General features: G+C 55.0%; 2 protein-coding genes across 4 annotated transcripts; both read left to right on the forward strand.

Annotated features, from left to right (window-relative positions):
* Nucleotides 1-9,525: 9,525 nt before the first annotated feature.
* On the forward strand, nt 9,526-88,876 carry KIAA1671 (KIAA1671 ortholog). Of its 2 annotated transcripts, none has more exons than XM_048514883.1 (12): nt 9,526-9,599; nt 32,999-33,147; nt 35,976-37,707; nt 39,226-39,319; nt 42,132-45,155; nt 45,455-45,580; nt 80,722-80,840; nt 81,915-82,155; nt 82,251-82,428; nt 83,066-83,190; nt 84,411-84,550; nt 85,687-88,876. In XM_048514883.1, exons 3-12 carry the CDS (start codon nt 36,035-36,037, stop codon nt 85,769-85,771), a joined length of 5,805 nt encoding a protein of 1,934 aa, XP_048370840.1. In that variant the 5' UTR covers nt 9,526-9,599; nt 32,999-33,147; nt 35,976-36,034; the 3' UTR covers nt 85,772-88,876. The 2 variants fall into 2 exon arrangements, with proteins under 2 accessions (XP_048370840.1, XP_048370839.1); XM_048514882.1 differs by lacking the exon at nt 9,526-9,599 and adding an exon at nt 22,158-22,618.
* Nucleotides 88,877-91,061: 2,185 nt separating this feature from the next.
* Nucleotides 91,062-103,721, forward strand: CRYBB2 (crystallin beta B2). 2 transcript variants are annotated; one of them, XM_048514502.1, is made up of 6 exons: nt 98,504-98,586; nt 99,151-99,221; nt 100,396-100,514; nt 100,649-100,781; nt 101,561-101,703; nt 103,370-103,721. In XM_048514502.1, exons 2-6 carry the CDS (start codon nt 99,174-99,176, stop codon nt 103,536-103,538), a joined length of 612 nt encoding a protein of 203 aa, XP_048370459.1. In that variant the 5' UTR covers nt 98,504-98,586; nt 99,151-99,173; the 3' UTR covers nt 103,539-103,721. The 2 variants fall into 2 exon arrangements, with proteins under 2 accessions (XP_048370460.1, XP_048370459.1); XM_048514503.1 differs by lacking the exons at nt 98,504-98,586; nt 99,151-99,221 and adding an exon at nt 91,062-91,141.
* The last annotated feature ends 335 nt before the right edge of the window (nt 103,722-104,056 follow it).

Consider the following 104,056-nt stretch of genomic DNA (forward strand, 5'->3'; position numbering starts at 1 on the left):
GTCCTGGGAGCACCCCCTTGCCCCGAATTTGCCAAAACTGTCTTTGGGGCTGGAGAATAAGTCATCGTCCTTTTATCTTTCTGAGGCTCAACCTGGATGTCTTTTTGAGAGATTTGAAAATGCTTTTTTTAAGATGCGTTACTTCCCCTGGCTTTAAAAATATGTCTCTGCTGCCACCCCCACTGGTGACACACAGGGCTGAATGGCATGCAATTGGGGGGGCGGGGGTTGGAGCTCCCAGCCTTTTCTCATCTAAACGCCAGGCACAGGGGGAGGCGCTTATTTCTAGCATCCTTCAACTCTCTGAAAAAAGTAGTCAGCAGGAGGGCTCCACTCAGGTTAACAACAAAAAACCTTCTTAAATTTTTTAATTTCCAACCTATTTTTCATCCTTGGGAGGAAAGTGTGCACGCTACAAAATTCTGAGGCAGAGGGCACTCCAGAGAAGAAATGAGTTGGCGCTCCCTGCGCAGCATCCAGTGATGCTGAAGGGCAAAGGTTTCTTCACACAGCACAGAACTGATGAGCAGAACTAACTGCCATGAGATGTGGTACTTGTCACGGGTTTAGATGGATTGAACAGGGGACTGGAGACCTGATCTGTGGGACAGAGCCAGTGATACAAGCCACGAGAGCTGAATCGGGCCTCTCATCCCAGAGGCAGGGAAGGGTCCCTCCTGTAGCATCTGGCTGGCTGTTGTGAGGAACCGGTCACTGGCCCAGCTGGGCCGTTGGGCCAATACCGCCAGGCTCATCCCATCTCTCCACCTTCTGATTGGCCACTGACCACTGTGGGTAACAGGATGTTGGACTGAATAGGCCTTTCATCCGATCCAGCTGGGCAGTCGCTCTGTTTGTGTCTTTGGTGTTAGAATTTTGCAACACCTGTGCCTCAGTTTTCACACCAGCGCTGGAATATAAGTTATAGGCCTAGACAGTGGTGGTGAACCTTTGGCACTCCAGATGTTATGGACTGCAATTCCCATCAGCCCCTGCCAATTGGCCATGCTGTCAGAGGCTGATGGGAATTGTAGTCCATAACATCTGGAGTGCCAAAGGTTCGCCACCACGGGCCTAGAAGCCTCTGAGAAGGTTCCTTACAAAAGCCTCCAGGAAGGATCCTTGGAGGGACAGCTGTTCATGTCAAGAGAGGCAGCAGAGGTGCTCCCAATTCATGCCGGAGATCCTGTCCTGGGGTCTGTGGCAGGAAAGCCCCATGCTGTGACTATGCATGCAAGAGGCCCCCTACCATGTGCAGAGGAGCACAGGCGGGGCTCCCAATCAGGTCTGATCATTTACTTTTGGAAAAGTTAAACTAAGGCAATGGGACTGTGGCTGACCATCATGTAAACATCTCCTGTATTAAAACAAAGCACTTTAAAAATCCTCATTAGAATTCTTTGGGCAACACATAGACAAACAGTTTAGCACATAAAACACAAGGGTGTTTTTTTCCTTAATGGCCAAACATATGAAAGATCTAAGTCGAATCATAACTTTATCCACCACATGATGGACCGTCTTTGTTTCAGAATGCTCTGCTTGGGTCCTTGTGCCCACCTCTAAAACAAAGGCAGTCGGGGATATGGCGGATTCCGTGATTCTGCTGAGATCTTTTGGTGGAAAAGAGCACAGTCGCAGTTATTTCACTGGCGATGTTTCTATCTGTTTCTGAGCTGGGTCTGGGTTGCGGGGCAAATAATGCCCTGAGGGCCATTTTGGCTCAGGAAAATGGCATCGAGGTGAAGACTGAAGCCCTCTTTTTCTCCTGGGCTGCAGCCCCCATCTGAATTGGTTTCCTGCAGCACTTGGAAACGGAGTCCTTTGCAGCTGAAGTCTGATTGAGGGGAATGAGAGAATTAAGTCATGGCAACCCAGTCCCAGCTTTGGGAAAAAGCCACGTTTAGTTAGCCGGGGGTTCTGAGGGATGGATAAGGGCCAGGGGTCCTTCCTGACTGGAAGCCATAACTCCATTCTGGGAGTGGGGACACACACTCTGGTTTATTCTAATGGAAGAGCCTACTGGTACCCCCTGACTCCCCGACTAAAGAAAATTATTTGGGTGCCTTTTTGGAGTCTGAATGCAGCACAACAGAGGAGCCATGCCTGGCCCCTTCCTTGCAAACCCCTGTTGCTTTTTTCTATTGGGGGGGGGGCCTGCCCTGGCTGTCCCTGTGGAATGACCAGCCCATGTTGCTTTAATGGTTGCCATTTGTCAGTGAAAGTGCTGCTTGAGTCTTTAACTGGTTTGATTTCTGCCCAGTGGCAGAATCTGGTGGGTTTTTAAAAAAACAACTTTACTTGTTCTTTAGATTTTTTAAAAAATGTGCAATGTAACTTATTGTGGGTCTGGAAAGAATAAAAGAAAGCTATATATTCTTTATGGTTGTATGTATTTTAAAATAAATTTTTAAAATGATTGTTGGTTATAGGAGTTGCTTGGAGATGGATTTGGGAAGATCCTGGCCCTGGCTTTCTCCTAACGCTCTTGCTGGTCAGTCAGGGAGGATGGGGGCCGGCCTTGCCTTACATTCCACTTTTATTCAGGCATCTTTGCATGGCAGAGGTTTAGCGTATCATGGGTGAAGGGAATGAGAGTGTTCACTTTGAACTCAGAACAAATAAACAGACCTTGGTGTCTCCCTTCAAATTTGTGGACCATTGCTTCAATCCAGCCAAAGGGGCTTTGCTCTCATTGTGGCTGTTCAAAGTAATGCCCCATCCCAGGAGGGTCTGAGCGCCCTCAACAGGATAGCATTCTTCTCATGCCAGCATCTCTGGCTCTGCTGTTTTAACAGTGAAATGTTTCAAAGCTTGCCACCTTGGGGACCCTCTCTGGGTGGAAAGGCAGCCTAGGAGTGCTTTGGGTGAAATTAAAAAAAAAAGAAATATTGTCAGTCTTTTTCCCTGGGAGAACGCCCACTGGGCCACGGCATTCAGTGTAGACAGAAGAGTTCTCTTCAGAAAGGACTCTGGCCTGCTCATTCCTTATAAGGCCAGAAGCAAAACGCGGTGTTTGTCTTTGCGGTGATTCAGAGTCTGGGTAGCAGCTTCCATCTGTCTCTGGTGCCGACAGTCTCCCGTGGGGGCTCTGATCCCACTTGGCTGCATGGGCCACAACCACCACACATTTCTGCAGAGGGCTGCCAGGTCTGGATCTGGGCAGAACAGCCACGTGACTGCAAGCTGTGTCCTTCACGAGGCCTTACGCTCTTCCCATCCGTGCCAGGAGGGACGTGGAATTTGAACGAGGAGTCCTCAATGCCCCCTTGCTCACGTGGCTACATCTGTCGCTACCACCGTGTTTGCCAGCTTGCAAAGTATTCCTTCCAGTGCCAAGGAGTGACCCTTCCGCACAGCCCCTCAGTTGTGTGTTTCACTTTGGGGCACTGCTGGGAGAAGGGCTCTCTGTGTCAGCAGCTGCAAAGGAGCACAGCTCCACCTGGTCACTGACCCGCTTCAACAGAGACCTCATGTTCTTGCCTGGTCTCAGGTCCAGCCGGACAGGTCTGGTCAGGGCTGTGCTAGTGCAGCCCACACACACGCGTGGCCACCTGGGAGGCTGACAACAGCGGAGGCGCCCGGCAAACCTCCCTCGAGCGCTGACAGCAGCGTTGTTGAAAAGGCAGTGAATGACTTTCCTTCCGTGACCCTGGGTAGGAAAAGCAGTTAATGGCAGACAAGGCTGTAGCCCGAGGGCACCGCACAAAACACATTGAACGGAGTATTATAAAATGCAAATAAAACATTCCCAATAAAAGTGTGCTTAATGGGAAGAACTGCTTGCCTTCTAATTTAAATTTTGTCAAATCAGATGAACTGCGGGACAACCTAAACGGATGACAGGGCAAATGGCTGTTGAATGTCAGAAGCTGCCGCAGCAGCAAGTAAAAGTATTTTATCGGTGGCACGTTTTTCTTGAGGAGGCAGAAGACAACCGGCCGTCACAAATATAGGGGGCTGCAGCAGTTTGGGTTGGGAGCTGGTCTTGGAGTTCTCATCCACAGTCCAGCGAAGAGCACCCGACGGCTGTCAGAAAGTGTCTGTGGATGACAAGGCCCCGGGTCTTGCTCATGAGGAAGTGTGAAGGCAATGCCCGCTGTCATCGGTCACCTTGTGCTGCTCTCCTCTTGCTTCACCATGCAAAGATGCCACACTCCCCCCCCCTTTACAGGTGCAAACAGCTTTTAAATAACCACTTCCAGGAAACTGCATGTCCCAGCTGGAGAAGAAAACTCAAGTCCAGCAGCAGCAGCAGCAGCACTTGAAGGCATATGCAGGTGTAAAGGGCAGGGCCTATGCAGTGGGCAGGCCCCAGAGCCACCAGTCAGAGGAAGAAACAGTTTTGGAGAACGTCTTTCTTTCTATGCATGAATCTCGTGCAATGGACTCTGCAAATTCCTTAGGACACATAAAGCTTCCTTATGCTGAACCAGACCTTTGGTCCGTCAGGGTCAACATTTCTGGCAGAGGTCTCCCTGCCACTTGGTCCTTCCCACTGGAGAGGCCAGGGATTAGAACCTGGGACCCTCTGCATGCCAAGCAGATGCTGTACCACTGAGCCACAGTACAATGACTCAGTCTAGGAGCACAGTGGGGGCGGGGGGGTACACCGTACATCACCAGGCAACTTGTACAAATGGTCCGTTCTCAGAGAATGGGGAATCCAAAGGGCTTCTCGGTGGCTCTTGAGGAATCCCCTGATGATAAGGTGGGCCATTCCGTTGAAGTTCTTGATTGTCACTCTAGAACACAGGGTGTCAAACTCGCGGCCCTCCAGATGTTATGGACTACAGTTCCCATCATCCCCTGCCAGCATGATGCAGGCAGGGGATTATGGGAACTGTAGTCCATTACATCTGGACGGCCGCGAGTTTGACACCTATGCTCTAGAATTTGGGAATTCCAACCCCTCCCTCCCTCCTTCCCCCCCCTTCAGTTCCTTGGGCCCAGGTAGCAGCACGAGTGATGGGGAGAGGGCAGCCACCAACAAGCAGCCACGCTCAGGCCAGCCCTGGGTTATAATCCACTCTGTGGTCGCTGCAGATTCCAAGTCCCCCGCCCTTCCTGTCACCCCTGCACAGGCTGTGGGCCGGCTGTCCACAGGAAGGGTGGACCTTTCCTGAACCAATAAACAGCTGTATTTGACCTGGAAAGCAGCAAGTTTGTAACTGTGAGGCCCTGAAATTCATCTGCTGCTTGGTCTGCATTTTATTTGTTTGTTTGTTTATATTTGTATTTCTACCCCGTCCTCCCCAAGGGGCTCAGGGCGGCAGCAACATAATAAAATCAGTATAAAACAGTTAAAACAATAACAACTAATGTAAAATACAGCATAGCAAAAATAGGTGGCGATTTTGCATCTAACTGCTGAAGTTCTGATGAAATGCTGTGCGCGTTCCGAGGCATCCAGGCTGAGGAGCTTGTGCGGTCTGTTGCCAGAAATGGAATGGCGGCCTCCTCATCCCAGGGGCACTGCCTTTACCATAATGCTGAACCCGGATGAATTCTTGGCGAGGGGAAAGGGCAGAGGTCGAGTTGATGCTACAATCCGCTCCTTTCCCCCCCACCTCTGTTGACCCATGGGGACAGCTTTGCTTCCATTTAAAATACAGCATTTTCCTAGCCCTCAAGGCAGGGAGCAGATGCCTGCAGGAGCACTGGAGGCTGAGGAACCCATCGTTCACACGGCCACTTCCCAGTGATTAGCTGAGTCAAAATAAACGAGCAAACTAAAAGAAAATATGCAAATTACAAAAAAATGCAAATTGCTGCTACATAATTTATATGGGTTGCATAATTGTGCTGCTGTTGGGTCAGAATTTGGATTGTCACCATGCAGGGTTCTACTTACCACCTCCATCGGCTTATCAGTCAACCCACCCCCACCATTTTAAGAGTACAATTTCCAGGGAAACTGCAGAAGAATTCCCCTCCCCCCTCTTGATTTTGTTATTTTTGGAAAGTGATGCCCCGGGTACACATGGCTACCTCACATGGATAAAGGCCACCTGTGCCTTTTACATGCCACCCGTGCCCACAGGCCAGCCTCTCTGTACACATTCCTGGGCTGACTCATTGGCATCTGGGTGCCCGCCTGCCTTAGTTGTGACTGTGCTTCCTGCTGATGTGATGTCTTACCCTTTGCTTGTGGCCATATTTGCACAGCTGCTGAAGGATTTCAAACACAAACACAAAGATCTGGTTGGAGCATCTGGAAGACTTCTTGTAGCTGAATGTCCCAGGATACCTTCACAGGGACTGTGAAATTAAACACAGAAACCAAAGGAAAACACACAGAGAGAAGTGGCCGACTGAAAGGGGCCATCGTAGCAAGGGATCCTTCAGCCTGTTGTGGCCTGGAAATGCTTCAGGCTTTCAGAAGATCTCTGTCAGGCTGGAGCTCGGCAACCAGCAAAGAGGCACGGTGGAGGGGGGAGGGGGATGCGGAGTTCCAGATGTTGGCAAAATGCTTTCGCTTTCCCTAGGTAGCCGAGTAGAGGCTGCCAGACGCTTATTGCAACCTTCTGACCTTGAGCCAGTGGTGGGATTCAAATAATTTAACAACTGGTTGTTTACAAGCACCATTTTAATAACCGGTTCTGCTGAAGTGGTGTGAACCTGCTGAGCCCCACCACTGCCTTTGAGCCCATCCTGCGTTCCTGTCTTCAAGCCTTCTGTAGTGTGGGATAGTATTATGGGCTAGGGAAAGGGGGGAGGAGGAACGGGGTTTGATATATTGGGGTTGTTTGAATGTTCTGGCAGAACCAGCGTGTTCCCTCACCCATCTGTCTTCCAATAAAGCAGGGGTCCCCAAACTTTTTAAACAGGGGGCCAGTTCACTGCCCCTCAGACTGTTGGAGGGCCGGACTAAAAAAAACTATGAACAAATTCCTATGCACAAATGATTGTAAAATGTTTGATTTCACCTTTCAGCCTTTCTGTCATGGTCTAATTTTTAGAACAGTGACCAAAGTATGTCAAGTACAGGGTGGGCTCCAAATATTGTTGGGGAGGCTGTGGAATACCTTCCCCTGTAAAAAAAAAAAAAGCAGAACTTTCCCAATGAAGCATTTCATCTAACCCAGGATCAGGTATCTTCCTGGGTTCTTTCCTCCCTAGCAGCCAGTGACGCTACTCCGCTTTCAGCACAATGGCTGATGCCACCCATCAGAATTGAGGAGGCGGAACAGAAAGCCTGAGAGCAACACATGGAGTAGCCGAGAGGGAAGGGCGGAGCAGGAGTTGCTACATGTAAGGTTTCCAACTCTGGGTCAGAAAATTCATGGAGATTTGGGGGTGCCATCATGTAACTGCAATCAACGGCCGTTGGGGCCAGTTCCTCCTCTCCCTCGAGCCCCCACTGCACATGAATGGAGCCATCGCCGCCATGCCTGGCGGGCCGGATAAATGCCTTCAGGGGGCCACATTTGGCCCCCGGGCCATAGTTTGGGGACCCCTGCAATAAAGGCTTCTTAGCCAAGCAGTTACAGAGTCTGACTTGGGTCATAGATCTGGGGTTTGACAATCCACACAAAAAGTGCCCCCTGCATTGACTGCCTACTGGATGCTGGAAAGAAAAACTTGAGGAGGGAGCCTGTGGTCTGACTGAGGCAGGCTGGTATCACTGTGGTCCAATCCCTACACATTACAAATCCACAGACTGTGCTGGGTGAATTCCTCCACCATTACAAATGTTGTCAGGAACGCTCCACCATGATGCTTATGGAGGCACAGAACGAGGCTGTAACCTCTTTTCTTTACACCAGGTACTGAAGGCTTCACAAAACACACACAAGCCAGGAGGTAAATGGATGGTAATCGATGCATTCCTTTCCTTACTTTAGATGTCCTGTTTATCTCTGCTGTGTAGCTGGAGGTGGTGTTTATCTTTTATTTATAACATGGCTGTCACAGCCCTTCCATTTCATGTGGGGCTCCCGGGTGGCAAATAGCAAATGTACGACATTATAAGGTGCCTAAAGGTTCTGAATAACAAAGGAAACTCCAAGGACTCTTGAAGTATGTGGTTATATCACCTTCAAGTAGCATCCTTCTGCATACGTTTGGCAGCCCAAAACAGGTTGTGTGTCATACTTATGCTGCGACATCTTGGCCTTGGGTTTGTTTGTGGAGAAACCAACTTCAGAATGCTTGTTTGCACATGTGCAAAGTTCTTCGAAGAAATGGAATTCTGGATGCATGATAAGACTACTCTGGTCTTCCTTCCTTTTCCTTGTAGGAAGGGAGGGATTGCTTCGGGAGGCTGTACAGTTGGGGGGGTGGGGAGGTACAGTTTCCTACTCAGGGCCCCAGTCTGGGCAGCTGAATGGTTCTGTGCTGGGGGGGGGGGGGCATTTCAGGCATTTGGCAGAAATCCAAACCTACTTTTAAGTTGCCTTGATGGCTGCTGATGGAATCTCTGTGCCCACGGCTGCGTGGATTTGGTGGGGTTGTGTCTATCTGGGTGTGGTCGTGCTGGAGATCCATCCCCCAACAGTGCCCTGCTTGAGCTTTGAGATGGGAGACACAGGCCAGCCCTCTTGGGTAGACTTGGGGAGGCTGCTTGTGTGGCCAGAATTACTGGGCGGGGGGGGGGGGCGAGGACGAGGGGGGCTTATCCAAGGATTCAGTTGCAGATACATGAGGACAGAAAAAGAAATCCCACTGATGCCAAAAGCTACGTTAAGAGGCAGAGTGGTGCAGTGGTCAGTGCACTGGGTGAGGGAGAGGCGCTCTGAGCCCTATTCAGGTACTCCTGCCATATGTGTGCGCGTGTGAACGTCCCGTTGAGCTACAGCTGATTGACAGCGACCCACTCTGGCCCTCCAGATGTTCATGGACCACAATTTGCCGCCCGTGAACATCTGGAGGGGCAGACGTTGGCACCCCTGTCAGGGCTTTCAAGGGAAGAGATGCTCGGCGCAGGCGCATCTTGGGAGAGGCATTGGGGGGTGGGGGGGGGGTGGCTTGTTCAAAATCCAGCTTGTGCCAAATCCAGATGGGTGGTGTTCCGAGGGGGGGGGTCTCAGAGCGCCGCGCGCATCTCCCCCCGCCCCCCCCCCCGCCGGAAACCTCAGTTCCGGGTTCCGGTTCTTTTTCAGCTGGGCCGGCAGGCGACGGCCCCCGAGACCCCCCCCCCCCTCCCCAGGGCTCGACGCCGCCTCTCTCTCCTCCGCGCCGCTGGGGGTCGTGCTCCTGGGGACGGTCTGTGCCCGCGCACTCGTTGGCCGCCTGGTCCGAAGCCCCTCCCGGCTGCAGTGCCCGCGGTTGTCCTGCGGGCGGCGCCACCGCGCGAAACATCCCGCCTCGTTCTCGCAATGGGGCCACACGTCAAAACATGTGACGTCGTGAACGGAGACCCGCCCCTCGCTCCGTCCCCTCCCTCCTCTGGCGCGGTCGCCGTGGCAACGGAGGCGCTTCCCTCCGCCCCGCCCCTCAGCCCGTCAGCAGGTTCGGCTGCGCCGGCCCCGCCCCGCCGCCTTCCCTCCTGCCGCCGCGCCAGCCCAGGCCACGCCCCCAGCCCGCCCAAGCTCAGCCAGAGGCGAACTCAGCCAGTGGCGGCAGCGCGCGGAGAGGTCTCCCGCCGGCGGACGCAGGTGAGGACTGGCCCCACCCCCGGGCGACTCCCCCCCGCAGTCTTCCTCGGAAGGGTCTCATCCATCCCCACCTTCAAAACCCCGCCCCCAGACCCCCCTCCTCATCTGCCCCCCGCCTCACCCCCTTTTACGATTAGCTCCCCCTTACCTGAAGACCCCCCCCCAGGAAACACGCCCCTTGCCCCCTCCTTCTTGCAGCTGTTGCGGGTGCGAACTTCCCTCACTGGCCCCCCCTGCACTTCAGCCCCCTCCCCACCCGTTTGTATCCGGCCCTTGCATGAGTAGACCTCCCCCAAAGCTGTGGAGGGGGGGGGGGAGACGGGACGGCCGAGTTCCTCCAGGGGTCAGGACCACCACCCCCCCACACACAATGCGTCCCTCCCTACCTGCTTGGTAACGACCCCTGGCATTCCCCCCCCCCCCACGGCTAATCCCATCAAAAAGGTCCGGCTGATCCTACTCAAAAGGGTCGCACCAGGCAACGAGGGGAGGGGGGTTTGAGTCGGATCAGTCAGACCCTTTTGATGGGATTATCCAGTGCCCCCCCCCCCGGCCCCCTTCCTCAGCCCTCCCCCCACTGGTTCCTTTCAGGGGGTGGCTGTGAGACCCCAGCCCAGCCAGGTGTTGTGGGCCCTTGACCTGTTGGGACCCCCCCCCCCCGTTGGCCGCCAAGCCAAGGGTCCAGCAGGTGGTCTGGCTTGGGGTGGGTGGTGTCCGCTTTCCTGCTCTCTGCTTGGGGATCTCCCTTGGAGGCGCTCTTGGGGTCATGGAAGGAGTCCAGTCAGTGCAACGTCTGCCTGATTTGTCCAACTGCACCTTTGGTGGTTCTGGACAATCTCAACCACTTATTTCCTCCATGCCACAAACTAGGGGAGGGGGAGAAACCCCCAGATGTGCATTTATAAATTGGGAATGGGGGCTGAGGGCACAGCAGCAACTGCCCTCCAGGGGTTCTCCTGAGCCCCTCCTCCCTCGCCCAGCCTTGCTTTAGATCAAACTACAATTTTGCAAGACCACCGCTTGTCATAGGCATGGTGCGGGATTCGCACAGGGGTCCATGAGGTCGCTCGAAATATCTTCAAAACAAGAACTGGGAGTGGGGAGCATTTGTGGGTATTTCCCCCATGGGCAGGGGGGTAGCTAGGGAAAACGGAGCCCGGGGCAGACTTCGAGTGTTCTGCCCCCGATGGGTCCTTGTGTCACCCCCTCCACGCCCCACCCCCACGCCCCACTTACCTTAGCCAATAGTGAGCCCAGGTGGGGTGGGGTGAGAAACAGGAGGCGGGTGGGGGCAATTTTCCACCCCACGTGACCCCAACAGTGTCCAGCTGGGGTGCCTGTCCCCATCCCATGGTAGCTACGCCACTGCCCATGGGGCACAATCTATTGCTGTGTTCTAGTTGGGGAACAGCAATTCTGTGTGGGCGTGTGCTGCCCAGAGAAGATTGATGTCAGGAGACAGCGTTGTTATTGTTGTTGTTGTGGGGGGGGGGATCTGTCCCCGTGCAGGCAAAGCCTTTGTGAGCATTTGTTTGCTTTCTGCATCTTCTAGGGTGGCCGTGGCAGCCTGCATTTGTTCTTTCTTGATGCGGGATCAGTGCAGACCTTGATGGAATTGGGGTGTTGTGGGGTTTTTGGGCTGTATGGCCGTGTTCCAGTAGCATTGTGTCCTGATGTTTCACCTGCATCTGTGGCTGGCAACTTCAGTGCAGGAGCCAGATACGTTCAGTGCCTGATGCTGGCATGCTGGACCATCCGTGGTCGGGTTTCAGGACTCTTCTGAGCCGTGGACTCACTGGCATTTGGTTAGACTTGTAGATGCTGAGTGCCTTATTCCGAGGTGGCCCGGGGGGGTGGGGCTGGGGCTCTGCAGAAGACCCCCTGCTTTGCACGCGGAAGCTCCCAGAGGCAGCCTCTCGCGTTAAGAGAACCTGGCAGGCGATGAAGTGAAAGGCCTCCTCAGCCCGTGACCTGGGAAAGCAGCTGCCAGTCTGAGTGGGCAGCGCTGAGCTTGATGGACAGATCGTGGCCTGGTTCAGTCAGCGTGAGGCAACTTTGTGTTTGTGTTCTACTTTTCTTGGACTAGCGTCCTGCAGGCTACAGTTGAATTGTGTGAGTGAATCCCACCCCCCACCCCCCCGCAGCCCCTTGCACATAGAAAAGAGGCCTACTGGGAAGCCATCTTCTTATGTAGCCTGTTTCTTGAAGGGCTAGCTCTCCGTGATTCAGAGTACTTTTTTAAGTGGGGCGTGTTTGGTCGTGACCGTTCCTCCAATTCCATTCCAAAATGGCTCAGTCCAGGGAGTGCCTCTCCGTCCACAAACGTGTGTCAGACTAGAATCTGGCAGACCCCAGTTAAAGCCCCCACTTGGCTGTGGGAGCTTGCTGGGCCACCTGGGACAGAGGAGGGCAATTTGCTGCCTTGGGCCCCCTTGAGGAGGGGTACCAATGGAGTAAATGGGCTCAGCTGTACAAACTGTGGTTCTCTTTGTCACTGTGAAAACCTCACTCTTGGTTCAGGCTGCTCCAGTTCTGCTTTGCGGGGTGGGGGGGTGGGGGCTAAATCTTCCTTGAACCAGCAGATGCATGGGTCTGTGCGTGCGCGTGTGTGTGTTAGCAGCGCAGAACCCAGGGTTGGGTCTCTGCAGCAGCACAGTTTAGGGTGGTCCCTCTGTCCTGGCCTGGGACCCCGTTGCCCCATCTGGCAAGGACCTGCTTTAATTCACTAGTTTGTATCTTTGGAGGGCGGAGGAGTGACAGCTGGAGATACCACCAGGGTCAGTTGCCCGGGGAATTTGGTCGGAGGCATCAGACAACTCATGCATTTAACTGTGCGGTGGATGTTCTGGTTTGGGGTATTGTTAGCCAAAGCATTGCATGTCCCAGTAGGACTCCCCTTGTGTGTTTGGGTGGTGTGCTCATGCAAGCGATCGGATCTGGCCAGTGAAACACTTCCCTCAAGTTTTCAGAGCTGCTTCTTGCTCTCCTTCCTGGTGCGCTGCGTTCAGTTGCTCCCACTGGATGATGATTCCTTGTCTGTTGTGTAATGAAGAGATCCATTTAATCTGGAAGGCAGGCGGTTATTGTCTTCACTTCTGGCTTGCAGAGAGTGGGTTTTTTTTTACATTGCCTGGGTTTGCAGGAGCATCAGGAAAGGCCTTTGGCAGACAGCAAAGTACAAATGTCATCACTGTATTGTGCAGCAATCCGTTCGTCTTCTCTGGGATCTGGGCCCCCTTCCCACACCTCTCCAGTCAGAGGACTGTTCACGCGGATGCTGCTGAGCACCCTTCTCTGAATGATATAAATGTGTTACAGATAATCTGTGAATTGCAACCATCACCCAGGGGCTGCAACGGATGGGAATTGATCAGTCATGGAAGACTTCTTCTCAGTGGCCATGGAGAGAAGAGCTCACGGCAAGAGAAAGGGTGGCCGATGTTTCCAGGGCAACTGTGATAATTTAGCTCTCTGCGTGCTCCTTCTCTCTTTTTCGTCTCTCTTTCTCCCCCTCCCCCGGTATATAAGTGGGCTTGTCCAAGGCTTCTTGTGTATCCAGAAAGTGAGTTCTGCACCATGTGCAGAATATCTAAGATGCTCCTCTGCTGAGTTGTGCATTGGCCTTAACAGACACCAAGTGAACCAGTGGTGGCCACGAGGAGGGTTCTCCCCAGCCCGACTGGAACGGCCGTCTGGAGCTGTTGCTGAAGTTCGCTGGCCATGAAACATAAGTCACTCTTCCCCGATAAGGACCTCGCTGAATAATTTCACAAAATATACTCCCATTAGTATAGAGCTGCAGTCTTGCCTGTGTTGATTAAACAATACTTCGTTGAGAATATCAGAGGTGTCAAACTCATTTTTTTACAAGGACCAGCTTGAGTGGGGGGTGCAGCTGCTTCGCCTGCCCCCAAAACAGCGGTGCAGGAGAGTTGTCTGGACTGGCAGCCTGCAGTGGGGTGGGGTGGGGTGGGGAGGCTGCCTTGGGAGGGCTTGTCAGGCCCATGAACCAACTGAGGCGACCCCTCCCTTTGCTGCCGATGTGCGGAGCAAGATGGGGAGGGTTTGCCTCAGCTGAGCCCAGGGCTTGATAAGTGCCCCTGGGCAGCAGGCTTGACTGAAAAGTTTCTCAGATCTGTGGTTGCATTGAATGAATGCAGGGATGCTCCCGCACCTGCCCCCCCCCCCCCAACCACCCAGTAAGCTTCATGGTGAAGCGGGGATCCTCGACCTTCAGAACCACCTCTTCTGTGCTGTTGATCCTAAATGCCTCGAAGAGAGGACTTTCCACCTTCCTTCCTGCTTCTGTTTTCCAGCCGTGCACCTGGAGTGCTTGATAAACAGTAATTGACTCATAAGAGCCGGTGCTGAATCACCCCTTAACCTGAATGGCCCAAGAGCAATAGAGGCTCAGGGATAGAGACGCCCGTTTTTCTGGTCAAACCAGTCGGGAAGTTCACAATAATGCAGGTGTTCGTAATTTTAGAAAGCATCTGACGGCGGGCACACAATGGCAGCCACCACAACTCTGCTGCTCAGGAGGAGCAGGCTACCTGCGACAAGGGGCTGGCATTGGGCAAGAGAGTGTGCTTCCGCTACCTGCGACCCTCACACGGAGCGCTATGACCGTGGGCACCTTTTTTGCTTTGGAATATCTTCTAGAGCTTTTGACTCTGGTTTGCAGAGGATTTTTGCCAGAGACAAAGGGGGTGAATGTCCCCCAGTTTCTGCTTCCTGCCGTCCCTGGGCAAACCACAGTGGACGCAGTCAGGAACACGTGGGCCGTTCTGAGATTGTCTCCCACTGTCCAGTTCTGTTGATGGACACGCACTGCTCTGTGGCCGTGGTATGTCTGCAGAGGAGCCACGAGAGCCCTGAAGCCCTGCGATTGGGTGGGAGTGCGCCTTAACCGCTGTCAGGTCACTTCGCACTTATGGAGACCCTGTGAATTCATGACCTCCAAGGCCCCCGTTGGAGCTGACTGGCTGCCCTCGGAACTGGAGGATCAGTCTTGCTGCAGCACTATAGATCTTCTTTCATTTTGAATTCTCTCATCAAAGACTTTTGGAGGTAAAGGGTAATCAGATAACGTGGTTTATTGTTGCATTCTTCTGCCCATACTGTGTTTTTTTTTGGGGGGGGGTACATTCAATAAGATATACATTTAATATTAAATTCATAATTATATTGTTTAAATTACCAGAGTACTTGTGAAGCCTGCAGACTTTTCTCTCCATCCTCCCATGGGACCTTTGGATATTTATTTGCTTGTTTGTTTGTTTTGTATAGTCTGTCTTTCTCATGGGCTCACAAGTCATGATGATGCTGAGCAATGCGGGACCTTCAGGTTCTCCAGAACTCTGTATTAGACTGAATAGCGTTAAACAATAAGTGTATTGTCACGGCCAGAATCACTAGGATGTTGTGGGTTTTCCGGGTTGTATGGCTGTGTTAGTATTTTCTCCTAACGTTTTGCCCGCAGATGCAAAGATCAGGAGAAAATAGTGCTGGAACACGGCCACACAACCTGGAAAACTCACAACAACCTAAACAATAAATGCTTCGCTGTGTGATGAGTTCCCTTCCCGTTGAACTCTCGTATCACCAGAGCCAGGGGGGCGGGGGGGGGATTGGAGTTGGACCCCCGTCTCTATGGGAACCACCTGCCAATCACAGGCTTTGGCCACATTTCTAAAAATTGGGTGAATGCTCTGCTGCTGGGAAGTTGTGCTCAGAGGGACCACAAGTGACAGGTTCCAAGAGCCACACTTTGCGGCTTCACAACATAAGTTGGCAAATGGGGCAGGTCAATTAGAGGTTTGGAGGTAGATGTTGAACAATACAAGGATATGGTTGTGGTCGGTTTTTTAGGCTGTGTGGCCGTGGTCTGGTGGATCTTGTTCCTAACATTTCGCCTGCATCTGTGGCTGGCATCTTCAGAGGTGTATCACAGAGAGAAGTCTGTTACACACCTGTCCAGCCTTCGACAACTCAGGGGTATGTTTCAGTCTTGATTAAGGGCCCTAGCTCATGACAGGCGCCCTTTTGCTTCCCAAAGGCTGCAGAAGAGAAAGCAACGCGCAGCTCTCTTCCTTGGGTCTTGGGAAGCTTTGCAACGTGTGGGTGGGAAGCAAGGCAGCAGCTGTCCTGCAGGCTTCCCAGGAAAATTTGCATTGGAAATCTTTCCAGTCTCCTAAATGGAGCATGATCTGATTTCAGCATGTTTAGTTTGACTTGTATTTGGTAAACAAAACTGGAAAAAGTACTCCCTGTTAATTTTATGCCCCAATGGCAACAAATACCTGAACTGAAATATTTGATTTGAGGGGAGTGGATCAAATGTCCTTTAAATGTTACATTCAAGCCAACTCAAAGCTTTATGTGAAAACCATTTTTATTGGAATGCTTTTTGCAAAAATCCAAAAGCGTAACACCTGTTCCCTTGCACAGTTTAAATAATTGAGCACACCCAAAGAGCGGTGCCTGGTGTGGCGGAGGAGCTGGGCTGGGCACGCGGCTGTTTGTTCGAATCCCCGTGGAGGTTGGCTTTGCTGTTGCTCTTTGGAGCATCACGGGCATTAGTTCCTGGTTCCACAGCAAACTGGTGATGATGGCATCCCTTCCACCCTGTGAGAGGAGGTATATATAAATAACTAGCTTTGGTTTTGATTGGACCTGCGCAGCCAATTAGATGGATCCCCCCCCCCCCCACCCACACACACACAAGTAATATAGCATTTGTGTTTTAATCCTCCTTCCTCCCTGTCAATTTACAGATCACTAAGACCAGGCACACAATTCGACTTGAAAGCAGGAAATACAATTCTAACATCATTTTTAATATGCTTTTTCCCCTCAGCTGTTTCTCATTATCTGGCTTAGATTTATCATTTGTTTAAAAACACACCCTTGTGTTTTGATGTAAAATGTGCTTTGACTAACTGGAATCCAGGGCAGCCTTTCCGTGGGTGGAAGGGTTTCGACTTGCAGCGTGTGACGGTCCCTCCCCACCCCCATAATATAGCCCAAACTGCCCCTCCTTTTGGGCTACGCTGTGAGGGGGCAGGTGAGTCGGTTGACCTCCAGAGGCAGAAACCCTTCCGCTCACCCCAGTGCTGTGCTAGACCTCATCCACTGGCCTGCAAGCGTGCTGTTGGTTGTGACATAAGGTCCGTCCGTCCATCCATCTGGTGGTTGACTCTCTCCTCGGACAGGGGGTCTCAGGAGAGGGGCCGTGGCACAGTATCTAGCACCTGCCATTGGAAGATTCCCACCCAGCGCCTCTGCCAGTCCCTGGAGATGATAGGGACTTGGATAGCCCTGCACGGCCTTGGCCTGGAAGAGACAGGGAGGGGCTGCTTTGAAGGAAGCTGTGTGGCAAATTGGTGTCACTTTATGACTTCTTCTAAAGTCTACATGGAAAGTTTATACAGGATATTGTTAAAAAAAAGCTTTTGGCTTTGCTAGAGTAGACAGGGGATGCTGGTGTTTGTGTGAGAGAAAAAAAATTGTATTTCCCTTGTTGAGTAGTATTCTGGGCGAGGAATAACGTCATCCTAACGGAGACGCAGCAGCCAGTAGATCTGGCAGGTAGAGCCGTGCCGGCAGCGTCAGCATTCCTCCAGCTGTGGGCCCCTGTAATAACCATATTTACTTGCCTAAATTTTTTTTTATCCTCCTCTCTGCCCTTTGCCTCCTGGCGGCTGCCAAATCCAAGGACGCAAACTTTGTCAGCATCAAGTTGTTAAAATTAAAAAAATAAGCAAATATAACGTCCTCCCCTCCCCCAAAAGCCCCCTTGTTGCAAATGAATGGGGACAAGTCTCTGTCCTGCCGGGTTCTGCAGTTCCTGCTGCCCCTCAGTTGGTTCCCTCGGGTGGCAGCGTGTGCTTCTGGCTTACGGAACAGTGGCGAAATAATAAGGCTACTGTCTGGAGAACAAAGCCCTGCTTTGCAGCCAGTGAACTGCCGCTGGGTGGATCTAGCCAAAGGTCAGGCTTTAGTGTGGGGCATCAGGCTGCATGTCGCAGCTGCAAGACTGTCACGGACCGTGGACTTCAGGGTTCCATTCCTGAAGATGCTGGGGAACGTTTTGCTGGCTGACCCAGTTGTCTGTGTGTTGTGTCTCTTCTGTGGTGGCTGTTGAGAGTTTGTGCCCTGAGGGTTCTCTGCGTGTGTGTGTTTTGCCAGAAGATGCTGTCCCGTCCACCCAAACTGTCTCCTCACCTCCTCAGGGTCTCAGTGCAGGGAGGTCCTCGGGGCATGGCTGGTTTTGCTTCACATGCATCCATAGTTGTAGAAAATTAGCAAGCATGTTCATTCATTTGTGGTGTGCTTGGCCCGATGAAAGCTGTTGGTGTCTGTGCTGTGTGCTTAGACCGTTTACGTGCAAATGGCATTTCGAGCCTCTCCTTGCCAGAGATGAGCCTTCTGCTTGTCTGTCTCTCCCAGTATGGTCTTCCTTTCACATATCTGAAGAAATGAATTGTGATTAACAGAAGCTCATATTGAAATAACGTTAGTCTCGAAGGCGTCCCTGGATTTTAGTTTTATTTGCTGCCCCTTTGAAACTGTCTTCTCCTGTTCATATCCTTAGCTTTAATTGCATCAGCAAAGAGGTTGGGCACTGCTAGTTGCTGAAATGCAGGGGTGGGTGGGGGGCAGGGAAGGGCACCCATTCCTTTGCAGCTCTTTCACCTTGCAGGTGCCAGCATGGTGCAGTGGTGGTGAAGTGCAACGGACTCTAATCTGGAGGCCTGGACTCAGTTCCCTACCCCTCCGTATAATGCCTGCTGGGTGACCCTGGGCCAGTCTCTCAGCCCCACCAACCTTACAAGAGGTCTGTTGTAGGGAGGGGAAGGGAAGGTCACTGAACTCCTCAAGGGTAGAGAAAAGCGGGGTGTGAAGACCAACTCCTCCTTCTTCTTCTTCTTCTTCTTCTTCTTCTTCTTCTTCTTCTTCTTCTTCTTCTTCTTCTTCTTCTTCTTCTTCTTCTTCTTCTTCTTCTTCTTCTTCTTCTTCTTCTTCTTCTTCTTCTTCTTCTTCTTCTTCTTTTATTTCTTCTTCTTCTTCTTCTTCTTCTTCTTCTTCTTCTTCTTCTTCTTCTTCTTCTTCTTCTTCTTCTTCTTCTTCTTCTTCTTCTTCTTCTTCTTCTTCTTCTTCTTCTTCTTCTTCTTCTTCTTCTTCTTCTTCTTCTTCTTCTTCTTCTTGTTTTTGTGGTGTCTTTTTTAGCTTCTAAGGATGCTTGAGCCGCTTTTGTGAACTGTCTCTTTTTGAAATGAAGAAGTCCCTGCTGGCCAGCTCCTTCAGGGAGTCCCTCCCGGGCAGTTCCTGGGGAAAACGTCCTCCAGGCACATCTTTTGCCGTTCACGGTTTTAAGGGCTGTGAGAAAGGATTTCTGTTACCTCTGTGGTTTTCATTCTTCTGTTGTTGCTTTTTAAAAATCACGCAGACCTTTTGCCTGCAGCAAGAGAGACTGGCCTCCAGCTGTTTTAAAAGTTAAATTTCTTCCTTTAAGCCATACATTATTAGTACAGTCAGTGGGGCTGGGCTGGTATTTTATGGACTTCTTGGTAGGGCAGGCTTCCAGCAGGAACGAATTGTCTCTGGGCTTCATGCCCCCCTACTGGCCAGCCCCCTATTTCAGATTCTTCTCTCCAGCTCTGCTCTCTGCCTCCTTCGGCGGAGGAGTGTGAAGAGGGTGGCTAGGTGAGACGGGGCTTGCCCCGGGGAATGCCCTTCCCTTTGGGGTTTGCCCAGCACCTCCCAGGCAAATCACTTCATTCTGTGCAGGCTTTACATTTCAGTGATTTGGTCTCTTACTGTTGTTCTGACAGTCTGCTTCTAGCTTGATAACTATTTTATGGGCATAATTTATGTATGTTCTCTGCTCTTTCTCTGCTTTTGTTGGGTATTTAACAGCTAAATTTTTAATGGTTTGTTAATTCTGTGCACTGTTATGCTTTTAGCTGCTTGGTCCAAGGTTTCTGGGGAGCTGGCATGTTGTGCATACGTCAATATTCTTATGCTTTAAGCATGTGGATCCCATTTCAGTATCAGGCAAGAGCCTGAAGGTGGTGGGAAGAGAAGGCTGGACGCGTCGTTACGAAGGAGATGCGCTCGCTGAGCAGGGGGAACGGGCTGTGTTGTGTAACGAGTGTTCTCACATTGTCTACGAGCGTGTTTTGAAGCGGCTGCGGCTCCTGGGGTGCTGTGGAATAGGAGAAATACCCGTGACACATGCAGTTGTGGGATTTTGCCAAGCACCCGCGTTCATGGCCTTGCAGAACTAGACACATAGACAGGAGTGGGAGTGAACAGGCGCTGCGTGGCATTCTCCCTTGGCAGGAGCTAAAATCTGCTTCCCTGCGTCGCACCACTGAAAACTGGTCTCCACGGGAGCAGTCAGCCTGCCCTGTTCTGCCTGAGCCATGAATGGCAGGCCCAACCAGAGACGAGAGGGACCGGGAGAGCTGCAGTTCAGTCCGAGGACTTGCCCTGTTCCTTTACAGATGATTCCTCTGTGGCCTTTGTCCAGACAAGCGGAGGTTGCCTGGCAGGCCATTTTGCTTGCTGCGTTTTAGATGCTTTCCTTGACTGCCCAATGGAGGCTTCTAGCTCCAAAGAGCATCTTTTGCACATGGCCCCTTTTAGTAGAGACCAGGGATCGTGGGCTGCGTGCAAGAAGAAGCAAGGGGTGACCAGCAAGCTCCGGGTCCCCTGGCATTTCCGATGCTGTTGAGTCGTAGGAGAACCTGGGAAACCTTCCTGATCCTTGCTCAGTGGGTCCAGCTCATGCTTGTCATGCACAGGGCCTGCAATTTGGTCAGTGTGGTGCAGGTCAGCGTGACAACAATGGATGAGTTGCCTTCTGGCCCCAGTCGCATGCTTTCATGTGTTGCTGATTAAATAATAGCATTGCTGTTAAGTTTAAGTAATAAATAATAGGTTGAGTTTAAATAATAGCGTCCTGAGCAGCAGTTTCAATTGCCAGCTCTAAAACTCAGCGGATAGATCGAAGAGCATTTGTACCAATACCTTTCTTGCAGGTTTGCAAGTGATACCGCAGGCCTTGCAGGCCCTATTCCACCCGGCCCTCTCCTGGGGGCTCCAGCTTCTCCTGGAAGGGGCTTTCTTTCTTTCTTTCTTTCTTTCTTTCTTTCTTTCTTTCTTTCTTTCTTTCTTTCTTTCTTTCTTTCTTTCTTTCTTTCTTTCTTTCTTTCTTTCTTTCTTTCTTTCTTTCTTTCTTTCTTTCTTTCTTTCTTTCTTTCAACTGCTGCCATCACCTGACCCTTGTAGGACTTTCCCACTGGGTCAGGGTTTCCCAACTTTTTTTCCAACTCCCCTCCCCTGGGTACCACAAGGATGGTTTGTGGCCTGGTGTGCCCCTGGAGGAATAGCTGCTTGCCAACTGCCAGTCTTCCCCCGGTCACCCTCCATTTAAAATAGCGTGTCCAAGACAGTGGAGGTCTGTGTGGTACAGAGAACTGCTACCAGCATCCCAGCACTAAAAAATATATATTAAAAAGGAAATGTTTGCAAACATAAATTCAGCACAGCACCAGATTGAGCAAGGGATTCAAAAGAAATGAGGGATAAATGCAATTCCTCTGTCCCTTTCTTTATATACATGCCCTGTCAGTTGTTAAAAGAGGGCAGGCTCTTCAGCTTAGGATATTTCAGCTGCCTACAGATTCTCCATGATCTGGAAGAAGTCCTCAGCTCCTTGGGTGAGCACACGGCCCCAATGGCTGCCACCTCCAGAACTCAGGCACCAGCTCTGCCTCCTTCCGTGGCCCCATCCCCTTTGCTCCCAAGAGTCTGCATCAGTTCCCTGTCTCCACCCCCTTGACCTGGTCAGTCTGGGTCAAGGAAGCTTTTCTTGCTGGCTCCTCCTCTTTCCTTTTTAAGGCCTCCAGGTCTGTGATACCTGACTGGAGAAGCCCGGGGTTGGTCCCTTTGTCTTTCACTACTTGTATTAGCATTTCTAAAGGTGGCTGAGTGGGGCTGGAATCTTCCAGCCAGGAGAAAAAAATGGTTAAAATGTTCTCTTCAAACCTCAAGGTGGGGGGGGGGGGGCATTTCTTCTCAGATGCAAACGACTCTAATTTCTTGCAATGCCCAGTGCCCAGAATCACTGTGGGGCGGGTTCTGTGCCCTTAAAGTGTTACTTAGAAGTGGACAGATCAAAAGGGAAGTCCGGGAAGTGGGAAACGTTGTTCCGCTGTCTGACATCAGCTGCCCTCACCTTGACGGGGCAAAAATGAATTTGAGCCGTGCCATAAAACAGTGCTTATAGAGGTCAAAACCTGCTTTGTGCTGGAGCGGCTGATGGTGGCAGCTGGAGGGCTGGCTCTGAGCGGGGCTTGAGGTCTGGTGTGAGGTGTGAAAGTGGCGCTGCTGGGGGAGAGCGGCCCCGCCCCCTTGCGCTCAGCATCCAGCTCAGTGGGCCTCCCAAGTCCCGAACAACCACAGCGGCCTTCAGAAGAGGTAACTTCACGACAGGAAGGAAACCAGCCAGAAGGAGTTGACAAAGGAGCTGGTTTCCTGTGAAGATTCTTGTTGTCGCTCGTAAGAAGGGATGAACTTTTTCCGATTCTGAGTTTTTCCATGGAACATTTTCTCGATCTGTAAATATTTTCTGTTTAACTGTTGTTTGCTGCTGTTGTGGTGCCAGTGAGCTAAATGTAGAATATGCAGCATTGACCAAACCTAGTGCTTGTCTGTGGCCCTAGGTGGCCCGTGGCGCTTCCTTGCTTTCTTTTGCTCTCGCTATTTGACTCTGGATTGCTCTGCCTTCGCCCTGCCCAGTGCCCTGTTTGCATCTGCTTCGTTGGTGGCTTTGGGGCAGAGCCTGTGCGTTGGGCAGATCGTCTCTGTGCTTCATGATGACCCTGTGAGAGCTGGTGCCAGCGAAGGTGCCCAGGGACCTGGCTGTGGCCGGGTTCAACGGGTGACCCAACTCTTCAGACTTCCCTCCGTTGGCCACAGGCCCCTGCTTGAGGGATGTGCCCCGTCTGGTATGTTTACGTTTGGATTTTTCTTTCTTTCTGAAGACTCTTCATGCTCTGCAGCCTGTGATTATTTCAGGCTGCAGAGAAAGGTGGTGTGGGCTGCAGATTGTAGTCTTGTGTTGATTGTAGAGTCCAGTTGCACTTGTAGAAAAAGAGCAGGGCTCACATGTGCCGGAGAACGTGCCCTTGGATCACAGCCGTTCTGCTTGGCTGAGATTTTAAAAAACTCTCTCTGACCTATCTCAGTTTAAAGATCAGGAATGTTGGGTGGACCCCAGATAGTTCGTTGTTTTGCAGAGCAGCCGGTGGATAATTCTCTGCACCCGTGCTCTGACCATAGCTTTGAAATTTGGTTGAAGCAGAGCTAAAATATCAACAGAAGTTGAAAAATCAGTAGCTTTCAGTGGGAGAAATCAAGACAACTGCAGTTCTTGGGTAACTAGTGGAGCCACAAATAATTTCAGTTCTCACCACAACGTTGAGTAGCTAGGAATTGCCCAGTAGGACAAGAAGGCCTCCTCAGTGAAGGGCTGGTGAGGAGAGGGGGCTCTCCAAAGAGGGGACGTATCGGGATGGCGGCAGAGGCCACTCTCCGCTCTTTTTGTGTGTGTCTGCCACAGTGCAGGCGTCAGGTACATGTCCCTGAAGACAGAAGGCTCAGGTGAGGAAGAAGGCAAATGGATGAAGCTTGCTTTGGTGATAGGGCAGGGAATGTCCCACCATGGACTTTCTGTGCCAGGGAGATGTGCCTGCCCCCCCATACAGTTGTCCTCTGTCCGTGTTTCCCTCAGCATTCTTAATTGGTGCTCCATCCTATTTATGCGTTTTGTTCCATTGTTTGTATGTGTTCCAGAGGATGTTTTCATGGTTTTGGCCGTCGCCTTGGGGACCCTGTGTGGGGTAGAAAGGTGGCATAAAAATGTTTGGAATCATAATAGAAAAGCTCATAGCAGGTAATGTATATAAGAACTCAGGGATCTCCATTCTGACGTTTCTGATGAAGGGAGCGTTCACTGTCAAAAGGCTACACCGCCCAGATCTTGTTGGTTTTTCAGGTGCTCCTGGACGTGAATCTAGCTGTCTTTCTGCAGACCACACAGCTATCCTTCTGAAGGAGATAATGTGTATATCAGCAGTAGACTGCATGCTTTGTGTTGCTTTCTGCAATAAGCAGTACCGTGAAGGTGTTCTTGAGTAACTGGGTGTGCGTGCGCATGTCCTTTTTTAGACAGAAACAGTTAATACCACAGAAAGCCCTGAAATGCTTTCAGAAGCTAGAGGGTACAGACTGATCTCACATTGTTATTTCTTGCCTCTAGAGGAAAATAAAACAAGACTTCAGTGGTTCTGTGAAGACTTACAGTTTGTCCCAGTGTAAACTTTGGTGAGTCACAATTTGCCTCATCAGATGAACTGAAGTACCGTATATATCTATCAGGTTCATTCACAATAGAAGATGGGGAGGGAGGGAGGCCAATTTAAAATCAGATCTAATAAAAATAGTAAGGTGTCTGCTCAAAATGGGTGTGGGCCACCTGTAACTACGACTAGACATACCAAGTAGGATTAACATAAAATCTGGCGCAGGATAAGTTAGTACAACATACTGTTGATTGATGAGATTTACGCCCTGCCTTTCTACCTTCATCAGGACCACCAAGGTGGCTAAGATTTACAAACATGCATGATAAAAACACGCCCTAAAAATCCATTAATACCTCCCCCCCAAATACATCATTAAAAGAATTTAAGCAAAGCTGAAATGTGAATACAAAAGCATTACAACAACAATTAAAATGTAGGGCAGGAAGAAGGAGTTATTGAGAGGGAGGCCACCGGCTGCTGGGAAAAAACGGTTGCCGTCCTGAACCGTAGGCCTGGATTAATTGCTGGATTAATTGTTCAGTTGGACTATCTTGCATCTCTGCTCGTAACTTCCTATTGTATCTGCTCATCCTGTATTAGACTTTACGTTACTCCTTCTGCGCCTCTCTTGCCAGAGTCCCGGGTGGCCCCCGCCCACGTCAGGGCACATCTTATTCATCTTATGATTAGATCTTGCTGGCCCCTTCTTTTTGAGCCGTCTGTTTTGAATATGAAAGCAGGGCCTGATTAATATGCACTCAAGCAGTGTACCTCATGAATAGCCAGCCATAACTCACGGAAGCTGTCAGCTTTGGAGGTGCCGCTGGGCAGCATTTTTGCTTTTGCTGACATGGCTACCCCCCCCCCCACCCCGCCCTTAAAGCCCTGCTGCTGCTGCTGCTGCTGCTCCTCCTCCTCCTCCTCCTCCTCCTCCTCCTCAGTGGGCCGCCTTCCATGGGGGCTCAGTATCCCCTTTGAGTGTCGCCTTTCCATCCCAGGTGGTATCTGAGGAAGGGAGCATCGGCTCTCAAAAGCCTGCACCCCTGAACCTCTTGCTGTCCTCCTGCACGGCTGCCCCAGGCATGTGGAAGTAGACGCTGGGGTTCTGGAGCCTATTGACTGCCACTGACTGGGCATCTAGATGTCAGTCTGATGCTCTGAGCATAGGTTGGAACAAGCAGCCAATGGCAGACAAATCCCAGGATCCTTGGTTGGAGCTGAACATTTCAGTTCTTTAACCTCTGTTGCTGTGTGTCACTTTGTGGTCACAGTAACAGTAATTGGGGTGTTTACCAAGGGATTCCCTCACCAGTGAGAAACCACAAAACTGGCAAGTCTGGGAGAAGAGCTGGGGAAAGGGACGTGGCCTTGTTCCACGTGTCAGCCGTCTCCTTGGGTGTTCGGAGACATCCGCTTTTCAGCGGGGAGAATACTCAGCCTTCTGCCTGGATTACAACATGTCAGAGGAATCAGTTTTCCTTCTCTCATGCTTAGTTAAAGGGCAAAAGTGACATTCGTATACTGTTACCGGCTTCAATTGCAGGAATTCAAAGGCTGTGGCATCCTTTCATTCTCCCTGATTTTTCCGTTAAAAGAAAAACTAGGAGTCAGGATGGACCTGAGTGGAATGCTTTTGAAATAGCAGCAGAATGAATTCCGGGGTGAACCACTTTTCTCCCTGGGGAGTTACCTGCCTCCCTCAGGTCTGCGGTTTTTGCTTTCCTGAGCTTTGCAGAATTCACCTTTCAAAAGCCACAAACTGTTCTTGGGCACCCTCTCCCCTCCAAGTGGGCCGGCCGGCTGTTGTGTTTCATCAGAGTGCGCGGACTTGGCCACTCGCCCTTTTCCATGGGGCTTATCCAGGTGTTCACAAAGGGCCAGGGAAAGCGGGCAGACCCCTTGGGTGTGGGTGCAGCATCCTGTTCTTGGGCACAGGTGGTGTCAGGGGGACGGTACCTCGTGATTGAGATGCATTCCTGACTCAGTGTAATTGCTAAAAGATATACGGAACCAGTCTGCGATGTGTTATCACTGCCGTTCTGGGCTATTCTTTCCTTGATCTTTGCTTTATGGCGCCACGGGCCAGTAGATAACTAGGCTTCCCCCCTGGCACTTAGTCTCATGGGAAATGGGGCTGTTTCCATTGTCCGGGGGTGGGGGTGGGGGTAGGATACCAGATGGCTTTATCTCTATCTGTCGCCAAACTAACTCTCACATTCCTTGGAACATTGGGAGGGGCAATTAATGCTGCAATAAAACGAGTAGCAAAAGCCAGGTTCCCTAGAGCTGGCTTTGCCAAGGTGGGTGCGTCAATACAGATCAATAAACGCTGCTGATCAACAAGACAGAGTCTGTTTATTGCTTTAGGGCTGTGGTGGCGAACCTTTGGCACTCCAGATGTTATGGACTACAATTCCCATCAGCCCCTGCCAGCATGGCCAATTGGGCTGATGGGAATTATAGTCCATAACATCTGGAGTGACAAAGGTTCGCCACCACTGCTTTAGGGTTTGAGCTCTGACAGGTGGCTCCCTGTCGTCTGTCTGCACGCAGCTGTGTTGAGTGAGGGCTGAACAGATTCCCCTGGTCCGGCCCACGCGGTCGCTTTGGGAATTGACCTCTCCCCTCCATCTCATCTGCCTCAGAGCTGTTGGCCTCGCTTTTTCAACTGCCTGACGACAATACATTTCCTGGTAAGGGAGCAGGCTTGTTAATGGCTTTATAATGTTTAACCCAAGACATCTCTTTAGCCGAGTCCCGTGTTTGCGCTTGCGGGGGCTGGTCCTTTTTGGTGTGACCTGGGACTTTGTCTTGGAGTGAGCCACCTGACACTTTGTGCGGGCCTGTTAAGTGTTTGTGGTTCCTCTGAGTAAAATGAGGCGAATGTCTTTGATGGCAGAGTTGTGGTGGAGCAGGCTGGTTGGATGGAATTGTTGTACAGGCCCTTCTTCTAAGAGCCTGCACTTCGAATGGGTGGTTTGGAGAAGGGCACACGAGCTTGACGCAGGAGTCACTGATGCTCTAGACCAGTGGTGGCGAACCTTTGGCACTCCAGATGTTATGGACTACAATTCCCATCAGCCCCTGCCAGCATGGCCAATTGGCCATGGGAATTGTAGTCCATAACATCTGGAGTGCCAAAGGTTCGCCACCACGGCTCTAGACTAGCCAGTCTGCAACATGAAGCACACCTGCATTTAGGGCATAGGTGTCAAACTCGCGGCCCTCCAGATGTTATGGACTACAGTTCCCATCATCCCCTGCCAGCATGATGTCCATAACATCTGGAGGCCCGCGAATTTGACACCTGCGATTTAGGGAGACTGGATGTTAAGCCATTTCTCTTTCTTTGAGGACTGTACACAAGGCGGGCAAGAAAGCGGTTGGCTGTAGTCCCGGAAGAGCCAGAGTCAAATATTATTAATACACACTCCTTTGAGAGTTTTGAATATTAGCGCTATAAATATTGGGTGATTGAAGGCATTCCAAAACCAAACATGATTGTGGAATGTTGAACGGTTATTTACATGTTGCTAATATTTGTATTGCACACGTTGTAGTTATACGTGAGCATAAGAAAGCATTATTTGGGTTAGAGATTCAAGAAGTACTTTTGTACATATGTAAACATAAGAATTTTCATGGTAAAGATTTCAAATGCATTGCTGCCTTAGGACACGCGTGTGAGCCCTCAGGGCGGAAAAGCGGATTGGCTGTATTGACTTCGTGCTCCCACCCCACATTTTTTGAACATGGTGCAATTTGGAGCAAGGCGGACCGTGGAGCATCTTCTTGTGTCAACTAGACTTTCCTTCAGTCCTTTAGGGCTCAGCTCCAGAAAGTGAACCCCTGAACAGGAGTGAGTGTCCGAGTGCCCTTGCCCACCTTCTAGGGCAGTGATGGCGAACCTATGGCATGGGTGCCAGAGGTGGCACTGAGAGCCCTCTCTGTGGGCACGCGCACACAGAGTTCATCATGTGGGCGGAAAATCACCCCCTCCACACACACGCATCTAGGCTGTCCTGGATCACTGAACACGATGTGTGCGCACCGCGGTGACAGGGAGGACTCGGCTGGCGGGCCTGCTGCCTGTGCTCTGGGTGGCTGCTGCCCAAGGGGTAGGGGCGCAGAGGAGGCAGAGATGCTAGAGAGGCACTGAGTGGTGCGCGCGGGACTTGCTGGAGGCTAGAGCAGGCTGGCCCCTGCTCGAACGTGTGGGGCAGAGGAAGAGGGAGCCAACCAGTTTTTTCTAAATTAAAACTCAGCATTCAGGTTAAATTGCCGGGTTGGCACTTTGCAATAAATAAGTGGGGTTTGGGTTGCAATTTGGGCACTCGGTCTCAAAAAGGTTTGCCATCACTGTTCTAGGGGCCTGGATGTTCAGGCTTCTGGGGATTTCCTGCACTGTCCATTGTGGTCCTCTCATGTCTCTGGTTTTGTCTCCTTGGAATCAGGGGTGCAGGCAGTTGAAGACTCCTCCCATCCTGCTCTTCCCATCTGGCCTCTGAAGGGGCCTGTGGAGGCCTCCTGTGTTGCTCTGGTGGTTTTGGAAGCCCATTTTCCAGGCAGTTGGCTCCATCTGCCCAGGGTGCTCAGAGGAAGCGAGCGCAAAGGTCTCCTCGAGTGTGTGCAGCAGCCACAGCAGCCAGGCTTGTGAGAGGCGTGTGGGCTGAAGCGCCTCTTATGCATCTAAGCAGGTCATTGTACTAGGCAAGGGTCCACCATATGGCAGTTGTGCCCCCAGAGCTGCCTGCCTCGTGAGTAGATTTGGCTGAGCGAGTTGTGCTGCAGAATGTGACCCCTGCTCGGAATCATAGAATTCTAGACTCACAGAGTTGGAAGAGACCCCCAAGGGCCATCCAGTCCAACCCCCTGCAATGCAGGAACTCACAGTCAGAGCACTCCTGACAGATGGCCATCCAGCCTCTCTTCAAAAATCTCCAGAGAAGGAGGTAGCGCATTCCACTGTCGTACAGCCCTGACTGCCAGGAAGTTCTTCCTGATGTTTAGCTGGAATGTCTTTTCCTTCACCTCGAACCCATGACTCCTGGCTCTAGTCTCTGCAGCAGCTTATAAACCTGTACACTTAAAGAGCTGGGCAGTAAGGCAAGCAACAGGAGCCATCAGGGCAGGGAGTCAAGGGCAGCCGCTGCTGCCTGGGAACCACTCCCGTGCGCTGACCTGGGTGGAGTGTGCTGCATAGTTTTCCGCTGATTCTCCCACCCCGCTTGTTCGGGACAAAGGGCAGAGTTCAGCAGGAGTGCCAGACCTTCCCGCACGTGTCCCGTCGCCCTCCGCTTAAACTTCCGTGGAAGATATGCTCAGAAAGGTTAAGAAAAAGCATTTCTGCTAAGGGGCTGAGTGTGGGTGAAAAGACAAATGGAAAACACCCGCACAGAGAGCTCTCTCTGATTACGAAAGAGGGGGAAAAGGGAACAGGATGCTGCCAGAATGGCATCCTTCTTGGCCATCCTTTTGCAGTGGGCGTTTCTGCTTTGGACTGGAAAACGTGTTGTGGAGGACAAAGGTCTTGTAATGGAAACGACAGTTGGATGCAACATGGCTTGGGGTTTTTTTTAAGCCACACAGATGTGGGGGCTTTGAAACCGGTGGGTCAGGCTGACAAGATGCAACTTGGGGCAAGGCTCAGGGGGGCTTTGAGACTCCCCGGCTTCTCTTTGGGTTTGTGGAGAGGAAGAGGCTGGCGCTTCCTGTCCTGAGCAGATTCCAGGCATAGGCAGGAAAGGCCGCGTGTGCTGGAAATCCATGTAAGCGTGGAGCCCTGCGTGGAACGAACATGTCCACGATAATAACGTGATTTTCTGGAGAGCTGAATTTGTAATCATTGTTTAAAAGAGGAATTGGTCTGTAATTCTTTACATCTGTTAAGTCTTGGTCCTCTTTAGGGATCAAAGTGGCAAAAGAGAAGCAAGTTAGCTGTAAGGGAGGCAAAAAAGGATTATGAGGAACACATGGCTGTGAACATCAAAACCAGCAACAAACAGTTCTTCAAGTACATCAAAAGCAGGAAGCCAGCAAGGGAAGCGGTAGGCCCGTTAGATGACAAAGGAACAAAGGGTGTGCTAAAAGATGACAGGGAGATTGCAGAAAAGCTGAATGAATTCTTTGCATCTGTCTTCACCCAAGAGGAGGTGAGGAAAATTCCTGCACCTGAACCAAGCTTCTTAGGAGGCGAATCCGAGGAACTAACAAAGATAGTGGTAGACAAGGAAGAAGTTCTGGCAGCCATTGATAAACTAAATGTTACCAAATCCCCTGGCCCAGATTGCATTCACCTAAGAGTTCTTAAAGAGCTCAAGCATGAAATTGCTGATCTTCTCACTTTAATATGCAACTTATCCTTGAAATCAGGCTCCATCCCTGAAGACTGGAAGATGGCCAATGTCACACCAATCTTTAAGAAAGGATCTAGGGGGGACCCGGGAAATTACAGGCCAGTCAGTTTGACATCTGTTCCTGGTAATTAGTAGAATCTGTCATTAAAGATAAAATTATAAAAATATGTAGAAAAGCAAGATCCGCTGAGACAGAGTCAGCACGCCTTCTGCAGACGCAAATCCCGTCTTCCAAACCTACTAGAGTTCTTTGACGCTGTAAACAGGCATGCCGATACCCGGGAACCAGTGCACATTGTCTACTTGGATTCCCAAAAGGCTTTTGACAAAGTTCCTCACCAGAGACTATTGAGAAAACTCAGCAATGAAGGAATAAGAGGGGAAGTCCTCCTATGGATTAAAAAACTGGTTGGAGAAACAGGAAGCAAAAGAGTGGGTGTAAATGGGCAAAATTCTCACAATGGAGAGATGTAGGGAGTGGTGTCCCCCAAGGATCCGTGATGGGGACCAGTGCTCTTTAACCTATTCATAAATGACCTGGAAGTAGGGGTGGGTAGCGTGGGTGGCCAAGTTTGCAGGATGATACCAAATTATGTAGGGTGGTGGAGAACCACAAAGGATTGCGGGGAGCTCCAAGCTGACCTTGAGCAAATTAGGTGAGTGGGCTAAGAAATGGCAAATGCAGTTCAATGTAGCAAAATGCAAAGTGATGCACTATAGGGGCAAAAAATCCAAACTTCACATACACGCTACAGGGGTCAGTGCTATCAGTCACAGACCAGGAAAGGGATTTGGGCGTCTTAGCTGATAGTCCCATGGGAATGTCAACTCAATGTATGGGCAGCTGTGAAAAAGGCAAACTCTATGCTGGGGATAATTAGGAAAGGAATTGAGAATAAAACTGCAAAGATTGTCATGCCCTTATATAAAGCTGTGGTGCGACTGCGACTTAAAAGGCTTGTGTTCAGTTCTGGTCGCCACATCTCAAAAAGGATATTGAAGAGATAGAAAAAAGTGCAGAGAAGGGCTTAATGCAGGATGATTGAGGGACTGCAGCACCTTCCTTATGAGGAAAGGCTGCAGCGTTTGGGACTCTTTAGTTTGGAGAGGAGACGTCTGAGGGGGGATATGATTGAAGTCTATAAAATTATGCATGGGGTAGAAAATGTTGACAGAGAGAAATTTTTCTCTCTTTCTCACAATACTAGAACCAGGGGGGCCCATTGAAAATGCTGGGGGGAAGAATTAGAACTAATAAAAGGAAACACTTCTTCACGCAACGTGTGATTGGTGTTTGGAATATGCTGCCACAGGAGGTGGTGATGGCCACTAACCTGGATAGCTTTAAAAGGGGCTTGGACAGATTTATGGAGGAGAAGTCGATTTATGGCTACCAATCTTGATCCTCTTTGATCTGAGATTGCAAATGCCTTAACAGTCCAGGTGCTCGGGAGCAACAGCCACAGAAGGCCATTGCTTTCACATCCTACATGTGAACTCCCAAAGGCACCTGGTGGGCCACTGCGAGTAGCAGAGAGCTGGACTAGATGGACTCTGGTCTGATCCAGCTGGCTTGTTCTTATGTTCTTATGTTCTTAAAGTTATATTAGTGTCTCTCCAAGAGCCTGGAATTTGCCCTTTTTGTAAAATCCCATTCATTGTTGCCGGAAGAGATTCCATTAGCACATCTGTGAAAATTTTATACTTTGACACTGGTAACCCATTTTATTCATCTTTACCTGCTCCAAGGACTCTACTAGTTCCATAATTGAAATGGGGCGGCACAAGTTCCCTTTGGAATGGGGGTGGACCACCTGTTTTTCCTCCACGGCTGTAAGTTTCCCACTGCGTGCTTAGAACTAGTGCTGCACCCATGCGCGGGATCTAGTGGAGGGCCTGCCTGGATCTGTGCGTCCATTCCTTTGGGCAAAGGTCACTTGTGGTGTGATCCTGGCCTGTCCCCCTGAATGGGATTCCTGTTCAAGTGCTGGCATTTTCGCCAGAAAAGGAGATTTGCAACAGAAAGCGAGTTACGGTAGTTGGGATCAGGGCAGCACAAGGCCTAGTTCATTGTTGGGGATTGAGAACATCCAAAGCCAACAGCAGACCTCTGAGCAACATTTTGGGGTTATGCAGCTGATGCAGCTCCTGTCTTAAAAATCAGTGTTTCTCTTTCTGGGTTAACTGTTAGGATTGCATCTGCTTTCATTCGCCTAGAGTCAAGGGCTCATGTTGGGGGAGTTCAGTCACTCACGTCGCCCTGGCTCTGCTCCTGGCCAAGCCTGCTGGGTGTCACCCCCCACCCCATGCTTCCACATGGATCCTGTGTACACTTCAGCACATGTTACCCCTTTGTACGTGCACTCATGTACAGATGTAAGAGAGGGAGCCGCTTTCCCCACTGATGCCTACACGCTCCCCTCTCCTGCTCTCCTCTCAATGGGCGTTCCTTGGAGGCTGCCGCAGTTCCTTCCTGGTGGTGGCTCCTGCTGCTCCTCTCCTCCCTCCTCACCCTGCTGGGCTCCCTGCACTGGTGTTGCCACCCTGGCTCTGCCCGCCTCTTCCCTGGCAGGCAGAATCCCCAAGGCAGGTCAGAGGGCGCAGTGGCGGAGCGTCTGTTTGCATGTGTTCATCACCTACCTTCCGTGTTTTGTTTTATTCGCAGGCGCAGCTCCCAGGAGGTCTGGACAGCTGCTGTATCCTCTTGAGCCACCCTCTGTGCCGTGTGTGGGGAGGAAGCCCTGTAGAATGACTCCTGGCTCAGCGTGCTCCTTTCCCCAGGGGCAGTGCAGAGAAGGGGCCATGGAGACCGAGGTAAAGGGCACTGTCTGTCGAAGGCATTCATAATGCCCAGAATTGGTTTGTATGTTGCCCACTGACCATGTGCCCAGTGTTGGAAGGACCTGATTGTATTGACTTGCTGTCTGTAATCTGCCTTGAGTCCCAGTGAGAAGAGGGCAAGGTCGTCCCCTGTGCAAGCGCAGGCTCGTTACTGATCCATGGGATGACATCACATCATGTCGTTTACTGGACAGATTGTTTTTTAGGGGGTGGTTTGCCTTTGTCTTCCCCAGTCGTCTATATTTTACCTCCATCAAGCTGGGTACTCATTTTGCTAACTCTGGAAAGATGGAAGGTTGAGCCAGCAACCTGAAAGCGAGTTCTGTTTGGATCAAACTCAGGTTGTGAACAGAGCTTTGACTGCAATACGGCTGCCTACCACTCTGCGCCACGGGGATCGCTCCCAGTGAGAAAGGCGGACTATAAATAGGGTCAGCAAATACATCACTGTATGTATTTTAGCAGCCACATTTTGCAGTGAACGGTTGGTTGGGAACCCAGCTAAAGAAAATTGTAAATACCAAAGTTGTTGGAGAACAGCTTGACAGGGAGTCTGGAAGGCTGGTTGTATCAGAGAATACTGGTTTTCCGAATCCACCCTGAGAAGCCTGCGTGTTCCACACGAGAACCTCAGGGCAGCAAAGAGGCCCCCATGACGTGTTCTCAGCAAAAATAGTGCCAGAAGAGGAATTACGTATTAATCCCTCCATCACTGGTTTAGTCCCACCCCCTCTGTCTTGATTTATTTATTTAATTTATTCATTGGATTTTTTCTTTTCTTTTTAAAATTTTTTTAAACAGTTTATTATAATAAATTCATACAAACATACATAATACCCTTACCCCACATTCCCTTACATTTATTACATTCACATTACTTAAAGCCATCACCCCACCCTTAGTGCATTTGACTTCCGCTTGGAATCAGTTCCTCTTCTGATGTCATTTATCTGATATATAGTTCTACGTTAGTCCAATACTTTAATCAACATTGCAGGCATAACAAAAATGATTTATAATCTTCATTTTTCCTTAAGAAATTAATCACTGCTTCCCAAATTAATATAAATTCATCAATTGTACTCGTACTTATATTCATTGGATTTTTTCAATTTTTTTCAATTTTTTTAAAATTGCTGATCTTCTCACTTTAATATGCAACTTATCCCTGAAATCAGGCTCCATCCCTGAAGACTGGAAGATGGCCAATGTCACGCCAATCTTTAAGAAAGGATCTAGGGGGGACCCGGGAAATTACAGGCCAGTCAGTTTGACATCTGTTCCTGGTAAATTAGTAGAATCTATCATTAAAGATAAAATTATAAAACATGTAGAAAAGCAAGACCTGCTGAGAAAGAGTCAGCATGGCTTTTGCAGAGGCAAATCCTGTCTTACAAACTTACTAGAGTTCTTTGAGGGTGTAAACAGGCATGTGGACAGGGGTGAACCGGTGGACATTGTCTACTTGGATTTCCAAAAGGCTTTTGACAAAGTTCCTCACCAGAGACTGTTGAGAAAACTTAGCAATGAAGGAATAAGAGGGGAAGTCCTCCTATGGATTAAAAACGGGTTGAGAAACAGGAAACAAAGAGTGGGTGTAAATGGGAAGTTCTCACAATGGAGAGATGTCGGGAGTGGTGTCCCCCAAGGATCCGTTTTGGGAACAGTGCTCTTTAACCTATTCATAAATGACCTGGAAGTAGGGGTGGGTAGTGTGGTGGCCAAGTTTGCAGATGATACCAAATTATGTAGGGTGGTGAGAACCATAAAGGATTGCGAAGAGCTCCAAGCAGACCTTGATAAATTAGGTGAGTGGGCTCAGAAATGGCAAATGCAGTTCAATGTAGCAAAATGTAAAGTGATGCACATAGCGGCAAAAAATCCAAACTTCACATACACGCTACAGGGGTCAGTGCTATCAGTCACAGACCAGGAAAGGGATTTAGGCGTCTTAGTTGATAGTTCCATGGGAATGTCAACTCAATGCATGGCAGCTGTGAAAAAGGCAAACTCTATGCTGGGGATCATTAGAAAAGGAATTGATAATAAAACTGCAAAGATTGTCATGCCCTTATATAAAGCAGTGGTGGTGCGACCGCACTTGGAGTACTGTGTCCAGTTCTGGTCGCCGCATCTCAAAAAGGATATTGAGGAGATAGAAAAAGTGCAGAGAAGGGCAACAAGGATGATTGAGGGACTGGGACACCTTCCCTATGAGGAGAGGCTGCACGTTTGGGACTCTTTAGTTTGGAGAGGAGGCAGCTGAGGGGGGATATGATTGAAGTCTACAAAATTATGCATGGGGTAGAAAATGTTGACAGAGAGAAATTTTTCTCTCTTTCTCACAATACTAGAACCAGGGGGCATTCATTGAAAATGCTGGGGGGAAGAATTAGGACTAATAAAAGGAAACGCTTCTTCACGCAACGTGTGATTGGTGTTTGGAATATGCTGCCACAGGAGGTGGTGATGGCCACTAACCTGGATAGCTTTAAAAGGGGCTTGGACAGATTTATGGAGGAGAAGTCGATCTATGGCTACCAATCTTGATCCTCCTTGATCTGAGATTGCAAATGCCTTAACAGTCCAGGTGCTCAGGAGCAACAGCCGCAGAAGGCCATTGCATTCACATCCTACATGTGAGCTCCCAAAGGCACCTGGTGGGCCACTGCAAGTAGCAGAGAGCTGGACTAGATGGACTTTGGTCTGATCCAGCTGGCTTGTTCTTATGTTCTTATGTTCTCAATTAGTCAGTAGCCTGCCTGGTCCTGAATTAATACTTAATTTTGCTGTTTTGACAGCATCTTCTCCGTCTTCCTCATGGGGTCATTTTCATTCCGCGGGAAGTTTAACGGGAGAAATGGCGACGCAAGTTGAAGTTGGCTCCTCCCTCCCTTCCTTGACCACTCGAAGCGAGCTCACGAATGAGGCGAAGCTGCAGCGCGTCTTTGGCAGCTCTCTCTCTGATGCAAGTCACAAGCCCAGTGGACTTCCAAGTTCTCTGTCACCGCTGATTCTGGAAGAGAGGAACAGATTTGGAAGCCCTTTGAGACCAGCCACCATGCCTCCGGTTGCGTCAAGGCCGCGTCTGACTCCCAAACCATTTTCCCGGGGGATGTCTTCGGATACTTTTGCTGTGGTGAAGCCTCCAGTCCCCGCATTCAGACCTAGCAACGTTGCCCCGAACCCACCTGCTTTTGCCAAAACATTTGAAGATGAAAGAGCTGCTAAGGGGCTAAATGGAAATGTGCCACCCTTGGTAGATCAAAAATTAATTGAAGACAAAAGTCCTAGTGAGCTAGTTGCAAATATGCCCTTTGATTCCAGTCCCCAAGCCAATACGGTCATCCTTTTTGAGACTGGAAAATCAGAGAAGGTCAGGATGACAGTCACCCCAGAGAAGCGCAGTCTTGATTCGCCTCAAATACGTAGCACTTTACAAACAACGCCGGAGGGGCACCTGTCCCCTTTGAAGTCAGAGGTGTTCTGCAGAACAGCTGGCCTCCACCGGCAGCTGTCTCTTTCCTCTGAATCCAGAGCTGTCTCCTGGAATCCTTCTGTGTATCTGGAAGGGAAAGACAACTTTGCCGGTGCTCCTGAAGAGAAGGAGAAGGCGATGGAAAGGCAGCACAGTACAGCGGACAGCAGCCCGGCTCACGAGGTGCTGCTGAGGCCAAAGCAGAGGCCAGTGTCTGCCATCTTTCTGGAATCTCTGAAGGATCCAAAGCAGTACTGCTCTGAGGTTGTAGGTGAACAACCTCCTCTTGAGAAGGCTTGGGTTAGAAAACCTAGGCCACTATCCATGGATTTGACAGCAAAGTTTGAGAACAGGGACCTTTCTTTGCAAAAGAAATCAGGTCCGGCTGAGAGCAAGGAGAAGAGTCTTGGCCCTGATCCCACCAAACAGGGTTCAGTCAGACCGTCTGAAAGGTGGACCAGGAACGAAGCCGTGGCCTCGGAGCGAGCCGATTCTTCAAAATCCAGTTTGAAAAGTCCCAGCCTGTTGGTGGACTCTGCCAGCGTTCTGAACCAAAAGCCCTTTCCAAGTGAGGAGGCCTCTTCAGGGCAGAGCGCTCAAAGAGACCTTCCCCAAGTCTTTGCCAGGGACCGAAAATGCCCGTGGGAGTCAAGGCTCAAGCAGCACAGTGAACAAAATGCAGGTGAAACGGAGGCCGAGACCACTCTGGAAAAAGCCACAGAGCCATTCGGTGTCAGAGGCCCGTCAGTTAAAGACAGGGCTGCGTTAAGTCCAAAGGAACCGTGTGCAGCTAGAAAGAACTGTGCCTATGGCTCAGATGCTGGACGCCAGCTTTCGAGAGGTGTTGAAAACCCCACTAATGGGCCCAATAGACCAGCACATGATTCCCCTTCAGTGAATGTTGAATCTCAGCCGGAAACCCCCGGGGAAGAAAACAGAATCATGAACATTCAACAGAGAATCAAAGAACTGACTGCAGAAAATGCAGACACGAAGACAGGAAATTTACGTCGGTCGTTTCGATCCCGGCCGCTTTCTGCGGATTTGACCAAACTGTGAGTTGTGGGAAAGTCCGACATAAAACCTACCATTATGTGTTTGGAACAGTTTTTTATTGGGTTCTCTGTGGTCTGTTTTGGAGGCCATTACTTCATAGTGTTACCGTAGTGTCGGAAGTAACTTGGAGTCTCTTAACATGCACCATGGTCTGATTTAAATTTTTCATGTAGAATGTTTTTTTTTATCACATCTGTGTCCATCTTAGCTGACTCTGCCTTTTCACAGATCTAGCCCAGTGAACGCACAAACAGCTGTGTTTTGTGTCATAGGATTGAGGACGAACGTTGATGGAATTATTCTTCTTAGTGGTGTAGATTATTTGTATCCTATAAAATGAGTTTTTAAAAATTGCGGTTAAATCCCAACAGACTTAGGGAAACCCCCATCGGTTTTTCAAGGCAAGAGACGTTCAGAGGTGGTTTGCTGTTGCCTTCCTCTGCAGAGAGACCCTGGACTTCCTTGGTGGTCTCCCATCCAAGTACTCACCAGGGCTGTCCCTGCTTAGCTTCTAAGATTTGACAATATCTCTGCAGGTCCTGTAAGACCAAGTTGTTCCGCTGGGCCTTTGGAGCAACCAACCGCTGAGTATGGCGCCCCTGTTCGATTCCATCAAGATTATCCTCCTATGGAGGAGTCCGACTGCTCCCCAGGGGAGGGCTTTAAAGGAGAGGATTCTCTGGGTGCCTTTTATTATGATATCACTGCTGTTTTAATTAAATTTAGCATGTTTTAATGTTGGAGTTTTTATGGGCTGTTGTTGTTTTACTTGTATGGTTTGCCCCTAACTTGTTTAATTTTGTTGTACACCGCCCGGAGCCCCTAGGGGATAGGGCGGTATAAAAATCGAAATAATTAATAATAAATAAATAAATAAATAAATAAATAAATAAATAAATAAATAAATAAATAAATAAATAATATTAGGTTGGCCTGAGCAGCCAACTTCATGGGGTTTTCAAGGAGAGCGACAAACAGAGGCCAGCGCATAGCAACTGTAGACTTCCTCAGTGGTCTCCTGTCCAAATACTGACCAGGGTCCACCCTTCTTAGTTTCCAAGCTCTAACAAGCTCTAGAGCCAAATTGGGTCGGGGCAGAAAGAAAGTGTGAGATCCAGGGACGCCAGATGGCTGGCGGGCTGATGGGCAAGCGAGGCTGAGCCAGGACTTCGGGGTGAGGGGAAATGTTACTGTTCAGTGGGTCTGGTTCTGTGCATCTGTTCTGCCAGTGGGGCATTTCCCCCAGGGGAAAGGAGTCTCGCTGTGGCTCGAGAGGCCTGGCTTGCGATGGGCGGAGGCTCTTTCAGCTGCAAGAAACTCTCAGCAGGATGGATTTGTGGAATCCAACCTGTTCAGGTGTTTCCAGTGGATTGTGTGAGAAGCCTACAATTCTGGAAGCGTGCACAATAAATTGCCCAGGACCTGCACTTCTGGTGTTTAGGGTGGAGGGAGCAAGTGGAAGGCTGTGAAGCTCTCCAGAGAGTTGGGAAGGAATTAAGTGGATCTTTTCTTAACAGGTTTTCAAGTCCAGCGACTGGCAGCAAACTGAATCCTGAGAAACTGGCCGAGTTGAACAGGAAGCCAGTGAACCAAGCGCAGGAGATTCAAGAGGTAAGCAAGTGTTGGGAATGTGGGGCCGTTTTACCAATAAAATCCTATGTCGGTGTCATGAAGGGCTCTGCTTATCCATGGCGCTGTGCAGGAAACGGCTCCAGTGCATTTTAAGAACAACCTAATCCTGATAAGCTTAGCTGGCTAATTCCTTTGCTGAACTAGGTTGTGCAGGGAAAACTGCAGGCAGGCTGGACGGTCACTTTGCACGGGGTTGTAATTGTAAAGCAGTCGATCTCTCAGTTAGCTAAATGATGTCCTATGAATATATGTCTCCCCTCCACGCCTCCCATGGTTTACTTTTGTTTGTTGTAGCCATCATGCTCTTAATTAATTCTCTCCAGATATAGCACAGCGGAGAGCCAGGGTGGTGTCGTGGTTAAGGATTCTGCAAGACTCTGATCTGCAGGACCGGGTTCGATTCCCCACTCCCCCACCCGAAGCCTGCTGGGTGACCTTGGGCCAGTCGCAGTTCTCTCCAAACTCCCTCAGCCCAGGCGGAGGCAGACGAGGGCGCACCACCTGTGAACGTCTCTGGGCTGGAAAACCCTGCAGAGCTGCCATAAGTCTGCTGACGGCACTTTGCACCCCCACATCAGCACAGCGGCTGCAGGGAATCCCCAAAATCTGGCTGCCTTCAATGTTCAGGAACATTTGATTCATGAGGAAGGCTCTTTGACCTGGGGTGGTTGGTTTGCAGGTGCATGTACACATTTGTGAAGGCATATAGGTTCACATAAAGAAAGACACACAGTACCTACACTCTCGGAAGCCGATACCCCCAAAAATCTTGCTGGTCTCTAAGGTGCTGCTGGGCTCATATCCAGCTCTGACACCCGGTAGTGTGGTTTTGAAACACAGCAGTCAGCTAAACTTCATGGAAAGTTGTGGCTCTGGCTATTTCCCCAAGATACCGGGTGCAGAAGTTTTAGAAGGGGCTCTGTGTGGGAGCATGTGGCTTCCAGCAGAAGGTGCCAGATTCACTCTTTGGCAGCGTCTCCTCTGAAGGCAACACATGAAGCCGCCCTGTGCAGGATCAGACCACGGGGGCATCGAGGTCAGTGCTGTGTCTACCCTGATGGACAGCTGCCCTCCAGGGCCCGAGGCAGGTGGGGGGTTTCCATTTCCTTTCACTGGGGGTGTCTGGGAATGAACCAGGGAGCTTCTGCATGGCAGGCAGAGGCTCTGCTCCTGCCACTGGGAACAGCTGCTGCCTGTCAGAGGAGTCAGGTAGGGCGGTGGTCTGCCTTGATGGAATCTCGTTTCGTGTGCTCAGGGGCATCGACGCAAGGTCTTCCCATGTCTTGGTTACTCAGCTCAGTCACACTAGGAGGAAAAGTCACAAGAGTTCTAGGTGGAGAAGTAAATATTTGGAAATGTCAAAGCTATTTAAAGCAGGAAAACAATAGAAATATGTGTAGTATGTATTTTCTTTATTGCGATCCTTTTGTTTTCTTATCAAACAAAAGTGTTTTACTGCTCTAACATAACAGGCATTATTTGCAGGCATTATTTGTCATATGCATGACATTCAAAAGCATAAATACCTTAAGAAAACTGCAAACATAACTCAATTTTTGTCCTTAGGGAAGTGGGAAGAATAGAAGGTATAAGAAGCAGCTATCCATTTTTGCAAGAAACCAAAGGTTTATTATCTGGACTCAGATGTAGGGATCATACAGTCGCAGTATTAGGGAGGCTATCGGCAAGTTTGGATATGGAATTAATCTTAACAGCACTGAAAACACCAACCTCTTCAATAACGTGTTATCGTTTTCTTTATTTGAGCCTTCTTACCTTGCTTTTCTGTCCAGTGGGGGACCCAAGGCGGCGTGCCAAAAGTGCCACAATAGGGTTCCAGTGAAAGCATTAGAAAAAAGAATATCTTCTGAGATCCAGAGGGCCTCTGGACAACCTCAGGTTTAAAAGGAAATTGCAAAAAGTATAAGGCAGGGGCTCATCCAAAGGTCTCAGAGCAAGTTGCCTGGGGCAGGGTGGATGGTTTCCCCTGCTACTGCATACCCCCACCCCCCACCCCCGTACACACAGCACATTATCAGGATCTAATCCTGCAGATTGTCTAACAGAAATGCATTCATAGTATACTTATCATTCCACTTACTACTGAAGATAACGTAGAATTTGATTGGATTCTTCCATTGTTTCCCTGCTGCTCACTTGTGCATTTAGGAAAAATTGCAAAAAAGAAGTCCAGGAGGTGATAGAAAAATGCCTCTTCCCCCCCAACATGTTAGTAGCATTCTTCACCCAGACGTTCATATCAGTAGCATTCTAGTAATTAATACGCTGTTCTTTCAATTTAATTGAAGATACTTGTTAACACTACGATATCCACTAGTACCAAAGTACTCAGAGAGTGGTGAGATCCAGTTTCACTGTTTTAATGCTTGAGAAAGTGTGTTCTTGCACAGGGGACACAGACAAGATGGAGCCCCCCCCCCCCCCCGAAAGTGTTCTGGAATTCTGTCTTGGAGTATATTGATGGGGTCCATACCAAGGGCTTGTGCCTGGGGCCATACTGGTGAAGCCTTCTGTGCGAAAGTGCATTCCATGGGAAGTCGTAGGTTTTGATTGCAGAGGCCCTGCAGTGGTCTCAGGGGATTGGCACAAGCCTGAAGCCCCCCTCCAGGATAAACCAGTGGCTCTAACCCACTCAATAGGAGTCCTGAACCGTACACCAAGATTGTCCTGTGTATTGAGTCGTGCCTTGCATTCTCTGTTTTCTCAGAATTTAGAGGGGCTGTCTCAAAAACTCTTTGTAAACAGTTGGGCTGTTTTTTCTTTGTTTCAGATTAAGATAAACCCACTGCATGGGACAGATCCTGGAGAAAGCCACGCCGGAGGAATGATGTGGAGGTCGGAACAACCCGTAAAAATACTGCACGTGCAGACAGATGGAGGCTTTGCCAGAGAGAAGCCCGATGGTGCTGTCCGGGGGGGTCGCTCTGCTTCAGTTGCAGATGACGATGCTCGTGCGAAGTCCACGCCATCTGCAGAAAAAGCCTGTGTTAAAACTGTCAGGGCAACTCTGTTTGAGCATCACGTGCAAAGGCACAAGGTAGCTGCCGAGGACCTTGGAGCTCCACCTCCATCATACCTGACGGATGAGCTTTCTGGGAATTGTAGGACAGGGAAAGCCGCTGGGCCAAAGGCTCCACCCAAGGAGGTGCCCTGGAGGCCACTGGATGTGATGGTAGGTGCTGAAAACCACAGAGAAGCAGCCTCTTTAAATGAGGACCGAGTTCTGCAGGATGCCTCGTGGAAAAAACCCACTGCCAGGGAAAAGTGTGACAACCCCACTCCGAAGCACGTGGTAGACTCCCTGGCATGCCAAAGGATAGAGCCAAGGTATGAAATTCTCCAGACAGTTGGCAAAAGGGCTCAAAGTGAGGCTGTGGCCATGATTTGTGAGGATAAAGCCGTGACGTTGCGAAGCAGAAGGTCCCTCAAGGAGAGGAGAAAACTTGGTGAGAGTTTGGTGGATGCCTCCTGGTCACGCAGCCTGGACCTCAAGGACGACTGCTGGAAAGAGGCTGGCTTCAATTCCAAAACAAAGGAAGCGCAGGAAGCTCCTTCCAAGACAGACGCTTTGCCAGCCTCTCGCACCTCCCAGGGCCTGCAGGCTTCCTGCGAGCCAGGAACAGAGGTTGACAAAAATCAGTTTGGACAGAAGCCCGTCACTGGGAAAGCTTCCTACATCACAATCAGAAACAAAGATTTGAGCACCACAGGTGACAGAGGCTCTGTGATCTCTTCACAACAGGAGAAAGAACTGAGCAAAAGTAAAATGGAAAGATCCCAAGTGCAGAACCGCTTGCCTGAGAATGTTGGGGCTGGACCAGGCAGGACGGACGATGGCGTCGTGGGAGCTCACGGCAGTCCGAGAACAACTTCAAGTTATACAAGCAAGCCAGAAAGCCTGCGCTGTGGAAGCAGAGGTAGCCAGGGGCAAGCGGTGCCCCATCAGAGTGCAGACATGAAAACCTGTGAGCAGAAGGAACCCAAAGGCTTTGGATTAAGGAAATACCCCCCTGCACACCGTGCGCAAGAACCGCTAGATGCTGCAGGACACAGTCCCCAAGAAAACCTGTTGCAGCCGCCAGAGGTGGAAGAGCAAGTGAAGAGGAGCAGTCGTCGTGTTTCTGCTGGGAAGGGGCCGGAAAGATGGCGACGGAAAACGTTGCCTCACGGCATGAGGTTCGAGGGCGTTGGGACCCCGGCTGAAGAAGGTGCGACAGTGCTGATCAGAAGAGACTCCTTGCAACTTCACGAGGGCTTGATGGCGAAGAAAGGCAGGAAGCCCAGATGTGCCGTGGAGCTGAAGGAGGGGGCTCCGGTTTCTCCCAGCAGCCCAGAGGACCGTTTTGAAAACCAGCACTCGCCTTCGAAGCCACCGGGAGCCAATTTTGCTGCTGTGTGCCAGGGTCCAAATGAAGCTGGTGGCGACTCTGGAAAAGAAGTTGCTCACAAAAGCAAACGGATTTCCTCACTGGTAGAAACCACATTGTTTGCTTCGAATGCAGGTCCTGCCAGAAGATCCCACCCGTTGTCAGATCACCAGATCTGTGCTGCCCTTTCAGATATGCCAGGCTCTTTGGACGCGCGTCCTGGCAAGAGCTGGGAGGAAGCAGGAGAAGGAGACGAATCAGGTCTTTGGAAAAAAGGGCCAGTTAAATGCCCAGCAAGCGAGGGGAGAGATGGGAGCTGGCGGTCTCTTGAGAGGCAGGTGGAGGGGGCTCAAGGGAGAATCCTGGGTGTTGATCCTGCCCTGGCTTCCTCCCCGTCTGAGCGGAAGTCTCCTTCCTACCTGAGGCATTCTTACCCAGAGGGTGAGCATGTGGATCAAAGGAAGCACAGTGACTTGGGCTGCAGCGTGCCCAGAGAGAGGACCACCGATAGTTACAGGTCAAGGGTTCTTGACATTGATGCTTTGATGGCCGAGTATAAAGGAGATTCTCTGAAGCCCGCTGTGACTCAGGACCGGAGAAAGGGTGAAGACAGCAACTTGTTTCCTCGGGAGAAGTATAAAAGAAGTTCCTCAGATAAGACGTCTCTCAGTCACAACCAGAAAGATCCACAAGTGCTGGGTGAGTCCCCTGGAAGCCGCGGGCAGGACGCCTACAGTCGGGAAGTCCGCAGGCCCAAGGAGAGATGGGGCAGCTGCAGCCGAGAGCCCAGTTCCTCCAAGGGCAGGGATCAGGAGCTCAGCCCCCCTCCCTGGGGAAGGCCCTCTGCCCTGGGTTTGCCTGCAAATGCAGCTGGCAGCAAGAAGAAAACCTTCATTCTGGACGAGGAGCCGGGAGCAGGTCTCCTCCTGTGGTCCCCAGGTGCCGGCTACGGAGAGCCCGAGGTTCACATCCCTGGTCCCCTCTGCGTGGGTTTAAAAGCCGAGGCCGGCGTCTCTCCTCTTCCCTCCTCAGCACTTGCCGATGGCGTCTCGCAGAAAGGACCGTGCCCCAAACAGCAGGGGACCAAAATGTCTCCAGAGGGTGACTGGCACCACAGGAGCAGCCTAAGCAAGAGGAAGAGCGGCGGAGCCGGAAGCCCCCGCAAGAGCAGTTCTTCCGCAGCACAGAGCCCAGCTGAGTGGGACGCGCCTACCTTGGCAAAGCCCTGGCCAGATTCAACATGTTCCTGCTCTGAAAAAAATCACGCGGCCCAAGCAAGGGACGTCCTGCCCACTGGGCCAGAACCGAGGGGGAGACGGGAGCAGCACAGAGTCCGCCAGAGCCTCCCACCGGAACAAGCAGACAGAGTTCGGCAAAGCAGGCGCAGTGTCTCTCAACAGCGCTCCCTGTTCTGTGAGGAAAGAAAGGTGTGTTCAGAGGAAGAGCTGGGGGCTTGTGGGGAAAGAAGCCAGCGGGGAAGTGGGGGGGGGCAGACTTAGGGCCCTTTGATAAAGCCTCATTTCAGTCCCCACTGACCCCCCTTCCGGGTCATGATGCCCCCACCCCTAGGGTACCCTTTTGGGGGTAGCTGCAGTTGGGCAGGTGCGCTGCTTGGGTTTGACTGAGGGACTCCTGGCATCTGCTGCCCATCACAGGTGTCCCATGGATTGGGGGGACGCAGGCACTGTGAATGTTCTGTCTTGTTCTAAGCACATCCTTCCCCTAGGACCTGGAAAAAGAACGGAGCCGGCCGGACCAAGAGAGCCCAGCAGCCAGAAGTTCTCCACGCCCGGCTCTGCAGCGGAGGAGCCGCAGCTTCCACAGGGACCGGAGAGTGGATCACTGGGCCATGGTAGGCACCTCCTTTCGTTTGCTGGCGCGTCTGTTCTGTGCACCTCAATGGAAGCCTCAGAGTTGCCCGGAAGCAGGCCCTTGCCCCCGCGGTGGAGGAGCGATCCAGGCCCTTGTGTCTGAGCTGGGCTGGTCTCGTGGGGGTCGGCCTCACAGTGTCTTGGCTTGGCGTGGCGGTGGGGGTGCACCGAGGCTTTGAAGCTTGCTGGGGGACGGGGGCCAGTTGCTGCCAGCCTCTTCCCTCTCACAGGTGAGGAGGAGGGGGATAGCGAGGGCCTCTTCCGGCTGGAGTGCCAGTGAGTTGTCTGCTTGCCGAACAGTGGCCCTCAATGTGTGTGTGTGTGGGGGGGGGGGGGGGGGGGGGGGGGGTTGGGGGAAGGGGGGGGGGGGGGGGGGGGGGGGGGGGGGGCTCGTCTCCCATGACCAGTCAGGACATGAATGAATCGACCGTCCGGAGCAGAGGTGTTCGCCCGAGCCCCACTCCGGATGCAAAACGCTTTTGTGTTAGTTGCACTTTGCTTTGGGTGGCCTTGCTGAAGGGTCATGGGTGTTCTGCAGCAGACGCAGGGAGATCTGCCCCCCCCCCCTTTATGGGGCAGAGGAATGGACTGAGGCTTGAACAAGCTCAGGAGCCCAGTAGCTGAACTCCAACGGCTGGAGACAGGCTGGCCGGCACAGGGGAGCCAGGTGTGTGTCTCGCTGTGCTCCGAGTCAAGGCGTCCCCTGGGCAGATGGGCCTGGGTCATTCGGGTCATTCTGGCCCCACAGGCCCTCCAAAAAAGGTGCAGCAAGTGCTGGAGAAAGTGCAGGGGAAAGCAGGTGACCGTGCCTTAGGGGACTGGAGCCCCTTTCCTGAGATTTCCCCCTTAATAATAATTGACACCATTGAGTTAACGTTTGTAAATGAATTGAGAGCATTTGAAGGGAAATGATTAAAACAGGTCCAGAGAGCTGAAAGGCCAGGCTGATACAATGCAGGTTTTGGGGGCAGGACCTATCGTTAGGAATCCTGGACCTCGGGCCTTTTGGGTGTCTAACTCCACCGTGTGGTGACTGGAAGCATTGCTGCCTCAGCTGTTGCAGCAGCGTGGCACAGGAGGGGTGGGAGTTCAGCCTCCAGTGACCCCTGGCCACACGCCACGGCACAGTCTTCCTGTGGTGCATTTGTGGGTTCGGGTGATGCCAGAGAGCTCGCTTGGACGTGGAGGATCCCATGATGGGCAAGATGGGGGGGGGGGAGGAGGGGGCTGCCTTTGAGGAGGCCGGCCTCCCTCCCTCTGGTAGGTTTTCAGAGCCCTGATCAGCTGTACGAAGCTAGACTTGGCCAGCTGCCTGTTGAGCGATTTAGCCTCTGGCACGGAGGCATGAAAACAGCAGTGGGGGATGATGCCAGGGAGGGTCCCTCTTGGAGATTTCTGCCTCGGCTTGGATGTAGGGTATGCCCTGCGTGTTGACGCACAGTCGCCCTCCCCAGCTTTACCACACCTGTTCAGTTCCGTGAGTGCAGAGTTTTTGCAAAGTTTCCTTTAAAACATCATCTCTGAAATGCTGATTGGCCGTGTTTGCAGGCGTTCACAGTAGCCACCTTTTGCCGCAGTGGATCAAGCCAAAGCCTTGACATGGTAGCCATCCAGCAGTTAAGCCCGTAAAGCACTCCTGGTATCAAATTCCAGCTCCTTACGAGCTGATGCCTCATGAGACAGAAGTGCTGTTTTGGGCAGACCAGGGTCTTTTGGTAACCTAAGGACCAGTGAAATTATTGCAAAAGAAGATGTGACGAGGTCTTGGGCTCCCCGTGTCAGAGGCGGGAAGTCTTGTATTCAGCTGCTGGTGGGATTTATAGCCCAAAACAAGAAGGTTTGTTGTTGTTTATTAGTGGTAGGATGTTATAAAGAGAGCTCAGAAAACCCAGTTTTCCCATGTAAGTGACGGTACATTGTAGTGTATAGTTTGAAATGAAACAGAGAATGAACTTACTGCTGTTTGTGTGACAAAACTATGCAGAAGAAGCAATGGGGGGAGGGAGAAAAGGGGGGGGAAGTATTGTTTGAAAATGTATGAAGAAGAAAATTACTATAAACTGTAAAATTCAAATGATACAATAAAAACATTAAAATAAAAAAAAATAGTTTGAAATGAAACCCAAACAAAATACTAGTTGGGGACAATAATAGTGTAGGTTCTAAGAATGCATTATTGGATACGTTTTGGAGATGCTGAAAAAGGAAATAAGGATTTGTATATTCCAAAGAGCTATTGAGGCAATATTGTGCAGTGGTTAGAGTGCTGGACAAGAACCGGTGAGACCAAGGTTGGCATTTCCCTTACCTGCTCACTGGGAGATCATGGGTCCAGAGGCAAAAATGGCGCCCAGGGCAACAACTTCTCCAGCCCCTCCCCGCCTCCTCCACACACCGTCTCTGCCCCCCACTTACTTTAGCGGTGGCGGCAGGCCCGGGCAACCTGGTGGGGCTAGGCCAGTGGTGGCGAACCTTTGGCACTCCAGATGTTATGGACTACAATTCCCATCAGCCCCTGCCAGCATAGCCCATGCTGCCAAGGGTTGTTGGGAATTGTAGTCCATAACATCTGGAGTGCCAAAGGTTCGCCACCATGGGGCTAGGCTGAGGGGCGCCTGGCGGGCCCAAGGCAGGCTGCTCCCCTGGGTGTCCCCCACTGTAGATCACGTGAGGGGTGCCTGCTGGGCCCATGGCAGGCCTGCTGGGCACCCCGCGCGTGATCTATAGTGAGGGACCCCTGGGATCAATTGACCCCCACCCCTTGTCCCTCTGGCAGATACGCCACTGAATGGGTCAGATACCATCTCTCCAGCTAGTGTGATTGTGAGGATAAACTAGTGGGAGGACCGGGCCAAAGATACTTTCCTGGGCTCCAAAGAGTTGGGAACGCAGCCATATTTGAAGCACAAACAGGTAACAGGTGTGAGATGTCGCAAGCATGTTGCCATCCACCTGGCCCCCAAAGTGTCATTCACATGCTCCGTATGTGGCGTGCATGCGTGCAAGCCAGGGCGTTCTGGGGGCGCTGGAGGAAAGCGGAGTGGCCCAGGGCTCTTTTCCTCCTGACCTTTGTGTGCCTTGTTCTGGGTCCCCTGAGTGGGGCCATTTCCCCTGTGAGCCGAGCTGAGCCCCGCTTGCTGGGGTTGGTGGAGGCAGAAAGTGAATTTAATCCCAGCAGGATTTAATCGTTGTGGGAGATTTCCTCTTGGCCAGTATGCCCATGCCATTCCTTGCAAGCACTAATCTGCGTCAGCTGGTTGAGCCTGGAAAATAGGACAGGTGATGCTGTCCCCGCCTCCCCCCCCCCCCCCCGCATCCTTTAGCTGATTGTGGGCAGGTCCTTGCTCCCCCGCAGCCCCACTGTAGGCAAGGCCTGGCCTGAGCAGGCAGGGTCACGTGAGTTCTGGACCCAAAGCCGTCCCAGGGTTTAAAAGCCAAAGTGGCATTTTTGAATTGTGCCCAGTGGAAGCTGGGCAGTTGGGGGAGTGCAGGTTCTTGGTGTGGGTTGTGAGGGAGAGGGTGGGCCTCGGTGGTAGAAGCCCTGCTTGGCTGGTAGAAGGAGCTGGCAGCGGCCGCTCCTGTTAAAAAACCATCAGGCTGGAGGTAACACCTGAGCCCTTGAGGCTGTGCTGGTCCAGTAGAGTCAGTCTTGCCTGCTCGGGCCGGCAGCTGCTCCCTCGGGAGTCTCTCTCACACCCCCAACAGCTTGGTCCTTTTTAGCTGGAGATGCTGGGAACTGGGCCGGGGCCTTGGCACTTGCCGGGCAGCCGCTCCGTGCTGAGCTGCAGACCTCCCACTTCCTGGGGCCCTGGAGAGATGCCGCCCGTCAGAGTGGACAGGTGGAGGGACCTTGAGAGGCCGAGAGGGGCCTGGCTTGGGAGGAGGCCTCTTCCTGGGTTCCTCTCACCCCTCTCTGAGCCCCAGAAGTCGACTTCTGCAGCGGCTGAAGCTTCCACCCAGCCCACCGTCTGTTGACGCTGCTGCCCTGACGCCTCCTGGGTGCCTGTTCAGGTTACTTGAGAGCAGACACGGCTGCTGTATCCCCCCCCCTCCCCCGGGTTGTTTCTGCCAAGAGTCGCAAGGCAGCAGCTGATAAATAATTTGTAGGATTTGCCGCCGGTTCCTGCATCACAATTGCGGCCGGCGCTCCAGGGGCAGAGAAAGAGCCCGTCGTGCTCTCGAATCGCTTGCCCCCCCTCTTGAAGAACCCCCCTCCCGCATGCTTTTCATACTAAGCCTGTTGACCTCGTTGTGGTGTGCAGCTGTGGAGGAAATGAGGTCAGGTGGCCACAACTGCCGCTACAGAAACGGGGCTGCTCTGCCTGCGCTCCCCTGATAGCGTGCTTGTTGGAACCCGTTTTGGCCACTGCAGATGATCGCTGGTTTCCTGCCCCCCTCCCAGCGCCCTCGGTTGGTGGAAATGAGCACCCTTTTGGTCCTGGAGCAGTTGGGGAGTCATATGACCTGTGGGCTGCTCAGATGGAAACAGCCCCACCTGTTAAAGAGACAGGCCGTGTGTGGCATTGCTCTGAATTATTCATATTGCCTTTAATTTCGGTGGTCGGCTTCTAACTGCTCACTAAAGACTCCAGCCAGCAGAGGCTGGGCGGGGGGCTGTCGCTGTCCCTCCCTCCCACTTGGCAAATGGAGTATTATTACTGCCCCAACTTGCTGAAGCCTTTGGAGTGGTTATGGGTGAGTAGAATGCTCTTTCTGCCTCCTCTTCTCTCTCACCATTTGTGGGTCGCTTTCCTTTGAGGGTCGTCTCTGTTTCCGATGCAGGGCTGGGAGGAGAAAGGGGCAACCTGGAATCTGCTTAACCGTGCGGGGTAATAGAAATAGCAGCATTGACTCTCCACTGCTCTTTAAAAAACTAGGTAGCACCTGTTGAGTGGATCTTGTAGTGCTGTTGGGGATCTCCTTGGGGGGGGGCTTTAAAGATCAAAAAGATCCCCCTCCCCCCAGCACAATTTGAACCCTGGCTTGGGGTGGCATAGCTTTATGACACTGTTATGACTTCAGTATATGCCAGCCATTCTGCTCGACTGCCAAGTCTCCGCTCTGCTGCCCTGATCCCGCTTGGTTTTGTTGGCCATCTGGGGTAGCCCGGCCCCCTCATGGCATTGGCGGCCCAACCAGTTTCCAGGGCACACCTGTCTTCTGGTTCTGGCCTGGTCGGCTGTGGGGCTCTGTCAGCTGGGCAACATGGCTGGGTGCGCCGGACCAGTTGGTGGTTTGCTGCAGGAAAGCGCTGGCTGCCAGTCTATCCCCCGTAGCCCTCGCGGAACCAGCCGCCTGCGCCATTTTCTGCCGGCCGCTCATCGGCGCCTGCATGGCCCCGTGTTCACTTTGCTTTCTTCCAGTCGTGCTGCGTTCCTCGCCACAGAAGTGTACTCCAAATGGGCTTCCAGTTTTGGATCAGTCTGGGCTGTTGTAGGGATCGGGTCACAGTGAATGTGTCAGGTTTGAGCTCGAGGAGGAAGCCTTGTCCTGCCCTGGCCGAGGGTCGCGTTGCCTGCTGGGAGCCAGAGGCATCTGCCCACAGATTCTCACCACTCTGCCCAGTTTGCCCAGCTTGTCCTCCTTCCCGTCTGCCCCCTGCTCAGCAGTCTTGCTTTTTCCTTCTGCCTGTGGGTCTGGGAGAGGGAAGCCTCTGGAGCAGGTGGGGCAGAGCCACCTCTCATGCCGGGGCCTCCTGGAGGGTCCTGCTCTCCCCAAGCCCCGCCTCTGGCTCCCCAGGTGCCTCCTCAGGACTTCTGGGCTGGAATCCAGAGGCAGCTCAGTGGGCATCCGGACGGGCTGTCGCCTCTGCCAAGTAAGCTTGGATGCAACAACAGGCCGTTTGCGACTGTAGGTTGCCTTCAAACATTTTGGCACGTGCTGATGTGGAAAGGAATGAAGGCGATCCAAAGGTAGCGCCCTTCCTTCCTTCCTTGCAGAGATGTTTAGCATTGTTTGTTCCCTGCTTGCATAACACCGTAACAAATCAAGGAGCCCTCCCAAGCCCAGGTTGCCCTCCCCGTTCAAAATGAGCTTTTTTCTGCTGTCTGGAGCACAGTGAGAATTTTGAGAGCTGTTACCCAAAAACTTGTTTGCCGCCTCTTGGCAGTCAGTGTTGAGCAAGGGCCTGTTTTAGTGTGTGCATATTTCCTTTCTCTAAACACACCGTATGAGTGTGAGTGGTGAGCTGTTAGTGAAATCTGGATGAGAAGTAATTTTTTCACACAATCCCTGGAGTTGCTTCACAAAGGGACTTTGGGATTTGCCCACCAGAGGGGACCATAGCGCTGCACTTCCCTCAAAGGATACTTGCAACTTTCGTCACCGGTCTGTTCCTGGGACACAGTTCAAGATGCCGTCGCCCACTTGAAGGACTGCCCATGCAGGTAGAGCCAGCTTGTCTTTGCCAGGACCCCTTCCTTCTGGAAAGGCCCATTTGGCTCTTGTGAGAGCCTCAAGTTTTCTTTCTGGAGTAAGAGCATAAGAAAAGAGCCTTGCTGGATCAGACCAGAGTCCATCTAGTCTAGCTCTCTGCTACTCGCAGTGGCCCACCAGGTGCCTTTGGGAGCCCAGATGAAGGAGGTGAAAGCAAGGGCCTTCTGCGGCTGCTGCTACTCCCGAGCACCTGGTCTGCTCAGGTCTTTGTAACCTCAGATCAAGGAGGATCAAGATTGGGAGCCATAGATCGACTTCTCCTCCATAAATCTGTCCAAGCCCTTTTTAAAGCTATCCAGGTTAGTGGCCATCACCACCTCCTGTGGCAGCATATTCCAAACACCAATCACACGTGGCGTGAAGAAGTGTTTCCTTTTATTTCTCTGCTTCAGGTAATTTCCTTAAGCAGAGAGAGATCTGGTAGCACAGATGGTGAGTTTGCCGTGTGTTCCTGAGGAGTAGAAAAGCTCTGTGTAGCTGCAGGTGGAGGCGTGTGATTTTTTTTTTAGCACCCAGTTGCCATATGCACTAGCTCAGAAAGTGTAACAATTAGCAAACTGGAAACTGGATTGAAACCAGTGGTTTGAATCTGTTCCTGTTGGAGCCTGTTGTTTACGCAGCCCTGACTAAAATCACACTTCCAGAGTAAAGCTTCCTCATTTTTCAGCCTCCCGGCTGGGGTCTTGAACTAACAGACCTGAGTGATGGTGTGGTTGGGCGGAAGAGGTCCATTGCGGCTGCAAAAGGGTCCAAGAAGTCTGGGGAGTGGTTTTGGTCCCAGCGGATGGCTCTAGCTCATTCTTTGCTGTATCTTTTCCCTGCCATACCCATTTCCACAAAAAGAACTAAGTGGAATTGTAAATTCATCCGCCTCTAGTACCCAAAACCTTCTTTGTAGCTGAATGGTCCGTGGGGGTCCTGGTACCTGCCTATCATTCTGTTCCCTCCCCCAACACTCCTATTGAATGCAAAATAAATAAAATGCTCTCCTGCAGTTTCCATGCCCCGTGGGGACTCTCTGGTGTCCACATGTGCTGGGGCTGCTTCTCAGCCTGGCAGACATGGCAGGAGCGGCGTCTCCCTGGCTGACCTGCCCAACTGTGCAACACACTGCTCTGGGAAGCCTGCCTGGGGGACTTGAGGACCAAACCCTTAGGAACTATATTGTTATGGACTACAATTCCCATCATGGCCAATGCTGGCAGGGGTTGATGGGAATTGTAGTCCATAACATCTGGAGTGCCAAAGGTTCGCCACCACGGGCCCTAGAAGCATGAAGCGGCTGCAGACAGGTCCACTTCTATGGCAGGGGGAGGTTGCTGTGGCAGCGGCAGCTTCGAGTGGCCAGTTTCATCAGGGGGTTTGCTGTGGGCGGAAGGGGCTGCAACGGAAAGAGTGCAGCGGTGGCACACTGGAGGCAGATCCAAGCAGGGGGCCCAAGCTAGGACCTCCCAGGGGGGCTGAGTTCGTGGGGATCCAGGTGCCCGGCCCTGAGAGGTGGCTGAGTGTGGCTACGGCTGTCAGGTACGGCAGTGAGCTGGGTGGGGCTGCTGTAGTCGAAGGGCAGGTGGGAAGACCCTGCCAGCTTCCTCCCTCCCCAATTGCAAGTGGAGCACTAGGGATGAGGCCCTTCCCAGCACCCGGGAGGCAGAAGCGGTGTCCTTTCGCCACATCACCACTGGCTGCATTTAGTCCTTTAGGTGGAAAGATGAGGAAGGCGCGACTGGGTTTTGGCCTTTGGGTGGGGGGACGGGACGGCTGCCCTCCTCAGCTCCAGTTTCCTGGGGCCCCAGTCCATTTCTGTTGAGCAAATAGCTGCGTCCCATTTTTGTTTGCCTACTGCTCTGTTTGGTGTGGGATGTCTCGCTCCCCTGCTCCCCCGCCCTGCCTTGTATGATGATGCATCTTTGCATGACAGATATTTATAATTTCAAGGCTGGTGTCCCTCTGTTGTTGTTGTTGTTGTTGACTGCAGTGAGCTGCTGCTCTCTGTTCATGCGTTTATAAATAAGTATGAAAAATGCTCAGGCGGGCACAGGGGTGACCCCGGGTGGAGCTGGGCTGGGGCTGGCCAGCAACCCCCAGCTCCTCCTTCTTCCTTGGACCCACCTTTCTTAGGGGTCCTGGTTCAGCTCCCAGGTGCCTGCAGACCCTCAACATGGGGCGGAGAAGGGGGTGCTCTTCTCTTCTCCAGCCTCCACCTTCCCAGGCCCTGTCTCGCCCGCCCACACAGCCGTCCTGTTTCTGCCCACTTCCTTCACGTGTGATAGTCAGACTGACAAAGGGAAGTTTGGGGGCTCTCAAAAGCTCATGCCCAAAAGCCTTCTTGGTCTCTCAGGTGCTCCTGGGCTTGAATCTAGCTGGATTGAAGGGCATCCCAACCATTTGCATCCTGCACCTGGGCTTGCGAGATGCTGGGCCAGAGAAGTCCCTCCTCGCCTCTTCCGCAGATTCATCGTGCCAGAAAAATCCACAGGCAGCTCACCGGAGCTTCTGCCACCATCATTCTGTGACCGGAAAGTGTCCGAGTGTTGGACCTGCTGGTTCTCCTCCACTTCTGCCCTGGAGGGTCCTTCTGGCCTCTGGGGTGCCATCAGAGGCCCTCGGGCGGCCATGCTGCCCTTGTGTTATGGCCGGGCTGTACGTGAGAGTTCCTCGTGCACTTTTTTGTAGATGTGCCTTGGGAGAACAGTGCTAAGGTGCATAATGCAGCCGAGAATCCCTGCAAGCTGCCTGGGAGGGAGATTTCTGGGGAACCAAAATATAGTTTCCACTGAGCCCTTAAGAGGAAGAGCCAAGATGGGCACAAACAAAAGCACAACATTTGAAGGAGAGCCTCAGAGCCCGGTCTCTTTTCCTGATGACCAGCAAACAGTTTGTTCTTTCCTGCGTGGTCCTGCTTGGCCAGTTGAGGCCACAGACGGAGCCCTTCCATCAGGGAGGCTTCTGATAAAACTGGGCCTTCCTTCCCTGGGGAATCTTTTATAAGGAGCCTGCTGCCGGGGGTCGAGAACAGGCCTGGCCTCCTCCCGCGTGCCCCAAGGCTCTGGCCTTCGTTGGAAGCTCCTTTCTCCCCTCTCCCAACAGAAAACAGAGGGTGGCATTAACTCGCCCAGTGGGTGGGGGAGGAACAATTCCGCTGGGTGGTTCCCATCACTCCCTTGGCTGATTGTGTGCAGGGCAGACTTGGCTCTTCTGGCCCCCTGAATTGTTCCCAGCAAGTTCTCAGGAAGTGGAGCTGGCAGGTGTTTCCTGACTCACCCGTTCCGGGTGTTGGTGTTCCTGGGAACGGAGCGCAGATTTGGAGCCACTTCTCTTGAATAATGCTTGGCTGCCATTTTATGTACTTGTTTCTGTTTCGCTTTTGCCCCAAAGGCCCTGAGCACCTCCTTACTGTATCTGCATCCTGCTTTTCAACTTTACAGCAATGAAAAATGCACTTTCAAATTCCTTTTCCCAGGCACCTTCTCTCTCGGTTCCACGTTGGTTCCTCCATTGAGAGACCTGCTCATGACTTGTGCTTCATTGGGTAGCGCTGCAGGTTTTTCAGGAAGGCCCTCGGGGCCCCTCCGTGACCAGGCTGGTCTTTCTGCCGTGGCTTCTTATCGTGCGGTGGTGGGAGAGTCCACGACAGGAGAGGGACCAGAGGCTGCCTTTTCCCACCCTCCCATCTCCTTAAATCCAGTAGCCCTGCAGAACTGGCCTTCTTCCCTACTGGAACCCCGATAGGGTCCTTTGGCTGCCCCACTGGGATCACTGGGGGAAGCTGAGGGCCAGCCTTGGTTGGGCAAAGGTGCCAGGCTCGCATTCAGGACGTCAGGCCCGTGTTGCACTTTGGGGTGGTGGTTTATCTCTTTTGTGTGGTGGTTTATCTCTTGTTCTCTGGGGTGTTCTCTGTTTCAGTTTACCAAAGAGATTTCAGTCTGGCTGCAGGACAAAGTCCTTTTACAGTACGGCTGGCCCCACTGCACCCTTTCTGTCCTGCTGGGTGGCTTCGGACTGGCTGAGCTCTGTGCCGGGGGGTGGGGGGTGGTGGATTACTTTACAGGTGGGCACAGCTGAGGCAGTTTGGGGTGGGCTGGACCCCCAGGCGTTGACAAGCAGAGAGCCCCCAGGAATCATGGGACTGTTTGGACTTTCCCCTCCGCCCTGTCAGTCTCCCCTGCGTCAACTCTTGGGGGTTTGGAGAAGCCCACTTTTCGACGGCCCCGTCTTTGGCTCTCTGTCACGGGCTCTCGGACAGGATCCGTGTCTTCCTCAGGCCACACGCTGCTTTGTCATTGGGCAGCCTGGCGTCGTTGCTGGTCTGGCCATGACAGGGGCCGGCCGGAGGAGGAGTAGGAGTTGTTGTTGTTGTTGTTGTTGTTTGGATTTATATCCCCCCTTTCTCTCCTGTAGGAGACTCAAAGGGGCTGACAATCTCTTTGCCCTTCCCCCCTCACAACAAACACCCTGTGAGGTAGGTGGGGCTGAGAGAGCTCCGAGAAGCTGTGACTAGCCCAAGGTCACCCAGCTGGCGTGTGTGGGAGTGCACAAGCTAATCTGAATTCCCCAGATAAGCCTCCACAGCTCAGGCGGCAGAGCTGGGAATCCAACCCGGTTCCTCCAGATTAGATACATGAGCTCTTAACCTCCTACGCCACTGCTGCTCCTTGCTTGGAGAGCAGGTTGGTCTGCTGTCTTCTTGTTAGTTGGTTTGTTCTGGGTGGGGGCCTGTGTGGGAATCCTTGAGGCCCGTGATGGAAGGAACAGTGGGATCTAAGTCTCGTCAGCATCAGTGGTTTCCAAGGGTAGCCCTGTTGGTCTGCAGTAGAGGAGACAGATTCGGGTCCAGGGACACCTTAGAAGCAAATGTGAGTTTTGTTGGAATTTATGAGGGCCAGGTCTCCCTTCATCAGATACCAGCCTTGAATCCAGCTGTTCAGTAGAGATGGACACATTTTATTTGGTTATCCTGGTTTCTGCCAGGAGGGGGGGGGGGCTGTGGCTAGGGAAAGCCCCCAGCAGAGAGACGGCTTCTAAATATCCTCAGGGACTCAGTGTTGTAACCTGATTTCAGGTCGCCGAAGTATTTTTCAGTGATGCCTTCAGTCTGCTATGGGGGGGGGGGGGGATACGGGTGGGCACATGCGCTGTTGACGCAGGAGGAGACGGGGGCTTCCAAGCACCTGTTCTTCTGGGGTGAAGCGCCGCACTGCCTGGCGTGCTATTTTTAAACTGCCTCCGGCCAAACCAACTGGCTAGAATGAAGTAATCTTTCTAATAAATGTGAGCCAGGCTCCCTCGTTGTGGAATGTGCGGCTTTCCCAGCCTTACAAGGGAAAACTGAGGAGGCTTCCACCTCCTTTGATGCTCGGAGTGCCAGAGCCAGGTAATTGGGCCAGGCGCAGGCCCTGGCGGAGGCCAGGATCCCCGCCCTCAGTCAGCGAGCTACCAAAATACAGCCTCCATGTACACTTTCCCACTCGCAGGTGAAATGTCAGGCCAGCACCTCCGCAAGGGAAAGACGGGCTCCCCGGGGCACCTTCACTTATTTTTCCTGCCCTTTCTTGCCCCGGCATCCCCCGATCCAGACTGCCTTTAGTGGCCAGGCTGGGAGTAGAAGCCGTCCTCTGACACAGGTGTCGTGTTCATGCGGGGTCCATTGTCAGTAAAACTACTCTGCTGCCAAATCATTTTGTAGCACATGGAGAGGAAGGGAAGGCTGGAAATCTAAATACGTAAATAAATAAAACCATTCACGTCAGACTTGCCGAGAGCCGTTTGTCCGATCACCCAGTTAGGAGTATTTGTGAGTGCTCAAACAAAGTCCTTCCGCATGCAGGAAGAGGGTTAATTCTTATTTTTTTCTGTGTTTGGACCACTGAGGCCCCCCCAAGGAGGCAAATGAACAAAACAGCTCCATGTGCCTGGCTCCCCACGTTCGTCTCTCAGGTTACGCAGAATTCAGCCGTCTGTTTTTAGCACATTTTCCAAGCTTTGTAAAGATTATTGTCATGCGCAGATCTGAAAGCAGTGACTTGTAATGGGGAAAGTGAAATATTGGGTTTTACCACAGTCTATTCACACAAACGGGTTCTTGTCATTGCTGCGGAGCCCCCCACCCACACCCCAGGAGCCTGAACATTTTCACATTTTCACATGTGCAGTGTGCGTCTCTGTACCACTGTTGTGCAGAGGTGGGCAAAGCAGTGTGAACTTTTCCTTGTCAAAGTGCTCTGCATTTGGGAGTGGTAAGCGGCCGTCTCTGAAGCAGCCGTCCAGGTAGGGTAGACAGCCCACCCCAGTTCCGCAGTGCTGGAACACAAGGTGATTTCTTCCGTGTTCAGTTTCTCTTCTCTCGATTTGCAAAGTTCTTGTGAGACGCTGTGCAAGAGAGGTTCAGTGGTAGTCTTGGAGTATTTTTTGAGGAGGTCACCTGAGTCTGAGAGCAGATAACGAGAAAAACCCGTTTGTTCAAAGCTTGTGCCCTGGCAGTACAAGACACCTGATAGTCCCCGGCCCTACTTTGAAAACACAGTTTTTCCAGGAGGGTTTCTTTCACGCACTGTGCCTGGCACCAGCCTGTTCTCCTCTGACCTACCACAAAACTGGCTGTTTGCAAAATGGAAGACAACACAGTGGCGCTGTTGGAACTCTAGAAAATCTAGGGACTGGTTATTCCCAAAGGGTGTTCCTGGTTCCAGCAAAGGATGGGTTGTGGGATTTCTGGGCTGTGTGGCCATGGTCTGATAGATCTTGTTCCTAACGTTAGGAACAAGATCAACCAGAGCACGGCCAAACAGCCCGGAAAGCCCACAACAACCAGTTGAGTCCAGCTGCAAAAGCCTTCGACAACACGATGGGTATTGGGTTTGCTGTACAAGGAGCCAACATTGTTCACTGAGCAACTGAAGGGGTCCAGAGTGCTGTGCTCAGTCTGTCTGAGAATGGAGGCCACTGGATTGCCAGTGTGGCCGAAGACTTGGGTCCGGAATGCCTTGGCCTGGTTGAGCACCACTGGGCGGTGGAATTAGTTGTAGGCAGATTCAGGTTGTGATAACTATCTCTCTGCCAGTGGCACAGCAACACACATTGTGTATTCCCCACCATTGATGTGAATGCCGAAGCCCAGGTGTCTGATGCTCCTGTACCAGAGTGGCAGAGGCACACCTGATTATGTTCCCTAGTGGCATCCCCTTGGCAGACATCTCTGGAGGAAGATATTTAGGAGAAATGGTAAATATTTCCCAAAGGTGGAGACAAAACGTTTCAGGTGTCTGGCCTCCCTTTCCTGGGGCTTCGTTGGTTATACTTTATACGCTGTGTAATGCACAGGATTCCACATATCTACTTAGCAGGCCACTAACAAAGATTTCCTCACCCATCTATGGAAAGTGTCGCTGGACAAAACCTGCTCCCCAGAGTCTTGTGTGAAGCGCAGGGCACACAGGAAAAGATGGTGCCTGCCCTTTCCTGCTAAACTGGGGCAGGTGACCCCTTTGGACTCTTCCATTCTGCAAATGCAAAGAGAGCATCCTTTCTTATTTCTAGGTGGCGTAGAATTGGGAAAACGGGCAGGGTGGCTTCTCTTGCAATCGACCTAGAAGGATTGTGGGAGCCACAAGGAGTGGATTCCTGTTAAGGCACAGCAGGGTTTTGCGTTCCATGTTCACTTTAAACTGAATTAAATTCTGTGGTCTTGGTTTCGGGATGGGTTGTGTTAATTATTGCATAATTCGACCCATTCCAATTCCTTCCCTACCTTTAACTGCAATGCGGTGACCCAAAGCCCGGCTTCAGCACACATTGTCACTCGCCTGTCCCCAGTTGTGGCCAACTTATCATGCCAACAAGGTGTTTATGGACCTACAGAATTTACCCATCAGTGCCTGCTAGCATGACTGAGTGACCCCGGCTGGCAGGGGCTGATGAGAACTCTCGTCCATGAACATCTGGATTTTATAGATTGGCGACGCACTACCTATCCTCCTACTGGCACTTTATCCTTGCAGGGGACGGGTTAGGAAACAGAACAACATGTGACTGGCCAAGATCATCCAAGTGGGCCGTGCCACGCATCACAGTCCACGCAGGGCATTCCTCCTTTTGGTTCCTGAAACTGTTCCCATTTTTCCCAGATTTCATGGATAATTAAGAATACCCCTCCCTTTTGCACCCCTTTAACCTTCGAATAATTAATTTTCACACTTGTGAGGCTCAAGAGCAGCAGTGGCGTAGGAGGTTAAGAGCTCGTGTATCTAATCTGGAGGAACCGGGTTTGATTCCCAGCTCTGCCGCCTGAGCTGTGGAGGCTTATCTGGGGAATTCAGATTTGCCTGGGCACTCCCACACACACCAGCTGGGTGACCTTGGGCTAGTCATAGCTTCTCGGAGCTCTCTCAGCCCCACCTATCTCACAGGGTGTTTGTTGTGAGGGGGGGAGGGCAAGGAGATTGTCAGCCCCTTTGAGTCTCCTGCAGGAGAGAAAGGGGGGATATAAATCCAAACTCCTCCCCCTCCTCCTCCTCCTCCTCCTCCTCTTCCTCCTCCTCCTCCTCCTCCTCCTCCTCCTTCTTCTTCTTCTTCTTCTTCTTCTTCAGATTGTTCAAAACCTCCTTGTGTCTATCCTGTTTGCTTCATATGCTCCCATGATTAGTCAAAAATGGAGCTTGAACGGCCTGTACGTGCAGACCTGGCATTCAAATGTCAGCCACACGCCTGGAGTGAGTTTTCTACTCACCTGTGATTCAGAAAGGATAACCCATCATTTTTTCGGTTATCAAACTGCTGTTTTTGTTCTCCTTGTGCAAGTGCCTATTTCCTCTTGAGTGGTTTCTGTAATGTTCCTGTTTCATTATTGTACATCTTCCATTTAGCGATAAAAATGAATTTTCTGCTGCCTCTTTCTATGCAGTGTTGACATTTTCTCCCTCTATATCTAAATTCTAGTGTCTCGTGTAGCTTCCAAGGTGTTCTCGTACAAAGTATCTGATAGTTTTGAAACTGGCAAATGTTCTAGCTGGCTGTGGAAACAAGCTAAAGGCCAATTAGTTTCTCAGGGTTTCCTGTTTTGGAATGCAGTCATTTCCAGATTATTAACCCCAGGACTAAAGTCAAGGCAGTGATGTTTGCCCAAAGGAGACCTTGATGAAAAGTCTGTTTCCTTCCTGGTGGCTGCGAAGTTCAGCCTTTAAGCAAAGCGTCTCCCAGTCTTCATCTCTCCTCTTGAGGAAAGCAGGGATTGTTCCAAGGATGCTTTAAGGATGTCAGTTGAAGAGATTGCAAATGGATTGTGACTGGAACACATTTGCAGTTTGAGTAAGCTTGCTTGCCCCTCTGTAATGCAAGCTTTGCATGTTTCTAAATGTCATATAAATATTTTGTTGGGATGATTTAAACAAGGCGAGCACAAAACAGAAATGTCTGTGTTCTGTTGCCTCTCTTGATCTTCCAGTCTGCGTTGAAGTAGACAGAACTGTTGTGCCCGATCCCACCCTCTGCACACACCTACCCCACGCTCAGTTGGACCCACCCTCATGGAAGGAGAGAAGATCTTCCAAGTGGAAGTCCCAACACAAGAACTTTGTATTGAGAGTTAATGATTGCTCAAGGAAATGTTTGTCATGTGGCAACTGTGAAGTCAACACTGGCTTAGGGAGGTCCTGCCAGCCACCAAGTAACCATCAGATAGTAGAAGAGGAGGAGGAGTTTGGATTTCATTCCCTGCCTTTATCTCCTGTAAGGAGACTCAAGGGGGCCTACAAACTCCTTTCCCTTCCTTTCCCCACAGCAGACACCTTGTGAGGCAGGTGGGGCTGAGAGAGTTCGGAGAGAACTGTGATTAGCCCAAGGTCATCCCGCAAGCTTTGTGTGGAGGAGCAGGGAAACAAATCCGGTTCACCAGTGGAGAGTCTGCCGCTCATGTCAAGAAGTTCTCCAGATTAGAGTCCACCAGCTGTTAACCACTGCACTGCGCTGGCTCTAGTAAATAATTGAAGACACCCAAAGGACTATGGCTGGACTTGACCTTTTGCTTGAGGGGTGACAACCTGAACTCTCGCACGGTTCGCTCCCCCACCCCCATCTTTCTGCATCACCCATTGGTAGTCGCCATTCTTGTCTCAATGGAAATGGCTGAGTCCCATTCCCCTTGGGAGCCAGAGCTACTGACAGCAAGACTGCTCTTCTGTGCGGGTCCCCCTTGTCAGGACTCCTCCTGCCCTCTGCAGCCCCATTCCAGGAGGCGCGGGAGCGAGGGTTGGGCTTCCTTTTTGCAAAGCCAGGGCAAGTCCAGAGTTATCTCTTGGCAGCTGCTCTGCTGTATCCTGAGCTTCTTTGAGAGGAGCTTAGTGAACAGTAATGGCTGACCCCGGGGGTCACGTGAGGGCAGCCAGCTTCAGCTCGCAAGGGGAGGGCCAGCCCAGCCGATTGGACTGCCCCATGATCCCCCAGCTTCCTTTGCAACGCCTTCCCTTATTCACAGTGGGCTGGCTCACTTCAATCCGCAACCTGTGATAGACTTCCAAAAGCCTTGGTCGTTTCTGGCTGTGAATGGTGTAGCTGTGACCTTGGCTAACCTTGGCCGGCCTGCATCTTGTCCCTTCGGATCCTGAGTTGGCTCCCACTTCCTGGGTGTAGTTCCAGGGGAAAGAGCACTCAGCCAGGTCTTTTTTTTTTGGGGGGGGGGGGGGGGGTGTGGCTGAATATGCTAGCAATGCTCAATGCGGGCAAGGAGGGCAGGATTTGCCCAGGACGGAGGGAGATGCTTTGCCGAACGGTTCTGCCGGACGGTTTTTAAAGCTGCTGGCTGTGGTCACCCCGGCCGAGGAGGCAGACCCAGAGGAAGCCAAGTGCTGGCAGGCGAGGGTTAAAAAATTGCCGTTTCCACGTGACAGATATGCAAACTGTGAATCATTCCAGTGGATCTGCTCCACTCTTCCTGCCCAGTCACCAGGCAGATGCTGTTCCCTCCGTTGCCATGACGACCTTGCCTGTACTATAATCAAGCCCGGCCCAGACTCTTCCTTGGAAAGACCTCTGCGCGCGCCCGCCGGGCTCTTTCACCTAGCAGCTCATTGTGTTCCTTCCTGCAGGAGAGCTGAAGGGGGCAGAGGCGGCTCTTTGGCCCCACTCCGTGGCCCCTCCGCTGCTTCCGAGCACCCTGGGGGCAGCCAGCCAGCGCCTGGGGAGGATGCCTGATAGCGGCACCCAGGCAGAGGGGGACTGACTTCCTGAAAAGCCCCCCTCCCCCAAAGCCATTCAGAAGAATTTTTGGCTGCAAGTCAACAGCAAGCCCGGTCTTGAAGGCGGCCAACTTCACCTTCTTTCCAGGACTCTCTCTCTCTCTCTCTCTCTGGATTTACTTGGCTCCGGAAATGAAGGGACGTGGCGGTGGAGCGGAGGATTCCGGGCGCCCTGCAGTGACCGGCTGGCGACACCTGGCTTTGCAGGACTGCATCTCACCGGAGGTCGTAATGGCACACCGAGCAATCCGCCCATAGGAGGGCTTTGGAGCGGCCGGCCGTGTGCGCCACTGCCTCGGAAACCCTGCCGGGGAGAAGACGGAGAGTTCCTGCACAGCAAACTTCTGGCTTCCTTGCTGAGGCTGTGCTGGAGCAAGCGAGAGACAGGATGCTCCCCTGCTCTGGAAACACGCCCGGGGGGCTCTGTTTTTGGTCCCAGATGTATTTTTATATGGCAGATTTGGCTAATTGGCAAGCCTGCAACTGAGCAAGAGACTGCTTATTTTTGTGTACTTGTAAATCCCATGTTCCCCCTCCATCTCAGTGACTCTAGACCTGAAGAATGTTTTAGAAGTTCGGTGGTCACAGGCAGGTGGCCGTGAAGTTCTTGGTCTGTTCCGTACCACCACGAGACTCGTTTTTGTCTCCCACGGCCATGGATTACCTCGGAGACAAGCTGACGGTGGCCCAGACGCACATGACCCACTGGGTGGGATCGATGCGAAGGTCCTTGCAGGAGGCTCTGAATTTGGTCACGACTGCAGTTGCCCATGAACGGACCACTGGGGAGGGGGCGAGCAGAGCCCCCTTCAAGCGCACCTCCTCATTCCGGCACTTTGCCTCCCGCAGCAGAGAGTCCTTCCGGAGGTTTTCGGTGCGGAGTCATCAGAGGCTTTCTTCGCTGAGGAAGAGGCAAGCCGGCTCGGAGCAGCCTGACCTTGTAAGCGTCTTTCTACCTGGGGACGACTGATGTGGAGTGAGCCAGGATTGCTCTGTGTGTGGCCCTCTGCGCTTGTGGGGCAGCTGGTGTCCCCGTGTCTGTGTGCACCTGGGCTCAGCCAGCTGGGAAGGAGGAAAAGCAACATTTCAAGCCCCCCTCCCTGGCCCAGATTCTTTGGGGGTGGCTTGTCTTATCAGTAGCCCAGCTGCCAAAGAATGCCAGTATCCAGGTGGGGTTATGAGGCTAAGGAGATAATTACCTGTGGGTTGTTTCAAAAAGGAGAAGTTCTGGTCTACACAGAAGTTTCATCTTCCTCTCCTTTCTCCATGATTGCCAGATAAGGCTGCAGGGAACTCTGTGTATGCCCAAGCATTCTCTCTGCCATGATTCAGGGTTGTCAGGTGGCATTGGAGTTCGGGCCTTGGCGCGTCACGGCCATTCAGCCCGGATCTCTTCTAGGTGCAGAATGTGGATCCCTTCTGTAAGGACCTGTGGTGCGAGAGCATGCTGCCATGCCGACGGTGTGGTTTGCAGTGAGCTGTCCTGTTGCCGTGAGGGCATGGCCCGGCTATCCAGGACATGTGCCTTGTTAAAGCAGCGTGACTATGCTCTGTGTCTCGGGGCTTGGTCTGCAGGCTTGCTGACATGTGCCAGAGGACGGGGAGGTAAATGCCTGCCCTTGTCAGCCCGCAAGGAGGCCATTCCACAGGGATGACTCAGCCAGCTGAGCGAGCTGCATCTTGGGGTGGTCTGGTCTGGTGCCCCACGTCCCTGTTCCTCTTTCGGAAGCTGCTTCGCACGGCCCCAGTTCTGTCTTAATTCACCTTTTCCATATTTACAAGTCAGACGTTGTGTCCCTTGTGTGGCGCTTCTTTTTGAAAACATCTTCCAGCAGTTAAAAACCAGAGTGCACGCGAGCTCCATTTTCGGAGCCTCTTCCCTTGCACCAAGGTATGAATGCAGACAGCCCAGAGTACAGTAGGGAAGACTCAGCAGGGACTTCAGGAGAAAGGAGGGATTATACGTCCCAGGAAATAGTTGCACATGGTATGCTCCGGCCGAGTTTCAGGGCGCACAGAATATTCCCTCCTTCATTCCAGAGCCGTGCATGAAGGTGGCCCCAGGAAATGCTCTTGGGCTGCCTGCTATGGCATCCTGGTCCCTAGAAGTCATGCAGTGCGTTCATTGATAAGTGCAGGTGTACATGTGCCTCGAGGGCAGCTGCCTGGCCCTTCCTTGTGTCCCAGCACCCAACAGCCTCTGTGGACCTGGGAATCCTTGTAAGGCCTTGGAGTGGGCTGACCAGGTGTTGCCTTTTGCATGTGCTTGCCTGGTTCCTTGGAGGAGCATCCCTTTGGGGATACTGGCGGGTGTTCTTTGCTCAGGCCAGGTTTGAATTCACCCCAGCTGCCGCCGCCTCCTGTCTCTTCCGAGTCATGGCCCTCTGGAAGTCAGTGTGAGGTGGCCAGAAGACTTGCTTGTCCGTTAGGGACAGTGGCTGGGGCCCCTTTCGCCGTCACAGGTCCCCAGGAAGCCACTCAGGTGCCACCTCACTGTAGACGGCTGCACATTGTCCATCTCAGTCTCATCCCTTGGCAAAGGGGCAGCTTCTGCATGCAGAGGTTAGAGAGGAAAGTGTTTTTAGAACCTCCCTGAAGCCCTGGCTTGCTGTTTGTTAGCTTCATGACTGGCCTGGCCTGAGACACTGCAAAGAGGCAAGGAAAGGTCAACCAACCACCTCTCTAACGGAGCTGTGTTGCAAGGGAAGGAGCCAGAGAAGTGGGGTCGCTTCTGAAGATGGCCCCGCCAAGGGGTTACGTTTGTCTGGGGATCCAAAGAAGTACCTGGATGGAGGCTTCTGCAGCCTTTGCCTGGGGGGGGGGGGCACACCTTTTTTTTATTGATTGATGTGAATACTTCTCTCCCACCTTCCTGCTGAGCTGCAGGTGGCTTCTTTCCCAGCCCTGCAGAAAACCTACATGGTGAATAGGGTGGTGGTTGGCAGAACGTCAGCCATTGGCAGGGCAGAGTTTGGCCTTCTGTCCTGCAAATATTTGTTCATGCTGAGAACTCTCCCTGGGAGGCCTCATGATCTTGCCATTGAATCTGCTCCAGCATATTGACATGGCCAAAGTTTTTAACTTGCTCTGTGAACAGCTCTTGTGTGGAAGCTGTGTTGAAATGAATAGGGACATCAGAGAATGGTCGGTTTTAGAGATAGCCCCCCCCCCCCCCGCCGACCCCTACAACCATCACAAGCTACAAGGCCCAGGATCCCTTGTGGGAGGCCGTGACAATTGAATGGGTGCAAAACCAGCAGGCGTGCCGTGCCTAATCCAGAAACTCCCTGGAGGGAGGACTCCTTGGTTGCGAGGAGGGCCTCCTTGGCTGCAGGGCTTCTCAACAGGCTTCTCCATGCCTGCTTTCTCGTCTTTGGCTTCCTCCTTTTGGGCTCTGATCTCCCTCCTCTGGATTTCTGGTTCCTGACTTGAAATAACTTCCAGTTCAAAGTTTCAGCAGGGACTCCACCTTGCAAGAGGCCAGATTTTGGAGAAGTCTCCCTGTGAAGCACTTTTCGTAACTGCGGTGGTGGGTTCTTATCCAGCAGGAAAGCTTGCACGCGTCTCCTTAAGAGAAGAGTCTTGGTGGGGTCTCCATTTCTAGCCTGTCTGGCCTCCGTTGAACTATCCCCCCTCCCCTCCCTCAATTGCTGCCCTCTCCAGCATTTGGCTGGACTTCCTCTCTGGTTTAAGTGGGGTCCTGGTTCTTTGCCGCCTCTCCCTGTTCTCTGGGCCAGCTGCTCAAAGCTGGTTCCTCTGGGAGGATTTCTGCGTCCTGAAGTTTAATCCTTCCTGGCTGGCCTCCCATCATCTCAGAGGCTTCTGTATAGAGCAGCGTTCTCAGGCACCTCAGTCTCCTGCAAATGCTGCAACGTTTAGTCTTGAGGGGTGCAGTTCCGCACGAGAGCCCCAGTTGACTGGAGGGGCTGGCCCAGCACAGGGCGTCTTTTCTGCTTCTGATCTGTGAATGTGCTGCGAAGAGTTCCGCCCCAGAAGGCCACAGGGCTGGCGGCTGGTCTGCTCTCCAGGCGTAAATGAGCAACGACAACACAGACCAGCAGAGTTTAATTAAGAAGGGCCCTCACACCAGCACACAAGCAGCCTGTGGTTTTCCACTGTTAATGGCGCTTTAATCGTGCCATAGAATTTGCTGCCACCGGAGGCCTTTTGTGTTGCCTGGCATCCTTTGGACTCTGCTTTGCAAGACGGCCAGATATGCTCCGTGCAGGCTGGTCGTGTCCGGTGGATGGGAGGCCTCGCACGCTCCACACCCTCTTCCAGATGGCTGTGGAGTGGAGCCGGGGTGAAGCACGAAATGCCTGCTTGTGTCCTGAGCATCCCTTGGGGGATGCTGCAAGGTGCCGTATCCGCGGCTTTCCTGGCCAAAGAAGGGCACCCAGTGCAGGGGAAACGGGTGCCCTTCCGCTCTCTCAGTGTTAAGTGGAGTTAAGTGGAAGTTTGAATCACACTGATGGGTCTGTTCAGAAAGCCACATTGCTGGGCTGAATCAAAAGCCACGGGTTGCGTGGCCTGAAGTAGTTAATTCAGTCAGCTTGTACATTTTTTAGAATAGTAACTGAAGCTCATAGATATGACACCTCAGCCTTAGCTTTCAGTATTTCACTGCTTGCTTTACTCCGGCACATTTGTAGCATTTTGGATCTTTGGTTATATCTTAGAAATCACATGCAATATAATGTTGTAGAAGAGCAGTTAAAAAGGGGTATTTGTTTTAGAATTTCCCCCCTGCCTTTCTGCATAAGCTCCCATGGTAGCTAACAAAAGAGTAAGAAAAATTTAAAAGCGTCAATAACTGCACAACGCTTAATTCCAGAGGGGCAGGCATGCAAACCTGAAGGGAAGTATAAATATGGGGAGAAATGTTCCAACTGGAGAGGAAGAAAACATTTTTACAGCCAGAGTTGTGGAAACTTCTACTTCCGGGAGGTGGTGGGCTCCCCCTGACCGGCGGTCTTCAAGCAACGGCTGGACAAACACTCGTCTGGGATGCTCGTCTAGGCTGGCCCTGCACTGAGCAGGAGTTTGGACTGGATGGCCTCTCTGGGCCCTTCCGACTCTATGATTCTACAGTGGGCCCAGCATCACCTGAAAGAGTGAAAACCTCTGTTCCAGCTCTTCTGGGATTGCCTGCCTGGGGGACTGAAATGGATGTACGTAACGGGCGAAGAAAGAGAGGAGCACCCAGAGGTTCCAACCTCTCCCTCTCTCTCCTGGGGTGCAGGTAAGCAAAGCAGCTCAACACAGCACAATTGAGGAAGAAGCCGCCGGAAACACGGGGAGCATTTTCTGAGAAGAGTAAAGACTTACACGCAGTGGTGGCGAACCTTTGGCACTCCAGATGTTATGGACTACAATTCCCATCAGCCCCTGCCAGCATGGCCAATTGGCCATGCTGGCAGAGGCTGATAAATTATGATCCATCTGGAAGTAAGAACTACCACCATCGAACTGGTATGGCGCGGGAATGTAAAGAGAAGCCAGCTGATGTCTTTTAAAAAGGGGTTGCTCTGGAGCCATCAGAGATGGCAGCTGGTAAAGAAATCCAGGTCTGCTGACTCCAGGCTAAGGGGGAGACAGACAGCGTGTGATTTCTTAAGGGGCTCTCGTTCAGCACTTGCGTAATGATGCACATGTAGAAAGGAAACAGGATTTCAGGTCTGTGCAAAGAATAGATCAGGAAGATGAAGATGCACCAGCTCTCCAGAGTCCAAAGTCTCTCCTTTGCCACTTTCTACATTCTTTTTAACTGAAGATGGCGGTGATGTTGGGATGAAAATTGTTAAAGTCCTGGTGGAATCTGTTGTGCTTCCTTCTCACTTGTCCAGATGATGAAAATGTCATCAATAAATCTCAAGTAAATCTGGTAATGCAAAGCTGGCAAAGGACTCCTTGCCAGAGAAGGCTTATTTTCTGCAGTTGTGAGAGGGGGAGGGGAGGTGACCATCCAGAAGGCCTCCTCTCCAGTCGCTGCCTGTGGGGCAGGTACCCTGAAAGGCGTCTCTAAGAGACATCTTGAAGAATTCTGGCGTCACAGGGCAGCCCTCCTGGCAGCCTCCTTTCAAGTCACCCAGGGCTTCCCTTTTCTTTATCTTTGGTCAATTGAGCAACTTGAATTGTGCCCAGAAACCAACTGGGAGCCTGTGGAGCGTTTTAGTGACAGGTGAGGAATGTTCCAATAGGCCTGTTCCTAGGTGTATTGATTTGTGTCTGTGATTAATATATTTATATGCACATGCACAACATTTATCATTCTGTGAGATGGTAAATAGAATTGGAGGCTTCTAAGAACTTATCCAGGAGAGGTGGTATCTAGAAATGAAGCAGATACATTTTACAGGTGGTTCCCAAAGTTCTTGCAAAGGAATAGTGTTAAGAATTCTTGAGGGGAAATGCCAAATGGTTGCATGTGTTCATTATAGGGTAATGTATAGTGAGCAGGTATTGCTTGATGAGTGGAGAGTTGGGCTTTGAGGCCAGATGTGCCAGAGGCCCAACATGGCAACAGATGAGTTCTGTGACCTTAGTTGAGCAAGTGATGGTTGTGATTTGCCCATGATGCACTGGGGTTGGGAACTCCCTTTCTGTGGGGTCCCCATGCCTTCCTAATCTCGAAGGAGCGAGCAAACACCTTGTTTGGCCTAGCTTTTAATATTCAGAGTTTTAATGCGGAATAGTGTAGAACTGTAATATCATATGTTCTGTTCTGCTCTTTATTTCATTTTGTTGTGAAAATTGCATATATTTCAGTTGTAAGCCTTTTGGAATGTCTGTGGAGCTAGGTAAGACAGAGGGAGAACCTGTGGAGTGGAGTGTCTCAAGTAACCAGAGTGATCCAGGTTCGAATCCTGATCAGCCATGATGCTCAGTTGGTGACCTTGGGCCAGTCTCTGTCTCTTTAGCCTACTTTGCTGGGTGAACATAAGAACTAGCCTGCTGGATCAGACCAGAGTCCATCTAGTCCAGCATTCTGCTACTCGCAGTGGCCCACCAGGTGCCTTTGGGAGCTCACATGCAGGATGTGAAAGCAACGGCCTTCTGCTGCTGCTGCTCCTGAGCACCTGGTCTGCTAAGGCATTTGCAATCTGAGATCAAGGAGGATCAAGATTGGTAGCCATAGATTGACTTCTCCTCCATAAATCTGTCCAAGCCCTTTTTAAAGCTATCCAGGTGGGTGGTTGTGAGAGTAAACAGAATGAGGACGTCGAACCAAAACTGTTCTAGATGTGAGCAGTAGCAGCTGGTTTGCTGATTAGTTTAGCATGGCTACTGATTTCAAGCAAGATTTTTGTTGTGTTGAAAGAATGTTTAAAACTGTTAAAACTGTAGGTTTTAATCGTTGTCACTATTGGGAAACTTTTCTGGTTCCTTTCAGAGTGGGCTGGATGTTCTGCCAGGGAATGTGGGGTTAATTAATCTCTTTCATTAGAGATATTTTAGATTCTATAGAGGAACGTTTAACTTGAGGACTGATAATGCTTAATGCATTTCCTGCAAGCCTGCAAGATTTTAAAGGCACTGAGCACAACTCTCCAAGTTGCAGTTGGAAACACTGAAGCGGATGCTTGTTGTCTTCCTATATTTGGTAATCGGCTCTTTGCTGGCGCTGCTGAAGGCTGCTTAGACTGGGGGTTGGCTCGGCCTTGTTGCCTCGAAGGGTGCGGGGCGCCCCTTCTCTCTGCCCAGGGGACTTTGGTGACCACATTGTCATTTCACCCATGGGCCTCTGCCGAAAAAGCCGTTGAACTCAGGACGATCCCTAACATCCTGCCTGCTGCCCCTGAGTGCTGACGGCCCCCAGAATGGAGGAGGCAGGTTTGAACTGGGCCTGGACCCAGGAGTGCCACGTCAGATACGGAGCCTGTCTTTTCCGTTTGACGTGGCTCAGGTGGTGGGCCTTGGGGCCTGTCGCCCCCGTTCCCCACAGTTTGCTTAAGATGCAAGAGTTCTACCTTGCCCGGGGAGCAGAGGCGGGGGGAGTGCAGATGTTCATCAATGATTTTCACTATAATATAACTTCTGGCGCCTGGTAGCTGCCTCCTGCCAAGCCGTAAATGGAGACTATTGATTCGAGGGGGGGGGGTTGGAAGATCAATCGGCCATGCTTGGAGGGATGTGTTTCAAGAGCTGCTCCAGGGCTGCGGGGGGGGGTTGAGGCTTTTCTGCCTCCTTTCCTGGAGGGGTTTGCAAAACCGCTGGTTGCAGGTCCAGACTGGCCCCCTTGTTCATCCCTTCCCAGTCGCACTGAGCCTTTGGCCTGGCAGCTCGCTCAAGGAGCGAATGAGAAGGCCCAGCTCCCTCGCAGCAGCCTCCTTCAGACTAGTGGAGAAAAACATCTTGCCCGTCACCCTGAGCTCTGCTCAGCCCAGTTTTGCTCGTGTTCCGTCAGCACCCTTATCTCCGACACCAGCTGCTTCTTACAAAGTCATGCCAGACACCAGCAGTCACCCACAGTGGAAGTGTCACGTGAGACCTTTGCGTAACCAGTGAGGGTTACGGACGGCCTGTGCTTTGGACACCCCCCGAAGTGGTCTGACGGCTTTTCTTCTGACCCGTAAGGTGTGGAGGTGTCCAGTAGCCAGGTTGACTACTCGAGGGCAGGAACAGCCTCCTCTCCAGAAGCGCCAGGCTGGGGCTTCTAGGGTGGGTCCAAGGCCGAGGGAGTGGGTTTGTTGCCTTTTCTTCGTCCAGCTTCCCCGTCCGTCCGCATCCCGCCTCACCGTGGGCGGCAGCCTTGCCCTGCCGAAGCAACTTTGCCAACATGTTTGCCTGCTGGAGTGCAGAGAGGCCATGTGGTGTTGTGGTTAGACTAGTTTTGGACTAGGATCCAGGAGACTTGGGTTTGAATCCCCGTCCCGCCATGGAAGCTTGCGGGTGAATTTGCGCCAGTCACATGTGCTCAGCCGAACCTACCTCGCAGGGCTATTGTCAGGATGAAATGGAAGAAGGAGTGGCTTAGGATTCCCACTGGGTGGGAGGGAGCTGTAGTGGCAGAAAGAAGCTCCCTCCTTGTGTGGTTGGGGGTTCAGCACTGGAGCTCTTCCTGCCGTGTCTTCCTCAGTGCCACGTTGACCTCCACGCTTCTCCCTTTTTTAACCAGCACGGTGCCCTTTCTACGCTTGGCCTTCCTCCGTGCCCTTGGAGGGTTTGGGGGGGTGGGAGGTGTGGACTTTGTGATTTGTCCCTTGCGTCTCTTCCCTGTCAGTGGTGCTGAGTCCCAGGCTGAAGCAGGACTGTGCAGGACAAATCCCTCTTTGTCCGTCCGGGGTGCTTGCGGAGCCTTTCTGCAGCCTTCAGGATGCCGGGAGAGAGGAGACATCAGAGGGACCGATCCGGCGGACTTGGGTTGCCTAGCGACAGCAGTGAAGCTGTAGCTGCTCGGTATCCAAGGAGACGAGAGCGTCAAGCAGCCCTGCTGAGGGAGTGGGCGGGGTGTGGAGTGACGTGTGGGTGTGTGGGTGTGTGTGTATACGCAGAGAAAGCGAGCGGCACCTGCAGTGCTTGGGGGGATGAGGTGCAGCGGGGGGTGGGGGTGGGTGGGTTCAGGGCCTGCCCGGCCGTGCACCATTCCGGGGCTCCTGGCTGCTGGGGAGGTGGGAGGTCTTCCCTGCCGCTGCCTGAATGGACTCCTCCATCCACTGGGGTCCCCCTTGGCGACTGCAGATCAAACTGTTTGTGTTCCTGTCTCTCGTGGCTTGAAAGGTGGCTTGCAAAAGGCTTTTTGGACTCCCCTGCGGTGAACTTCAACTCGGCATAAAGAGCAGATAAAGGGGTGGAGTCAGTGGTGGGATCCAAAAATTTTAGTAACAGGTTCCCATGGTGGTGGGATTCAAACTGTGGCGTAGTGCCAATGAGGCTGGGCAGGGCATGACGGGGGCGTGGTCAGGCATTCTGGGGGCGGGGCATTCCTGGGCGGGGCTGTGGCAAGGGCGCTTGGCACTTGAGTACCCGATCCTTGGGTGGGAAACGAATGCACGCAGGTGCAGGCTGCCACACATGCCGGTGCACCTCCTGCTGGACTGCTTCAAGTTCTGCGCGCTACTGCTGAGAGGAGGGGCGTAACTAAGGCAAAAATCAGGTGGCAAAGTCACCAATTAGTACCCCCTCTCAGCACACACAAATAATTAGTCACCTACTCTCGGGAACCTGTGAGAACCTGCTGGATCCCACCTCTGGGTGGAGTCCTCCCTGGATTTGGGTGGGTGGGAGATCAGGGTCAGTTCTGGAAGAGTCATCCTCTCCAAACTGGATAAGGTTCGGCAGGGGCGTCAAACATTAAAGGGGGCTGACCAGGCCCATGAGCCAGCTGAGGCAACCCCCCCCCCCCCAGATGTCACCCTGTTTAGTTGTCATGATTCCCTTCAGAGGGACAAAGTTTCTCTAACAGACAGGGCCAGAGCGAAGGCTCCGAGGGGTGTGGGTGTGGGTGTGATTTAACCTTTGACAGTTGCTCTCAATGGCACTTGTGTGGCTCTGCCCCTTTTCTTCCTCGGCACGGTGGTTTTCCCAGCGGTGGTTCTTTGCGTGGCAAGCTCTGCCGGGCCGTGTGGCAGAGTAGCTGAAGCGTTGGATGAGGACTAGTTCAAATCCCTGCATGATGATCACTTAGCTACTGGGGCTCTCTCAGCCGGGCCTTGTTAAAATATTTTAATCTGTAATTTTTTTTTTGTTTCTACTGCTTGCACTGTTCGTCTGCGTATTTGTACACCGCCTGGAGCCTTTCGGGGGTGGATGGTATAATAAATTCAATTCATAGTAATAATAATAATAATTCGGAGAGTTGTGGAGTCTCCTTCTTTGGAGGTTTTTAAAGAGAGGCTGGATGGCCATCTGACAGGAGTGCTTTGACTGTGTGTTCCTGCATTGCAGGGGGTTGGACTGGATGACCCTTGGGGGTCTCTTCCAACTCTATGGTTCTAACTGATGTCTAGAAGACAGAGATCAGTTCACTTGGAGAAAATGACCGCTTTGGAAGGTGGACTCAGTGGTATTCTTCCCCAGTGGAGTCCCTCCCGTCCCCCAAATCTTACCCTCCTCATACTCTATTCCAGTGGTGGCGAACCTTTGGCACTCCAGATGTTATGGACTACAATTCCCATCAGCCCCTTCCAGCATGGCCAATTGGCCATGCTGGCGAAACTGATGAAACCAACAATCCACAGCTATCTGGAGATAGAACCCGCCACCCTCCCAAATGTTCAGGTATTTCCCAACTCGGCGCTGGCAACCCCAAGGCGACCGCTGCAGGCAAGCAACGGCAACATGAATCCTCAAGTGACTCTCTCTGCCAAGAGTGCAAAAACAGAAGAATCACTGAAGTAGGAGAGACCTTTATCATGTGTTTTTTTGAAAACCTATTGCAACAGGTGGAGGTGCCTGACCTCTGGCCTGTGACATTTGGACTCCCCAGGGCACAACTATTGATGTGTAGCATTCAGTGCTGATGCCTCTAACCCCTTTCTGCAGAGCTGAGCCATCGCCAGTTCAGCTGGGCCGCACCTGAGTCGTGTTGTGCCAAACTGTGGGGGCCCCTGGCTCCTTTCCACTCCTGCATCTGAACGGGAGTCATCAGGCACAAGAAAAGCCGGTGTCGTGTTGCTGCCGGAATCCTTCCAGGTCGTCACTGTCACTGGTGAGGTCACTGGGGATAGGATCCTGCCCAGTTCTAGGAACTGTTTATCTGGCCCGGCAGCCGCAGGGCAGAGAGGAAGGGCCCGGGACTACATGGAAGGCTCAGCAGCGACCAGAGAAGCTGGGAGTCTTTGCCAGGCCACGATGCTCAGTTCCTTGTACACAAAGTTAATCTCTCGGATAGTGAGTATTTGGAAACCCTTGTTTCAAACTGTGGGCGTGCTGTCGGGTGGTAGGTTGTGCGTCTCATGCCAAGAAAACAGGCTTAGGTCAGTTACTTTCTTGAGAAGAGATGCTGCAGCTCTTCGCTGCTTGTCTCCTGGTCGTCCTCCCATAAGTGGATCATAGGAAGAGTGGCAGGAAGCCTCGGAGTGGGGGGGGGGGGAGGGCGCCTGGCAGGCAGGCAGGCAGGCAGGCAGGCATTCAGCAAGAACTGATGCCGCCCCGCCCCCCCCCAAGGTGGGGTCCGAGGTAGCAAGTGGGCCAGCAGACCTTTCTTGTGGATTGTGGTTTAGAAGTCTCTCACAGCTGGGTCTTCCTTGAGGCGGCCTCCCTCTTTGTGGTGTCTCATGTGTCCATCTAGAAGCAGCCTCAAAAGCATGAAGAGGGGCGTCCTCAAGGACGTGCCTCACCCTCCTGGAATTTCCCGGCACTGAAGACTCACTCAAGTCTGAGCCTGTCTCAGGAGCACGGCAGAGGAACTCTTTGTTGGAGCGGGTTCTTGGCCATGCGTGCTGTTTTCAGAATTTAACCCTTGTCAATAAAGCCACCCCAAGGGTTTTTGCCATCTTCAGTCGGGGCAGTCTTTGCCCGTGCATCTGTAGGTGCCGCTGGACTGCTCGATTGCAGTGACCAGAAAAGCAAAGACTGATTCCTCAAAGTCTTATCAGACCAAGAGAGATGGATGGTGTATTGTCAAAAGGCTTTCACGGCGGAATGACTAGGGTGTTGTGGGTTTTCTGGGTTGTATGGCCGTGTTCCAGTAGCACTTTCTCCTGGCGTTTCACCTGCATCTGTGGCTGGCAGCGAAACATCAGGAGAAAATGCTCCTGGAACACGGCCATACAATCCGGAAAACTCACAACACCCTGGAGATGGATGACTTTGCTGTGGCATTTTACTGGAAGTGTGTTGCCCCAAAACAGCCACCTGTTGAGCACAGATCCGCTGAGGACCAGTTTCAGAGGCCAGTGGGGCAAAACTGTGCCTGCCCCCCCCCCCCCCGCCTCCTGTAGATTGACCTGTCATTTTTCACAGCTCACCACGCCTGCAGTAGCCCCCCGGAAGGTTCTCTGCGGCCAGATGCTGCCCTTCTCACGTGGCAATTGGGAGACGTTTCTCCCGTTTGCCGTTTGGACAGTGCAAGACGCGGACTTGGCTGTGCTTGAACCGAGCCCTCTCTGCAGCCCCCTCTGCCTCTGTGCGGGGAGGATTCTCGCCCACCAGGGAACAGCAACGTCGCTATTTAGCAAAGCAGTGCGTGACTTGGCTCAGCGTTTGCACGCACCCAAACCTCTGTGTTCCTCAGCCACAAATTGGGGGTACGCCCCTTGGTTGAATGTTTCAGCTGCTCGGGTTTTTCCATGAGACGGCTCCGCAGCAGCGCATGTCGGTGTTCAAGTAAACTCAAGGTCGTTTCTCACTTCTCAGTCGGGTTCTGTTTACGTGCTGCCTTTCTGCCAGTGGACGCCAGGCACGCCACACTTCAACATGATGACTGACAAGAGGAGAGGTGCAAGGTGGAGGAGGGGCTCCTTTGCCCGTCTGGTGGGCTCTTACTTTGGGGATTCAGATCTGCGTTACTGATGATGTGCACAGAATCACCTTGGAAAGGACAGTCAGTCCAACTCTGGTCCAAGGGGGAGCGGGCAAAATGAGGCAGAGACAGAGGCAAAACAGGAATGGGGGGTGCAATTGCAGTGGCCACAGCAGCTTTGAGCCAGCGTGGTGTCGTGGTCAAGAGCAGGTGGATTCTAATCTGGAGAACCGGGTTTGATTCCCCACTCCTCCACCTGAGTGGCAGAGGCTTGTCTGGTGAACCAGATGTATTGCCGCACTCCTACATTCCTGCTGGGTGACCTTGGGCTACTCACAGTTCTCTCCGAACTCTCTCAGCCCCACCTACGTCACAAGGCGTCTGTTGTGGGGAGAGGAAGGGAAAGGAGCTTGTATGCCACCTTGAGTCTCCTTACAGGAGAGAAAGGGGGGGTATAAACACAAACTCTTCTTCTTCTAATAACCCCCCTCTCCCCATTATGGTCCTGATCTTCCCTGTTGTTATATAGAGACTTTTCTGGTGGTCTCTTTGGTCTTCCTGAAGTTTGGCAGGAACTTGGTGGATGCCCAAGCAACATCCTTGCCCTCCAGATTTCCTGCTCAAGCCCTGACAGGTGACAGTGGAATATTTGATGTGGTGATATTCCAGGTCTGATAGGTGAGGTAGGTTGAGCTCAGTGGCAGCTGTTTGTCGAGACACCCAGTGAACGGGAGAGAGTGTGGCCTTTTGCCTCCCAGCTGAGAGCCACTGAGCACCGTCCATCACCCGTTCCTGTTGGAAGATGATTTGGGTTGAGCGGTTCAAAGCCATTCTCTCATACTTAACCTGAAGCTCTTGTGACAAGAACTCTGTTCTTTCTCACCCCTGGTCCATCCTGGTCCAACTGCCCGTGTTTCTGCATAATCCAACCTGGGAACAGGCCAAAGGCTCTGCAGCTGGAATGTTCTTCAGAACGTTCCCCACTGAGATAAAAGCTTCATCATTCTGGTGCCTCTTGTGTGGGGGGAGGCTTCCTCGTTGTGACCCCTTGGAGTCTGCAGCGACAGCATAGCTCCGCAGGGTTCATTCTTGCTCAGAGTCATGGAAAAACAGGCTGGGGCCTTTCCTTAGCAGACAAGAAGCAGTTCAGATCTCCACGACTCTGAATTTCATACTAACGTGCGATTGGTGTTTGGAATATTCTGCCACAGGAGGTGGTGATGGCCACTCACCTGGATAGCTTTAAAAAGGGCTTGGACAGATTGATGGAGGAGAAGTCGATCTCTGGCTCCCAATCTTGATCCTCCTTGATCTGAGATTGCAAATGCCTTAGCAGACCAGGTGATCGGGAGCAACAGCCGCAGAAGGCCCTTGCTTTCACATCCTGCACATGAGCTCCCAAAGGCACCTGGTGGGCCACTGCGAGTAGCAGAGTGCTGGACTAGATGGACTCTGGTCTGATCCAGCAGGCTTGTTCTTATGGTCTTAAGTTTTCCTACTGAGGGTCTCTTTCTATTGTTCCTACTTGCAAGCAGAAGAAACCTAAAAGCAGGCATTTAACGGTGTCAGAGTAGTATTTGTACTGGATAAATCTGGGGTCTGTAGCACAGTTTGGGACACATGTCCACTAGAAACCCAGCAGAATCCCTTGTTAAAGAAGGCAGGAAGGCATTTTTCCGCTCAGGTTGTATCCAGACATCACAAACTATATGTGAGTGTAAGATGTGGCCTGGTTAAAATATCTCCGTTCAGGTGGCCCCACAAACTGGAGCCTGGTTGGCACCAGGCTGGAATTTCTAGCCATGGTCTGAAGCTGTTTTTTTAAAACCACAGTTCATAGTTGTGGTTTGTTGGGACATCTGTTTGGTTGAGTGGTTGCTCTGGCCACCGGGCGGGAGGTCAGTCTCAGCGACTGCAGGGTGTGTCAGCACCGCAGCCGATCTCCTCCCGTCACAGCCCAAGAGTCACAGTCCAGAGCCCAGTAACATACACAGTCAAAGGCAAAGTGCAAAGTGCTGCTCCAGGGTCAGGTGACGTCTTCCAAAATGCAGAGTCAAAGGCAGTCCAAGGGGCAGGTAACTAGGATAGGTACAAAACAGCTGGTGGGTAGAGCAAGACTGCAGACAGGTGGATTCCACAGTGGCCCACTAGACGGCAGAAAACAAATTCTGGCCTAAAGAAAAGGGAGTGGACCATTCGGTCGGAGAGTTGCAGTGACTGCCAACAACACGTTAGGATGCTGAGCTAAATTTTATAATGTTAATGTTAAAATACTGAACTTGTTAATAATGGATTATCCTTAAATCATTGCAGTGTACTAACTGTCGGCAAAATTGTGTACATTGGAAAGGTTACAGACGGACGAGGGCAGAAATCATAGGGGGTTTTTTCCCCTGGTCCTGTTTGGCAGCACAGCCCCTGGATTCTTACCTCCTCCTGGCGGGAGGCCAGCCAGTCACACAGATCTTTGGAGCTTGCAAGGAGCACCATCCAGAAAAATGGAGTCCTTCCTCGTTTATGAAAACTGATTTGCTGCGCAGAGCCAGGCGAAGGGAACGGAGCCCTGCAGAGGCGGGCTGGGGAGGGTGGGGGGGCCGTTTGCATGACAACAGGGGCCCTTTTCTTGCGCTGACCCAGCTCCCTGCTCCTCTTTCCTGTTGTCCTTAATTAACGCATCCCTGTTGAGCCTGTTCCGAGTGACCTCATTGTAGCACAGTTGCCAAAAGACAGGGCAAGGAGGGAGGGGGGCGTGAGTTTGCCAACTAGACAAGTGTGTAACAAGTTCGGAAGGTGGGAACAGTGAGGGGTGGCTCGGTGCCTCCTCTTGTGCCAGAGCTGGAGAAGGGAAGCTGTGAATGACCCCGGCAGTCCCAGTCATCCCCCCACCCCGCCCCCAGGACCTCTCAGGCAGGGGGAACATGGTTCTCCGGTGGGGCTTCTTAGAGACCTGGCCCCTGTGGTGCAGGAGAGGGACCCCTTGGAGCCTCTGCTTTCACAGCTCTGCTCCTTGGGTGACAAAGACTTTCGGCTGCTTGGGTTCCTCCTAGGCCAGGGACTCTGGGGCACCTGGGTGGATCCCTTGGCCAAGAGGGATCGTCATCACATTCTCATATGGTTCTGATTCCTGATGTTCTTTGGTGGGTTGATCCTCCTTCGCAGCTGTACTTTCCGGGGTGTCTTTTCTGTGCCTTCGCTGGGGTGGGTTCAATTGCTTCCCCATGAAACGTCAGTCAGACCGTCCGCCTGCTGTCTGGTGCAGTGTTTTGAGACCCAGAAGTGGAGCATAGTTCTTTCGGTGGTGGGTCATGGGCAGTGGCGTAATGAGGAAGGGACATAAGGGAGATGGAGCCCCGGGCCCCACTTGGGCAGGTCATATGGGGGGCACATTGTCGGGCTCCCCCATCCCTTGCAACTGTGCCTTGCCCCCAGACTCCGCTTGTGACCTTGGCGGGGCCATTTCCGGTCAGGGCAGCTGGGTCTCTTCTGCCTCTCCAGTGTCCTGGTCCAGATGGGGCCGCACATGTGCCAGGACAGCACGGAACTCCGGAGCCTGACTCTCAAGCCATTCGTGTCCTGGGGGAAATGAAGTTGGTCCCTCTGTCTTCTTAGACCCCCCCCCCTCTTTTGACTGCCTGGAGCTCACAGACACAGCAAGCCTTTGCCATTCGTTGGTCAGAGAGGGCAAGCCAGGAGACAGGCTCCCTCACCCACCCAGCAGGGCAGCCCTAGGACGTCCATGTGGCTGAGCGGCCCCAGAGCGGGGCAGTCCTGGTCCAGTCCTTCTTACCTCCCACTGCTCACGTCTGAACTGGCTTCCCTCCGATTTTCTTCAGAAGGGACTACAGTGCAGAGGTGCCAGGCCGGGGGGGAGGTGTGCATGACATGCACCAGCCTTGGGTGGGGGAGGGCTTTGGGGGCTCTGAGAAATATTTTGAATCCAAATGGGGGTCCTTGGGGTGCTGAGGGCAGCGGGAGCGTTTGGCGAGGGCAGACGAGGCTGCCGGCTGCTTCCTGGCACCAAATGGCAACTTGCGTCCTTTCTCTTGGTGTGTTGCAGGATCAGCTGAAGCAGTGCTTTGGCCGGCCGGCCGCTGAGGCCAAGGACACGGACACGCTGGTGCGAGAGGCAGACAGCCAGTATGGCACCTGGAGTGAGCAGCGGCACAGCGGAGAGAGGTGAGGCCTGGCGGAGCAGGCAGCCCGCAATCGAGCGCCCTCCTCGTGTTCTCTTCGACCCCTCTCTTGCTTCGGAAGGCAGGCCGGAGCCTCTCCCAGCCTGTCCTTCGGCGGAGGCGCCTGTGCTCTCCCGGCTCCAGAGGCAGCAAAGGCCCCGCATCACAGGCCCGGGAGCCTGGTGCAGGGCTCTTGTCTCTTGTTCCACCCGAAGCTACGCTGCTTCGTGTCCCCTCTTGGCCTGAGACGGCACCTGGCCTTTTGCTCATGCTCAGCTCCCAGGCTTCTAGTCCCCTGTGTGACCTGCCCCTCGCATTCGCCACTGCTGCACAGGAGGTCCTCTCTTGCTGGCCGGCCTCTTTCTGGCTCTCCCCACTCCAGCATCCATAAGGCTGGCTGGCCCAGGAGTGGCCTCTGTTGCTGAAGCCTCCTCCTCCTCCTCCTCCCCCCCAGTCCCACCCTCCCCCAGATAGGTGGCTGGCCTGGCCTGTGGGGCAGGCGCCGTGGGGAGGTGCTCGGCAGGATTTCAAGGAAGCTGGCAAGAGATTGCCCTAAGCCTGAGGCCGGAAGTGGGGCTGGGTTCCCCAGATGACCCCGCTTGTCTGTCTGGAGAAGACTCGTCCGGGGCCTGCCGGGGCGAAGGAATGGCTCTGGCGCCACCTGCTGGTCAGCAGCAGCTTTCCTTGCTTGCCTTTCCCCAAATAGCCTTTGTTTGGGGAGATCTGAGAGCAGCCGATTCAGTGCAGCTCTTCGATCTTCATGGCAGGGGGTGGCCTGGAGGAGCCTGTGGGGCTTCCTGGAGAAGTTTGGCGGGGGGGGGGGTTTAAATGTATCACGAGCTCCGCCGAGCAGCAGCAGCTTAAGAAATAACCCCCTCCCCTGCCCGCCAAGCGACCCAGGGCCTCCCAGTGCTTAGATGATTGTCTCGACTGCAGGGATGGGAGGGATTTGGGGCCAATAGGGATGACTCGGAGCTGGCCTGGTGGAAAGCTGTGCAGCCCAACTCCAGGCACAGTTCTCAACCCTCTGGCACTTCCTCTGCATCCGGCACTAATGGGGAGGCTGCTGTCGTTGTAGCTTGGTGCCGGAATCGCCCTCCCCAGAAAGCAACGTGGCCTCGGCCCGGAAACAGCCCCCCAGCAGCCGGCTGTCGTCGTTTTCCTCGCAAGCCGACCCCGCCTCCGCAGCTGACCTGAATGACTCCTCCAGGGACCAACGGAGCGCCAGTTTGGACCGTTCCAGCACGGATGTGGACTCCGCCGACGGCACTGAGGGCCCGGCACCAGCAGGGGCCTGCCCAGACTTCGCCTTCGTGGAGGTGAGTTGCCGCGAGGAGTCTCTTCACGCTCTTTGGCAGACCGGGCCACGGTTTGGTGGGGAATCACACGTGCGTGTTGTTGTTTCCTCTCAAAGCAAACTGCGGTGCTGGACTCCAGCATCCTGAAAACTCGGGTGCAGCTCAGCAAGAGGCGGCGCCAGCACCGAGCTCCCATTTCCCACGTGCTCAGGAGGAGCAGTGGGGGAGTTACTGAACAGCAGCCCCCCACGACGGAGGAGACAGGCAGTGACTGGATGTTCAAGGACTCCACAGGTAGCTCCACAAGTGGGATGTGTGGTGGGATGGTTTACCCCAGGTGCCCAAAGCCTAGCCAGAAAACAGGCAGATCTAAGGAAGTGGGCCAAGCTGCATCTTACAGGCAAGGGTGGAAGTTCCCCTGCAGCTTTGGGCCTGCCTGTTTCCTGGAGCAGCCGGCCCAGAGCAGCTGAGAAAACCCAACCCTCGTGCCGCCCCCAAAGACAAGTCCAGAAGGTCTGCCTTAGAGCAGCCAGAGCCAAGTCCAGAAGCAACAAGAAAATAGCATAGCCCAAAAGCCATGTTGGTTTTGCAGGTGCTCTGTTCCCAGAGGTATGATCAGCCATGGTAGACGAAGCCGTCTGGGGCTGGGCGCAGAGAGAGTGGGGTGCCACAGCCAGCAGACTGGGGAGGAAGGGCCCTGCCCAACAAAGAGGAGGGGGAGGGCTGCAGCCCCTCAGGCCTGGGAGTTGGCAGGGAGCAGAAAGGGTTCCAGCTGACCAAACTGCCTTCCCCGTTGTGGGCGCACTGGAGCTACCACAGGTCCCTGGGAGGTCTGATTCAAAGTGGCCGGGCAGACTGACAGCTTCTGTTTTTGTGGCTTGCCCCTCCCTCTTCTAAAAATGACCCCCAACACCACTCCTTGGCTGTGAAGAAAAGGCCACGAAACCCGAAGGTCCCGACACGGAGGGGAAGCCGCACTCGCCGTCAGAGAGGCTGCCCAGCTCCCAGCCCCAGCGGCTGCCCGTGTTCCCCGGATTGGACCACTCAGCCCTCAAGGTGACGTCTGCCGCTCGCCTTCTGGGGGGGCGGGGGGGGGATTCTGCTCTCTTCCCAGTCTCTCTTTTCACCCACACGCAGTTGGGCAAATTCATGGTGTTTGCATGTCTGTTTGCAGATTGTGGTCTCTTTTAAAGAGTTGTGCTTCATGCCCAGAGCGTGAGCAGCTGCCTAGTCCTTGGTTGGTGGTGGGGGGCGGGGGGGGGGCTGGCCGGGCTGGCCGTGTGTTTTGGCCCTGACTCCTGGTCTTTTGATCAGAAGCCCTGCCAGTGAGGACTGGAGGAAGGACTCCGGGGGGTGGGGGGGCAGCGGGGTGGGGGGGCAAAGGCTGAGGGCCCGTGGGAGAATCCTGGCTGCTGGCTGTGGAAAGCCGCTTCCTTGGGGCAGGGATGGGCCCTCTGTGGCTGCGTCTAAACAACAGAGGCAGGAGGACTAAAACGTGGTGCTTTGAAACGTTCCTCAGAAGACGTTTGCTCCAGGGATTGATTGACTGAGTTGCTTTAAAAAAGTTTTACACTGCCTTGCCTTCCAGTCGGGGTTTCCAAGGCGGCAAGCATAAAAACATTTGAATGCTCCAACGATTAAAAGAACATTTAAAATTCTAAAATAATTCAGTAAAGAATCAGGGGGGAGGAAGAAGAAGAAGATCCCCCCTTTCTCTCCTGCAGGAGACTCAAAGGGGCTGACAATCTCCATGCCCTTCCCCCCTCACAACAAACACCCTGTGAGGTAGGTGGGGCTGAGAGAGCTCCCAGAAGCTGTGACTAGCCCAAGGTCACCCAGCTGGCGTGTGTGGGAGTGCACAGGCTAATCTGAATTCCCCAGATAAGCCTCCACAGCTCAGGCGGCAGAGCGGGGAATCAAACCCGGTTCCTCCAGATTAGATACACAGAGGGAGACAGACAAATCTCTCCTGTGGGAGTTTGAAGGTTTTGGGGCTGTGCTGGGAAAGGCCCTTTCTTAGTTTCCTCCCCCCCCCCCCCCCCCCCCCCAATCCAGCTTCAGGCTGTAGGGCAACTGAACCAGGACTTCCAAGTGAGCCGCTGGGCTCTGATGGAAGGAGGCAGCCCTCGCAGCCTGTCAGGGTTTGGCTTTGCAGTGTTGCTGGGGATGCGTCCAAGCCGGGCCTAGACATTCATGAGGCTTGGGGCACAGATGCCGGCGTCCATTTATCCTCCAGCCACGGGGTTTACCAGGGGTTTGTCCTCTCTCCCTTCCAGGTTCAGCTCAGGAGAAGACAAGAGCCGGAGGGAACCGGGGAAGCCAGTCCTGGGCAGTTGTCCAAGTCCCCGAAATCCGTGTTCCCGGCTGGGAGTCCAGGGGTGAGGGTGCTGCCCGTGGGCACGGAGAAGGAGGAGAGGTGAGTGGGCCTCGTGCTCAGGCCTGTGAGGCGGCAGCTGTGAGAAGGGTTCAGATTCACTGGGTTCTGCAGAACTGAGCGAACTGAGCATAAAGCTATTCTGTGATGAGCTGCACAGTTCTGCTGGTGTGGCTCTGAGGAGGCCAGCCACTGGGGCCCCGGGGCCCCTCCAGCTGCTGTGATTCTCGCAGGGGTCGCCCACTTGCTTTCAAGGTGACCTGGGTTTTTAAAAATAAAAACTGCAGCCTGCCGAACCCCCTGGATTCTGTTCTGTGATGCTGCAGGATCCTGGCTGTGGGAGCCTCCCTCCAATTCTTCTGGCTTTTTGAGTCCAGGGAAAATAACAGGTCTGTGTTCCCTTGCGAGGAAAGAAAGTGTCTCTGTGTGCAAAAATCTTCACACTTGAATGTTTTGAGGCAAAAAGCCGGCTTTCGAAGGGCCAAGAGCCGCCCAGCCACTGTGGCCTCTACCCTTCCACCAGCTGTGTCCGTTGGTTGTTCTGGTCACTTGGGGGAGCTTTCCTGCACGTTCCCAGGCAATCAGTCAGTCAGTCAGAGGATGGCAACGTCCCGGAGCCAGGCAGCCCGTGGGATTGGGCTTTGTGCAGGTTCACGGCTGCTTCCGTCTTGCTGTGGCACCCTTCCTGGGGTTTGCTGTTCCTTTAGGCAGCACCATGGAGGGAAAGGCTGGCATCCTGTGGGACCCCCAGCATCTGCCGGCAGTGCAAGTCGCCGGGTGCCGGGGTTTGTTTCCCCACCTCCTGTCTGCTGCAGCTGGGTCAGGTGGTCCAGTCAGCCTGCCCTAAGTTCAGAGTTGCCAGTTCTGGCCTGGGAAATGCTTGGAGTTTGGGGGGTCACCAAGAATCTGTGGAAGACCGTTGAGTTTGCCCTCCCAAGTTTCCATTTTCCCCAGAGGAAAGGGTCATGGTAGCCAGGAGATCAGTTGCAACTCTGAGTGAACTCCAGGCCCTACCTGGAAGTTGGTAGTGTTAACCCAGGTGTATTTATGTCTGTGTGTGTGTGTGTGCCCCCAATCCTTTCACAAGGGGTTGTGCAAATTTTGCCCCCATGGGGGTGTGAAAGAAAGCCCCTCCCTCTTCCGCACACCTAGCTGAGACGGCCTTTTTGTGTCTCCAGGCCAGAGGAGGCGTCTCCCTCTCCACAGTGGCTGAAGGAGCTGAAGTCCAAGAAGAGGCAGAGCCAGTATGAGAACCAGGTGTGAAGAGGTCTGGAGGCGGTGGGGAGCCCGCATGAGGGGCAGCCGAGCAAAGAACTGCAGTCCAGTCCGTAGCAGATCAGCCGTGGTGGTTAAATGGAGCCTCCATGTTTGTAGGCAGTGCACCTCGCAGGGGACGAAGAAAAGAAGGTTTTCCAGAGGCCCCTGGGAGAGCAGGAGGCTGGTACAGGCGGGCCCTTTGGGTGATCCAACATTGCCATTCTTGCCCTCTTCGTACACCGGCCAGCAGACCACACCAGGGGGAGAGGCCGAGGAAGACCATGCCCCTCTCCAGATGGCAAACAGGAAATCAGTTGGCTGGAGATCCTCGGAGCTGGATCTTGAACGCAGCTCTCCCGACTGCTGGGCTTCTCTGGTGGGGAAGCAGGGGCTGCACTCCAGAAGAGGCGTCTGCTTTGTTTCACCCCCACCCTCTCTGCTTATCCCATCTTGACAGCTGGGAGACCTTCCTTGGGCAGAGTGGGAGACATTGATTTGGTAATGGAAGCCTTAAGTCTCCCCCGGCCCCTCGGTCTGCCCCTTCCTACCTCCACTGCTCTGCGCAGGGTCTCTCCCCCTCTCCGGGGCAGGAAGCCTCTCTGTCGACAGCCAGGCCTGGAAGAAGAGCCAAAGCCAGAGCGGAGCCCTTCTCGTTCCCCCAGAGACGGTGGGGTTGGGCCTCTGCAGGTGCTGCTGGGTGCCTGCAGGAGGCGCTGTTGCACTGCGAAGCCCGGAGCCTGGCGCGTCCAGGGGTGCCCTTGAGAGGGCTGGGGTCAGGTGCGGGTGGGGGGTCCTTGGGGTCGCTCTGTGCAGGAGGGAAGGAAACCTCCTTACGTCGACTGCCACACGAAAAAGGAAATTTTATTGTTGACTGTTTTTAAGTATATTTTAGATTTCGTCAGGATAATGTGATTGGAGGATCCGCTGCCCAGACCAGGACAGCGTGCTTTTTTGAGGAGGGGGTGGGGGGTAGGGGTGGGCAGCTGAAGCTCTAAGGAGATTTTGTTCTCCTTTCTGTGCAATGGCAGGGTGGGGGTCAGCCCTGGGAGGGAGAATTGCTTTCTGATGAGTTCCCCATGCCTGGGAGGGCAAAGCAATAATGTCAGGGAGTCCCACATTTACACATAGCTGTAAATCATTGTTCTTTTCTGATTGGTCAGCGAAAAGAGGAAAGGGGTGGGATATGCTGGAGCTGCCATCAGGCAGAGGAACTTGTGGATCGTCTTACTGGGATCTTTTTATTCTGTACATAACAAGAGGTTTGTTTGTTTGTTTGTCGAATTCTTATTTCTGTTTCAAAAATTCAAGAGCAGAAGCCTATTGTTTTTTTTGCCCAGGCTCTAAGCCTGTGGAGGATGCCCGGGGAAACTGCTCTCTGCAGCCCCTGGAACCAGTTTCTGCTCTCTGCGTGGTGATGCTCTCTGGGAGAAATCCAGGTGTACTTGTTCGTAAGGATGTGCCCCAAAGTGGCACAGGTGAACTGCGGCTGCAGGAAGGTCTACCTGTCCTTTTTCTGTGGCTGAGTCTCTGCCCCCCACCTTTTGGGGAGCATCTTCATTGGAACAAGTAACCAAGGAGGAATTGGAGGGGTTCTCACCCTCCCTGCGCAAGAGAACCAAGCCCAACTTTATTTCCTTTCTTCATATTGGACCCCCCCCCCTTTTCTGGAATGAAGGGCTGGGCTCAGATTGTTGTATTGTTTATCCTCCTTCCTGCCCTCCCCCCCATAAGTGCTCTTCTTGGAAATTTTCTATTTTCATATATCAGAGCTTATCTGTTAGCTGCTCTGCTTCCATTGCACATCTGTCCTTCCCCCCACCCCATCTCTTCCCAGAGGCAGGGGGAGCCGCCGGCCCCGCCCTCAGCCCGGTCTGCCCCGCCAAGCCCTGCCAGAAACCCTGGCACGGTGGGGAGGGCAGAATTTGTATGCGGCAAAATGTAGGAATTGAACTTGGTTGTCCGGCCTGGTGCTGGAGGGCAGCTGGTCGGCCTCCTCCGCCGACGGGAAGCTTGTGCCAATCCGTGTTGAGGAGACGCTTCTTTCTCGCTCAGCTGGGAGTCCAGGCGCTCCTGCTCCCACCCCCCCTCCCTCCCACCCCTCGTCTGGAGGAAGCTGCTGCTTCGGTCCCATGCGAGCTCTGCATGTGCCTCAGAGCCCCATGGAGCTCCGGATGGGGCGCAGTGACTGCAGCCCGTCCTGTCCCGCTCACCGGCTCCCTCCGCCGTACCAGAACTTCCCCAAAGATGCTGCTGGCATTGTGTCTTCCCCCAGCAAAAGTCATATATATTTGATCTTGGAACCAAGAGTGTATTGAGAAGCTTCGTGCTTTGTCTTTTCCATGTGTGGCCCTGACGGGTGCCCCTGGGGGGATATGTGATGCTGGGCCCTCTCTGCTGCAAAGCAGCCCCCCCCCCCCTGCACGGGTGTGGTGGGAGCTGCTCTTCTGGAATGAAAGAGATGCTGTCAGCCACCCCCTTTCCTTCCTTCATAATGCCTCCTGCCGCCAGCTTGCATAGTAGGGCCTGTTTGGTGTTCTTTTGCCCCAGGGGTATCCATATGTACGTACGTATGTACGTGTGTGTGTGTGTGTGTGATGTGTATCAGTGGGCTATATCCTGATGTGTACACTAAGATGTTCCTGAAGGAGTTGGCCCTCTTGCATTTCATTCACCCGTGTGTATGTTTTTTAAGTGTCTGCTTTGTTATATTTTGCTTTTGTCTCCTGTGTGATTTTTCTTTTGCCCGTAAAGTGCATGCTAGCAATTTTCCTATGACATTACTGAGCACATGGGTACACACACACACAGCCCCCCACCCCCACCCCCACCCCTGGCAAAGTCCCTCCCAACCCCCACAAGAGCCCAGTCTGGGAGGCTGGGCAGGCCGGCAGCATCTCTTCGCCATCTCGCTTGCTGGGTGAGGGGGGCTGAGCTGCATCTTCCCTGGAGAGCCGGAGGGCTGGAGGCGGGATTTGGGCAGGCCCCTCCGCGTCTGTAGCGTGTCCCCCCCTTCTCTCTTTTGTGCTTGGACAGGGCACTGAGATCTTATAGTTTTACTACGAAGAAATGTTTGAACTTTAACTATGATTAAAAAGAATCCCTTCTGGAAGATGCCACGGAGAGTCTGTCTTCATTCTGCATTCCTTGTTCCAGCATTCTCTCCCGTTGGGAGGAGGGGAAATGCTGGGGGTGGGGGGTGGGGGGTTGGTATTGCTGAGGTGTAACCTGGTAGACTCACCATCAGATTCGGGGGGGGGGTGGTGCTGGCCTGCAAGGAAGTCTCCTGATGCTCCCATGCCTGCCTGTAGCTTTAAGGAAAGGGAGAAAAACAAGAGGGGCACACGGGAGGGACCTCTTTGGCACCTTGGGGGGCAGCTGTGGGCCCCAGATCTCCCAGGGCAAAATGCGCCAGGGACGGCAAGTCTCTGATCTGGGTTTTCTCTAAACTGGATGAGCAGGGCAGCAGGGGACATGGCCACATATCCGTGGCCTAATCAGCGAAACCTGAAGGTGTTATTAGACTGGAGGTCCCCAACACGGCACCCATGATAGCTTTCCAGATGTCCACCAATTGTTTTGCAACAGGACTTATGATTGGCTGTGGAGATTAAAAGGTATCTAGCTAAACAGAGCTTAGCTCTGTGAAATATTGAAGAGTTACTATTAGAGTAATACATAATTTCTCTCCATTACATTCTCTCCATACTCTGCGACAGCCGTTTTGTGCTTGGCTCCGCCTCCTGCAGCAACCATTTTGTTGCGCCCGCAACCCTGTCAGAATTCCAGAAGTGCCCACAAGTTCCAGCAGGGCGGGGGCTCCTATTCTAGGCCACAGAACTGTCGAAGAGGCTGCTTGCCTGTGCCCAGCCTGAGAGAGGGGAACAGCCAGCTCCGTTGCAGTTTTTAAAATCTTCCCACTTTTGCTTACCTGGTTTCTTGCACGACACGGGGGACCAAGTGAGGCTCACCCCACTAGCAGACCTCTCTGGCTTTTATCAGCTGGACACAATTGGGTTCTGGGAGCAGAACAGGGCTTCCAAGGAGTTTGCCTTTAAATCAGACCGAGACAGGAGCCTGGGTTCTTTCAGCACCCAGAGCCGTGCCATGGGCACATCCCGGGAATGTGGCTGGAGGGCGGGAGCGTGCCAGAGCTGGGCCTTTGGCCAAACACTTGGAAGAGCTGCTGACCCAGAAGTTTCCTGGGGCTCTGGCAAGGAGTGGAGCCAACCTGCGGACAGGCCCCCTCGCTCGCTGCTAATCTGCAGTGAGGGCAGTCCGGAGAGCTCAGCACAATGGGCCCGCATTGTGGTGCCAAGCCCTCGCAATTGAAGCAAAATGCAGCGGGCGGAATTGGGCAGCTGCAGCTGCTGCCTCAGCATCCCCCCAAAGCCCTGCTGTGGGCAGAGGTGGCCCAATAAATAGCCCTGCAGGTTTCCTTTGCCTGCCTGTCAGAGCACCCGGCGCAGTCCAGGAGGAGAGAGAGGTAGGCAGGGCCCCGGCCCCCACACCCCGAAGCCCTCAGGGCCCTGGCTGAGCAAGAGCGCCCGCCCCCAAGCCAGCACCTTCTGCATCAATTATTCTGGCTAAATTGGGCACTCCTTAGTGATGGAACTGATTGGCATCTTGCTGCACAAAAAGGAAAAAGTCAATCTTCCCCCTCCCCATCACTGTGTCCTCGTATCGCCTCCCCAGTGGTGAGAGGCCAGGCCCTTCGAGGGGGCGGGAGGGATATCTCACTGGCCGGGCAGCAGAGGTACAACTTCTGAAACTGCTGAAGTTGGATTGGTCCTAATGCTGAGGAGTGGGGGGAGAGGTGGAGTGCAGAGAGAAAACAGAGACCCTGGAGAAATCCCTAAAGCGATTCTGCAGGAGGGGGCTGCCGTGCCAGGCCTGCATTCATTCCTGCCACCATGCATTAGAGCGTGCCCCTGTAGGCCTGCCTGCCTGCCTCCCTGCCATGCAAGAGGCACCGGGAAGCAGGACTTCTGTTGCACGCTGACTTCCTGGTCAAGGGACTCCCTGCATCCCCCCTTCTTCTCCATCACAGAGTCTGGTGTGTTCCTGTCTCTGGGTCTGCTGCTCCCGCTTGGAGGCAGGGCCGGCTCTTCTCTCCTTCGGCCTGGTTCTTTGTGGGTTCCCCCTCGCTGCCATCCACGTGGAGCTAAAGGCAGGCAGGCAGGTGGGCAGCAGCAGCTTCTCTCTCCACCCTTCTGGTGAAGCCAGACTGGGCAAACTCTTCCTGCAGAGCAGGTGTTCCTCCTCGAGGTAAAGCGCTAACCACCCGGGGTGTTTGCAGGCACCATGGCAGAACAGCCCAGCCCACCAGGGGAGATGGTCACTGCGGAGATCCTGGAAGAAAAGGGGTGGAAGTTCAAGGTAGGGGACAAGCTGCCAGGCTCTGGCAAAGGTACGGTTCTCTTTCGCTCCTTGCGTCTCACCTCAAGCCGGGAGCCGGATCAAGGACGCGCTTTCAGCCCGCCGGGAGGGGAGGTGCGAAGAGCAGAAGCAAACCTTCCCATGGAGGGGAGGCACCACCGGCCCACCTCCTCCCGCCAGCGCCCCTGACCTGACATGGCTTGAGCCTTTGGCCCTGCTCTGGAGGTGGGGAGGAGGCTGCTTGCAGCAGGGGGGCTGCGCTTGCTGGGGCCCACGCCTCTCCCCCTCGCTCTGTGCTTAGCAGGACCTTCCGGAGCACTGCTGGGCTAAGTTTGCAGCAGCATATTGTGGCCACTGCTTTTGTGCTCGTGTGCAGCTTTGGGAAGCTTCCACACGTGAGCACGAGTTAAGTGGCTTTGCACTGAATGAGGCCTTTCCTCCATCAAGCTCAGACACGGTCAAAAGTCTGGAATCCAGGCCCTATGGGGAGGAGCAGTTTAGTCAGCTGGGGGTGTTGAGTGAAGTTAAGAGGAGAAGTGAAGGTCAAGAGGTGGCATGAGAACCATTCTTCCATATTTAAAGGGGCGCCATGTTGAAGAGGGAGCAAGTTTGTTTTCTGCTGCTCCGGAGACTAGAACGAGGAGCATATAATGGATTCAAGGTGCAGGAAAAGAGATTCCACCTAAACATTAGGAAGAAGTTCCTGACGGTCAGGGCTGTTGGGCAGGGGAATGCACTGCCTCAGAGTGGGGTGGGGTCTCCTTCTTGGGAGGTTTTTCAACAGAGGCTGGGTGGCCATCTGTCAGGAGTGCTTGGATTGTGTCTTCCTGCTGGGCAGGGGGCTGGACTCTGTGGCCCTTCTGGTCTCTTCCCACTCTATGATTCTTCAGGTTTGGTGGAGAGATCTGCCCCCTCCCCTACTGGGTCTGTGGGTGGGGGTTCTCGACTCACAGCTGACTTATGGTGACCCTATAGGTCCATGGTGGTGAACCTTTGGCACTCCAGATGTTATGGACTACAATTCCCATCAGCCCCTGCCAGCATGGCCAATTGGCCATGCTGGCAAGGGCTGCCCCCCCCCCCCCCCCCCCCCCCCCACCCCCCCCCCCCCCCTCCCCCCCCCGCCCCCACCCTCCACCCCTTACCCACCCCTTCCCCCCCCCCCCCCCCCCCCCCCCCCCCCTCCCCCCACCCCCCACCCCCCCCCCCGCCCTCCCCCCCCCCCCCCCCCCCCCCCCCCCCCCCCCCCCCCCCCCCCCCCACCCCCCCCCCCCCCCACCCCCCCCCCCCCCCACCCCCCCCCCCCCCCACCCCCCCCCCCCCCCACCCCCCCCCCCCCCCACCCCCCCCCCCCCCCACCCCCCCCCCCCCCCACCCCCCCCCCCCCCCACCCCCCCCCCCCCCCACCCCCCCCCCCCCCCACCCCCCCCCCCCCCCACCCCCCCCCCCCCCCACCCCCCCCCCCCCCCACCCCCCCCCCCCCCCACCCCCCCCCCCCCCCACCCCCCCCCCCCCCCACCCCCCCCCCCCCCCACCCCCCCCCCCCCCCACCCCCCCCCCCCCCCACCCCCCCCCCCCCCCACCCCCCCCCCCCCCCACCCCCCCCCCCCCCCACCCCCCCCCCCCCCCACCCCCCCCCCCCCCCACCCCCCCCCCCCCCCACCCCCCCCCCCCCCCACCCCCCCCCCCCCCCACCCCCCCCCCCCCCCACCCCCCCCCCCCCCCACCCCCCCCCCCCCCCACCCCCCCCCCCCCCCACCCCCCCCCCCCCCCACCCCCCCCCCCCCCCACCCCCCCCCCCCCCCACCCCCCCCCCCCCCCACCCCCCCCCCCCCCCACCCCCCCCCCCCCCCACCCCCCCCCCCCCCCACCCCCCCCCCCCCCCACCCCCCCCCCCCCCCACCCCCCCCCCCCCCCACCCCCCCCCCCCCCCACCCCCCCCCCCCCCCACCCCCCCCCCCCCCCACCCCCCCCCCCCCCCACCCCCCCCCCCCCCCACCCCCCCCCCCCCCCACCCCCCCCCCCCCCCACCCCCCCCCCCCCCCACCCCCCCCCCCCCCCACCCCCCCCCCCCCCCACCCCCCCCCCCCCCCACCCCCCCCCCCCCCCACCCCCCCCCCCCCCCACCCCCCCCCCCCCCCACCCCCCCCCCCCCCCACCCCCCCCCCCCCCCACCCCCCCCCCCCCCCACCCCCCCCCCCCCCCACCCCCCCCCCCCCCCACCCCCCCCCCCCCCCACCCCCCCCCCCCCCCACCCCCCCCCCCCCCCACCCCCCCCCCCCCCCACCCCCCCCCCCCCCCACCCCCCCCCCCCCCCACCCCCCCCCCCCCCCACCCCCCCCCCCCCCCACCCCCCCCCCCCCCCACCCCCCCCCCCCCCCACCCCCCCCCCCCCCCACCCCCCCCCCCCCCCACCCCCCCCCCCCCCCACCCCCCCCCCCCCCCACCCCCCCCCCCCCCCACCCCCCCCCCCCCCCACCCCCCCCCCCCCCCACCCCCCCCCCCCCCCACCCCCCCCCCCCCCCACCCCCCCCCCCCCCCACCCCCCCCCCCCCCCACCCCCCCCCCCCCCCACCCCCCCCCCCCCCCACCCCCCCCCCCCCCCACCCCCCCCCCCCCCCACCCCCCCCCCCCCCCACCCCCCCCCCCCCCCACCCCCCCCCCCCCCCACCCCCCCCCCCCCCCACCCCCCCCCCCCCCCACCCCCCCCCCCCCCCACCCCCCCCCCCCCCCACCCCCCCCCCCCCCCACCCCCCCCCCCCCCCACCCCCCCCCCCCCCCACCCCCCCCCCCCCCCACCCCCCCCCCCCCCCACCCCCCCCCCCCCCCACCCCCCCCCCCCCCCACCCCCCCCCCCCCCCACCCCCCCCCCCCCCCACCCCCCCCCCCCCCCACCCCCCCCCCCCCCCACCCCCCCCCCCCCCCACCCCCCCCCCCCCCCACCCCCCCCCCCCCCCACCCCCCCCCCCCCCCACCCCCCCCCCCCCCCACCCCCCCCCCCCCCCACCCCCCCCCCCCCCCACCCCCCCCCCCCCCCACCCCCCCCCCCCCCCACCCCCCCCCCCCCCCACCCCCCCCCCCCCCCACCCCCCCCCCCCCCCACCCCCCCCCCCCCCCACCCCCCCCCCCCCCCACCCCCCCCCCCCCCCACCCCCCCCCCCCCCCACCCCCCCCCCCCCCCACCCCCCCCCCCCCCCACCCCCCCCCCCCCCCACCCCCCCCCCCCCCCACCCCCCCCCCCCCCCACCCCCCCCCCCCCCCACCCCCCCCCCCCCCCACCCCCCCCCCCCCCCACCCCCCCCCCCCCCCACCCCCCCCCCCCCCCACCCCCCCCCCCCCCCACCCCCCCCCCCCCCCACCCCCCCCCCCCCCCACCCCCCCCCCCCCCCACCCCCCCCCCCCCCCACCCCCCCCCCCCCCCACCCCCCCCCCCCCCCACCCCCCCCCCCCCCCACCCCCCCCCCCCCCCACCCCCCCCCCCCCCCACCCCCCCCCCCCCCCACCCCCCCCCCCCCCCACCCCCCCCCCCCCCCACCCCCCCCCCCCCCCACCCCCCCCCCCCCCCACCCCCCCCCCCCCCCACCCCCCCCCCCCCCCACCCCCCCCCCCCCCCACCCCCCCCCCCCCCCACCCCCCCCCCCCCCCACCCCCCCCCCCCCCCACCCCCCCCCCCCCCCACCCCCCCCCCCCCCCACCCCCCCCCCCCCCCACCCCCCCCCCCCCCCACCCCCCCCCCCCCCCACCCCCCCCCCCCCCCACCCCCCCCCCCCCCCACCCCCCCCCCCCCCCACCCCCCCCCCCCCCCACCCCCCCCCCCCCCCACCCCCCCCCCCCCCCACCCCCCCCCCCCCCCACCCCCCCCCCCCCCCACCCCCCCCCCCCCCCACCCCCCCCCCCCCCCACCCCCCCCCCCCCCCACCCCCCCCCCCCCCCACCCCCCCCCCCCCCCACCCCCCCCCCCCCCCACCCCCCCCCCCCCCCACCCCCCCCCCCCCCCACCCCCCCCCCCCCCCACCCCCCCCCCCCCCCACCCCCCCCCCCCCCCACCCCCCCCCCCCCCCACCCCCCCCCCCCCCCACCCCCCCCCCCCCCCACCCCCCCCCCCCCCCACCCCCCCCCCCCCCCACCCCCCCCCCCCCCCACCCCCCCCCCCCCCCACCCCCCCCCCCCCCCACCCCCCCCCCCCCCCACCCCCCCCCCCCCCCACCCCCCCCCCCCCCCACCCCCCCCCCCCCCCACCCCCCCCCCCCCCCACCCCCCCCCCCCCCCACCCCCCCCCCCCCCCACCCCCCCCCCCCCCCACCCCCCCCCCCCCCCACCCCCCCCCCCCCCCACCCCCCCCCCCCCCCACCCCCCCCCCCCCCCACCCCCCCCCCCCCCCACCCCCCCCCCCCCCCACCCCCCCCCCCCCCCACCCCCCCCCCCCCCCACCCCCCCCCCCCCCCACCCCCCCCCCCCCCCACCCCCCCCCCCCCCCACCCCCCCCCCCCCCCACCCCCCCCCCCCCCCACCCCCCCCCCCCCCCACCCCCCCCCCCCCCCACCCCCCCCCCCCCCCACCCCCCCCCCCCCCCACCCCCCCCCCCCCCCACCCCCCCCCCCCCCCACCCCCCCCCCCCCCCACCCCCCCCCCCCCCCACCCCCCCCCCCCCCCACCCCCCCCCCCCCCCACCCCCCCCCCCCCCCACCCCCCCCCCCCCCCACCCCCCCCCCCCCCCACCCCCCCCCCCCCCCACCCCCCCCCCCCCCCACCCCCCCCCCCCCCCACCCCCCCCCCCCCCCACCCCCCCCCCCCCCCACCCCCCCCCCCCCCCACCCCCCCCCCCCCCCACCCCCCCCCCCCCCCACCCCCCCCCCCCCCCACCCCCCCCCCCCCCCACCCCCCCCCCCCCCCACCCCCCCCCCCCCCCACCCCCCCCCCCCCCCACCCCCCCCCCCCCCCACCCCCCCCCCCCCCCACCCCCCCCCCCCCCCACCCCCCCCCCCCCCCACCCCCCCCCCCCCCCACCCCCCCCCCCCCCCACCCCCCCCCCCCCCCACCCCCCCCCCCCCCCACCCCCCCCCCCCCCCACCCCCCCCCCCCCCCACCCCCCCCCCCCCCCACCCCCCCCCCCCCCCACCCCCCCCCCCCCCCACCCCCCCCCCCCCCCACCCCCCCCCCCCCCCACCCCCCCCCCCCCCCACCCCCCCCCCCCCCCACCCCCCCCCCCCCCCACCCCCCCCCCCCCCCACCCCCCCCCCCCCCCACCCCCCCCCCCCCCCACCCCCCCCCCCCCCCACCCCCCCCCCCCCCCACCCCCCCCCCCCCCCACCCCCCCCCCCCCCCACCCCCCCCCCCCCCCACCCCCCCCCCCCCCCACCCCCCCCCCCCCCCACCCCCCCCCCCCCCCACCCCCCCCCCCCCCCACCCCCCCCCCCCCCCACCCCCCCCCCCCCCCACCCCCCCCCCCCCCCACCCCCCCCCCCCCCCACCCCCCCCCCCCCCCACCCCCCCCCCCCCCCACCCCCCCCCCCCCCCACCCCCCCCCCCCCCCACCCCCCCCCCCCCCCACCCCCCCCCCCCCCCACCCCCCCCCCCCCCCACCCCCCCCCCCCCCCACCCCCCCCCCCCCCCACCCCCCCCCCCCCCCACCCCCCCCCCCCCCCACCCCCCCCCCCCCCCACCCCCCCCCCCCCCCACCCCCCCCCCCCCCCACCCCCCCCCCCCCCCACCCCCCCCCCCCCCCACCCCCCCCCCCCCCCACCCCCCCCCCCCCCCACCCCCCCCCCCCCCCACCCCCCCCCCCCCCCACCCCCCCCCCCCCCCACCCCCCCCCCCCCCCACCCCCCCCCCCCCCCACCCCCCCCCCCCCCCACCCCCCCCCCCCCCCACCCCCCCCCCCCCCCACCCCCCCCCCCCCCCACCCCCCCCCCCCCCCACCCCCCCCCCCCCCCACCCCCCCCCCCCCCCACCCCCCCCCCCCCCCACCCCCCCCCCCCCCCACCCCCCCCCCCCCCCACCCCCCCCCCCCCCCACCCCCCCCCCCCCCCACCCCCCCCCCCCCCCACCCCCCCCCCCCCCCACCCCCCCCCCCCCCAGAAGGAAGGAAGGAAGGAAGGAAGGAAGGAAGGAAGGAAGGAAGGAGTGTCCAAATGGACTCTACATAACCATTTTGAAATGCTGGGAGAGCCGAGAATGTCATGATCACATTTTTAACTGCCTGTTCCCTAAAACGGAACTTCTGTAGGTAGGCCGGGGGCCGCCTCAGAGAAGGTTCCCACACAATGTGAGGGTTGGTGGTTGCTTTACCCTCCAGCCCTCTGGGAATCACTAGCATAAAAGGTGAGTTGCTTTGGGATCCAAGAATGCCGCCCCTGCAGTGCTGACCCAGGACAGCAGCCACGGAGAGGCTCTGGCTGAAGGGCCCAGCAGGGGGTGCTTTGCAAACAGCAGGGAGTTTGCAGGGCGGGGGGCGGGGGGAGGTGATCTGAAACCCAACCCGACAGGGTGAGCTCTTGCTTCTCAGCCCCCCCCCCCCCCGCATGTCTTCTTGAGGGCTCTAGACCAGGGGTGTTGAATTAATTTGTTACGAGGGCCAGATATACCATAAATATGACTTCATGGGGCTGGGTCCTGGGGTGTGTCTGCCTGTGTGTGTGTCTGCCTGGGCTGGTGAGTCTTCAGCCCAGCTTGATACTGGGGTGTGTGTGCGTGCGTGTGTGTTGGGGGGCTACCTGATCTTAAGGGGCCTATCAGGTCCACTTGGCAGGCCAGATTGGGAGCAAGGGGTGGGGTGGGGGGCCCCTCGGTTGGCTCGCAGACCTGATAAGCTCTCTCAAGGGGCCAGATCCGGCCCCCAGGCCACACGTTCGACACCCTCCCGACACCATCTCCCTCTCCTTCCGGCCACTCACCTGCAAGCCTCATTTAAGCCCGCAGCGTTTGGCTGTCACCCTGTGCCCCACCCGGCAGAGCCTGGCACTTTCTGCACCGGAATAGGTGTGCCCACCGGTAGCACAGCCGCCTTCCACCCCCACCGCCCCCCGCCCTGCCTGACGCCCCCAGGGCAGCTGCTGAGTGAGGCACTTTGGCCTCCTGTCCCACAGGGATGGACTCCTGCCAGGGCAGCATGGCACAAGCATTGTTCCCGAAGGATGCCCAAGGGACTTGGCACCAACCCTGCTGAGGCCGGCAAATCCCAACCTCCTGGCCCGGACAAAGGGCCCCGGTCCAAATGTGTCAGCTCATGAAATAGCTGGGCCTCTGGGTCTTTAGCAGGACAAAAGGCAGAGTGGGGTCAGCTGGTTTTGGTTTTCATTGCCCGCTAATCCAGCATTCTCCACACAGATCACCCGTTCCCAAGCCCCCCGAGGTGCCACTGGCACATCCACGCAGCAGCTGCCAGCTATAAATTTCCACGCTCGGCCACAGCGCTTTTCAGTGGCGTAAGTGCTTTGGTGCAGCCGGTAAGAGCCTTCCCTTTCTTTGACTGGCTTTCCAGGTGTGTGTGTGTCGTTCCTGTCTTTCCATCCAAGTGTGGTGAATGCGGCTTGCTGGGGTTTAGACAAACGCAGTGTGTTGGGAGGAAGGAGGCCACGGAAAGGGGGTGGGACACTTGCTCCGTGGCCAGCAGCCTGCATCCCCGCAGCCCTGCCCTGGCGACCGCTTGACCGGGAGCCACGCAGATTTCCGTCCCCTCCTGGCTTGGGGATTTGGGCTCCTTTCCCCGGGCAGCTGTGCTGGAATTCCTCTCGTGCACCCATAGATGTGGGTCACCCTGGACAATCTGTCTGGGCCTGAGGACCAAGTGGGAAGGAGGGGGGAGCAGGGGCTCCAAGGGGGAGGGGCCAGGCATGTGGCACAAGGGGGAGGGGGTTGCCTCACCTTCCCTGATGCGACTCTGTCTGCTGGTGGGGCTAGGAATGCCCCTCCGCCGTGCTGTGGCTTGAGTGCAAAGTGGCGTGCGGTGCGACCCCCTCCCCTCTCCACACAGCAGCACATTATCAAATTACTGGAGTTTCTCTCCCCAGGGAACAGCTGGGGGGGCCCCAACATGGCTTCGGACCACCAAGCTTCCAAACATCAGCAGGCGGGCTCCAAGGTTGGTGAGGAGGATCAGAGGTGTCGGAGGGTGGGGTTTTTTTTGGGGGGAGGGGGTTCCTCTGGAGTAACTTGAACGGGGCAGGGGATTGGCAGCCAGTCCTGGCTCCACATTTCTACCTTTCAGGAAAAAAATCCTCATTGAGAATTTTATGAGTGGGGTCCAAAGCCGGGATCCCAAACCTTCCTCTGTTCCCATTAGAAGGAGAGGAAGAAGAGCCCCCCCCCCTTGAGCTCCTGAAGAATGAAGTGCAGCTTAGTCGTCGTCCCCCCGCCCCCACAGCCTCTCTTGCCCTGTCCCTTCTGATGGCAAAGATGGGGGGGGGGGGGGCGAAGAAGATTGCAGATCTGAGATTGCAAATGCCTTAGCAGACCAGGTGCTCGGGAGCAGCAGCAGCAGAAGGCCATTGCTTTCACATCCTGCACGTGAGCTCCCAAAGGCACCTGGTGGGCCACTGTGAGTAGCAGAGAGCTGGACTAGATGGACTCTGGTCTGATCCAGCGGGCTTGTTCTTATGTTCTTATGTAGAACTGCTGGGCTGGCTCTAGCGCCAGTGGGAAGGCGGTGGGGAGGGGGCTTTGCTTCTGTGGCGAGGAAGAGGGCGGGAGGGGGTCTATTACTGAGGACTCCTCTGTGACTGTCGCTCAGCTCAGGGAGAAGCTGCTCTGGTTGCCAGCCTCCAGGTGGGGCCTGGGCATCTCCCAGAATTCCAGTGGCAGCGACTGGTTCCCCTGGAGACAGTGGTTGCTTTGCAAGACAGACCCTTGGCTGTTTCACACCCCGAGGTGTCCCCCCCCCCAGCTCCACCCTGAAATCTCCTGGAATTCCTGCACCCAGAGTTGGCACTCGGCAGTGACCTCTTGGCTTCTGTACCCTCCCTGCTGGAGGAAGGCTGGTCAGTTCCGGTCACCTCCTTTGATCTGGGGATAATTTTGGGCTCTGGGCTAGCCTGAAGAGGACATTGCAAGAGATGCCCCCCCCCCGACCGTGAGATCTGACCCCCCCCCCGCCCTCCACTGGCCAGCTGCTCTCTCAGATCGCAGGCAGGGCAGTAGCCCCTTCGCCTGTCCCAGAGCCTCTGCCTGATCCTGGGATATCCTGGGGCCAAAGGCTTCACCCCCCCCCCTGAGCCCCCAGCACTGCTCTGCAGAGGCCTCTCTCTTTTACATTCCAGATTGTCATCTTCGAACAGGAAAACTTCCAGGGCCGCTGCCATGAACTGACTGCTGCCTGCACCAATTTGAAGGAGGCCGGTTGGGAGAAAGTCGGTTCCATCTTGGTGCACTCTGGCCCGTACGTAGCCGGCCGGCAGAATTTGGGAGCTGCTGGGGCCGCCCCCTGGGCGGGATTGTATGGATCAGTTTCCCCTTCCCCCCAGCAGCGGCAGCAGCCACCAGCGTGTGGTTACCTGCAGGCATCTTTTCCAGGTGGGTGGGCTATGAGCAGCCCAGTTGGAAAGGGGAGCAGTTTGTCTTCGAGAAAGGAGAATATCCCCGCTGGGATTCCTGGACTAACAGCCGGAGGAGCGACAACATCTCTGCCCTGAGACCCATCAAAGTGGTAAGGAGGGCCCAGGAGCCGGGCAGGCGGGCGAGCAGGTGGGCGGAGCTGCTTCTGGGGCTTTTTGTGATGGGTGGGGGCAATCTCCCCAGAGCTTCAACAGTGACCTTTTCGGGAATGAAGGGGTCAGCCATGTGAGATTTGTTTATCTTCTTGCACGTTTTCTCCGCTGCCTCTCTGCCTGGCGGCACACTTTTTGTCCACCTTGGAGAGAAGAGTGTCTTGACAGGTGCGCAGCTACTCAGGTGCAAGGTACGCAGGATCGCCCTCCTGGGTTGCCCTTCCTTTTCTGCAGGGGCTAAAATTGATCGCTTCCTGGACAAACGTCCTGAGGATCTGGAAACAATCCAGACTTTAGTATTACTGCCCAGGATAAATTTCAGGGCCATTTTGGTTGAGAGGGCAACCACACTGCTAACCTGGCCCCTTGCAGAAGAGACTCAACTCTGGGTTTGTTCCAGCGAGCAATATCTGAGGCAAAGCCTGAAACAGGAGTTTCCTTTCCACTGGTTCGGCATCCATCCCTCCATCCTGCCTGTCAGTGTCATTCTCCCAGCCTTACTTTTAGGAACCCTGGGGCTGTATCTTCCTTCTTTTGTCTTCACAACAGCCCTGCAAGGTAGCAGGGGCTGAGGGAGACTGACTTTGCCGTCACCTGTTTAGGAAGTTTCAGAGCCCAGAACTTCCCCAGCTGCGGCCCTTTCGCCTCGCCCTCCTTCCCCAAGGGCACTGGGGCTCAGGGCTGCCACTGGACCGGGTCTGGTCTTGCTCCCCTCTAGGACAGCCAGGAGCATAAGATTGTCCTGTATGAGAACCCCAGCTTCACTGGGAAGAAGATCGAGATAATTGATGATGATGTGCCCAGCTTCCATGCCCACGGCTACCAGGAGAGGGTCTCCTCTGTGCGGGTGCAGAGTGGCACGTAAGTCTTCTGTTGGAGGCCCGGGCCAGCGCGCTTGGGGCCCGCCTGTGTGCGGAGGGGTTTTGCTGCCTGGGGCTGAGCGGCATCCAGTAGGACTTTGGCTTTGCAAAGGAGCCAACGGGGAACGGTGGCCGGCACCTCCGCAGGGTCTCTGTGTGCGCCTGTGTGCGATGTGTCCGCACGGGCATGGGGACGCAATGGGCCATCTGGTGACAGAGGACCTCTGTCCTGAAGCAAGTCCTCTGAGGGCTGAATTGTCTCTAGTGCCAGGCATATAATTTGGCCCTACAAGCAGTCCCAAGGAAGGAGGAGAAATCCAGACTGGAACCACAGTGCTGGGAGAGGGATTGCTGGAACCGTCTCTCTCCTTGGTTTTCAATTGCAAACTGGCCCCTTACGGGAGGAGGAGGCTGGAGAGACACAGCCTGTGCCTCTGGGCCCATGGTGACGAACCTTTGGCACTCCAGATGTTATGGACTACAATTCCCATCAGCCCCTGCCAGCACGGTCAATTTGCCATGCTGGCAGGGGCTGATGGGAATTGTAGTCCATAACATCTGGAGTGTCAAAGGAGTCTGGGCCGACTCTTTCCCTTCCAGTGCATTGGGGGGGGGGCATTTCTGATTAGGGGAAGGGGATGGGTGGGGGGAGTGTGTTAAGTACCATCAAGTTAGTTCAAACTTATGGTGACCCTGTGTATTAATGACCTCTAAACATCCCATCATTGACAGGCCTTACAAATGGATTCAGTGTACAACTGGAAAATATATTTTTAAATTTTATTTTTAGTCCACCTTTCTCACGGAGTCTGAAGGCAGATCGCAAAATGTAAAATAATGCACCAGGGACTGTGTTAGACAAATCACATGCCCCGCAATAAGACTGGGTGACGGAAGTCTGCTGCAAGAATCAGTGTCACAAACTAGTTCCTTTCCAAAAGAACCCCCCTGAATGATTCGTTCTCACTACACCCCTGTTGCCTTTATAAAAACACCCTCCTGACACGCTGGTTGTGCACATTTTGCAGAGTGATGGGGGTGGGGGTGTCTTCCAGACCTCCTTGGCCAGGCCGTTCCACACGGTGGGAGTCCGTACATGGAGAAAGTGCACCCCCAGGCAGCTGCAGAAATATTTTAAAATGCTGCCATATGTGTTTTTGCCGGGATCTCAAAGCATCTCAAAGCAAACCTCCAGAGACAAGGATTTAGAAGCCTGATGTCCAAAGTATATATTTGCTTTCCTCTTGACTTTCTTTTTTTAACAAATTGAGATGACGTTTGCCTTTTAAAAGATAGCAGAGGGCAGTTTCAGGGGGCACCCGTGTACATGGGTCTGCAGCAGAAGAGCTCCGCACGAGTCCAGGAGCACCTTAGAGACCTACAAGATTTTGGGGGTAGAAGATTTTGAGAGTCAAAAAGAGCCTCCCTTGGTCAGACACCTTTAACTTGCCCAAGGGACCCGTGCTGGTGGGCGGTGGAGGAGCTCAGGTCAAGCCCAGGAGCAACTTTGGGGGTCAGCAGGATGTTCAGGGTGTGCCTCCGCTTTCAGGAGTTAGAGTTCCCTTTGCGTTCCCCCATTCTATTCAGCCGCCCTGCGGGGGGTGGGCTCCCCTTTGGGGGGGGGGCTGGTGTGTGAGGCTGTTCTGCTCTTCTTCTCCCCCTTGCAGGTGGGTAGGGTACCAGTATCCTGGCTATCGAGGCTACCAGTACCTGCTTGAGAAAGGTGACTACAAGGACAGTGCCGACTTTGGGGCTCAGCACCCCCAGATCCAGTCTGTGCGGCGCATCCGGGACATGCAGTGGCACCAGCGGGGGGCCTTTCACCCCTCCTGCTAAACCCTCCCCCTCCCCGTCTGCCTCAGGCTGAAGGGGGATGGGAGGGGGCCAAGGGGGCCACCAGACGTCTCGGGCCTGTTGCCTCCAGCCTCTGCCAGGGCTCACTCTCTGAGCACACAGGGCTGTGTGAGTCCCGCCTTTGCTACTGCTGCCAACTGGTTGAATAAAGCTTTGCCATTCGAAGAGTCTTGGTGGTTCTTTCTGTTTCAGCCAGAAATGGCCCAGGTGGAGCTGCAGGCTGCTGTCCCCCAGGCAGAGCGGCGGCCCAACCCTTGGCTGCAATCCTGCCCAGCCTGGGACACGGCTGCTGGGACTCATGCCACCAAAGTCTGCGTGGCCCAGTGCCCAGAAGCTCCTGTGGGTTGTGAGAGGGAACAGCCAACCCCCGGCCCCTCCTCCTCCCACGCCTGGCATCTAGACTCTGCCCCTGTACATGGAGGTTCTGCATAGCTGCCAGCATTCAGAGCCACTGCAGAGGTGACCTTTCTGGGCCCGAGGGAGAAAATCTGGTTAGCTTA

This window comes from Sphaerodactylus townsendi, linkage group LG13 (genome assembly GCF_021028975.2).
Source record: "Sphaerodactylus townsendi isolate TG3544 linkage group LG13, MPM_Stown_v2.3, whole genome shotgun sequence".
Lineage (NCBI taxonomy): Eukaryota > Metazoa > Chordata > Lepidosauria > Squamata > Sphaerodactylidae > Sphaerodactylus > Sphaerodactylus townsendi.

Bases quoted from the DNA above. Each gene is read 5' to 3' on its own strand.
- KIAA1671 (XM_048514883.1), top strand. From the start codon at position 36,035: ATGGCGACGCAAGTTGAAGTTGGCTCCTCCCTCCCTTCCTTGACCACT. The intron at 82,429-83,065 runs GTAGCTCCACAA...TTGGCTGTGAAG, and splicing joins GATGTTCAAGGACTCCACAG to AAAAGGCCACGAAACCCGAA. The intron at 83,191-84,410 runs GTGACGTCTGCC...TCTCCCTTCCAG, and splicing joins TGGACCACTCAGCCCTCAAG to GTTCAGCTCAGGAGAAGACA.
- CRYBB2 (XM_048514503.1), top strand. From the start codon at position 91,067: ATGGCAGAACAGCCCAGCCCACCAGGGGAGATGGTCACTGCGGAGATC. The intron at 100,515-100,648 runs GTACGTAGCCGG...CATCTTTTCCAG, and splicing joins ATCTTGGTGCACTCTGGCCC to GTGGGTGGGCTATGAGCAGC. The intron at 101,704-103,369 runs GTAAGTCTTCTG...TCCCCCTTGCAG, and splicing joins GTGCGGGTGCAGAGTGGCAC to GTGGGTAGGGTACCAGTATC.